The sequence below is a fragment of the Crotalus tigris genome, unplaced genomic scaffold (assembly GCF_016545835.1).
Source record: "Crotalus tigris isolate CLP2741 ecotype Arizona unplaced genomic scaffold, ASM1654583v1 scf7180000017742.2353718, whole genome shotgun sequence".
Lineage (NCBI taxonomy): Eukaryota > Metazoa > Chordata > Lepidosauria > Squamata > Viperidae > Crotalus > Crotalus tigris.
The window spans coordinates 1862628-2006806 of NW_024096609.1; the positions used below are offsets into that span (position 1 = coordinate 1862628).

The 144179-nt window shown below is 38.9% G+C and overlaps 6 protein-coding genes and 1 long non-coding RNA gene across 14 annotated transcripts; 2 read left to right on the plus strand and 5 right to left on the minus strand.

Annotated features, from left to right (window-relative positions):
* Nucleotides 1–366: 366 nt before the first annotated feature.
* On the plus strand, nt 367–4425 carry ABT1 (activator of basal transcription 1). The gene is made up of 4 exons (XM_039340240.1): nt 367–500; nt 1534–1867; nt 2425–2600; nt 3624–4425. Exons 2-4 carry the CDS (start codon nt 1597–1599, stop codon nt 3960–3962), a joined length of 786 nt encoding a protein of 261 aa, XP_039196174.1. The 5' UTR covers nt 367–500; nt 1534–1596; the 3' UTR covers nt 3963–4425.
* Nucleotides 4426–10262: 5837 nt separating this feature from the next.
* On the minus strand, nt 10263–17667 carry LOC120306638. Its single transcript, XR_005556362.1, has 2 exons — nt 12672–17667; nt 10263–11676 (listed from the first exon to the last, which is right to left on the minus strand). It is a non-coding gene; the product is annotated as an uncharacterized LOC120306638 (long non-coding RNA).
* Nucleotides 17668–20168: 2501 nt separating this feature from the next.
* LOC120306640 (cold-inducible RNA-binding protein-like) lies at nt 20169–33537 on the minus strand. 5 transcript variants are annotated; one of them, XR_005556365.1, is made up of 8 exons: nt 33383–33537; nt 30842–30956; nt 29143–29249; nt 27794–27887; nt 27620–27698; nt 26209–26272; nt 22607–22681; nt 20169–20804 (listed from the first exon to the last, which is right to left on the minus strand). XR_005556365.1 is itself a non-coding variant. In XM_039340245.1 (7 exons), exons 2-6 carry the CDS (start codon nt 30942–30944, stop codon nt 26209–26211), a joined length of 447 nt encoding a protein of 148 aa, XP_039196179.1. In that variant the 5' UTR covers nt 30945–30956; nt 33383–33537; the 3' UTR covers nt 20169–22681. The 5 variants fall into 5 exon arrangements, 4 of the variants coding, with proteins under 4 accessions (XP_039196179.1, XP_039196180.1, XP_039196177.1 ...); XM_039340245.1 differs by having other exon boundaries at nt 20169–22681; XM_039340246.1 differs by lacking the exon at nt 33383–33537 and having other exon boundaries at nt 22585–22681; nt 30842–30884.
* Nucleotides 33538–39643: 6106 nt separating this feature from the next.
* Nucleotides 39644–48327, minus strand: LOC120306639 (RNA-binding protein 3-like). 4 transcript variants are annotated; one of them, XR_005556364.1, is made up of 9 exons: nt 48167–48327; nt 47108–47222; nt 46913–47019; nt 44497–44602; nt 44286–44394; nt 44142–44206; nt 41239–41343; nt 40257–40330; nt 39644–40078 (listed from the first exon to the last, which is right to left on the minus strand). XR_005556364.1 is itself a non-coding variant. In XM_039340242.1 (7 exons), the coding sequence occupies exons 2-6, from the start codon at nt 47208–47210 to the stop codon at nt 44143–44145; spliced, it is 489 nt and encodes a 162-aa protein (XP_039196176.1). In that variant the 5' UTR covers nt 47211–47222; nt 48167–48323; the 3' UTR covers nt 43163–43780; nt 44142. The 4 variants fall into 4 exon arrangements, 2 of the variants coding, with proteins under 2 accessions (XP_039196176.1, XP_039196175.1); XR_005556363.1 differs by having other exon boundaries at nt 44142–44209; nt 48167–48323; XM_039340242.1 differs by lacking the exons at nt 39644–40078; nt 40257–40330; nt 41239–41343 and adding an exon at nt 43163–43780 and having other exon boundaries at nt 48167–48323.
* Nucleotides 48328–52544: 4217 nt separating this feature from the next.
* Nucleotides 52545–55912, minus strand: LOC120306660 (homeobox protein prophet of Pit-1-like). The gene is made up of 3 exons (XM_039340276.1): nt 55846–55912; nt 53661–53956; nt 52545–52895 (listed from the first exon to the last, which is right to left on the minus strand). Exons 1-3 carry the CDS (start codon nt 55910–55912, stop codon nt 52545–52547), a joined length of 714 nt encoding a protein of 237 aa, XP_039196210.1.
* Nucleotides 55913–60560: 4648 nt separating this feature from the next.
* On the plus strand, nt 60561–120529 carry LOC120306662. Its single transcript, XM_039340277.1, has 13 exons — nt 60561–60814; nt 63637–63855; nt 68378–68536; nt 71344–71422; nt 76008–76063; nt 79331–79491; nt 81706–81883; nt 83326–83484; nt 85791–85869; nt 114640–114731; nt 115209–115367; nt 115906–115984; nt 120228–120529. Exons 2-13 carry the CDS (start codon nt 63714–63716, stop codon nt 120292–120294), a joined length of 1410 nt encoding a protein of 469 aa, XP_039196211.1. The 5' UTR covers nt 60561–60814; nt 63637–63713; the 3' UTR covers nt 120295–120529.
* On the minus strand, nt 94264–98487 carry LOC120306642 (immunoglobulin lambda-1 light chain-like). The gene is made up of 3 exons (XM_039340247.1): nt 98332–98487; nt 96200–96562; nt 94264–94700 (listed from the first exon to the last, which is right to left on the minus strand). The coding sequence occupies exons 1-3, from the start codon at nt 98378–98380 to the stop codon at nt 94372–94374; spliced, it is 741 nt and encodes a 246-aa protein (XP_039196181.1). The 5' UTR covers nt 98381–98487; the 3' UTR covers nt 94264–94371.
* Nucleotides 120530–144179: the final 23650 nt, after the last annotated feature.

The window sequence follows — 144179 nt, forward strand, 5'->3', positions numbered from 1 at the left end:
CATCTGTAAAGGGGGTGGGGGGATGGAGGCAGACAAGTCCCTGTTTACCCTTCGTTTTGCCGCGACATTTTCTTGTAAGGGCTCAGGTGAGATTTTAATCCGCGCGCGCAAACGAAACGTTCCAACAGGTAAAACCAGCAAACGAATCCTCCCACACTTGATTGGCCGGCCTGCGGTTGGCTGCTTTGACATTCCACGATCTCAGCCTCGTTGAAGCTGTTCAAGCTCCGCCTCCTTTTCCATCGATCTCTCGTCACAAAAAACATCGCTTCCCTACCCTCGGGTTTAGTGACCATAGACTTTTTGATGAAGAGGTAAACGTTCTATGGTTACCCTTCGTTCACACCGGTCGGTATCAATTCTCCCTCCGTTTTAGCTCTATGGGAGGAAATGCTCGCTACCTTTTGCGACAACGCCGTTAATGAAGGTGTCGCTCAACTTACGGGGAGCACATTTGAGAAGGACGCGAAATAAAAGGAAAGCCTTGGAGGAATTAAAAGGTAGTAAACGTGTATGGAGGGAGATTCTCAGTCGTCCAGGTCAGGGTTGTCCTAAAGGTACTTTTTCAAAAGGCAACTGGACTTTTTCCTTGAAGACGTCTCGCTTCTCATCCGAGCAGCTTTTTCCGTTCTTCATTTGAAGAAGCTGGATGAAATGCGAGACGTCTTCAAGAAAAAACAAAGTCCAGTTGCCTTTTGAAAAAGCATCTTTGGGATAAGAGGTAGTAAGGAAGGATAGAATCTAGCAGTAATTCAAAGCTAGATTAGTACGGGGTTAGGAAGAACCCGATGTTCTCATTTTAATTGTAAGCCTTCCAGAGTCTTACTTATTATATATTGATTTACGTTTAAATTATTTTTATAGAAGTTGTTTTACAAAGTAAAAAACAATACACACTTTAAGAAAAAAAGTGAGATGAAGGGGGGGGGGGAAAGATATAAAATGGCTTCCAATTTTCTTTACAGCCGTTATAAATGCATTTATATTTTATTCTCTTTACCCTTTATTCTCTTATATCATGACTCCTTTTTTCATGTTCTACTCTGGTCTCCATAAATGTATTTATTCATGTGTCAGTCAGTCATAATTATTGTATATAGCTCCCCATCTCACGTACAGTCACAATATTTTTGAAAAAGAGACAAACATTAAAAACTGTTGTATAATTAAAACCATCAAAGTTAAGATTAGAAAAGAGCATATCTATGAAAAGGGCAGCCAGGTAAATCTAAATAAAAAGTTAATCAAATACAACACTATTAAAAGCCCCAGCGTCCTGGCCAATAGTTGCTGGCTCTATGATGCAAACGTATCAGATGCCAATTTGCCTATTTTATAGGGGTCAGAAGGAAAGTGTGCTGGTTGAGCAAGCGTGGCAAGACATTATGGACTTTTGGAGAAATGGCAATATAAATTTCAGATAATTGATTTTATATCATTGTTTTGAGAATGTGGACAAATATTGGGTGTCGGTATGACAGAAAGCAGTTTCGTCCTAAATTTTCATTACTGTATTCTGTTTTTGTATTATAGAAAGAAAACAGTTTTTCAGTTATATCTATATATTGCCCAATAATAACTAAGAACAAAAACCAGATGGATGATGAAGGTGCAGGAAAACTGCAACTGACATCGATGATTGAAGACACAGTAATGAACACCAAAGAGGAAGAAGTAGAGACAGTTTCAGAAGATAAGGAAACAGAAGAGGATTCTCAGTTGGATTCCTCCAATCAAAACGATGTCAAAAAGTTTGTGCCTGGCATAGTTTATCTTGGTCATATCCCTCCACGCTTCCGGCCTCGGCATGTGCGAAACCTCCTCTGCGTTCATGGTGAAGTAGGACGTATTTTCTTGCAGCCTGAAGGTGAGGTTGTATAGTGCATTAGAGATAGTAAGCAGTTCTAAGTATACAGAAAAGAGAATACTAAATAAAGTTAATGCACTTTCCAGTGTAAAAGACTGGGCTAGCTTTGAATATTATTTTTCATTACACTTGTCCTTAATGTGAGAGGCATGGTTTTCAGATGGAAGCTATCTTCAGATGGGTGGATTTTTATTTGAAATGTGATGCAGTTTTTATCATCTCAAAAGGAAATTATAGTCATGACTGCCTATGTGCCCGCAAGAGATCTAAGTCCAGCCCAACTTGAATGCCTCTCTTAACTCCTGCTCATTTCCCTTAATTGCCAGTTGGTCAGATTATTGTAGAGAGCTTAATCTTGCAATACATCTTTATACTCATTTGAACTGCCTAAGTCTCCTGATTTGCCTGGCGCTTGACAATTGTTAATGGTTACACTTTACATCTGGGTAAGTTGGTTTAAGGCTGAAATATTCATAAACCAACAGGTATGCGCGACTAAGCTACCCTAATTCAAAGTGTGTACAGTTTATGACTCTTTTTCTTTTTGCGTTCCCCAGAGCGATTTATCCGAAAGAAAAAGAAGGCGGCTGGTAGTAATGCCAAAAATTTCACAGAAGGTTGGGTAGAATTCCGAGATAAGCGTGTGGCAAAGTTGGTAGCTGCTAGTTTACACAATACTCCTATCGGTGTTCGTAAGAAAAGCAAATTCCATTATGACCTGTGGAATATAAAGGTGTGTTATCTGGGACTGAGCACTCTGTTATCTATTCATAATCCAATTGTTGTTGGGAACAACTCAATCTGTTTTTTTTTTGTTGGTTCTTCAAAGAAATCAAAAATTAATGGTCGATAACCTTCTGGATAGACTGATTCTGACTTGAAGTTGTGAAAGTGCTGTTTCTCCTGCATTTCCAGCTTCTGTTCATGAAATTTAGTACAAGATAAGTTGCTTTGCTAAACCTATATTTGAATTGACAAGACAGCTCGGCCATATATAGAGACACTGAAAGGATTAAATCAATTTTGTAGGTCCTATATCTATGTTTTCTTATAGTGTCCTTGCTTAAGATGCAATGGGTTGAAGCAAGAGATGTTCAAACAGCACCCCATAAGCCAGTGTACATGCTCAAAACAATTTTTATATAGGACATGACAGCCCTAATTTGAAAAATCAATCTGTGATTTAATATTTTACTTGCTATAAAAGATGTAATGAATCCCTATGCGTATGTTGTACTTGATAAATAGAGGACATTTTGGAATAAATGTATTTCTTAAAGAGGCACTCATACCTCTTCTCGGTTCTTTAATGGATTGCTAGTGTTCAAGCACATGAACTCTGTATCTTTAAAATAGGTCAAGGGATGAAATATGAAGATGATTAATTTCAGATCACATGTTTATAGTACACTGAATGATTTCTTTTTTCTCTCTCTTCATTTGGGAATGTGACAGATAGCTCAGACTCGTATCAAGACAAGTGCTTGCAGTGAGCTTCTCTGGTTAGATTGAGGGTTGTGACTGGTCCTACATTTGTCACTGAACTTCTACTACCAGATTCTTTATTACAGATTTTAACCAGTTCTAAGGAGATTAGAACTTGTTCCAGGCCATATGTTAATGTGGGGATAGAGTAGCTTCAGACAATATGGAAACTATTTACACTAAGGTTAGATCTTCTCAACCATGAGTTGTTATACAGTATGCAGGTATGGTAATCTTACGATCCACTAACTAGTTTTCATATCTTCTTTAGTATTTGAACCGCTTCAAATGGACTCATTTGAGTGAGCAGCTTGCATATGAAAGGCAAGTGCGGCAGCAACGCATGCAGGCTGAAGTTTCCCAAGCCAAACGAGAGACTAATTTCTACCTGCAGAATGTGGAGAAGAGCAAGCACTTTTTGAAGAAAGACAGTCAGAGAGAACACGCGGAGAAGAGCTGGGGCTTTGTTCAGCGCTGTACCGAGGATGAAATTCAGACAAGCAAAGGAAAGAAACGCCTCAAGCAACAGCTAGCCCACTCTGCTGAGATTCAGCAGAAATCCCAGTCAAACAAATCTCTGTTGACCAAAATCTTCAATATCCAGCAATAAGGAGCTCACTCATGTTCCTGGTCTAGGTCTTGGCTGTTAACTTTTGTGAGAGGAGCAAACTAAGTCTGCCATCAATCCTACTAGAAGAAAATGCTCAGGTTGCTTCAGTAAAGTACTTGTCCTACTGTTTTGGTGATACAGAATTTGCAGACTTGCCTTCTGAGCAGAACATTTCTTTAGAAAGCCACGTAGAGTTTTTCTTCTCATACTCTGTGTAGAGTATGGACCAAGTTTTTCTTGGGATTAGGCAGGAGGCAATTTTCTCTTTTGGTTGTTCCTTTACTGATTGAGAAGTCAAGGAAATAAAGGAAAAGGCTGGACTCTTTTGTGAAGGTTGCATATGGTGAAGACCAGGATATTTTAATCCCGCCTCCGTTTGTAGAACTGATATATTGTTAAATAAGGAAATGTCAAGAATCTCTGCTTGCTATGTGGAAATAAAGACTATGATGTTACAAGACTATGTGTCATTGGATATGCTAGTCATTCTGACCCACTATACTTACAATTTGAAGATTATAAACTGTTGCATTCATCTTTTTGCTGGCTCACATATTACTGGTTCATACTCAGTTCCCAATCAACTATTATTCCAAAATCAATTTCACAGTACCATTATTACGCTGTACCTGTGCATTTGATATTTGTTTAAATCCACCTGTCTCTGTTAAATTATATTACTTTGAACTTGTGCCCTTCACTTTCTTTTTCAGACTTCCTACAGTTCTGACAAAGCAAGCCAATATATATCTTTCCACTGATGCAATGATGTTTTGTTGGGCTCTGGGCTTCCAGATAGATAATCAGATCCATCACTCCAGTTTACAGGATATAATTACCACCTTACAGCATGCAAGTTTACTTGACCTTTGTTTAAAGTCAGTCTCCTGGACTCCCAGTTGATTATTTTTTTCTATGAGGCAGTTTTTATTCCATCAGTCAGAGATTGTTTTCAATTTAGCGTCTTCCCTCTCACATCTGGAGTTATCTACACTAGACAGTTCTTTCGGTTCTCTTTACAAACATATTGGTTCAGAGCATCACTGGACTGCTACAGCCTAGTGAATGAGAATATGCATTTTGCCAAATCCAATTGACCATCAGACCTGAGGCCTCAGGCCAAGCTGCTTACACTCCTCCAGGAGAAAGTTCATGCTTAACTGTGTTGTAACAGTGCTTGTTTTCTTCAGGAGACACTCGTACTGGTAGATAAGAGTTAAAAAGTTAATGTCTGGGAATGAAAAAGAATTGTGCATTCCTTTTTCTAATTTTCAGGTTTGACCTACCCCCAAACTTGTTTAATGTTCAGTTACTGGGCAAAATCTCTTTATTCAATATTTTATCTAGGCTCCACAGATATTGTCTGCCTGGCAGAACTTTGTGTGCCTGTATATGTAACTTATATAGCCCAGTCTCTTTGCCTGTTTACCACATTCAGAATTGGCTCTTTTATTAACTATGTAGTTGTTTGGGTGTCCTTTAATTTTTTTATTAAATATTTTCTTTCCCAATATTCTACCATTGCTGTTTTGTGACTATACTATTCTGGACATAGTTTGGCATAATTTGAAGATATTCAGACCTATCCAGATGCATCATTTTTTCTCCTTATGTAGGTAGATCACCTTATGACCAGGTTTCCACAGCCACGTGGAATTGAGCTGGATCCAGCCCTATATTTCTCTCTCTTATTTTGAAACTTCATTGCTAATCAGCAGAGAGGCAGACTATGGTCCCTTTAGTTCTTTCCCCCCATTAATGCTCCCTTGAGAAACATGTAGAGTTGTTAAATTGTTTTAGGTATCTTTCTTTTATAAAAGAACATGTTAATTTTTCTTGCAGAATTACATCTCCCGTCTCCAGAGACTGTATTAACATCTCAGTTTTTAGATTACACTTCTCTACTGTAGGAAAATAGAGCATACCCTGGATGGAAGGTGTTCCTCCTTCCTTGACAAATAATCTTTTTGCCCTGTTTCTGCTGTGTTGCTAATTCTGTCTGCTTTATTTCCTGAATTTCCTTTGGAGCTTCAGTTGCTTTTTGAGAGATTAGAAGAAAGATGCTTTCTTCTCCCATTATTGGGATTGTTACACTTGCTTAATCCAAGTGTATATTATAACCATCTTGCTTGTCTTGTGTATGTTATAGCCATCTATTATCTGCAGAAGGTTAAATATGCCATCTTTCACCTTTGGCTTATGCAGTTTGCTCCTAACTGGACAATTTCCAGAAAGATCTGAAGATGCAATACTTTTCAAAGTGATTCTTGCAATGGTGCCCTGACTGGTCCCAGAGGGACCCTAGCAGAACTAATGTGAAAATTCTAGAATGATCCCAGGGCAATAACATTGCAATGCCCAAAGGGACTCTTGAGTTGCTGCTGTGAAAATACTTCTAAAGCTTCATGTAAGAGCTCAGAATGTTCCTTAAATCGATAAGGAATATTAATAGCATACTATGTTAATAAGATTCAATATACTGTTGCACATTTTGTACAAGGAAAACCGACCTCTGCAACAGCAACAGACCAGTTAAGAGGCTTGTTTACCCTTAAGTAATTTGAAAGCATTCCTTTTCTGTATCCTTCAAGGAGATGCAACCTGGTTCTTAGATTCCTCCAGCATTTCCCTAACAAGCTGGAGGATATTTCACTGATATTACCGAATCAAGACAGTTGGTGATGCTCTAATTTTGGCTGTTTCACTGATTCTTGTAAGGAGATGCCAATGGCAAAATATTTTTTTTTATTGTTAATCAAATTTATATCCCACCACAATTATAGAAGACTCTTGACAGCAAAACAGTACTTAGAATCAATAATAGGATGGATTGAGGGACACATTAGGAAAACAGATCCTAGCAAGTAAATATAGGAGCAATATTGGGAGTTTCTGTTCTAGGAGGGACTGTAATTCTTTTAAAGAAAGAGGTGTGGAAGTTTGGCTGTATTGTGATCTCACAATGTCACTGTGAATCAGTTGGCCTCAACAGTGTGGGTTACTTTGTTTATATTGAGTGGTTCATTCCATTCTGGAATAGGGATCGTAGTCTAATAATTAGACATCTGCAAGGATGTTTTTTAGGGATAGTGAGTCAGCAATTGCATTGAGCCTGCACTTGTGAAGGACTCTGTATCCAAAATATGAATTAGAAATGTTCAGAGGGATTTTTCATCCAGGAGCGTCAAATTAACTACAATATAATCTTAAGAGTTATTTCAAAATTGTGGGGTTTTTCCCCACAAACTTCTATTTACTGGTCCATTGATCTGAATGCACAGAAGAATATATATTCAGTACAGCAGGTTGAAAGATTTTATATGTACAGAAAAATACGGTAAGTTGAGACTGCAAGGTAACTGCATAAACCAGAGTTCCCCAACGTTACCAGCTTTCTGGACCGGTGTGGGGGGAGAGGGGATGGTTCACATGAGCAGCGGGCAAGCATGCACCCAAGATCATCCACCACTTCCGCGGCCCGATTCTGAAGGGCTCAAGGCCTGGTAGTGGGCCCCAGCCTGGGGGTTGGGGAGCCCTGACAAAAACAATGTTTATGCCACCATATTTATTTACATTAGGTATTTTGCGTTCATGCCCTGAGAAACAGTGACAACCTCCTAAATAATACTAAAACTATTTTTCAAAAATATTTTCAGAACATATTGGCAAACCCTTAATTTTGCCATCATCCATCTCATTTCAATACCAGAGATGTATGCCCCTGGAAAACATTTCCAATAACCATTAAAACAAGGCAAGGAATTGATGACTGATGTTTGATTCTCATCATGAAAAATTCAGTTTGCATACAATTTATTTAAGCAGAATTATTTTTATTTCCCAAAGAGTAAAGCTAAATCATATTAGCTAGAATTAAAATCTACTGCAGAGCAATATCTATTGAGGACAAGTCAGACAGCACATGAATATGCATGTTTCTAAGATATTAAAATCTTTTATTCTGGCAAGAAGATTGGGAAAAGGAGAAAACAAAAAGAGGAACACACCACCCAAAAATCATCTCTAGTATTTATTCAGCCAGATGTTTAGACCAGATTTGGCATTGTTATCCCCCTACTGAATCCTTTCAAAGATTTGGGATAGGCAGATGTGGATGTTTGATGGCATTGGAGCAGGCATGTCAAACTGCCAGCCCATGGGCCAGATGCATCACGCCAAAACCGCGCCCAACCCATTGCCGGCAATGGGGAAAAAGTGATACGTTGCACATCACGTGACATCGTGAGTTTGACATGCCTGCGTTAGAGGTATCATTGCAGGATGTAAGCTGTTCCAAGTAAAGCTGCCTTTTGCAATTGATTGATGGTGAATTTGTCAATGCTGCTAGTGTTCAGGTAGTGCTCCAACTGTTTTGGACCTATGGTGCCAATTACTATTGGTACTATCTTTGCTTTCTTTTGCCACAGCATTCTACTTTTATTTGCAGGTCATTGTATTTTATTATTTTCTCCAGTTTTTTTCTCTTGTGTTGTCTCCAGATACTGCCATGTCTAGACTTTTTTTTTTTAAAAAAAAATTCTTATGGACAATTGTTAAGTCTGGGATATTATGTCGCAGGTACTTGTGTGCTTAAATTCTAAAGTCTCACAGCAATTTAACTTTTTCATTTTCTATTACTTTCTATATGGTAAAGTTCTACCAGTCCTTGCTTGCAGAAAAATGATATTCTTGCAGATTTTCCTAATGCACCATTGTTGCTACTTTGTCATGCAGTTGTTTGTAGTCAGTCTTGTGCGATCTTTTTGCAGCAGCTAACTAGGTGGTCCAACTGTTTCTTCAGCTTCTTTGCAAAGACAGCATTTTCTGTCTGTTGCTGTCTTCTCAGTTCTAGCTTTGTATGCATATGTTCTTAATGGTTGGATTTGTGCAAGCTGAATTAGCCTTTCTGTCTCTTTCTTCAATTTTCCTGCTCTTAGCCATTGCCGAATCTTGTTGTTATCTAATACGTTTGTTTTTATGTACTGGCCATATATACTTTGTCTTACCATGTCTCTTTTCTATTCTTCATTTGGGTTTTCTTGTAGGCCAGTTTGGCCTCTCTGGTATTCACTAAGCTTCCTAATATACTAGTTTCAGTGCATCTTCTTCACTGCCCTTCAGATATTCTTCCAGTCCCCATTTTCCTTCTTCAACTGTCTGATGTACTTGAAACATTCCATTCCCATTTGTTTTCCTTGGTAATTAGAATCTATCGATGAATGACGGGTATGAATCATTGTCATTATTTTTCTGGTCTTCCTATTCAGGGCTTTTAATTCTGCTTGAGTCCTGTCTACTATCCCATCTCCAGTATTTATTATTATTATATTGGTTAGTAATAGTTATTTATAGTAGGAAATGGATTATTTTTTAATTGAAAAGTGAAACTATAATACACTGCACTAAACATACACAATAACAAAGTACGGAATTGTCCCAAATAAGTAGTAACAGAATATAAAAATCAATATTTTACAATAGCAATAGCACTTAGACTTATGTACCGCTTCACAGTGCTTTACAGCCCTCCCTAAGCAACTTACAGAGTAAGCATATTGCTCCCAACAATCTGGGTCCTCATTTTACCGACCTCGGAAGGATGGAAGGCTGAGTTAACCTTGATCCGGGGAGAATCGAACTGCCAAACTGCAAGCAGCTGGCAGTCAACAGAGGTAGCCTGCAGTATTGCATTCTAACCATTGGGCCACCATGGCTCATTACAGTATATATCTTTATAAGAATATAAAAATTAATAGAAAATCAATTTAAATAATACAATACATACAATATTGTTCAATACCATTTTTTTTTCTCATTTGGATTATTTGAGGTGAGATAGTTGGGTGAGGTGAGATGAACTACTCACCTCTGGGGACATGATTCAGAAAGAAAGAAAGGGTGGTGACTTCATGTGTTTTAGCAGCTCAAGACCTCGATACTTGTGATGGTGATGTTTAAAGTTTACGTTTACAGACAGTGTATGGTTGCAAGTCGTGATGGTTATTAACTGAGGCGCCCATGTGATGGCCTCGCTTACCTTCCAGCCTTGCGGAAGTTGGAGATGTTGTGTGGGTCATTAAGTGGGGTACGGGTTGCCTCAGGACTAGGAAGAACCTGGAAGGTCTAGTGCAGGCCCAGACCTGTCTGCCCTGGGCCTCCCAAGCCTTCCCCACCCCCTGAGCAGTGGACTCAGATTCATCTTTCTCTGGCAGGTCACTTATCACAGGAGAACCACAGTTTGCACCAATTTCAATTAGTGTCAGTGGTTCAACTTCTGGGGATGAAACATAATATCCTCTCTGTATTTGCAAAATGCTTTTATTACAGATAATCATAATGCCATTCACCAGAAATAAAATTGCAGCAATACAACCAACATAAATAGCAGCTCCAACCCTCCTGGTGCTCTAAAAAAGTAGGCATTTTCAAAGGCTTAGGAAACATAACGATTGTGTGAACCAAGGTGGAATACATGTTCCAGGAAATTGAAATTAAGACTATGATTCCTGTTAAACTCAGAAGGCCTCCAAGATTAAAAAGGCTGAGTAAATTTTTTTATGTGATATAGTTTGGACAACATTCCAGAAGGCAAAAATCATGAAAATGATCATCGGGACTGCCGCAATGACTCCCAAGGATATTAGATCTTGATCCCTCCCAAATTTCTTTGGGCAGCATCCTCAGGTCTTCATTGGACTTTTTCATGGTGGATATATCTGGTGTTTGGATATAGGTTCTCAGATTCCAGTCCATACTATGTCAAGATACATGCCATCCTTACTTTCAACATGTCATATTCTCCAATGTTCAGTAGCTCTGAAGTAATGCATATAATCATCCCAACATACTAAGTAAATAAGTACTTAATTGGGCCCAATTAATCCAGGCTGACCATTTTGTGATCATTCTTTTTCATTTGGTAGTTGCCCGTTAAGTAATTTATTGGTCACATAGATGAATTTAGGAAACCAAATCAAATCAAAATAGCACAGCATACATTTACACTATTATATAGATACTTGCACATGAATAATCTAGAGGTGTAAAAGACTTTCACCATTCATCCCATTGGGAGTAAATTTCCCTCCCATTTGATTTCTTAATAATATAAAATGTCTTTATTTAATAATCAAATTTATACACCATCCATCTTACTTTCTAAGTGACCTGAGTGATTTACAAGTAAAAAAATAAATGCTGCTTTTCCCCATTCAAAAATCTGAAAAATAACATCCTAAAACTATTTAAGTTGCTTAACAAAAAGCAGTACATTTTAAAAGGCTTAAATAAAATGTATTGGCACTAAAATACCAGTCAAATAGCCAATAGGCAACAAAAAAGCAGAGTGTTATGTTAACAGTTACAGAACTTCATGAGATGTACACAAATATCAGATATGAATGTCAAAAGTTAAGAAATCCTTTCCCCACCATTAACATAGTTTAATAAATCTTTCTACAGTACAAACTGAACAGTTTATATCATTTAGTATTAAACTATTAAACTTTTATTGGTATTAGAATACCAATAAAAGTTCACATAACTATAAGCAAGAAATCCGGGCCGCTTACTTTGTAACCTGAGGATCTACATTACTTCTCATTCTCAATTGACTTAGTCTATCATCCATGTTGATGACATCATTGACAGCTTAGTCTATCAATCATCTTGACTATATGAACCATATCGATGACATCAGCTGTGTTGATATTTGCTGAAATGGAAACAAAATAGTTCAGCGTTTGTTTATACACAGGCATGAGTCTGCAATCATACAAACAAGGGTATGACATAGTAGGAAGAATTTCTTTTTGGATAAATAGAATATTTGTGACAGTTGTCATAAACAATTCTTCCATACTGTACCAGTGTTTCTCAAGCTCAACAACTTTTAAGATATGTGGATTTCAGCTCCCAGAATTTTCCAGCCATTCTGCTGCGGAATTCTCGGAGTTGAAGTCCACACATCTTAAAGTTGCTGAGTTGAAAAACACTGCTCTAACGTGTCTCTGCTTTGGGGACTGATCCTAATATTTTTCACCAGCAGCCTGCCTGCTTCTCCATAAAAGGAGACAGAAAAGGACTCCTGGCATCTACAATCCCATGGCCACATTTCTCTTTGCATTTTTTCTAGCTGTGTTTTGCCCCTCTTTGAAAGTGTGCCAACTGATTTATTTTTCTCATTTTCCTCTTAGGCCATATTTATTCTTTATTATGCTTTATGACTGAATGTATGTTTTGACCTGCAAAGAACAATTTATAGTGAGACATTTTCACTGGGAAACTATTAGAAGGGCAAAAGGTTACTCTGTCACACAAAGGTAATGTAAGTCAGGCTTCTGTGTCTGGTTTAAACACAAAGTGGAACACAGTTAATCTTCCTTTTTGGGACATAATTACTTGAAATTGCTTTTAGTCTCCTATCACTCAAATTAAAAAGAAAAAAGAGACACAAGAGCTTGCTATACATTACTTGAAATCCACAGTGCTTATTGGTATTAGGTAATTGGAAAACCCCAAAGGAATGTGTTTCAGATTTTTGAAGATTTTTTTTACTCTTTTTCTGAACACCTTAGCAACATCTCTTTAACAATTTTAAAATTTAAATTGTAGTTTCCATTAAATACAAATAGATGAAGAGTTATTTAACTGTTATTCCAGGAAAGAAGGACCCAAAACATAAGCAGAACAATGTTCATTAGCACCTACTGTATTTAACAGCAGTAGTCACCCAGTGACTTTAGCATAAAACTCAGTTTTGGCTTCTGCAAATCTAAAAAGAAAAATCCTTTAAAAGAACAGCCATGTATTCCGTTAGATCCCATTATAAAGAATCTATAATAATTTATTTGAATAGGAATTCACTTACTTTTCATGATTCCAATATTGAAGAACCAGTGGCTTTCCAGAAGTTGTTGCGTAATAATTCTGAACATCCTTCACATTTGGTTCTGCTGGGAAAAGTCACTGGTAGGTCATTATATTTGAAGTAAAAATTGAAAAGTCCTGAAATGGTAACCAATTATCTCTCTTTATGTCCAATGCCTAATGACCAGCGTCTCTTTCATTCTTCTCCCAGACGTCCATTTTCAACTGTCACTGGACATTCCAACTGCCACTCCTTAACTGACAAACTGCAGAATTCCAATGACAAATCATACTGAACAGTTTCCATCTTCTCTTTCAAATCAAGGCATGCGTTTATATGCAAACAAAATAGACAAGTCCAATAGATGTAGTCTCAACAGAAGATGCTGTGTTAAATAACAGAATAACTGTTTATCTCTCTACTGAATTCCCTTCCAGGGCAATTTAGAAGAGATGCTTTACAACAAAGAAAAAGGGATCAAAATATACATGAAAGAGCTGAAAACAAAGAACCAGCAGTGGAGAAGATTGGTGGGAGGGGCACACTTTGGTCCCAAAGTTATTGTCCCACCCCAAAGCGGATTCAAACACTATCCAGTTTAAAAAAGCTAAACAAGACCCGATGCTGGAATAGGATAAATCCTTTACTTTGGTAAAATAAGATTTATTGGGGATGTCTGAAAGCATTAAAATAAAAAAAATATCAATAAAATAAACAGATATTGATTGTATGTCCAGTCAATCCTTTAAGTTTAATTTAATGCTTTCAAAGCTTCTACAATAATAAAAATGGTGAAGGATATTATGGATCTTTAAAATACTTCCGTCAGATGCTGTTGCCTCAAAACCTAAGCCTGAGTCTAATGTGGAGCTGATAAGAACTTGATCCCTGAATCTGAGAGAGACACTTTTACCTTTGCTTTACCCATCTGAATATACAAATCACTAAGTAATTCAGGCAAAGCAAAAAGCATTTATTAAGGAGAGAAGTATCATGTCTTGTTAAATGATACAAATGATACATACATTGAGTATATATGTGATGCATCACAAAGCTGATGATCAAACAATAAAAGACATCAATTACATATGAGACTGAACAATAGACAACATTGATTCATTCTCTTTAAGAAGATTGCCATCTGCACTCTTATAGATGCTGAAGGATAGTGAGAGTCCAGTAAGAAGGCTCAACCAAGGCCTTGCTTGTTATCTGGAGTGGGCAGATGGCTGGGCCTTGGACTGTAGTGCACCCCCCCCCCCCATAATTATGCCATTTGCTACATACCAATCCCAAGAAGTACCTAACTGAGATGCTCTGAGAGATAAAGCACCAGAATGGATGCCCATAGTGCTGTTGGAGAAAAACCTGAAGTGAACGTGACTTGTAAGAGTTCACATCTGGAATCATATCACCCCAGTAAATGTGATGAAATATCAATATATCCCCAACATTATTACAGCTGCTGATAGCTGTCCAGCAGCAATGGTCTGTAGGGATGACCTTGGCAGACAAGTGGAAGAGCCACAGACTATAGTCAGACAAGCAGCAATGGAGCCTGAAGAAATAAGGTGGAAGATTCTAGGCAGTCTCTATCATAAACATCTCCTTTCATCAATCCAACTTTGGACTGTGTTGTCTCTTGTCTCACTCTGTTTCTTGGAAAGTGTTCTCTCCTGGAGAACTGCTGCTTCATTGTAGTCCACGGGTCTACAAAATTTTGGCTTGCCTGGGCTACAATGAGTGAAGAGGAATTGTCTTGGGCCACATATAAAATATTTAATATAGTTAATGTATCTAAATCACATAATAATGTTAGAAGTTTACAATCTTGTGGGGCCGCATTGCGAAGGGTCCAGGGCTGCATGTGGCCTATGGGCCTACACATCTGCTGTAGTTCATCTTATCACTTCCCCCTTCGACATAATCCACCATATTCACCTAGTTATTGAACTAGATCTTGCTGAACTGTGAAGGAGGTCCGGGAGGTACCTCCTGTTGGGTTCATACTACTATGTTGGTCTTGTTGAGATAGAAGCTGCTGTCTTCAATCTGCTCAAGAGGCTGACCTTGGTCCCATTGATTTTAAATTACCATCCTGTCTCCAACTTTTCTTTTGGGCGGGGGGAAGGTTGTTGAGAAGGTAGTCAGATTGCAGTTGCAGTTGCATAAGACCCTTGAGTAAGCATATTATTTAGATCGATTTCAGACAGATACTAGAATGGGATTGAATTGAGAAAATTTTGATTGCACCTGTTGATGAGCTATTGCAGATCCAAGATGAAAGTGGCACCTCCATCTTTGTGCTCCTTGATATCTCAGTGGCCTTTAATATATTAACCATAGTATCTTTCTCAGCTGGCTGTGGGGGTTGGGAATTAAGTGCACCTTAAGGTACAGTGTTTCTTTCTTCACAGCCAATTCAATTGGTGTTGGAAGAAAGTGGGGGAGAGGTTAAGTGAGGTACCACAGGGTTAATGTTCTCTTTCCACCTGTTTAACCTGTACATGAAGTTGCTGGATGAGGTCATCCATTGGTTGGGATTTTGTATTAATATGCAGATGGCACCATTGTATTTATCAACCTCAATTGGCCAAATGATGCTGTTGAGGTTCTGATTCAGCCTGGAGGCAGTTCATCCTGGAACTGACACACTCAATCCCTTTGAAGTCTCAATGGCTATGGATACTAGGGCCTCCTGGACCCAAGAGTTTTCTGTCTATACTCTTAAATTCAAGAATCTGGGGAACCTTTCGGACTCAGATGCTGCTCAAAAGCAGGTGGCAGCTGTAGCCAAGGGGGCCCTTATATGCTGCATCTGGCATGGTGCTTTCTCAGACTGGGAAGTCTTTCAATCACTCATGCCCTGGTCACCTCACAGCTCAAGTACTGCAATGTACTATAGATTGGACTGCCCTTGAAAACTCTGAAACTTTGCAATGCAGCAGTGTGGGCAATAATGGATATGCCTCAGAATGCCCATGTGATATTGCTGCTTCATAAGCTGCACTATTTTGCCAGTATGCTTCTGGGAGTGATATAAAGTGCTGGCCATCAATCCTACATGGCAGAGAGGCTAATTATTTCAGGAATTGTCTATCTCTGCATGGCCAGAATATGCGGTGATGCCTCCTCTGTTGTGGTTCCTGTTTTCGGAAATTCCCCATTGAAATCATTATGGCCTATCCTGTTGACATTCCATTAGTGTAGAGGTGAGAGACAGGCAAAGGTCGTGTGTGGAAAACTGCCCCTCCAAAGCCTGTGTGCCCCTCCTCTCTGCATCTATCTCATTTCTTCACATCGCCATGGCGATGTGAAAGTACGCAGGTCTGTGTGACCTTGCCAGTCTGATAACAGCTAGTACGCAAACAACAAAGATGTTATTGCCATTACTATTCCCTGTTTATGGCCTCTGGCTTCTATATTCTTGAGGATTGGATAGGATTTTAGCCAATGAAATGCTATTGTCATGTAGAAACCTTTGCTTCTTGGAAACTCTATATAAACAATAAAAGCTGCGTAGAGAGCAGCCATTTTTTGCACCCTGCAATGACTGAGCACTGATTACTACACATAAGGCCTTGACGATCTGGTTTTTCTCTGGCCTTAAGTTCGATGGAACCCTTGTTAGATGCCTTTTTATCTGTTTTCATATGTAAAGTGAGTGGATCCCATCTTGCTTTGATCTGTATTGAATTTTTAATGTTTATTTGGGAGTTGGACAACATCTAAACTGAATTAAATAAGTTCAGTAAATAATAAAGATCACGATCAGACTTCCGGTTTGCCGACGCAGCTGCCATGGACATCTGGAAGGCGAGCTCCGACTTCCATGTCCAGTTTCACATCACTGGGGGACCCTGGAAAGGGTTGAAAGTCACCCTGTAGGGGTGACCAGCAAGGAGGGGATCCCCACCTGATCGCGGGAGGGTGGTAGCTCTTCTGCTCAATCCGGGGCAACCCTCCAAACCGGCGGACGAAGGACCGGCCATAGCAATATGGCTTGTCACTAGGCTGTAGACAGCTGAAGTCACACTTACCACCAGGCAATTATAAAGTAGCGTGGACAAGACTGGGTGAGATCTACCTCTCTTAAATCCTACTTTTTCCTGAATAAGCTGCTTAAAGTACTTTCCCCCTGTGGATAGGGGAGATTTTATCTCTCCGTCTAGAAACAGCGGCGACTGACTATCCAGGGGAGTTTAAAACATTGCAAGAATAACCGGTTCCTAATTGGAATCTTATTTCTTAAAGTTTGTGGACTAAAAGAGTTTCTATTCTTACTGAAGATCTGGGCCTTTACTTATAAAAAAGAAGCAAAACTGAAAAGATTATAAAAACATTGGATTCAAAAGAAAATTTTAAATTAGGGGCAACATCTTGTGGCTAAACCTGATATTACAGTTTGTTATTGCTTGCTTAAGAGAGACTTGGCCAGCAGCCCAGACAATAGATAAGACCTATGTAACCTTAAAACATTAGCTATGAAGCCCAGCTGTGTTCCACACTCGGTGACAATTTTTTTTCCTGCATTCTGATTGTAAAGCTTTTAACCAAATACACTACTAAGAGAATATGGATGAAGATCAGGAACAGATTCTCTTTATTTTGAAAGCAATTCATCAAACTATTCTAACAGCTACTGATGAAATAAGAGGTTACAGAAAAGAACAAGATAACAGCCCAGAGATATGAACCCAAACTCTGACTACAATTAAAAAATTAACTACACAGAATATAACAGAAAAAGTGGAACAATTAAATATTATGACAGAAGACTCAACTGATCAACAAATACAGTCAATGGAAAATCCAGAAAAGGGACTAACAATATGGAAAAGGGAAAGACTTTCTACACAAATCAGAAGAAACCTGAGGATCAAGAAGAACAACAGATTGAAGAGAAGATAAACAGTTCAGGACAACCACATCAAGATGGAAAAATAGAGAGACGATTTGTTTGTCCTCTCAAAAAAATGGCAACCGGATGGTTCTTTCTACGTCAAACAATATACATAACAACGCAGGGAGATTTATTTGATAATTCAAAAGCATGGACATGGAAGACAATTTGGCAAGTAAAGAAAGCTAGAATAAGACTGAAGAAAATTGGGGTTTTGACTTACTAGTGAGAATTAAAATAGAATATATTCAAATAGATAAGATGTGTATTTTGAATACTAGATATTGTTATGAGTGGAGATAAAGAAAACTTTGGTCATTTAAAACTTGGAAGTAGAAATATTAACAGTTGAATCTGAACATTGATTTGCTTATAAAGGTTAAATGTAAAGGTAATTAAGATTTATATAAGCTAAAAATTTATTGATGAATGCAATAAATGTTATTTAGCGGTAATAAAAAAATTATCAGTTTAAATATGAGATAGTAGATATTAAGAGAAGAAGAGAGGAAGTATTAAATATTGAAATAAGAGAAACTTTGGTTACTAAATTTAAGATACTTGGAAATTACCAGAAAACAAGAATATTATATTGTATTATTAATTGGTTGATGTAATATGGTGAGAATTCAAATAGATAAGACATGTATCCTGAACATTAGACTTTGTGATGAATTGTGATAAAGGGAATTGGGATTATTTAAAACTTGGAAATTATAAATATTAAACATTAAATTTAAATATTAATGGGAAACTAAAAAATGGGAAAAACTAATCAGGACATTGATTGTCTAAAAAGATTGAATGTTGAATAACTAGGATATATATAAACAAAAAATACTGATCGATGTAAAAAAGTTATTTGTATTTAATTGATATAATAAGAATTGTATTAATTTAATTACGAGACAGTAAATACCAAGGGGAAAAGAGAGGAAATATTTAATGTAATAGTTTGAGATCTGTACTAAAGATATTTGTTTGTTATTGAATAATTAACCAATTCAGCCGCCACATTGCTTTTCAAATATTTAAATGTGAAATTAGAAAATCAATAAGATTTTTTTCAAAAAAATAAAAATAAAGATCACGATCAATGTTAAGGAGAACTTTTCCAGCTGGTGTAATACTGAATTAAACTATATAGAGGGAAAAATAAAATCTATCATGATTACTATCCCAGCATAAAGAAAATATTTTAAATCAATTTAGAGTGTGAGAAGAGGAACATCTTACCCTAGCTTCAAAAAGACAAAAAATCAAGTTCCCAGCATTTCTTTAAGGGCATTCTGGAAACAGGGTTCCCTTAGAGTCATCCACCTAATTTTTCATGGTGAGGACAAACAAAATCATGTCTCCAAGGTTGACCAAAATGCTCAGAGGGTGGAAGGAGGCTTTCCCTGAAATATTCAGCGACATTCCCTCTAGTTCCATGGACAATAGTTGCCGCATTGATTCCCCAAACTGTCAAATCATACTCATGCATTTTAGATGCAAGTGTATTGAATGTGTATGTTCTTCTAGGGGGAGAATTCTGAAAGAGGAAGGAAAAGTGTCATGCGGTGCACCCAAGACTTCTTCCAGTAGTTAGAAAGGACATCATGGTTGAAGCAATAGCATATTGTACTCCAATAGTGCTTCAACACTGAATAGATCCTGACCACAATCTGACCAACAATTTGACCTGGGACCATCTCAGTCTCAAAAAAGGTTGGAAACACTAATGAAATGGTACTAAACATTTAATTTTATTTAAAATACCTCTGAAATTGAAATGCCGCATATATTGTCTGAACAATAGAAATGATTTAAAATGAAAGATGCTAAATGACTTCTAGAATTTTGAGGACACTAAAAAAATTCACACACACCCTATGCCAGTGGTTCTCAACCTGTGGGTCGGGACCGCATTTGGGGTCGAACGACCATTTCACGGGGGTCGCCAAACAACGCAGTCCGCCATTTTTTCCCCCCTTTTCCTTAGCTGTGCTACTCCCTTTTATTCTATTGGCTTTTGAAAGCCAATAGAATAGACTCTCTTGAATAGAGTCTAATTCTATTGGCTTTCAAAAGCCAATAGGAATTGTCCAGGCTGTCTCTGCCCTGCTGAGCCTGCCAAAAGTCCCATTCTGCAAACGGTGCTGCACCAGTTGAGTAGTCCTCGACTTACGACCGGTTGAGTAGTCCTTGACTTACGACTGGTTGGGGGTCGCGGCATTAAAAAGGTTGAGAACCACTGCCCTATGCACACACACACAGAATTCTGCTTCCCACCTCAGAAGTTTAAAATGAAGCTGCTACCTTAATACAATGCACAATCTTGCTTTGCCACTACTTGTAGCTGATAAAAAAATCCAATTTTGATATAAACCTAAATATTTCCTTGCCTCAGCACCACTGAACCCAATTATTACTATACGTTAATAATAATATGTCAGTCTTTATCTAAAAAGTATCTTTCTTTAAAATTAATTCATAGAATCATCACAAAGGGACTATTTAGGCCTTTAAATTCAACTTTTCAATCAGGGTGGGATACCACAGTAAAGCATACCAGAAGGGAGTCTGGTTACTGCTTGCCAGGATCCAGTAAAGAGGAATCATTACTACTTGGATTCCTTTGTTAAATTGTTCTTCTCTCCACCCACCTCGTCAGCCCCCAACATTCAGTCGTATTCTGTATTCTGTAATTTAGGACAATTATTCTATTTCATGTACTCTGGACAATGAAATGCAACTCTTGGTCTTCTTCCTTGTAATTTGGACACTATGAGGATATAATCCTTAAAGATTTTTGTGACAGTAGCTCCTCTTGGGATCTCCCACTGCAGATGACCAGGCTGAGCTCGAGGGAGGGAGTCAAACATGTCATCAGTCTCGAATCCCTTTGCTCCCACAAAAGGTTTAAGTCCAGCCCACCTTGAATTCTGTTGATTCTTATCTACGGCCAACTTGCTTTGACTGTTAGTTCAGAGCTCCTTGTAAAGAGCTTTAGCATGCAATAAGCCTATATATTCTTTTGAACTGCCCGGACTCCTGATTTCCCACGCTTGACACCTGCTGGCTCATTCTGAAAGACAAAGAAAGGAAGTATAATACTTTTGTCTTGAAGCTTTCACCTACCTTTGCAAGAGAGGAAAACATAATTACACCAAGCTGGCCCCCTACATCCAAATGGTAGAGATTAAAATGTCATTTTTCAATGTAGATTTCAAAGTTACAAAACAGGACTTTCAGCAGACTTTTTGTTCCTCAGAAGCTATGCTTCCCTTTCCTAACTTATATACTGGTGTGTAATTACAACTGTATTTTGTCCTGCTTTAGTTAAATAAATGTGCATCACAAAATAATTCTCTACAAGTTGGGGAAAAAACACCTCACAATCTACACCCAGAATTAACTTACACTTGTGGTTAAGAACACTTTTGCATCTTATCTAAAAAAAAAAAAAGCAGCTTTCTGCAACTGAAAAAAAAGTATATTGCCTTAGTTGGATAGTTGATAATTAAAGAAACCAGAAGGCAATATAGAGGGAATATAGCCTTTATCTTTCATGCTTCCACCCTGAAGAAAATCCCCATATCATACAATTCTCCTGAATAACATTAGGAAAAACCATTAAGATTGCCTATTTTTGTCATTTATCAAAAACTTGTGAAGTAAAAGAAGAAAACTTGATGTTTTAAAACCAGTTCTTGGTATAAAGACCAAGCAAGCTTTCCTCTTTTGCTTTATGGGATTATCACTTGGTTGTAAACAGTATGATGGCATCTGGTAAAGAAATCTATAAAATCAGGGTAAAACATTTTTGGCAGACATTGCATTAAAAAATGCAATGAAATGTAAGGCAGAGATTTTTGTTATTGTGGTTGCTGGGAATTGTCCTGAAAGTGTCTTTGAGGACTTCAGGTGGCATGGCATTACACCCAAGGGGTGTGGGTGGAGAGATGTTTATTCTTTTTTGTTGTTTTTATGGATTTTTAAAATAAAGGTACAGATAGCTCTTAACCTAGGACTTGTTTGATGACTGTTAAGATGGCAGTCAAAAAGTAATTCGTGACCAATCCTCACACAAGCATCCCATCCCCAGTCACATGATCAAAATTTGGGCACCTGGCAACTAGTGTGTATTATATATATATATGGTTGCAGAGTTCTGGGGTCACATGATTGCCACTTATCACCTTCCCGGGGAGCTTCTGATAAGAAGTCAATGGAGGAAGCCAGATTCGCTTAATGACCATGGTAAAGGTATACATTTGCACTTAACATTTAATAACTGCATCATTTAGCAACAGAAGCTCTGATCCCAATTACGGTTGTTGAGGACTACCTGCCATATTAGCTTTTGCTTGCATGAATTTATTTACATGCAAATTTATAATAAGTGGTATTTATAAGGGATGGGACGGGACTGAAGGGTAACTTAAAGAGGTTGAATTGGGAACAATTATTTGAGAGCTGTGGCATTTTATCATTTCATTGCTCAAAAATGGGAAATATTGCTTTTTATCATAACCCACATTTGTTTTGATGAACTCTACAAAGAGCAAAATAGATTTTTGAAGGAAAACCCTTTAGAAGCCATAGCAAGTATTTTAATAAAGAGTATTCCATCTTTAAAAAGTTATATTCCAAATTTCATGAGCCTTGTTTTACTAGTTGGGATGCCATTTGGTTGTTTAACTATTAGATCAACATAACGAAGACCCATAGCCTGCCTTGGTTAAGAAGGGCTTTGTGCGGCAAACAGTAATGTATGGAATTAGTACTCTCCCCCAAACTTATTTCACTGGCTGAGTGGACCATCTAATATTCAAGTCTGTGAATGACCACATCAACATACGCACAAGACAGAAGCTCGAAAGGTACCAAAGAGCAAGTCTTGTTTTCAACTCCAGCCTTGAGGTAAACTCTCTTCCAGGATCCAGAGGTGCCCCCTTCCACCTGCCAAATAAAGCCAGGTTACAATTCTAATTCAGCATTCATTGTGTGATAATATTTTGATAACGGAGCCTTCCAGGTGAATCCTCATTATCCTGGGGATAATTTATATTAAACATTATGCTAGGTTCATCCAGATTCCTTCAAGAAAGGACCATTATTATCAAATTTGCTGCCCATCTCACAGTCCAAGGCAACTCTATGCATTAAAGAGGCAAAATCAAAGACAAAGATCAGCAACAATACAGATACCCCTTGACTTACAACCATTCACTTATTGACCAGTTAGTGGCACTGAAAATGTGACTGGAGACCAGTCCTTGCATATACAACCATTGTAGCATCCCGTCACATGAGCACAAATCTGGTTCTTGGCGACTTGCATTTACGATTGTGGTGTCTGAGGGTCACGTGATTGCCACTTGCAATCTTCCCTGATAGTTTCTGACAAGTAATCAGTGGAGAAGCCAGATTTAATCAGTTCACTGAGCTACAATGATTTGCTTAACCCTGGCAAAAAAAAAGGTGGTGAAATTGAGTGTACCTCACTTAACAGCCACCTTGCTTAGTGATGGAAATTCTGGTAGTCATAAGTCAAGGACTACCTGTAAAAAATTGCCTCTACATAGGATACTAGGTCTTAATGTACAACATGGAAGATTTAGCTACAGGTCAATTAATCTGTAGGCACTTCCACTGAATACATCATGTGCAACTCAACACGGCAATCTTAGAATATTGTGGATTCTTGCACAATCAACTATAACTGAAGCTTAAAATTACTTGACACCCAGAAGTTTTCAGAAGTCAAGACAATATTATCAACATATATATAGTTGTTTTGTATCATTTTTCTAACATATGCAGCTTATTTTATTACATGTGATATCACTCTTCAGACATCTGACTTAACTCCTGCTGTCATGTTGGCCCATAGGACGGGGAGCTGCATATTAAAATGCTTCAATATTTATAATTGGTATGAAGTCTTGCAGTTTCATTGCTTCTTCCAGTTTCAGTGTTTGCATTATTTTAACCTTTTCTATAACATACCAGTGCCACATTAATTTTGTGGCATGAATAAATGATACCACAAAATCAGAAATGGATCAACAGTCATTTTTCAATAGTTAAGATTTGGGGCTCAAAAGCAACAGTTCAGAAACTCATTTTGGTCACAAAATGGTTTTTTTTAAATACAGTAAGAGTAAACTAACTTAGCTGTCTTTCCTGAGGCAATATAGATTGGCGTATAATTTTTTCAACTCAGTAGTAAGAACAGCTGAATTATAGTCAACACTATGAACTATACTGAGGAAATTTGCCTTATTTTTTTCCTTTTAATATTATATAATTACATTGCTGATTTGAAAGATGAAAGATTTCTGCGAGGGACTACAATCTTGCTTTAATAGCCCTTTGCTTTTAATATTTTAGCAAGAAACATATATAATATTTATGGGTATTTTAAGAGTGGTGTATCTAGAAAAATTCTTCTGCTTCTGAAATGAAACATTGTTTCACAAATATAATGCAGACCTAATAAGAGTTTGGTGATTCTTCAGTGATTATGCATACAACCCCACTATGAATGCATTGTGATTGTCACAAAATACTTTAGGAACTAACACTTCTGAGAGACTCAATGGGCAATATGAACAGTGATTGACAATCATTCTTTATGACAATTTACATACTTTTAATTAATGCATAAAAAACTGAGACAGCAACAAATGATAGTACCTGGAAATGTGGAACCAGAATGTAATTATTTCATCATATTTAAATTGAATCTCACATTTCTGATAATCTTTAAAATGTGTTTATTTGCTATATCTAAGCAATGCCTAGGTTGGCAGGGAATCCTAAAAAAAAAAAAAAAGGCCACAATGGTGTCTTGTATGCAAAGCTTTAACAGCACTTTACTGTAAAACATTCAAAAGGTTCAAAAAAAATGATGGTGAAACATCTATGTGAGAAACGAGACATTTCAAGCATCTGGGATGCAGTCTAAACTTCCAATTCAAAATACCTGTAAAACTTTCATAAATTTTACATCTGAAATGTTCCAAAATCAAGTATTTTGCACACTTCTATAACACAGAAACAACCCTTCTAGTTCCAAAAGCTTGATTTCCAAGCTTTTATTGCAACATCTATATGAAACTATTTTAGAAAACGTTATGCTTGTAGCCTGCCCACTTATGTGATTGAGTCCTCTATCAGGATTTCCATTTATCCAAGTACCCATGTAGTTACTGCAGCCTTAACTTGGCTGCAAAGAGTTGTAGTATTACAATGTCAAGAACAGAATTCATTTTCAGAAGGGCATTTAATAGGCTTCGTGAAGCCAAAGAACTGAATACAGGAATACCTTAACCACTTTTAGTACAATATTGAATTACATGTGAGTCTTCCAGTTTAAAAGAAAAATATAAACAAACAGTTTTTCAAGAACTTGCAAGTTCTGCAAGCTTCAGGTTCTAGGTACATCATACAGTATAAATTTGTTTCTGAAGATCAACACGAGTCTCCCTTAATAATCAAGGGGGGGCTGCCTTCCTCCATGCCCCTTCCTCACTACATCATAGTACTTTTACAAAACTACCAGGTATTAATGCATTTATAAAAACAAGGAGGATCTTCACACCTTGCTCAGGCTCTGGGGAATTATAGATGATATATAGGTCAGACCCTCCCCCCCACCTTGGCTTGTTAAAAGAAATCGGGGAGGGGGGGAAACAATAAATGTATTATTCAAAATGCTTAAACACACCTGTAAAAAATAAAAAAGGAAAAAAAGCAAATTAAAAAAATTCCTCCAAAAAGATCTAACAGGCCATCCTGTAGCAGAAGCTGTTGGGCTGCTTGTGATAAGACTACAAAAAGGGAAGATACAGGTAGAGAACTAAACAAGATTCAGCGAAGCTCCAAAAATCTTTATAAATACAGCCATTGGAAGGACGATCTTGAGTCAGGAAGGATTTATGCTCGGTGCAAGCTGAGAACGAGAAGCAGGTACAAATTGTAAAGCACACTGAAGAAACTGGTACATTTAACTAAACTAGTCTCCCTCCTCCCAACCCAGGCCAAATTGTTTACAGCCTTGGGTAATGGTGCTGTCAACTAACCTAAGAAGGAGCATGAGGAAAAGGGGGGTGGGGGGTGGCAAAGCTAAGTTTCCGTTGTTAAGGGAATGTTTTGCAAACACTTTTGTTGTTCTTTCAAAAAAGCATGGCTCTAAGAGGTACGTGGTGGTTTATTTATCAAAGCGTATAGTCCAAAGGATGTTTCTGTGTGCAAAGACTGCAGTCAGAATTTGTATAGACTTGTGCAACAGTTCCTTTAAGAATCAACTTGTAAAGATGTTGAACTGTCCCACTGTTTTTCTCCAGCAGGACAGTTCGTTTAGGCTGTATTCTGCTGGCAAAATAATTATGTAGAAGGCTAAATACTACGTTTTGCTACCTATTACATAACAGGAACATACTTCTTAATCCCACTTGAACATACTAAAGAAACATACTTACCTAATTATCATAATTGTCTCTGTAAGAGCTTCCAGAGTAACGGTCCCCATAGCCTCCCTGATTTCTGCAAGAAAACCACAACACTGATTTAGCCCGATGCTACAGTTAAATTGTGCAAATGCTAATTCTGAGAGCAAAACTCATTGCATGCAAGTAAAAAATTGCATTATCCTATATGTGCAAATGATAGTTGTGTGATTCTGGATATATTTTATCATTATCACTTAATACAACGTATTATGGATAGACCAAATCAACTATATGATGCATCTATTAATTATGTATGTCCTCAGAGATTTTTTCATTAGTTGTAATATTAAGAAGGGCTGATTTAAAGAGTGAAATACGGGCAGGCGGACAATCAGCACCTGTCCAGAGCCACTTAAAGCAGTTGTATTTTTTCCTGGGGGTTATTTGGTTCATGCCATCCTATACCACTATGCTTAAGATGTTTCTAACAGGTATTTCACCTGCAATTTTTTTGATCATATCTTCCTTTTGAATCCATATCTATTTTTCCATTAGTTTATATTACCTAGAATTAGGCACGTGGGTTCTGAATGGATTCTCATGTAATTTTGCATTTAAGAACCCTCTAAGATAACTCATATCTTAGAAAATATAAGAAACAATAATCCAGAATTCTAGGTCAAACTATATGCAATTGAAATTATCTATTTTCTCTGCTTATATCTGTTTCAATCCCTCCCCTTCAGTTTCCCTTCATTTTTGAATTGCACCTGGAAGCAAAATGGCAAACAGTGCAGTTTGTGAAGCAGAGGTGCTGCAAGGTCATATCAAGGCATGTCTAACATTGCCACGTGGTTGCATTCAGGACCAGTTATAACTTCCGCATGGTCTTTTTTTTTTTAAATTGCCATTGCTAGGAATGAATTAGAAAATGTCTAGTGAGATCCTGAAATACTGTACAGGTCAAGTAGGGGAGGCTGGTGTGCAATGCTCCCTCTCCCACCTCAGCAACTTCCAGCATGGCATTTTTCTACTGAACTGTCCTTCCCCCACCCACCCACCCCAGTTGTCAAAGTATTGGCCTGTGTGTCCATTCTTTAATGTGCAGTAATACTCTCAGAGGAAACAGGTTTCCAGCATGCAATACTCTGCTGGCCTTTCCACACCCAATTCCCAATGCTTTGCTCCCCCTTCTCTCCCTCTTATGGACTGCTGATGTCCTTGGCTTTTCCTAATTTTTTCACTGTCCTCCAAACTATTTTTGACTGGAATAATCATCTCTTTATCCGCATCTGGCCCAGAACATTCTTACTTTGTTCTGTTAATGAACCAATATGTATTTATGTATGGTTCAGTTGAGGCATGAAATATTTTGCGTATCTCTATCCACTTTCTGTACCCAATCTGTAAGGATCACAATTTCCCTCTAAAAAAACCTTACCTGCTGCCATAATAGTCTCTGGATCCACCATATCCACCGCTTCTGTTGTCATAACGGCCACCTCCATATCCACCGCCTCCTATTGCAAAGAGAAGGCTCTCTGTTAAATCTTACTGTTTCAATGCAGTGGAGGCTATGATAAAAGGGCAAGTATAATATTGTAGGAAAGCTCACCTCTAGAAAATCCACGTCCACGCCCTCTGCCTCCAGAAGAGCCACGGGAAGATTTTCCAGCCTGATCAACTCTGATCTGACGTCCATCCACAGACTTATAAGAAAAAAATCAAATACGTTTTTTATTTGATACAATTGCATCTACTGCCAAAAGGAAGATGCTTGGGGCGAGGATGAAATGGGTATAGTTAGGTCAAATACTACATTTGATTCTAGCATGTATGTTCCTTTTCTTTTCACAAGCCCAATTTGATAGCCATTTTGGGAGGAGTTCTAAGGATCGTTCAGCTCCAGACTGTATTTCTCCATTTCACAGCTTGATAACAGGAACAAACTCTCTTCTAATGTATAATACATAATGCCCAAAAAACAATATGACCAGTAAATTATATTCTAACTTTCTGCAGCCTATCTGCACTTCCTTCCTGAAACAACTTGCCGTCTCTAAACCAAGCAGATAAGTAATCCAGACGCAGGCCACACCTCAAATATATTTAAATATCAATAATGCAACAATTATCTGAAAAAACAAAACTCAGTGTCTTAAATAGGGCCAGGATTTGTTTGTTGCAGCTTTCAGTTAACTGTGCACATTAGTTAAGGGGAATTACAATAATTCTAATGAATTGTTTTATGGGGCTAATATTAGCAATCATGCTATTCACACTTTACCTGACATTAATTTTGAGATGTTTTATGAGTTTTTGCAGGCCTGGTAACAATATTGTGCAAATTAAAACTTAAGTCTATTTTCACCCTTAACAAAATTCTGTGAAAAAAACTTAAAAGGCATGCAGTTGCTACAAAAGTTAAAACACTTTCTTACTCTCCAGTTTAGAAGACACTGCTTTTCTATGAGTCTGTGCTTTAACAAAAAAGATTAAAATAGATTAAATCAGCTATCCCCAACCTTTCCAGTTGGTGGCCCGGGCCAGTGCAGGTGGGAGGGGGGCATGTGAGTGGTAGGTATACATGATCACAGCTCCATTTGTGTGTGTGGCAACTGCACATGCTCTCCCCTTGCACAAGTGGAGCTTCCACAAGCATCTCTCCTGTGCCCCAGTTTCAAACAGGCTGCGGCCTGATCGTCTGCCATGGCCTAGGGGTTTGGGACCCTTGGATTAGATGACTTCTGAAGTATTTCTGAACTCTAGGATTCCAGAAGTTTGATACAGCTGTATCTACTATGAGTAGAGATACTTGTATAAGTGGACATAGCTGCAGGATTTGAGGGAACATAATGTAATATTACAATTGTCAATCTATATTACAGGACAAGTATGCTGAGAAATAGCAAAGCATGAAACTTCACTGTAAACATCTTCATAGTCATCAACTAAAGTTCTCACCTCTCCATTCATGGCTCGCATGGCATCCTTGGCATCTTCAGGACGGCAATAGGTAATAAAACCAAATCCCCTGGATCGTTGGGTCTCTCGGTCTTTCACCACAACCACTTGAGATTATTAAAAAAAAAAAACACATTAACTTAGATCACAGATGTTCATGTCTACATAAACTTTTTCAAATCTCCCTATTGTCAACCCATATTAACTGTCAGGCAAAAGAAACGAGGAACATTTCATGTGATTTGTACAAAACAGTCAAACCAGACTGGTGATAGATAAGGGTCAACAGAATTCACAGGCTGGACTTAGATCTTATGTGGGAATGTAACAACTCCAAACTGATGACACATTTGACCCTGCCCTCAGGCTCCTAGTTATCTCCTATATTAACTATGTTCAGCTGATTACTATAAAAGTAAAATTTATTAACAGTTAGTCCTTACTCATTAAGGTAATTAGCTTACCAAACATTCATCAGAGGAAAGTCTTCCATAATATGAAATAAATCCTTGCAATTATGCATATGCTTCTACATGATTTTAAATTAAGACCATTCAAATGAAAATAGCAAACTATTTGTTTAGGATTAGTTGAAGCAAAATTACCTCAAAAGTAAAACACTGGACTACGTCAAGTCTTAAATCAAGGATTATGCTAAATGATAATTGAAAAAAATCTTACATCACTAGGAATAGATAGTGATGGTTGGTTTCATGATTTTAGAGTGAACTGTTGAATGGCTACACCTTTTTTTTAGCTAATTTGAGTCATGTTAAAACAAACCAAGGTGAAGGAGTCAGAGGTTGCTGTTTAACTGTGTTAATCATGATTACTGGTAGTGCACTAAACTATGAAACATATTTTTTTGCAAAATAATGGTCATGCCAAATTTTCTTCACCCCAAACAAAACAGTTTGTTTTGGATAGAATTTTTTCAAAGGTTTGTTCTGTTTTAGCATCCTGTTCTTGAAAATGAAAATTGTTAAATGTCCCTCTCTGAATCAGAGCATTGGGAAGGACCAGTTACATTCCTGTTGCTACTGTTTGGAATGAACTGAATGGAATTTGAAAATAAAGCAGCAGGCATACAAAGAGTGTATAGCATGTTGCAAAGTTCTGGTATCTCTTATTAATCTTTGGAAAAAATTCAGAGAAGAGCAACTAAGATGATCAAAGGCCTGGAGACTAAAACATATGAAGAACAGCTGCGGGACTTTGGTTTGGCTAGTCTAAACAAAAGAAATAGGGGAGACATGATAGCAGTGTTCCAGTATCTGAGGGGCTGCCACAAGGCAGAGCTTGAGCAGGGTGCTGGACTAGAAGACCTCCAAGATCTCTTCCAGCTCTATTCTATTTATACTATTTCTAATTCTATTTCTATTCTCTAGATTTTTGCAAACCTATTCACACTGCTGCTCATGGATGAAACATCTTAAACTGTTTTGGGTTCTTTTAACCAAAGGAAACAAGACCAAACAAGACTAAATTAGAATAAAATGTTAAGGGTTTTCAGATCACAATGTTTTGTCATTTAAAGCAAAACACAACAGTTTTTTTTGTCCATACTTCTACTGAACATTTTATGCACTGCATCACAGTACATGTTGCTGATGGTACATCTAACTTTGTATAAAGCAATATAATTAAAAGAAATAAATGTGATCTTGTGCAACCTAGTATGTCTGAAAAATTTTCTCACCTTCTGCAATGTCACCATAGGGCGAGAACAACTGCTCCAAATTTTGTTCATTGGTGTCGAAACTGAGTCCTCCAATGAAGAGCTTTCCTTCATCTGACGCCATTGTCTAAGTGATCTGTAAGCAAAAGGTACTTTAATTCTGAGAAAATGCAAGAATATACATAAGGGCAAACCCCACACTAGTTAAAATATTTTAATAATAATAATAATAATAATGAAGTTGGAAGGGACCTTGGAGGTCATCTAGTCCAACCCCCTGCTCAGGCAGGAAACCCTACACCATTTCAGACAAATGACTGTCCAGTCTCTTCTTAAAAACTTCCAGTGTTGGAGCATTTACTGCTTCTGGAGGCAGGTTGTTCCACTGATTAATTGTTCTCACTGTCAGGAAGTTTCTCCATAGTTCTAGGTTGCTTCCCTCCTTGATTAGTTTCCACCCATTGCTTCTTGTCCTGCCTTCAGGTGCTTTGGAAAATAGCTTGATTCCCTCTTCTTTATGGCAGGCCCTGAGATATTGGAATACTGCTATCATGTCCCCCCTTGTCCTTCTCTTGGTTAAACTAGACATACCCAATTCTAGCAACCGTTCCTTATATGTTTTAGCCTCCAGTCCCCTAATCATCTTTGTTGCTCTTCTCTGTACTCTTTCTAGAGTCTCAACATCTTTTTATGCTGCTTCAATTATTGTAACTTTTAAGTAGCTCATAGCAATAATATAAATTCAGTAAACATGCATATGCTATTTTAATGGATACAAGATTTTAATATATTATTGCTCAGAAGCATTCCATTATTTAGAATTATTAAAACTTTCAATTTAAAAGGTTTTATACATCTGTCTAGGTATTTGTAATTTGAACAGTGTAAAAACAGTAAATGTTTTCATCTTTAATTGGGGTAATTTCCAACTTGAAATTTCTGTCAGGGATGGAACTTTTTAAATTTTTTACTTTGAGGAAGGGGTGGAATACAGTTTCTTAATTATATGCATTTAAAAGCTGTTTTATTAAATCTTACTACCTATAGCAGAGATGTATAGGGCGTTTTTGGGAGATAAGTGGTACTTGGTACTTTAAAATCTAAATATATGCAAAACATTATAAAATCATTTTTTGTGGATTTCAAGGTAAGGAGCAACTATTCTTTCAGGATAAGAATTAAACATAGATCTTATTGTGTTAATTGGTATTTACTAGGCACAGTGTCAATTTTTATGATACATTCCTTTTGGTTTTTTTAGAAACAAATGGATACAGGAGGCTGAGAGAGCTGAGATCTGTGTCCAAATGAAGCAAACCTAATCAAACAGCAATGAAATCAACTGTAACAGTGCAGTTAGCTACTGTACATTACTCAAAAATTTTGATTTCATCACAAAAGCAGAAAAAATTTCTCCAGATCAAAAGCACTATCTGATAAATCTTGTAGACCTGTAAAAGTTGCTTTAGAAGTCTTGAAAACCTTTTCCTGTTATTTCTTTTCCAATGCCAGTTTTTGAAGGCAGGGATAATCTGTTCACCAATTGCATTATTTTATTTTTCCTTTATAAAATGTGTACGCCTTCTTTGATAATGTATGTCATCATCCTTTTCATCTCTGGGAAATTAAGGGTCTGTGCTATTTTCCTCTGAGGAAGCTGCCTTTCAGGCCAACTACAATATTTCATCCTGTAAACTGGGATTTAAGGTATCATTATCAAACCTGTCTCCTTTATAAGCACCACCTGCTTATTTATAGCCTTCATGGTATTGTTATATTCATAAAGTTGTGAAGTACATAATATTTTCTATTGAAACAACTTAAAATATTTATATCAGCACTTGTATCTGGAGGTTCCCATCTAAATATAGTATACAAATGATGTGGTTAAACCTTAATGATCCCAACAGGCAGTTTATAAGCATCTGATGCTGCTTTTGTCAGATAAGGATAACAAAGTACTGTAAAAACCAGCCCGCCCGTTGCATTCTTCTCAATAAGAAATGAAATCTGTATTTTATCTTCTTGCATTATAGGGTAGGGGAATAAAGTACCGCTACGGTTAAGAGACTAGAGGCATTTTCCCTCCCAACGTATTCCCCTCCCCCCCCGGTAAAATGGCCACGAGCACGTGGTCCGAACAGAATGCGGGAAGGCGAGTGGAGCGCAGCTCACGTTCCAGAGAAAAACCCAACTAAGCATGCGTCAAGTCAGCTCCCTCGCCGCCCTACTCGGGGTGAAGATTTTTCCTCCGCACACCGTTATCACCGTAGGTTACTATACTCACGAAACTTACCGCGTTTCTCAGAGCAGCGCGTCCTTCCTCACTGTCCGTTAGGCGCAAGACAGTGAAAAATGAGTTTCAAAACCGGCGCATGCGCGCAAGGGCCCAGTAGTTCTTTCTGGGCAACCGCCATTTTGTGAAGCGTCTCTCCTTTCTTTCCTTGCCCCTTCTCCCTCCTCTCCTTAAAAGCCTTTGTCCCCAGTTCTCTTCGCTAATCCTCACCCCTGCACGCTCTCCACCCACAAGAGCCCGAGCACACTCCGATATAAAGCACTCACCGAAATAGGCCTCGAAGCAAGAGCCGCGTAAAAGACCCGTCCGCTACCGAAGCAAGAGCTATCGCGATGGCGGCGAGGGAAACACGAGTGTTAAAGCGAGGCTGGTTACACACGCTTCTGCGCGGCTCCAGTGCAGCCATTGGTTGGAGTTGCCAGTGGGCGAGGCTTAGCCTAAATAGCGGAGACGCCCATCCGCTCTAGGAAAACTCTTTTTCAAACTGCGGCGTCTTACTGCAGCCCTATCAGCGTTTCCTTGCTAGGAATTACATCTGGGCGAACGGCACGGCCGCGTACGTGTCGCAGCGGCCATAACGGGCCTCCAATTCGCGGGCTTCCACTTTCCAAGAGAGTAATAAAACTGGGAGAATGAGCCAAAATTTGTGTAATGCCTTATCCCCAATTTAGGGGGAAAAAAAATAAAAAGAATGTTTTGTTGAAGGGAAGACAATAGACCTCTAATCAAATGTTGATGGATATTCTGATTATAGATACTGCATAATTTCCGTGAAGAGGTAGATAATAATCAGTAATTGACTAAAAAAACACTTTAAAAAATCAAAAGATTGCGGAAAAGGAGGCATGGGAGCTAAAGATAATTGGGAGGGAAGGAGGAACTTATACCCTCACATCACAACGAAAATCTCACGAGATACACACTTTGAATTCAAAGTATGTACACCAGATACATCCTGGATTGGATGACAATTTCATATTTTTCATCATTGCAGTTTAATGCCAGATTGCTGTACTCTGACATTCATTTTATCAGGGTCTACAATCAGGAATCATGTTAACACCAGCAAAATGGAAGCAAGGGATGTTCTATTTGTCAGATTAAGTCATATTTGAAACTTCCAAAAATTTCAAACATTTGTGTGTGATTGCATATTATGTTCTATCACTGATCATGCCTGATTCCAGAATAGTAGAGCAAGAATAAAATGTTTATATGGCATCAAGTCAGCATCAACTCTTTCTATGCTTTCATAATTACTTCATTTGCAGAATTTGGAAATTTCATTTTTTTCCTTTCCATCAGATTGGTAGACTATGGTATTCCTTCAGTGGAAATTGCATATTGAAGTATTCTAGAAAATGGTTAAGTTGGATCAGATAAATGGATGCATTGTTGAGCAATTATAGGAATGCTAGTAAAACGTCGGAATACTCACATTTCACTACACTGATTGAGGTAGAAAAGGAAGAGGAGATAAAAATTTCCCTCAAATCAAGATGTGGTTAGTTGCCACATCTTTAAAGTATTTAAATTTTAAAAATCTGTTTTAGCAGAAGAATATAAGTACCATATAAAAAACACTGAAATAACTTCAACATTTTCTGATTTGATATTCTAGCCCAATTCAAGAGAGCCAGTTTGATGTGGTTATGGTGCTGGTCTAGAAACCAAGGAGACTGAGCGGAGACCTAGGCCTCCCTTAGATATAAAAGGGAGTCTTTGGGCCAATCACACTCTTACAGGGTTGTTGCAGAAAAAATAGGCAAGGATACAGTACAGGTAGTTCTCAAATTACAACAATTTTTTTAGTGACTGTTCAAATAGTACTGAAAAAAAGTGACCCATAAGCACTTTTTAGTTTTGTTGCAGCATCCCCATGGTCATGTGATCAAAATTTGGACACTTGACAACTAGCATCTATTTTTGACAGTTGCACTGTCCTAGGGTCAGATGATTATAATTTCTAACCTTCCCACCTGGCTTCCAATAAGCAAAATCAATGGGGGAAGCCAGATTCACTGAACCACAAGACTCACTTAACAACTGCAGTAATTCACTTAGTACAGTGGTTCTCAACCTGTGGGTCGGGACCCCATTTGGGGTCAAATGACCATTTCACGGGGGTCGCCAAACCACGCTGTCCGCCATTTTTTTCCCTTTTCCCTAGCTGTCCTACTCCCTCTTATTGGTGGCCACACCCACTTGGGGGTCACCACAACATGAGGAACTGTATTATGGGGTCACGGCATTAGAAAGGTTGAGAACCACTGACTTAGTAGCTGTGGCAAAAACGTAAAATGGGGCACAACTCACTTAAGAACTGTCGTGCTTAGCAATAGAAATTTTGGGCTTCACTGGGGTGGCAAGTCAAGGACTACTTGTGTTAGATATGTTTGCCACCTTGAGATATATAAGAAAGGCAGGATAAAAATCTAATAATTAACCATCAAACCAATTTGATTTGACGTGTAACCAAATCATCAAATTAAACAGCATTTTATAAATATTTACAAAACATACTGTATTCAAGACAGGACTTATAAAAAAATAAAATATAAAAGGAAGCCATTCTATCTTCTAAAGGATGTTCCATACAGCAGGGGCCATTGTGGAAAAAACTTGTCTTCTGTTCCCCCCTAGTCGACACTTTCACTCACAGGAACTGCAGCATACCATTTTTGCTATATTGAGTTGGACAGATAGACTCTTGGAAAAAGGTGATCCCTCAGGTAACCCAGTCCCAAACCATGTAGAGCTTTAAAGGTGATCACCAGCACCTTGAATTATACCCAGAAACCATGCAGCTCACGCAGAAGTGGTATTATGTATGCCATATATCTGGCACCATTTATTATTCTTGAAACCATATTCTGCATCAGATGAAGTTTCCAAATGCTCTTCAGGGCCAGCTCTATATAGGGTTATAGTAGTCTAAACAAGAGGTTATATGGGCATAAGTGAGCAGAGCCTCATAGTCCAAGAATGGGCTCAACTAGTGCACTACCCAAAGGTGCTTTAAAGCCTTCCTAATCATGGTTGGCACCTGATCTTTGAGCAAGAGACACAAGTGTAGGATCCCAGATTGTGCATCAGGTCTATCTGGGGTAGCACAAACCCATCCAGAACTAAAGACAGAAGAAATTCAATGGTGACAGAATGAAATTCAGTGATGAAAAAAGTAAGGTTCTACATTTAGGCAAGAAAAACCAAATGCACAGGTATAGTATAGGGGGTACCTTGCTCAATAGTAGTAACTGTGAGAGGGACCTTGAAGTCCAAGTGGACAATCACTTAAATATGAGCCAGCAATGTGCTGCAGCTGCCAAAAAGGCTAACACAGTGCTGGGCTGCATTTACGGAGGGATAGAATCAAGATCACGTGAAGTGTTAATACCACTTTACAATGCCTTGGTTAAGGCCACACTTGGAATACTGCATCCAGTTTTGGTCACCACGATGTAAAAAAGATGTTGAGACTCTAGAAAGAGTACAGAGAAGAGCAACAAAGATGATTAGGGGACTGGAGGCCAAAGCATATAAGGAAAGGCTGCTGGAATTGGGTATGTCTAGTTTAATGAAAAGAAGGACGAGGGGGGACATGATAGCAGTATTCCAATATCTCAGGGGCTGCCACAAAGAAGAGCGAGTCAAGCTATTTTCCAAGGCACCTGAAGGCAGGACAAGAAGCAACGGATGGAAACTAATCAAGGAGAGAAGCAACCTAGAACTAAGGAGAAACTTCCTGACAGTTAGAACAATTAACCAGTGGAACAACCTGCCTCCAGAAGTGGTGAATTTATTTATTTATTTATTTATGAGACTTATATACCGCTTTAAGTACAAGCACTCTCTAAATGTGTACACCAGTAAGCAATGTATATATATATTTACATTGCCCCCAACAATCTGGGTCCTCATTTTACCTACCCCGGAAGGATGGAAGGCTGAGTCAACCTTGAGCCGGTGAGATTTGAACCGCTGACCTGCTAAACACAGTCAGCTAAAGTGGCCTGCAATACTGCACTCTAACTGCCGCGCCACCTCGGCTCCAACACCGGAAGTTTTTAAGAGACTGGACAGCCATTTGACTGAAATGGTATAGGGTTTCCTGCCTAAGCAGAGGGTTGGACTAGATGACCTCCAAGGTCCCTTCCAACTTTATTATTATTATTATTGATCATCGCACAGTCAGCCAGATGTTCAGACTGGATTTGGCATTTTGTCTACCTATCGAGTCCTTACCCAGGACCTGGGATAGGCAGATGTGGATGTTTGATGGTATTACATATATTGTCGCAGGATGGAAACAGTTCCTAGTAAGGTTGCCTTTTGCAATTGGCTAATAGCGAATTTGTCAATGCCAATGGTGTTCAAGTGGTGCTCCAGTTGTTTTGGGATTGCACCCAAGGAGCCTATCACTATTGGTACTACCCTTGCTTGCTTTTGCCACAGCCTTTCTATTTCTATTTGTAGGTCTTTGTATATTATTATTATTATTATTATTATTATTATTATTATTATTATTATTATTATTATAACTTTGTTTCCAGTGGTTCCAAATATTCACAGCCACTCCATTTTCCTATAGTTGAAATATAGACCATTATGCCCCAACCAGTGCCAACAGCCTCCAGATACTGAGACAGGACATTCTCAAAGAGTCTGGGATAGAGATATAAAGGGTATCATCCACATATTGATCTCACCCCAAGTTCACATATCATCTCATACAGCATCCTCATGTAAATGTTAAATAGAAGGGAAAAAACAGAAACCCGAGACACCCCACAAATTAGGGGACATATGCTGGATTTTGCTCCATTAACATTGACTGGAGGGAGAAGTAGCACCAATTTCTGAAGCTGACCCAGGATACCATGGTAGGTCAAGAAGTCGGGTCTAGATAATCTGCCTCAACCAAGTTTCTCTGAAGCTGCCATATGACCACTTTCCACCACCTTCCCTAAAAAGGGAAGATTGGAGACTGGACAAAGAATATCCAGACTACTTGGGTTAAGAGATGGTCCATTGAGGGGGCCATTATTTTAAGAGCTGGTGGGACCACTCCTTCTCTGGAAGGTGGAATTTAATTGCCGCCTAAATCCACTCATGCATCCTCTCCTACTCAGCCTTAATTAGCCAGGAGGGGCATGTATCTAACACACAAAAGGCCTAACTAGCAGCTGAGAGGGCCCAGTCCACTTCTTCAGCTTCTGCAGGCTCAAACTCTTCCCAGGTCACCTTGCAAAGTGTAACCCCCACTACTTGCATTGATTCTGCTATAGGGCTGGGGTTCAATGTAGAGCAAATACAACTGACTTTGCCAGATGTGCAGCATGTTTTTCACAGCAAACCTTTAGATATATTTCGATACTGCTCCCTCTGAGGAGGGACTAAAATTACATGAAACGGGGCCACCGAGCGACTATCAGCAGATATAGTAAGGGTGGAGAGAAAGGCCTTAATAGCAACTTTACTTCATGGTCTTTGCTCCGTTGTCTCTCACCAGTGATGCTTTAGGTGTCTTAGCCCACTTAAGTTCCCAAATACTTAGGGAGCTTCAGGGAACCTGGGCATGAAGTCTGTTCAGGTGCAATCTGATCTAAAGCGGTTGCCTCTTTGCTACTCTCATGCAACCACCAAAACTTCAGATTGAGTAGCAGGTTTTCCGAAATAATTCTGGAACCCAATTAGTCCATTAGTTGGTAGGAGTGGGACAATGCAATAATCTTGATCTCCATGAACAGGGGGATGGTACCCAAGAATATGAGGTTCACTAGTGAGTGATCTATCCATGGCAGAGGAGAAATCAAGATCTCCTCCAAATCCAGAACATCTGCCATTGCTCTGGGCAGGAAATCCAGATTTGGTATATTACCACTAAGATAGGCCCTTGACTCTCATTTTCCTCTTATTGGAATCTTACAGCCTGCTCCCATCCCTTCAGACCCCTCCCCCTTCATAGCAATACATGTCCTGATCTGTGGCTCCCACGTCAAAACACAATTCTTGAGGTCTTTGCTACCTAAAGCGCTTCTGCATAGACCTCAGTGCTTATGGTTAGTCAGAAAACTTATTCAGGTGAACTCCTTCACTCACCAAACCCTCCAGCTGTTATCAGTCTCAATCTTCTTGCAGAGTCTGTTTTCTTGGCCAGTTTATAATCGCTGCGAACACATTTGTTTTATTGTCCTCCAGCTAAATAACAGACTCAAAATGGCTCCCAGCCTTGAAGGGTGGGTGAAGGAGAGCCATGGGGCAATCACCTGCCTACTCCTGTCCCATGCCCACTGCAGCAAACCTTTACTTCCAGATGATCTTAGTTGGCTGGTAGCTTTCATTTGCATCCTGGTCGAAGTTCCACTCAGCCTCCTCCTTTGTCAGTGTGATTTCCTATTATGTGGGCATGGGTGCTGGCATCTTTCTCTCTAGATATAACAGCCAGCTTAACAGTCTAACAGTCCTGTGATTGTGCTACTGATTATATCACCGAAAGCAAGTAGAATACATTTATTAAGCCAGCAATTGTTCAATCAGTACACTTTTATTAGAAACTGCCATGTTGATAGTTTTGGAAATGAAAAAATGTTTTGGAGCAAAGAACATACTTTTAAAAAAACAATCTTGTGTACAGCAGTAATGCATGATCTAAACAAAAGCAGTAAAGGTTCTCTAACTTTGATCTAACTATATTGCAGATACATATATCCATTTCCCCAACTTCTAAAATCAATACAGGATCAGAATAATTATTCATCAATATACAAGTTCAGTAAGGTGGTTAAGATGTTTTCCAATTTTGTATGGATTCTTAGGTAGAACTATGTTGGCTAGTTACAAAAAAATTTCTTGTGGATGCATGTATTTCCAGCAATCTAATACAACCTAGTGACAAGTCCTCTTGGTCTGTTATGATGACACTTGTTACAACAATCCTGATAGGTGTGAATTCCAGCAATCTGATGTAAAATATAAGAACAATTAGCATGCTGAACCAATGACATATAAGCTGATAAAAATTAAGTTTGCACCAGCAACCATCTTTCAGAAGGCATGTTTAAACCCAAAAATTGGATTCAATTTTTTTCTATCTCTACCTCCCTTATTTGAACAAAATATATACATTGTTTAACAAACCTGATTGGATAATCTTGGCTCCTATCTTCCTCTGGTTCACTGTCACACTATTCCAGCAAATAGAGCAGAAAGTCCTGTAAAGAAAGAATGTGCTAGTCAATCATCATACAACAGAGAAAAGAAACCTTTGATGATCAGACATATTTTGTGACAGACTATCAAGGTAGAACAATGATACATATGCCTGGAACTAATACCTCTAATTCTCCCTCCCCCTTTTTTACTTTTAGAAACTGTTATGCCTGTTAGTGCTTACACCACTGTACTACCAGAATACATTCTTTCAAACAGAAGGGGCTCTTCAGGATCTCGGGGCTCTGTCCATTATCCAAATAACATCAAAAGAATAAAACATTGTGAATATTGCAATATTGTACCATGAATAAATGCTGATAGCACACCTTACAATAATACTTTTAGTAACATTCTAAGTATAACACACAACAGGGCAAATTTGCTTAAGTAATATTGGAAATCTAACAAAATTTCTTTTCTAGATTTACTGGCATTTCTCATATAAGGCATTGAACAATGCAATCCTGTTTTGCCTGTAAAAAGTTGAATACAAATCTATTTTCAGACTTCTGTACTTTCTCTTCAACTATGAATGTCAACTTCCATTCAGCTTTACAGGAAACACACTTCATCTCACCTGAGGGAGGGTTAGCCCCAACCCTTGTGACTTCCCCAAATCCTCTTAAAATGTAGTTTTTAGTAGGTCTGGTTAACCGCTGCCAACAGGGTGCCTATGTTGACTGCATCATGTACAAGATTCTAATGTATTCCCTCTTATCAACTTTATTTATACTTGTTTTAAATGACATTTGTTTGTTGGTTTGATTGTATGCCACTTGGATATAAAATGGGAAGTCATATAAATTTAATCCATAAACAATTATAATCTCAGATTAGGGTGTATTATGCGATGTTGGCAAATAGGTGTATTATTTAGTATTACTTTGAAGAAAGAAAATCTACTTACTTTATAGTGTGGTTTTTAAACCCTAGGTGAAGCAGCAGTCTCGTTCAACATTTCAGTGGTCAATGATTATTATTTAGGGCAGAATAACCACTATAATCTTCTCCCCTGAAAACAATAAGTATCACTTAAAGAAGTTCATTCAAAATTTCAAAAACATTTAAATGATTATACAGTTTTAACAGGATATTTCAGGCCTAGGTGACACTGTTCACCAAGTCCTCAGAAGATTCCCCAAGTTAACATGATTTTTCTCCCATATTTAAGCCCTTGTTCTAAATTATGAAGTTATCTTAAGAAGTGGGAATAGAAGGTTCCCACACCCAAACTAGATTTTATTAGGAAACATCAATCCAAGTAACAATCCAAGTTTTCATAAAACACAAGAGACTGGAAAAAATGAGAACAGAGAGGTGGCTGAATGGATCTGAATATTGTTTTAGCTGACTGCCTTCCTCCTCCTTGAAGTGGAATGTCAAGTTATAGGAGCCTGGCAGAACCTCCCCCCAGGATTAGGAAAAAAAAACCCCAAACAGATAAGAGGTCCAGGTTCTAGGGTCCACTGAGACCCTAGATTTTGCCCAATAAATTTGCCAATAACAAAGGTCTGTTTGCTGCAGCAACAAGAATGGAGCTCTATGGGAGAAAAGATGCAGACATGAGCAAAAGAGTTACCTCGAAATACAGGACTATTTCCACAAATGAACTAGCCAAGAGCAGCTTTCGTCTCACATGGATCGCACTGAAGGAGGACAACATACTTCGGGGTCTCCAAGGACACTGGCTTCCACATGCTAGCAGAGAATTCTCACAGTGTAAGAACAGGACAGACCTAACTACAGGTAAGGCCAGCTAAGCATCAGTCCAGCCTTAAAGCTGAATAGAAGCCTTAGACCTTCCAAATGTCAAAAGCTTATTTCTCTACCAGCTCAAAGCCATTTATTTCTCAAACGACCAAGTAGGGCATTCCCTACTTTTGGAAGTGTTTGTATAAGCAAAGGAAGTTCTTTTCCATGCCCTCCACTCTAGGAATACCAATATTAAAATGCATTACAGTTAAAGCAAGTAGCAACCCATGAAGGTTACTCAGTGAACATATTTGAAAAATTTAGAAATGTTACAAATTCAAGTATCACCATACAGCTTATAAATTTAGCATCTTGTTTCTTCTATGGCAGTATAGACTTGCAAACCAGAAATATTAATCAATACTAGTCAGTCAAATCTTAGTTAAACTCACTATTGAACGGCACATTTAAAAACTATTTAAGTGCCACTGTATCGAGAAATCCCGCTGGGATCCTTGTTAGCAAGTCTCTAAAGTTCTTTCATCAACTGTCATCACTGGGCTGCAATTTTTATTTCAGCCACTACCTCTTCTAGAAGTAAAAAAGATTTCCCTAAGTAGTATTGCAATGTTGATCCCAATACACTTTGAAACATTCTAGAACAAATATATTGGCCATACTTGAGTCATATTTGATAATATCCATTTACAATCTAATACTCATCTGATATTAAGATACATTTAGACTCTTGTATAGATTAATGGTGTTAAATTATGCTAGGGTAGGGGTCTTGAAACTTGGCCCTTTTATGACTTGTGGACTTCAACTCCCAGAATTCCTCAGCCAGGCTGGCTAAGGTATTCTGGGAGTTGAAGTCCACAAGTCATAAAAGGGCCAAGTTTCAAGACCCCTATGCTAGGGCATTGTTTAAACGCATTTAGGAGGAAATACAGCTATCTATAATTATCCCTCCTGATTTGTCAGATTTTTGCTTTTTTATTTCATACTTTTTAAAAAACTCTTAGCATACATAAACCCCTCATTACTCAGATACCATGTCAGGGCCTTATCTAAAATGCTTTTACTTACTAGCTACTAAACTATCAAAGATGTGTAATGCAAACATTAGGAACAGAGAATTGTTTCAGATGGGATTTTAATGGGCTTCGTAAAGCCAAAACCTCAGTACAGGAAATTCCTTATCCACTTCAAATACAATTAATTGAAATTATGCATATTTCTTCCAGTAAAAAAATGGACAATATAAACAAACATTTTCAAGAACCTCTCAAAGCATTCAAGTTATAGGTTTACTTTACATTAAAATAGTTTTTACTATGATCAATGTAGTAATACCAATATCTTTAATAATATCAAGATTCTTTTGCCTTGCCACCCTTGCTTGTTATGCCAAGAGATGAACATCAAATGATTGTACTTTTTCAAGAGTCTGGTCAGCTTCCAACAGGTTTATTTTGTAGGGCCCCATGTGTCAAGTTAAAAAAACTTAGATTGCAAAGGCAAGACAAATAAAACTGGATTTAAAAAATGCTTAAAAACCACTTAAAAAAACCCCTTGAGTAAAGTCTAACAGGCTAACTTGTAGAGGAAGCTTTCAGGCTACATGTGATAAAAGCTATATAAGGGGAAGATCATGTAGGTAATTAAACAAGATTCAGCGAAGCTCCAAAAATCTTTATAAATACAGCCATTGGAAGGACGATCTCGAGTCAGGAAGGATTTTTACTCGGTGTGAGCTGAGGACAAGAAGCAGGTATAATCATAAAGGCACAGGTTTATGGACATGTTGCAGCAATTCATCACTCCTAAACTTTTAGATTAGTGTTGCTAGGAATCTCGGACCCTCCCCCACTTAGCACTCAGATAACTTCTCAATTAAAAAATTAACTCTTTAAGGTCCAAACATGCACTCAATTTATTCATCAGTAATGCGATTGAAGGCCTGCAATCAATGGCAAGTACATGGAAAAAAACACGTGTTTGATTTTAACTCAGTAGCTGTAAGTTACTGCCACTATCCAGTGTAAGTTGGAGCACTGAAAGTTTAAGGGCATTTTGGAAAGACACTTTTTCACTCCCTTTCTAACGCCTACTTACCTCAGTTGTCATAGCTGTCTCTATAAGAACCTCCTGAGGAGTATCGGTCATTGTAGCTTCCTTGACTTCTGAAAACAAGGAATAATATTTTATGCCTCTTTCTTATAGAATGGATTTGTAAAATAAAATTTGTACTACAATTACCTGCTGTAGTCACGTGAACTACTGTAGCCCCCACTGCGGTTATCGTAACGTCCACCATAGCTTCTGTCTCCACCATAGCTTCTGTCTCCACCATAGCTTCTGTCTCCACCTATAATTAAAAAGTTTCAATGACAGCTGAATTGCAGAAACCCATCTCTTTCACCTTACAGTTCAATGCATTAAACATTTATCATAGATGTCTTGTTCTTACCCCGGGAATAGCCACGACCTCGTCCCCTGCCTCCAAAGTAGCCACCTCTGGATCCACGAGAAGATTTCCCAGCATGATCAACTCTGATCTGGCGCCCATCTATAGACTGATAATGAACAAATACTTCAGAAGTGATTGTCAGGGAATGGAACTGATTATTCTTACACACATTCTTCTAGATATAAAACCATTTTTATTTCTTAAAACAGGATTTTAGCCAATGAATATGAATGCTAAGTGACATAATTTATATTTATAATAAAGCTACCACTCATAATTTATTTATTAAATATAACCCCCCCCCAACATGAGAACAATTCTAGGCACCTTACACTTTAAAAAAATGTGAAACATCATTTAAAAAACCATGTCAGGACAAAACATTCTTTTGCAAAGTGTAGCTTCAAGTCAACGTTTGACTCTTGGAGATTGCCTGAATAAGTCCCTATACTTTTCCTGGCAAGGTTTTCAAAAATAGTTTGTCCCTGCTTGCTTCCTATGACCAAGAATGATTGGCCCAAGGTGACTCAACTGGCTTTGTGTCTAAGGTAGGGCTAGAAATCATGGCTTCTAACTGACGCCTTAATCACCACCCCAAACCTGTTGTCTCCCTAAAACTGTAAACCAGTGGTTCTCAACCTTTTTAATGCTGCGACCCCCCAACTGGTCGTAAGTCGAGGACTACTCAACTGGGTGCAGCACCGTTTGCAGAATGGGACTTTTGGCGGGCTCAGCAGGGCAGAGACAGCCTGGACAATTCCTATTGGGTTTTGAAAGCCAATAGAATTAGACTCTATTCAAGAGAGTCTATGCTATTGGCTTTCAAAAGCCAATAGAATAAAAGGGAGTAGCACAGCTAAGGAAAAGGGGGAAAAATGGTGGACTGCGTTGTTTGGCGACCCCCGTGAAATGGTCCTTCGACCCCAAATGGGGTCCCGACCCACAGGTTGAGAACCACTGCTGTAAACAGATTGCATATCCCATATAAATCACAACAAGCAATAGCTTGGACAACCCTATCCCAAAAGCCTGGGAGAACCAGCAAATAGTTGCTACAATATGGAATGTGTTGTAAACCTATGTTTCATGTAATTATTTACACAATCATGTAAAATTTCAACCAGTAAAATTTAAATATTCTAAGATGAACTTTCAAATCCAATATGCTATCCTAACCTCTTCAAACTAGATATCTTCCAGATATATTGGGATCCAACTTAAGATTGGTTAAAACATAGCTGGAGGGCTTAAAATGGGGAAGGCCAGACTAGCCCTTAACCATACCAGCTCTTTGGAAGACTACAATATAGAAATAATTATTTTCAACTGCTAGAAATTAATTTATTCCCAAAAGTCATGCCACATTACTACCAGACTTTCTATTATCAATCCAAGCGCAGTGATCTACTTAATTTATCTTGCTGTATTAACTTAGGCAGTTACTACATTTAAGATCTTTTACATAGTACTCCTCTTAGAAGATCCAGGAAATTTAGAAATATTTAATTACAGGAGACCGTTTTTAAAAGTCATTTGGGGAAAACATATTTAATAATAAAAAAAAATAATCTTAGGGTAAGGAATATAGCCACTATACCAGAAATTCCTTTACAGTATTCTAGGAAATGCTCAACTCGCAAAATACCTCAGAAATTAATAGATGGAGAAGTATGCCAGAGATGTAGGAAATTATTCTCCAACAACCTTATGAGACCAATGTGAACATACAGTATGCATCTGTAGAAGTGGTGGGAGAGTTTGCCTTTTTATTATAGAAACTCTTTTGGCTCTTAAAATGGTAAATTTAATAAACAAGCAATAAACTGACATATATAAACTGAAAGCTCTCCCATTTTATTTAGTATTGCAAGAAAATCATCATGCCATTCCCTTTCAAGATGAACTTCATGGAAAATGGGAAAAAATAGTGACTTAGTTTACAGCAACATCATTCAATATACATCTACATTCTTGCAACACATTCTTACTTCCAGGATGCCCATGTTAGCCCATATTTTTCACCTCTTAGGAATATTTTGAGTGAGGTTATCGTAAACTCAAGTCTCAACTCAATCCACTCTTCCTTCATAGATTTGTTCTACAGTTTAATCCTCATTTGTTCCCTCATTCCAACTACTGTCTTCAGCATCCTGTGTTAGCAGTATGCCAAATGTACTTTTTTGCTGATGAAAAGCAGGGAACAGAAAGTTATCTTGCATGAATAAGTGATAAACTTTGAAGGAAACTATATTTGTGAATACTGACCAAATTGTATCAAAACTTATCATTTCCTTACTAATAGCCAATAATGATATGCATAGCATGGGTATCATGGAGTCCATCTCACTAAATACACTACATATATTTAGACTGTGGCCATTAACAAATAATATAATTTTGAAAAAAAAAATCTCACCTCTCCATTCATTGATCTCATGGCATCTGATGCATGATCAGGATTGGCAAAGGTGATAAAACCAAAGCCTCTTGATCGCTGTGTTTCTTTGTCTTTGATCACAACAACTGAGTGTACAGGGGAAAAAAAAGTCATTCATCTCGATTGGTTAACTTCAACAGCAACTCATTCCCCTTTACTAGCCAAACACATTACCTTCAGAAATAGGACCAAAAGAGCTGAAATGCTGTTCCAGGCCTTGTTCATCAGTATCAAAGTTCAGTCCCCCAACAAATAGTTTTCCTTCTTCAGAAGACATAATGGTGACAGTCTGAATAATAAACGAAAAGAAAGTAAGTGAAGTAAGTAACCTTTATTGTCACTTTTTTCTGTGAACACATTGGCATACATTAAAAAAAAATTAAATTCTGATGCCTGCTCACAGGTACAGACACGTGTATATACACATATATATAAATCACACACATATACAATATACTAGCCATATTTCCTTACGGGAGACGTAAACCAGGAGTCCACCAGGCCCAGTAACAAAACCTCGTAAAGCACTGAACTACCCTAGAGGACTTTCTATTATTCCACACGCCGCCACCACGGCGTGGGTAATTCCGGCGAATCTACCAATGGAGTATCGCCAGGCCTGAATTGAGCACATGGCTCCGAACGTCACAGGGCATCCGGAATTCCACGTGATCTTAACCGTTCTTCCAGGCCACTAAGCGGAAGCCTGTTCCGCCCTCCTCGTCTTTCAAAGTTAACTTTACCCAGCGCCGTTTGGGTCCAGGATCCTTAAAAGAACGACGCCTTAGGCCACGCTCCCCCGCCAGCAAAGACGCCCAAGCTGTTCTTTGCCCGGGAACAAAGCGGCAGAAGCCTTGCGGCGGCTTGAGAAGAAGACGAGACCGAGTTTCTACCGCTGCGCCCCGAGCGCCATTTTGTTAATCCCGCGCAAGGGAACGTTTTGTTCCTTCGTACTGCCACTGTCCCCCCCCCCCCAATCCAACACTCCATGCACTCCACCACGCATGCGCACTGCAACGTTATTTCTTTCGGCAGTTGACGAAGCTTTCGGGACGCAAGCTTTTCGCTTTCCAAAAGCCTGCTGCGCACACGCGATCGGGAGCACACGCGCGCCTCTCGCTCCTCAAGAACAGGAGGCCGTCCTTTCCCTGTAAATAGGCCAAGGGCAGTTTTTTTTCACTCTCCCCATGGCGGGGGGGTAGTAGGGTTAAAAAAACTTTGGAGTTTACTTACGAGAAATCGCCTGGGCTGGACGTACTCAAAATGAGGCCAAAACACCGCCCGCGCGACGCTTATATTGGGTCCCGCCCCTGTTCGCGATCACGTGGCCTCCACAGGGCAGTTCTATGGCTGTCGGGTGCTGCAGCGCGGGTAAAGCGGCCGGATCGCGCTTTTGCTACCGTTTCCTCTTGCCGGATGTGTAGTGCCCGGAAAGAAAGCTCTCGAGGCAGAGTCCTTTCGGTTGACTCGTAGGTGGGCCTTAAGCGCTAACGTGACCGCACGCACGAGCGCTAGCTTATTTGACGTGAAAGTGTCTTCTGGATGGTTTCACGTAATTACGTTCAGATACGTGTACTTGTAAAGTTGTTTTTAATCCCGCCCTTATTAATTTTATTTAAGTGAATCTGCTTTTACTTTCGGTTCTGACTGCCCGATTCCACGTGTGTATAAAGGAATATAAATCCTTCCATTCCCCACCATCTAATCAGAGTTGAAGAAGTTTCTTGGATAAGAAGCGAAATGTTTTCAAAGAAAAACAAGAAAGTCCAGTTGCCTTGTAAAAAAAACATCTTTGGGACAACTATGGCCTGAATGACAAAATCTCCATAGACGTGTGTAGCAAAAGGACGGGAACAGGAAGAAGCAGAATTCTGGGCGGCCACGAGATGGCGGCAGATAGCTAGAATTCTCCGCACTTTAGGAGCTACCACTTTCTGTTCCTACCACTTTTTCTGGCTGAGATGGTGATAGCCTATGAAAGAGTTTGAGAAATTAATGCTCTTGTCTTTTCCCTTGTGGGAAGTCAGCCCCTCAGAGAAGGAAATATTAAAAGGGCAGAAAAATATATTTCCTCCCAGGATCCTAAAGAGACAAAAAAGCATGCCCAGTTTTCCTTGATAGCCCCAGGTCTCCTCCCCCAAGCAGAAGCCAGCTCTGTACAAATGCAGATGTAAAATCAGGAAAGTTGGAGCTAGGAGATTAGGAAGACAAAGACAAAAAATCTGCATACCCCACCTGAGACAGCATATGGTAGGATTAACTCACAAAGGCCAAAGGGCACACCCAAACTCAGGTCAGAATACAGGACACAGGAAATAGATTCAAAACAGGAACAGGAAATAGCTCAAACAAAAGGTTTCAGAGGGTATAAAAACCTACTCCCTATATGTGTTAAGTCCTTTTTCTCTCTTCTTTGCTGCTAGAACCATCTTCCTGTCTGACTCTCCTCTTCAATAAACTACAACCTTCTTCCCAAAGCAGTTGCCATGTTTATTCACAGCTTGGATGAACGAGAATGAAGACTTTCCTTCCAACACCCTGATCGAGCAACGGGGATTTGCAGCTTTTGAGTTGGTGTATTCTGATATAAAAGTTGCCTAGAGAAGAAATGCCTGTTTGGCCACAAAAGGGAGAAAGGCTGGAAAGAAACTTTTATCATATGTGGTTCTTTTTTGGGTTTTTGTTTGTTCTTTTTTGCATGCCACCATTATTGAGTTGAGCAGTCTTACAAATCCAATAATAAGTATTTTTTTCTGAAGAGTTTTTAAATGATGAAAGCTGAACAATCTAATTATGTGCATATCTACTCAGGAGATCCTTTGAAAGGGGAGGGGGGATTGATCAGCATGATGCTTTCTAAATACAGTGACTGCTTACTCCCATAATCACCCAGTCAGCACAATCAGTTGCTGGTACCCTCATCAAATACTAAGGGAATTAGAAAACACCATTACTTCAATTCTCCTGTCCCCAATTTGTGAAAGAGCAGATGGGACCTAGAGGTGTCTCTTATATGACTATGGAGATGCAAGTTTTGCCATACATGAAAATTTCATTCTGAACCTTTTCCATTCTAGCAGACAAGATAACTTGAGTTTTACAAATAAAGCTGTGTCTGGCATGTACTGTAGTTGCTAAGATAAGCACAAAAGGTTGCCATTGCATCTCCTTTTCCCCCTGGGTTTGGCGTATATTTAAAGACAGGAAGTGTTGCTGAGAGGATCATGATCTGTTCCTGCTTGATTATTAGGATAGCCTGAATATATTAGCCCCCAAATAAATGCTGTTTGTAAATAGCAAACAAGAATCTAAAATGGGTCTTCAAACTTGGCCCTTTTATGACTTGTGGGTTGAAGTCAAGTCATAAAAGGGCCAAGTTTGAAGACCCCTGTTCTAAAACATATGAAGGCATATAAACAAGATAACTAAAACATATGAAGAACAGTTGCAGGAATTGGATTTGTCCAATCTACTGAAAAGAAGGACTAGGGATGACATGATAGCAACGTTCCAATATCTGAGGGGCTTCCACAAAGAAGCTGTTAAGCTATTTTCCAAAGCATCGGAAGGCAATACAAGAAACAATGGAAACTAACCAAGGAGAGAAGCAGCCTAGAACTGAGGAGAAATGTCCTAACAGTGAGAACAGTTAACCAGTGAAACACCTTGCCTTCAGAAGTTGTGGGTGGAGGAGGCTTATAAGAAGAGACTGGACAGCCACTTGTGTGGAATAGTATAAAGTCTCCTGCTTGAGCAGGTGGTTGGACTAGAACAGGGGTAAGCAACCTTGGCTCTTTTATGACTCATGGACTTCAACTCCCAGAATTCCTGAGCCAGCATGGCCGGGAATTCTGGGAGTTGAAATCCACGAGTCATGAAAGAGTCAAGGTTGCCTACCCCTGGACTAGAAGCTCTCCAAGGTCCCTTCCAACTCTGTTGTTCATTTGGAAAGGACATATTTGCAGTCTGGAAATATTCCTTGATCCTCTGCTGTTAACTGGATTTGCAGGTGATAGGTGTGGAAAGAAGTTGTTTTTTGGGGTTATTATAACCAAGACATTTATACTGCTGTATAGGGTTCAAAGCAGTATACACAACCCTCTTGCAAAAAACAAGGATAATAAGAATCTTGACATTTTTGTTTGAATTAGAACAATGGCATAAAGGAGACCTGCAGTATACCCACTCTCCTGGAATTTACTGAGTGGGAAGAAATGATTGGAGATAAGTGGTCCCTCAGATATCCAGACCCGATGCCATACAGTCGTTCATAAGTAATAACTAGCCCCTTTCCTCACATTTTTATTGTAGTTTGCAAAGTGAAACGAGAGTGTCAGAAGCTGAGAAGTAGCATGAAACAATCATTTTGAAAGGCAAAGCTGTCACTGAATGACCGGCATCAAGTGTGTGAAAAATATTCAGAAAATATTTTCAGGAGTTGAAATGTAGATATAGCAGAAGTAGTAGGCTAGAAAGGAATTGAATCTTGATTCTATTTTTATATCTCTTTTACCCGGATTTAAAATTAGGGTTAGGGTTTTATATCTCTTTTACCCAGTTTTAAAGTCAGGCTTGACAGTACCTGAGAAAAAAGGCAGATGTGCAGGACTACAGAATGTTGTTATCCATGGTGCTCAAGAAATATTATCATCTCTCTCTGCAGGCTTTTATTTTCCAATTGCTGGACTAAGACATTTTTCACTCTCTGATATAATAAGCATTATGCTGTGTGAAGGTAATTGTCAGGCTGAAAATCAAGAATGACACATGATTCTTCCAAATTGAGGTCTTTATTGTTCCACACCTATAGACAAAATCTTGCCAGACTGAGCACTCTACTATCTGCATCTACAATATATTCTGTGTAGTATTAGGGAGGAGCTGTCTTCACCCTCTTTCTCTCACACACAATATCTGGACTGAATTGACTCTTACTCCTCTAGAATGCATCCCCTCCCTCTTGGGAATCTTCGCTTACTGCACTCCATCACAGTAATAGAAGTTAAATTTCAATTCAGTGTGCATAGAGAAACATGTTGTTACAGGGCTGAACTGGACTGTTGTGGGAAGGTAGTGGAAGAGGAATGGTACGCATGTTCCCTGAAGAAAAAATACTGCAAGAACACTGCAACTGTCATAAATACCTGCCAGTTGGCAAGGATCCAAATTTTCATCATGTGACCATGGGGATGCTAGAATGGTCATAAGTGAGAAAAAAAAAAGACCATGCCACTTTTTTCAGTGCCGTTATAATTTTAAGCACTCATTAAACAAATGGTTGTAAGTAGAGGACTACCTGTATATTATTTTATTCAGAAATACAAGTCACATTTGTTTCATTATTAATTTGTTCAAATTAGATATATTTCTAATCCAGTTGGTCCTCATAGTTTTATGCTTTGTCATCTGCAGCCCAGCTGATTTTGGTTTCTATTCTGTGTCAAGTTGGAACAAGGAAGTTTCAAGCACAAACCCTTTTCAGATTGAAAACATTCTGCGTGCCTAGAAAACAGCTTTGCCAGAAAAAAAAAATGAACAAGACACCTTTGGGTATCTTTATTATGATTTCCTCTGCCTGTACTTCTCCTCAGTCCCTGCATGCAAACAGCTCCTAGTCCCAGTGTATACCGGGATCAAGATTAAGAGAGAACACAGAAGTGGACGGGGTAGCTGTAGAGCCCACAGCGCGCAGTGAATTATACCAGTCTTCATGACTACGAGGGCTTTGAGGATGATGGGGGACAGAACAAGGAAAGGGGGCAGAAGTAGGAGAGGGGGGTGGTAGAGTGTAGGTGGAAGGGAAGTGGGGTAAATGAGGATGTGGGCCAAGTGTGGGGGAATATTGGTATTGTCGAGGAGGAGGCACAGTAATGGGGCAGATTGAGAGAACAGCAGGCGTGGTTGGCTTTGGTAGGGCCCGTTCTTGCTTTCGCTGCTTTGCCCGCCGGTTCTGGAACCATACCTGACAAGGACAGAGCAAAAGCAGATTATGAATAATACGGTAAGGGCAACATTGCATAACAGCCATGTTTGTCTAGAGGGCCAAGAGAGGTTCTTAGCAACTACCTGGCTTTTCTACTCTCAGCTGAAATCCTTAACAGATGTAAGTGATTTAGCTGCTACTGCATCAATAGATTGTGAGTGCCTCAAATTTATGCATGACACTGAATATTTAAAGTTAATTGGATGCCAAATTTCAAACTGATGAACCCATTGATGGGATTAAGAAAATACTCAAATATTATTGGGGAATAAAATCACTTGGAATTCAAAATATAAAAGGAAAGTATGTGGCTTTCAATAGTTAAAACTCAAACATCCTTTAACCTGTAGTGGTATGCAGCAGGGATGGGCAGGGAGTGGGTGGGCACATGATTAATGGACCTCAATTTCTTGGGGACCTTGGCCTAGCAGCTTCATGCTAGCAATGAACTCACATCTCTAGCAAACACAATATCTTGCGTGCCTGACAGCCATTTGAGGAGGAAAAGGAAGGGCTGCCAGAAAACGTTTTAAAGGGGAATAGATAGTTCTGTCCATATTCTGTGAATTGCATCCAGGGTGAATTTCCATTAGCACTCTTGATGGAAAACAGATTCTTTGGTATAAAGTAAGGGACAACCCATGGCTGCTTTATTTACCCAATTTCTAAAAAGCCTTTTGAGGCTATTTTAATATGTCTAGCAGCCCATTAATCAGAAGTTTTCTAGCTCTGTAGATCAGGTACCTGGATACGAGCTTCATTGAGTTTGGTAGCCCTGGCCAGTTCTTCTCTGCAATAAATATCAGGGTAATGATTTTTTGTAAAAGCTGTCTCCAGATGGTCTAGTTGGTCCTGGCTGAAGGTTGTGCGGTGTCGACGGCGGGTAGGAATGGCAGTTGTATTCAGGGAGTCAGGGACTGCTGGAGAAAGCAGGGGCCCTCCAGCCAGGCCAGGGAATTTCTTATAGAGGGAAGCATCAATATCTGGAAGGAAATAAGACAATTCCCTGATGTCTTGTTCTTCTAATCTGAAAGGAACCTCTATTTAAATATTCCAATATTCAGACTATTCAAATATTCTGAATATGGCCTGCTGCAATTGCCTGAATAATTCCCATCCTTGTGATTGTGGTAGCCAGTACTTTGGCGTGGTAACTAATACCTAGTACTATATCTAGGAATATCATTCATTACAAGTGGAATAGGAGCAAAACGCTTTTGGAGGTGGATTTATAATAAAGGTAGGCCATTGTCCAGACTCTCATTTGCCCCATCATCTTAGGTGTTATGCCTAGATGACTAGTTTTCCAAAAATAAACACTGGGAACCCCAATTTACATAGTTATTAATGGTAATTGATTGTTTAGTTTCCAAAAAATCCTGGGCCAAAAGTACAACAACAAAAAAGAGAGAAGGTTAATATTTAGAAAGGCTTTTCTATAGTGAAAACTACTAATTCCACGAATGCTGGGTCCTATTGCATTTATTCTCAGTCCCGGCAGTCTCCTGACTTCCCTCAAAGGTCCTGGACAATGAAGTTTAGCGGATTTTACATATCTTGAGGCTAGCTTTTTATGGTGTCAGAATAAGAAAGCCTCAAGATATGGAAATGTCTTTTACTTTAAGTGAGGTACAATGAAAGGTGATTCAAGTCTGCTTACTCATGGGCTAGAGAAGAAAGGAAAGCAACATCATGGGCACACAGCCCAGACAAGATATTATAGGCATGTTTTGTCTTCTGATTAGATGCAAGTGAGGAAACCTCCCACTGGGCACTGAAGAAATGAGGTTTCTCCATTAGCATCTGGGTCTGTGAACTTCCATTTTCAGTACAGTACTATAAAGGGCAGTAGGGATCATAGGAAATCGGCATAGCAATCCTTAGACTACTTGGAAAGCTGCTGTCATCAGGAAGACCTGAAGCAGGGGATCAACATGAAAAGATCTTCCCAGGCCCCCTCAAACCAGAAGCTGGTTATACCAGCTAGTTATACCATTCAGAATATTCCCCTACTTCTTTATTTATTTACCATATTTATAGACTTTGCAGTCCATCAAATTCTGCGTGGTGTACAAAAACATAAAACCAGCCCATGAAACACCATATGCCTATCAAATCGTTTTGTATATTGTATATTGATACGATGCTAGCATTAATTTGTGGGCAAACCTACCTCATTTAAAAAACTTCCTACATTGTGCAGGATCTGAAAGGTAGTAAAGGGGATTGAGTGAAGTATTGATAATGATGGCACATTTAGGGAAGCCTAACTGTATAGCAGCACTTAAGAAAAGGTACTTTATGAAGGGGGCAGCTGAACCCCATACTCCCATAATCTATACAGACACACATAACAGTATCTGAATGGCTGCTTTTTACAATAATAAAAAAGCAAAGGTATGAGAAGACAATAAGGAACACAGTGGCTGCAGCAAGAAATAAAATACTTATTTCCTCATCCTGTCCGTCCCATCCCATCTTATCTTGTTTTGCTTAAGATTCTTCCAGTGCCATTCCCTGCTACACATATATTAATCCGTTTTTTATTATGCCAGATAGTTTGACTCATAAACCATGCCAGAGGGCTGGATTTGTCTCTCAGTCTAAGCCACACATGCATCATTAACCAAATCCTATGTATCCTATATATGTACTATATATTCATGTATAAAGTATATAAATATACTGTACTAATATGTACATTATAAAACATGTCCTCAAGATACAAACGATACATTTTAAATATTCTTTATATTGGTATACCTTAATATCTTTATTTTTTTGGATAAATTAATGTTTTCTTTCTGCACTCTAACACAATGTCTTGCAGATCACCCCCAGGTGCTAGTGTTTTCCTTTTTGAAGACCTTTGGTTTAAAGAAACCTGTGGTGTTAAGCTTCCAAGATTGTCTATGAAGGGATACCGTACTTTCACTAGCATTGTTTGGTACAACAAAATACCTCTTAAGAAAAGCAAAAGCCAACACGTTGTGCATCTTTGGCTGAGCATTTATATTTTGATGTTTTTTAATGCTGGCAGCTGGCAGCATCCGATATTGTGATATATTGATAATCAAATCCTGTGGTAGAACAGTATTTTTCTCTCTCAGTTCCATCTCACTAAAACAGCTAAGATTAAGCTTGGGAAATATGATGCTTCAGCCCCCACTCTCTGGGAGAACCTGAGATCGTGAGAGCCAAGGCAACACAATGGCCTTGCCTGAGAAACTAATTAATTTGGGTCCCCAATGTTGAGGAATTTGAGCACCCAAGTTCGGAGCCAAAGATCTTTCTCATTAAGAAGTGTGCATCCCTCAGTTTGGGGAGGACCTGCACTGAGAATTATAAATCCACTAAGCATTTTCAATCTCCACCCTACTATCTACTAGCTCTGGTTGAGGGGGGCTTATGTGATGGGGGAAAAAAAAACCCCTTCCCTCCACCCAGTGCTGTATTTTTGTTGAGGATGTAAGAAAGTTGCCCAGCTTAACAGAGCTGCCAGCCAAACCATACCAAGCAGGGACCACAGTTCTGTCCTGAACACAGGAATCCTGGATTAGCCAACCCAGCTGCTCCAAAAGTCTGAGAAAGCCCTTTTCTAGGAACTAGGAAGTCACCCAGCAGTCAGCAACCCTGCAGAATGTGGGTCCCCCTCTCCCTCCTGCCCCTCACCATTGCAGTGCAAAGAGAAAGACTGGAGGCAAATTACAAGAGACACTATCTCTGGGGATTTTGTGCAGTGAATCAGGCTGCATAGTTTGCAGAGTTGGACTCAGAGGGCAGAATCAATCAAAATTACATGTTGTGCCTGGATATGCCTTTTTATTGTGTTATTCTGTCCCAAGTCCAGAAGAATTATATTCTTTAATTTGGGATCCTCAGGGATGCTTTAATTTGGAGTTCTGCCCTGAGGAAAGAGTGGAGCAGGTAGCCGAAATGGCCTGCTTCAAATTTATGTAATGTAATTTCCTGGCGTATTTTGCTGTGCCCTACCTTGTGGAGATTAAATGGGAAGGAAGGAAGGAAGGAACCCACAGCAAGCATGGCTAATTTAATAGAGAATCAAAGCACAGAGATGAAAACTATTTCAACCCCAGTGGTTTAGAAAAAAAATCATCCCTCAATTTATCCTGAGCAGGTTCATGGTCTCCTAACTACTGGCTTCCATGATCTCTCATTTGGGAATGGATAAGCTATGTGCTGGCTCCCAATAAGTATAACCCTGAAATCCTCTTCACACAGCAACCTTTCTCTAAGTTGTTGGATGACCTTTTCTTCAACCAACTCTCTTCTACTCAATCTGCTTTGCATCAAGGTGCCCTCTGAGCGTCCCTGTTGCCTGCAGACCAAGGCTTCAACTCACCAGCTCTCTCAGGATATGCTTCAGTGAACCCCACACTCTTCCTCTTGCCTGCTTGTCCACCTTCCATCTCCTTTACGATCTTCAGTGCTCCCCACTCCTAAACTTATAAGTGAAGGCTGACGTCACTTTTTTCACCTGACTGTGTGGGGGTGTGTCAGGGCATCTTGCAGTTTGACTAGATGCCTCCTACCTCTTGGCCTGGAGTGCACCATTCAGTGGTGGAGATGATCAACAAAGGGAAGGGATAAAGCAACACTAAGGAGCATGGAGTATTTGAAATCTGGATATGGCTGCAGCTTGGCAGGTTGGCTTGTGTACCTATAAAAGGCATCCACACATAGCTGTCCAACAGATGTGCACAGGTGCTTTAGATGAGTCTTGCTTAGCTAAAATTCCCATTAATTTAGTCTGGAAGCCACAGTCTTCATTAAAAGTGTATTGCACCTCTCTATTGAACATAGGCTGGTGTGAGTGTGTTTTTCTTCCCATTTTTACAACATTCTCTCTGATTGGTCTGAGAGCACTGAGGCATGCCAATTGCCACGGGAACAGGTTGAGTGGATTCCCTGCCTAACAGTGCATTGGAGGCCCTCTGTGGGTGGCAGCCCAGGACTGAGATAAGGTTCCAGCAATCATGGCTGTCTTTTGTCAGGGCAAATCCCTTCAAATAGCAGAACTACTCAGCCTCAAAAGAAGACACTGCCTATATCACCACCTCCTACCTCTGCCCTTTGAGTTTAATTCATGGCCTCAATAGCCTCACCACATTCCGATTCTGGCTATCCCACTTAGAGGCGGTATGTCCCAGCAGTCCAGCCCTTGTTATTCTGCAGGGCTTTAATATTAATTGTGCAGCTTAAGAACAAATCCAGGCACAAAAGGGCAAGATGGAAGCAAACAGGTCTAGCAGCTGTGTGAATGTGGAGGGCAGAGGTATAGATGTGCGAGTGTGGCTTTCTCAATTAGTCCAGATTTGTGGGCAGTGCTTTCTGGCTATGGAATGAGTTTCAGCAATGGTTTTTATGGACTACTCAGTCAAATTGGTTTTGCTTATGCCTGTTCCTTGACTTGGCTGCCCAGGATATTCCAGTAATATAGGACAAGAGTGTAAAAGATTGTAAAAGAGCTCCCAGTTCTTCAAAAAAGCAAGATTCATTCAAAGGGTCAATATAATTTATGATGAAGTGTTGTATTTCACGATTTATGATGAATGTATTTTCATATTCTATTCTATTCTATTCTATTCTATTCTATTCTATTCTATTCTATTCTATTCTATTCTATTCTATTCTATTCTATTCTATTCTATTCTATTCTATTCCATTCCATAAATGGAAGAGTCTAGATCAGTGGTTCTCAACCTTTTTAATGCCGCGACCCCCAACCGGTCGTAAGTCGAGGACTACTCAACCAGTCATAAGTCGAGGACTACTCAACTGGTGCAGCACCATTTGCAGAATGGGACTTTTGGCGGGCTCAGCAGGGCAGAGACAGCCTGGACAATTCCTATTGGCTTTTGAAAGCAATAGAATTAGACTCTATTCAAGAGAGTCTATTCTATTGGCTTTCAAAAGCCAATAGAATAAAAGGGAATAGCACAGCTAAGGAAAAGGGGGAAAAAATGGCGGACTGCATTGTTTGGCGACCCCGTGAAATGGTCGTTCGACCCCAAATGGGGTCCTGACCCACAGGTTGAGAACCACTGGTCTAGATGTTGTTTCAGTTTCATTTTATGCCTTTATCCCTACCATTGTTTGAATGTGGTGAGTTGCAAAGAGAAAAGATGGGGTATGGGGTGGCTGGGGGAAATTATCACAGCTGTGTCTGTATCTCGTTATGTTCAATGGCCTTCCAGAAGCCAGAAAATAGATTCTAATTTACATGTAGATGGTAAACACAGAAGACTACGCTCATGATCTCTGCATATCTGCTGGCCCTGTTTGGTTGAAAGTGAAAACTATGCACATATAACTGAATGTGCAAGTCCTTTTCTGTCCTTTCTGAATGTGAAATCATGTGCTGAAGTTTGAGTAGAAGTTGTGGTTGCAATCTAGCTTCTTGGATTACAGAGGCATTTGCAGGGTGTCTCAGAACTTGATAATCGCTTCCTTCTTTTTATCATCTACAGTACATCGAATGAATGAGGTCACCCATCAGTTTGGGGTCTAGTATCATCAATAGATGGAGGATGCCCCATTGTATATCTTGAATCTGAGCTGGCCAAGTGATGCTATCAATGTCTTATCTCAGTGTCTGAAGTCTGGGTGAGTCTGGATGGGGAAGAGCAGATGCAAGCTCAATCCTGCCAAGATGGAGTGGCTGTGGATTTTGGGCCCCTTTACCTGGGGATTTTCTGTCTTGAATGGGATTGCACTTCCCCATTCAATACTGGTGCTCATTTTTTTTGGGGGGGGGGAATCTTGGATTCAAAGCTCTTGCTTAAAGATGGAAGCTATGACCAAGAGATCCTTTACACAGCTTTAGTTAATGTGGTAGTTGCACCCATTCCTGGATTGGGAAGCTCTTCAGATGGTCATTCATACTCTAGTTACTTCATTGTTTGATTACTGCAGTGCATTGTACTGTATGTGGGGTTGTTGTTGAAGGCCCTTCAGAAGCTGTAGCTGGCCCAAAATATAGGCAGTGTTGGTTATACTTCAATGTGCCCATGTGACACCAGTTTTCCATGGCTTGCAGAGTTGCTAGTAGAGTTTTGATGCACTTCAAAGTATAAGCTTGTGTAAGGTATAAGCTCTTCATGGCATAAGCCAGGTTACTTGATGATTTCTGTAGGTATGATAAGATTCCCCCAGAAATCCATATTACATTCTGATGATGTTCTGCAAGTTGTTGAAAACCTGGGTGTTCTCCCAAGCCTTGAGGTAGGGTGCTTGTGGAGTCTTATTTGGTTGGCTGTTGTGTAGTCTGTCCAGATGCTGAGGTTTTTTTTTATTGTTTTCCTGTTTTAAGTGTGAACCTCCATAGACATTTTAGAACTGAGCTTCTTTCAAATCAATCAATTAATCAGTCAATCCAATCAGTCAACTAAGCAACCAACCAACCAACCAGTCAAATAGCTCAGGGCTGGCTTCATACCCCAAAGTTAAGGAGATGGATTTTCAGAGGAGAGATAAAATCAGGAATGGCTGCCATTGCATGAATATGACAGATGAGAATTTCTCATTCCAAAAGGTTGGGCTTGAGACTGAGAGCAGATACAGGCTGTGACATCAAAGGATGACCTCAGAGCTGAGGTTCTAGAAGTCAGGTGAACTGCCATCTCTTCATGGGGTACGTTGGCAAGTGTGTCTTGCTGGGCCAATTAAGAACTTTGTTGTGGCCTGGAGAAGTTCGACCTGCTATCAGGCAAAAAATTGGAAAGTTGGAGCCTCACTTTGTCAGCTGTCACTTGGAATCTTCTGGAGCTCTTGACTTGGCACCCATAAAGGATAATACTCTGAATGCTTCTTTCTTTCATTTTACCTGCTATACTAACTTGACATGCAGTCAAATCATTTTGAACTTTGGGACTGAGGTAAGACATGGGCCACTGATAAAATAAGCCTTCCTCAACTCTTCTTCCTCCTCAGAGGGTGATAATTATTGGCTGGTTGCCCTGCATCACAAGCCAGAGGACTTAAGTTGAAATATAAATTGCCTCCTGTAGATCTGCTTAGATCACTTCTGTTGAGCAGCTCTTTCTATCTTTGAGTGTGAGAAGTACCTGTATAGTCAATTAAGTTTGGAAAAACAGTATCTCTCACTGTTTGTCAGAGTTGAGGGCAGATGGGGCCCACAACACCTGGACGGGCATAGGCTGGCATACTTCTGAATGCACATTCACAGAGACTATACAGAGAGTGATTATACAGCCATCCACACCAAAGCGAACTGAAATTATTGTTTATTTATTTGTACCCCCATGATCTTTGTAGATATCAATCATTGAGTGCTGATGGGACATATGATACCTGTTTATAATTGTATTTTCCACATCATAGGCAGAGGGCAGTTTATTTATCCTGAGTTTCTGCCTTACTGTTATCATGTAATACTGTATGTTGTTTCTACCTTATTTCTCTATGGAACTCACTGGGACACCCACCAGGGGCGCGTTCAGTAGCCCATAACATAGTCATCTAATACATACCCAAGTAGACCAATGTATAAATTTGTGCACATTTAAGGTATATCTGAAAGGGGCTAGGGTAGGCCAGCATTTGAATCTGAAAAGTCTCCTACTCAGATCTTGAAGTACATGAGTCAGTTTCTCTTAGCCTTGTACTGAGAGTTGCTCCCTGCAATCCTTTGTTGAGTGACTGTAACTGAGAACACTGCTGATTAGGTCAGGCTTAACAGAACATAGATTCACTGGAGCCCTATGCACTATAGAGCCTTATGTCAGTCTATTAGTTCAAGTTTGGATCTCCACTGTAAATCTTCCACACATTGCTTCTTCTCTTGCTATGTTGCTAGGGGGAATAAATTCTTTTTTTCCTGGGACATCCCTTCATGTATCAGAAAACTGTTATCATGTCTCCCCTCAGCCTTCTCTTCTTTAAGCTAAACATACCAAGTTCTTCACTTACTGTTTGTAGGATTTAGCCTCCAAATCCCCGAACATCATTTTAAAATATTTTTATTAAAACTTTAAAAAATAAAGGTAAAAATTAATGCAAAGTAACATAAAATAAGGAAGAAAAAGAAACAGGAAAAATGCGAAGAGAAAGGAAAAAGGGCAAGGGGGAAAAAAGCTAAAGAAAAATAGAAAAGAAAGAAATAAGATATCAAGAAATGGCTTTCAATACAAGTAGTTCTTGATTTATAACCACAGTTGAGCCTGGAATTTTGGTCGTGGTTGCGGTCATAAGTCGAATCCCCACACATTCAGACTTATTTTTATGATGGTCATTAAGTCAATCACCATGGTCATTAAGCAAATCACATGGTCATAAGTTCAAATCCAGCCTAGCCCGGATCCATCTTAGCCCCAATTCTGGGCATATAATCAGGTATTGAGGACCTTACAAAAGACTAGTAGGATTGGGGCCAACCTAATCTCTGGAGGGAGAAGTTTCCAGAGGACAGTTGCTAAGACAGAGAAGGTGCATCTCCTGCTTCCTGCCACCAGGCATTCCTTGACTGACAGGACCCAGAGCATATTGCCTGACCAGACTGAATGGGTAGAAATAACTGGGAGAAGATGATCTCCAGATAACCCAGTCCCAAGCTTTGAAGGACTTTAAAAATGATAATGAGCTGTACCCAGAAGCACAAGTAATGCAGTGCACATAGTGGTGATGTTACAGTCTGCCAAGTAACTGACACCATTTGCTACCCATGCAGCTGCAGTCTGCACCAATTGAAGCTTCCAAATGTTCTTCAAGGGCTGTCCTGTGTAGACTGTATTGCAGTAGTCCAGATGGGAGGGCATGAGGGCATGACTGACAGTGAGCAGGGCTTCCCAATCCAGGAATGGGTACAATTGGTGCACAATCGAAAGGTGTGCATAAGTACAGCCGCCACCTGTTCTTCCACTATGAGCTGTGAGTCCCAAGTGGACTCCCAGTTTGCACATTGGGTCTGTCTGAGACAGTGCTGCCCCACCCAAAACTAAAGATGGAAACTCCTCAGCATTGGAAGGCCCAAACACTCATGAGCCAGTCTTGCTTAGGTTGAGCTGAAGCCTGCTGCATCCAATTTGGGCCTCTGCAGCCTCCAGACATTGGGACAGGATGTCCATGACATTACTCTGGCAGCCTGGGATATAGATGAAAAGCTAGGTGTCATCAGCATACCGTTGATACCTCATCCCAAACTGTTGGATAACCTCACCTAATGTTCAGTGGCCTCAGGTAGATGTTAAACAGCATTAGTAGTTCTGTCTCCAACTACAGCTTCTTCCTTGCTTTCCCCCAGTGGTTTCTGAAACACTTCTGTAGCTTGTCCCACATGCATACTCTTTCCCAGGCTTCTGAAAACTTTGATGAGTTTTCTTATTCAAAACATTCTGAGTAAATCAGCCTAGAAACTATTCTGGTTGCAAAAGACAGGAGGTGAGCAAGGTTGAGTGCTGTTAATAAGTTTTTTTTAAAAAAATACATAAACCAAGCAAGACTTGAGCCTCTTTTCTATATATGTGTCTCTTAAATAAATACTTTGAAGTATTTCCTGAGCTGACCACTCTTTCCACAATGCACAAGTCAGCTCTGGACATTTGGCAATGCCGTCTGCACTTCCATTTTGTGTGCCTCTGCACTGCACTCTTGCTTCCTGATGTACAAAAACAACTCTCCCTATCAAAGTGCAACCTTCTCATCAACAGTTTGCCTCTAGATGTTTCTCTTTTCTTTGTAGATCTGCCGGCCTGGGGGAAAAAAACCCCTCCCATTTTCAGGGTACCAGAGATAACAGAAGCACATTGTTGAGGAGCAATGAAAGGTCTCTGCCTGTGGTTAGCTCTGTTGACCTGCCTCATGGTGAAAGTCTATGGCAAGATCTTCAATCGCTGTGATCTGGCATCAATATTGCAACGCTGGGGGTTGGATGGGCATGAGGGCTACAGTCTGGATAACTGTGAGTAGCCTCCTGACTGTTCTTTTTTAAAATAATGATCACAGCTTTCTATCTGAAAGAGTGGCAAGAAAGAAAGAAAGAAAAAGAAAGAAAGAAAGAAAGAGAAAGAACACATTGGTTTTGCTGAACGTGCTCATAGCACAAATTTTAGAACAGACTGTAGAAAAACTGAAGCAGGAATATAAATGGCTCTGAATCCTGCATTCTTCCAGTGCTGTTCAGGTGCTGTGTTTGATTCTGGAACTTTTTCATGCGCCCACACTGTGCAGGAGTCAGCTAGTGGAAGGCTTATTTATATAGAGCTGCCTCGGCGATAGAGGTGATAGAGGTTTAACAATAAATTTAATTTTTTTTTCATAAAAAATAAAATGTTGTAAAGAATTGGTTGGGGCACCTTCAGTACCTTTTGCCAATGAGCAGTGGAAGTATGGAGGATCAACACTTTAGGGTGTTTCACATCAGCTATCCCTTCTTAAACTATTCACATGAAATTCTTATAACCCAGCTGGCTTAGATATTTAGGTGAGAAACTATAGGTAATATGCCTCCCCTCCACCCGCAAACTAATTGCTAGTGGTCTTGATATTTTAGCAACAGTGGAAATAATCTACTGGGATTTGATGTAACTATGAACCAAATTGTTAGTGTTCTGGACCAGCCCTGAACACTTGGCAAGCCTCTTTCTAGCCTCAAGATTACATTAGCTATGCATCTAATAACACCTATTATGTCCCTGAGGAAAGCTGATTGGACCCATTCACAGATTGTCGGATGTAAAGGTAGATCCAATTATATTCCATACATCCTTTGTGCTATTGGTTTGGCTTGAAATAATTTAATTGTTGCCAGACCAAATTTCCCTCCTTTTATTCTATAACATTTTGGGCTGGCTGTGGCCCTGTTGTATGCCTTTGAGGCAGCATAATTAATTTGAGCCTTTAATTAAAGTAGCCCCACAGTGAGATAGGCAGCAAATAAATCTAACACATAAATAAATAATAAAATTCCTTATTGTTTTAAAAATAACCTCTATATACTTATACTGATTTACCTCTTTGTTTATATATTTATTAACTGTTCATTTGTGCATGCAGCTGCTATTGGAAAAAATTTTTGTTTTTGTATAATTTATGATCAGTTATTTATTTTTATAGATATAGTATATAGACTTGACTTCCATACTTGTAATAGCCACTAATGGAACTACGGGTCGAAATAGCCATCTTGTCCAACCTGCTTACCCAAAATGAAAAGGAACATGACCTGTCTGACACTAGTGACAAAGTTGGATGTATTATGTTATGCTGAAGCTGATAAAGGATCCTCAGACCTAGGACAGTCTTTAACTTAGATGCAACAGATTGAAGAATGCTAATAACATTTATAATAATAATAATACTAATAATAATAAAGTTGGCCTGGATTACATGGATATGTGGATTAGAAATAACAATAGCTTTACAGCTCTTTACAGAATCAGCATATTGCCCCCAACAATCTGGGTCCTCATTTTATTGACCTCAGAAGGATGGAAGGCTGAGTCAACCTTGAGCTGGTCAGTGGGCATTCTAACCACTGCATTTTAACCACTATGCCACCACAGCTCTTGAAATCCAGCTGGAGAAAAGATGGAGAACATGCTTTTACTATTCAAAGAACACAAGACAAACAATAAAACATGTCTGAGCAACATAATGCTTAAGGCTCCAAACATTTATGAGTATAAATGTTTGAGTATCTGCAAATATTCAACACCCTGCCATCCAACCTTCCATTTTCCACTAGTTTAGTGTCTCACGCAGGATCTCTCTCTGCAAATTTTTCATTCCATGTCTTAACATAGTTATTTTGAAATAATATACAGTTCATATTTGTCAAATTGATAACCAGCTAGTTTATTTTCTTCTCAATATTAAAACCTGTTTTATTCATCAGTTTTATTTGATCTTCTACATTCATGTTTTTTTGTTAATATCTTTGTCTTCTGTTGTTGACCTTGAAGCCTGCTAATGTACCAAATTGTTTTAGTTTTCCCATTAATATTTTTAAAGGATCTTCCAAACCAACATCAAAGTCAACTGCAAAAGCCCTGAACTTCTAAGTTTCTTTTTAAATTTTTATTCCCACAATTCTCTCCTCTTGTCTTAAATCTCTATTCAGTATTTTAAGAACCTAAATAAAACAAGAGAAAAGATAGTGGGCAATCCCTATCTTGTTCCATTATCTCTGTTTTGTTAGATCTCCATTAGCAATTATTTGCTCCTTCTGTGAATTAAAATTTGATCTTAGCCATTTAATAAAGTTATCTTCATAGTTCATATCTTCCAAAATTTTGAGCAAGAACCAACCATTTCAAATTATCAAAGCCCTTCTCTGCATCTAAGAAAATCAACACGGCTTATTTTTCATTAGATTGTTGTAAACTCAAAAATTTTAGTTCATTTTTATTTTAATTTCTTTTACTGTTAGCCTAATTATAGTTGTAAAAAATTAATTTGATGAGAAATACTTCTCTGGAAATTTCTTTAATTCTTATTTTCTTTTTATCTCTTCCAAAACAGCTTGTCTTTCCTGTTTGCCTCTTCTTTTTGTGTCACAATTATATTGTATGAAATAACTTTTGATTTTAATTTCTTTTTACAATCCTCCACTATTGCTTCTTTCTGTAACATTTCACTTAGTCTCCATCTAAATAATTGGATTTCCTTTCATAAATCAAACTCGTAGGATTATGATCTGAAAAAGCCTTTGGTAATATCTCTATTTCAGAAATCTTTGTAGCCAAATTCTTTGAAGTTCAAATCATGTCTATTCTCAAAAAGGATCTATGTCTTTCAGAAATTTAGATGTACTATCCCAAATTACCATTTTTGGGGATCCATATATCAACCAGCCCTAAACTGTCTATCAAATAAAAAAAATGTTATTTGCTTTGGTGATTTTAATTTTTCTTTCAGACATTCCATCAAGCTGTGGGGAAATCTCTCCATTCCAATCCCCCATTAAATACCAATTTTCATAAGAGAAACCTATTGATCTCTCCATAGGTTCTTTATAGTAGAAGTCCTCAACCTTTTGGGCACCAGGGACCGGTTCCATGGAGAGAGGTTTTTCCACAGACCAGAGAGTGCGTGGTTTTGTGTGTTGTCTATATCCCATGGATGGGGCTTTGCTTGTTTGTGCGGACCGGTTGCTGGCATGCCGCAGCCCATACTGGTCCATGGACCGGGGATTGGGGACTCCTGCCTTATAGAACAGTGATTTATTCTCATTTAGAACATAGATTACCAGTATCAAAGTCTTAGTCTCATGCAAATTAGCTTACGATCCAAAAAATCTTCCCTGGATAACAGTCAATGAAAGTTTTGATTTTAGTTGGGTCTTTATACACAAGACAACTCCATTTCTTTTTTTAGCTGTTGCTGAGATAAATTCTTCACCCAAATATTTATAAATCAAATATTTTATTTCTTTTTTTCTAATATGTGTCTCTTGTAGGCAAATTACATCTTGTTTTATTTTTCAAATAATGTTTTTTCCCCCTCTCTTGAGAAGCATTGGCTTCATCTATATTCCATGTTAAGCATTTGTATTCTACTTGTATTTACTAAAAAAAACCAACAACCTTGTAAAATGAATAATTATTGCAGAATACCAAATTCTCTCCTGTGCGTGAGATTATTTTGCATTTAACTTGAGAAAATGAAGACTATGCAGGTAGTCCTGGACTTATGCCCACAATAGCGCCCCAAAATTCTGTTGCTAAGTGAGACATTTGTCAAGGGAGTTTTGCCCCATTTTTATGACCTTCCTTTCCACAGTTGTTAAGTGAATCAGTGCAGTTGTTATTAAGACAGTTGTGAAGTGCACCTGGCTTCCCCATTGACTTTGCTTGTCAGAAGATCGCAAAAGGGGGATCACACGACTCCGGGATATTGCGACAGTCATAAATACGAGTCATTTGCCAAGCGTCTGAATTTGGATCATGTGATCATGGGGATGCTGCAACGGTTGTGTGAAAAACAGTCATAAGGCACTGTTTTCAGTGCTGTTGTAAATCTGAACGGTCGCTAAATGAACTGTTGTAAGTCGAGGACCACCTGTATCCCACTAATCTTTAAGTTCCTTTCCACACTGATCTTCCAGGAGTAATTTCTGTATTCTACAAGTGTACAAGCAGGCCATGTATCTTCACATATATGCCGCCAGCTACCCAGTGTGCCATTGCGATTCAAGCCTTAGGACAGGGGTAGGCAACCTTGGCTCTTTTATGACTCGTGGACTTCAACTCCCAGAATTCCTGAGCCAGCTCAGGAATTCTGGGAGTTGAAGTCCACGAGTCATAAAAGAGCCAAGGTTGCCTACCCCTGCCTTAGGCAAACTGGATTCATCATGTACTGCTAATAATCTGTCTGTAAAACAATGGTCTTATTTCTGGCATGATTTCTTATTTCTTACCTGCTTCTTTTCTGAACCAAACTTCCACACGGATGTGAATCTGTACATCACTTTCTCCCTCCAGGGGTCTGCTTGGCATATTATGCGAGTGGTTTCAACACAGCTAAGGTAACTCAGAACTCTGATGGTACTTCTGAATATGGCATTTTCCAGATCAACAGTCGCTCCTGGTGTGCTGATCACCACAGCACTTCGAGGAACCTCTGCAGCTTATCTTGTCGTGGTAAGTGGTTTTTTTTTTCTAAAATATTCCTGTTAAAGTCCAGAGAGAATGTTGGATCTGGGTCTGGATTTCTTTTAATTTCTCATTTTTGTTAACGTGCTAAAGCTTTTTATTAAAAGAGAATGATAGGTAACTCAGGATTAAACTGTGCAGTCCTTGGTGCTCTCTGAGCTTGGTTGTTTTCTTGCAGATGTTTAATTACTGTACCTGACAAAAGACCCAGTAGCCTGAGAAGAAAAAACAGGACTCATCTACAACATACAGTGTAAGGACTGGAGCAGCCACTATATACTGTATGATAGACAGGCAGAAGATTAGCAGAGAGCATCCAGGAACACCAACTAGCAGGCAGAGGACATGATGAAAATTCCTTAATTTCACAAAACACGGACAGATTCAACTGTAGTTTCAGCTGGGAAACTATGAGCACCCTACACCAAGCCAAATCTAAAAATGCTAGCAATTTCCTGAAAGCTTGGAATTCAGATAAATCAGCCATCAACAGACACATAGAGATAAACCACATTTATTCATCATTCAAAAAAGACAATAGCAATAGCATATACTGCTCTATAGTGTTTTACAACAGGGGTCCCCAATCCCCATTCCATGGCCCAATAACAGACTGCAGCCAGTTGGGAACCAGACCGTGCAAGCTCCATTTTTGTTAGTGTCGGACACGCATACAAAATCATCCCTTCTCCTCCCATCCCTGCTGCTGCTGGTCCACAAAACTGGAAAGGTTGAGGGCTACTGCTTTACAGCACTCTCTGAATGGTGTACAATGTCAACGTATTGCCCCCCCCCAACAATCTGGGTCTTCATTTTAGTGACCTCAGAAGGCTGGAAGGCTGAGTCAACCTTAAGCCAATCAGGATCGAACTCCTGGGCTGTGGGCAGAGTTAGACTGCTATACTGCATTCTAACCAGTAGTTCACCACAGCTCCAGTAAAAAAAGCTAAGAGAGAAACAGATCAGAACACATTCTCTCTGGTAGCCAATAACACTGGCAGGGCAAGCTACTGTGTATAAACAGAGAACAACTCCACATTCACTAACATTAATGGTGTTATCTAGTCAGATAATAAAATGGCTATAAGCAAACAACGAAGCTCAGAGAGCACCAAGACACTCCACAGCTATTCATTGAACATTTTTGCTTTTCACAAATGTTGCATGTTATTTCCCATGCACATTACTTTCAGCCTATGTATTTTGTACAATTTTCAATATAAACTATCTTTCTTCACACACACACACACACACACACACACACACACACACACAGAGAGAGAGAGAGAGAGAGAGAGAGAGACAGAGACAGACAGACAGACAGACAGACAACCTGGATTATAAACTTTAGAAATATGCAAATGAACATGTAAATTGTATAGTAGTTGGAAGTCATAAAACTGGAAAATCATGCCTTCAAATCTCAAAATCAACTAATTTCTCCTCCATTCCTAGGTGGAAGTAGTGAGCTTATAAACAGGATGAACAAATCAGTGACAGACATGCAATTGCTTAGATTCCTTATGTACACAAATCAAACATCCTACATTCATGGATTTAGCACACTTTTTAAACTGCTAGGTTTTTTTTTAGTGCTAAATCTATATTTTAAAAATAGCACTAGGGCTGTAGTCCTGTGCTACTGAAAAATCCATTTAAACTGGGAAAGAGATTCATGTTTTACCAGCTGGGTGCTATTGGTTCTGTCATTTATGAATCCACCTCAGGTTTCCAACTGCAAGGGGTTAATGTGGCCATATTCTTCCTTTTTAAGGGGGAGAAAGTTGTACCATTTTGCCTATCCCACAGGTTACCCACTAGTGTTGCCCATCATGGCCATTCCCTATCAGCCGAGGCAGAGGGTGAGGCAGGAAGAAACTTCATGCATGTTTTTTGTTTAAACAAAAGAGATGTACTTTGAGACTTGCAAGACTGATGTCAGCCTTTTGAGATAGTCCAGACAGGAAGCATCAGCCAAGAGTACTAACACCATCTTCACTGTAAATTCAAGTAAGAGAAACTTCCAAGTCTGAAAGCAGATCTTTTTTCCAGCCTTATCGATGTCCCTTACCTATCTAGGTATATATGGTTAAGCTTCAAAGTTTATTATTTCTCAAGTTCCTAAGTAGCTATTTTAGGGAACAGGATGTTTCACTTGTCCTGACCGAATGTTTCATTCTATTGTAATTGTCATCTAATTAAAGAAGGTGTGCATTTTAATTTTGTATTGCCCATCATGGGCAATCTCCAGTTTAAGGGCATCTCCCTTAGTGGAGAAGGTTTGGATTTTAACCTCCTAAAAAGCAAAGATTGACTAGATCAGTAACAAGAGTTGTCAGGTTGAGTTGTTAGGTCTGTTGGCTGTTTGCAAGGCAATAATAATAATAATAATAATAATAATAATAATAATAATAAAGTTGGAAGGGACCTTGGAGGTCATCAAGTCCAATTCCCTGCTCAGGCAGGTAACCCTATACCATTTCGGACAAATGGCTGTCCAATTTCTTCTTAAAAACTTCCAGTGTTGGACCATTCACCGCTTCTGGAGGCAGGTTGTCCCACTGGTTAATTGTTCTAACTGTCAGGAAGTTTCCCCTTAGTTCTAGGTTGCTTCTCTCCTTGATTAGTTTCCATCTGTTGCTTCTTGTCCTGCCTTCAGGTGCTTTGGAAAATAGCTTGACTCCCTCTTCTTTGTGGCAGCCCCTGAGATATTGGAATGCTGCTATCATGTCCTCCCTCATTTAAATGTCTCCCATTCTATTCCATGCCATAATTATTTCCCGTTTGCTCACTAGATTTGGTGACTGATGAAATCATCGATGATATAATTTGTGTCAAGAGAGCTGTAGCAGGTCCAGAAGGTTTGGAAGCCTGGTAAGGGATTAAATTTATCTTTCATCAGCCTTGATTTTCTCCTTCACCCAGCTCTACAGTCACACATTGTTCTGATCCAGAGTTAAGTTGCTTTGTAAAACTGGGTCAGACAGATAAACTCAAAAGAAATGATTGCAAAACAGATATATATTTATTCAGAGAAATACTTGCATTTATGATGTTTGCTTCTGGATATTACACTTCTGTTCATTCCTATAGGTGAGAAATTAATACTTTCTCCATACCACTTCTATAACTTGGATTAGAGTCATCGGAGACGTGCGATGACCCCATGCTTTCTCTTAGACAAAGACATTCCAAACTGGCTCGTGTCCAGGAAGTCTTGCAATGCTCTTTAGAAACTCCTCCCACTAATCTACTAACATGATATAGTTGACTAGCTAAACTACATTACCTATAAGCCATCTCTTAAGGAGACAGCAGTTAACCCAATAAATGTTAGATATTCTAACATACAGACCTACATGGTCCAGAACACTCCCTGCTTGGAAATTTGAATTTCCACTACTAACTAACTGAAATAAGCAAAAAACATAACATTAAAGCATGCAATTCTCTTTGTTATCTAACTTGTGACTAAATAGGTAAAAACATGGTATCAAACATGCATAACTATAAGGTAAATATAAAGACATGCACAATTATAACAGAAATAAGAAGGTGTGACATCAAACAATGCATAAACACAATACATAGTTTGGGATTTGATCTTCTAGTTCAATCTTCATCAGCAATGGGACCAAATCGGTGATCAGCCTGGTAGAAGAGTCTGTGAGTCACGACCTGACTCACGTGGCTTGGCGATCTGGACCTCAGCTTGGCAAACTAGTTCATTAACTGGGTGGGGCCCGATGCACAAGTCCTATGGGCCAATAATTCTGGTATGCATTCTTGTCTCTCAGCGAGACAAGATCTTCTTCCTGTAAAGGAAACTGGAACCAAATCTGGAACAGAAAAACTGGAACCCAAAATTTCTCAGGAACAAAGGAAACTGGATTCACAGGATACTCAGGAACCAAAGAATCTGGAACCATAGGAAACTCAGAAACAGCAGTAGCTGGAAAATCAGGAACATCAGCAGGAGCTGGAAAATCAGGAACAACAGGAGCAGAAGACTCAGGAACATCAGCAGGAGCTGAAGAATCAGGAGCATCAGCAGGAGGTGAAGAATCAGGAACATTGGCAGGAGCTGGAAAGTCAGGAACAGCAGGAGCTGGAGACTCAGGATACTCAGGAACCGAAGGGTCTGGAACCACCGATGGAACATTGAAGATGGCTGCTACTGTTGTCATCAGGGTAGTGAGGACTTCATGTATGGGCGTGGGTGTCTTTGACGACATAGAGTCCATGATTTTGAGGGGTGCACCAATCATGCGCTCCCATGCTTCGCCCATGTGAGATGCACGGGGAAGGCAATTTTTGGCCTTCAGACATTTGTCAATCACTGGATCATGGCAAATATCTTCAATAGTCTGTAAGTCCTTGCAGACTCCTACAAGGTTAATTCTTGGGATGCTAAGACAAACTATGCCTAATCTCAGGTGCTTCCGCTTAGAGAGGGGTTTGAAGCAGTTTGGTTGAAGTTTACTGGGTGCCTGAGGTTGAACGGTGGCACGTTGATCTGGAGCTGGAAGAATATAGCGTTGTGGTCTCTATAGCAACTGTCTGTTTGGACAGGCCAAGAACTCAGGACTTTCTATATAGCCAGATCAATTTTGTTAACTTTGTGGCAAGGTTGGGCCACTCAACTTGGTTCACAAGGTTCTTATCTGTTGGCACATGTTGCCATTGTTCAAGGCTTAAAGATGTTTCAATCTTTTTTACTTTGTTGCCTAAATGGACGTAGAAGTGTCTGCTTTGTTTGCAGATGTAGCTTGACATCAGCTTGCTGTCTGCATAGAAGGTGGTAGACTGTAGTTCAAGGCACAACGTCTTCACTGTCAAGTTGGTGAGCTTTACAGCTAAAGTGGTACCACATAGTTCTAACCTTGGTATGGTGTGGCCTTGTTGTATTGTTAGTCTCGCTTTTCCAAAGAAGACACTGAGACTGCAACTCTCCCCGCTGTAGACTCTGATGTATCTTATGGTTGCAATCAAGACGATGTAAATGTGGCTCTCCCCGCTATAGACTGTGACACTTCTTAAGGCTGCATTTGGCTTCGTTGATACATCTGAGGAAGTGTACAATTCTTTCCTTTGTACGGTGGCGAGTGAGCTGGAGACATATGTGCGCTGCACTTGCATACTCTGGAGACATCTTGGGAGTACACTCCATGACTCCCAGTCTTGTTTCTGTTCTGGTAGACGCGGCTCATCCCAGTGTGTGGTGCTCACGGAGAACGCGCATAGCTGCAGACATTGTTTGTCCTCTATGAACAAGGCTAAGTTGTTGTAATTCTTACCAGTCTGGAACACTGTTGCTTCCAAAACAGATTTGGTTGTCACAAGCATGCAGTGTTCTAGGTGTGGTTTTAGGTGAGGTGCTGTTCCATTACTGGGAATGGAGGTTTTTGAGATGCTCACCTGGGTTGGGGTTTGCGGCTGATCAGCACAAACTGTCCCTCCTATGGCCCATCCGAGTTCTGTCTTAATGGTTCCTGGGGTTCCTGGTGGACCTTTGATTCTTTCATCGGAGCCAATGGACTCTGGGGTGTCTCTTCCCACCATGAGTAGGATTTCAGCTTAAGGATCTAAAGGAGGGATTAAATCGGCTATGTGCGCTAAGTGAGGTATTTTTCTTGCTGCCTCTGGTGTTGAAATTTCACTGTGAACGTCTGGTAGGATCTCCCATTCTAACACTGATGGCAACAGGAAATGTGAACTTCCGTCTATCGATTCTATGCGAAGACCTGTGATTTTCCTCCCCGCAGTTCACATTAATACTGTGCACGTATTTATTGCGAAATGCTTTAGTTCACTCAGGAGGTTGAAGAGGTCGAAAAAGGCAGGTTTAGCTATAGTAACTTTGCTGTGGGGTCTAGTATGGTGTACATCTTCACGGCCCTTTCAGGTTGCCCGTCAGGGTAGACTTTTGCAAGACAGATGGGTGAGCATGAAGGAGGGCATGGTGAGTCGCCACATATATCTGTGTAGTACGTCCCATACGTTTTTGGTTGCTCTTTGGAGTCACTTTGAATCTCCGTCGTCGAAGTCGCTTGTTGTGTCTCCTCAGAGGGCTTCTTAGTTTCTAGATGTAAGGCTGCTGGGTGCTTGTCACTGTCACATAGGTGGCATTTCACCCTAGCTGTGCAATCTTTGGCCATGTGGCCTATAGAGTCACAGCATTTGAAGCATATCCTATGCTTTCAGTCTTCCAGGGATTTTTTCCCAAACTCTCTGCAATTGTTTAGAGAGTGTGAAGATTTATGAATTGGACATCAGACTTTTTCTAGGTGGGCGAGGATTCGAATGAGTATTCCTCGGTATTTGTTTGTCTGAAGTCTTCCTTGGGCGAGATGTGATCTCTGTTTTGTAATTTTTCACTGTTCTGATCCAGAGTTAAGTTGCTTTGTAAAACCGGATCAGACAGATAAACTCAATAGAAATGATTGCAAAACAGATATATATTTATTCAGAGAAATACTTGCATTTATGATGGTTGCTTCTGGATATTACATGTCTGTTCATTCCTAGAGGTGAGAAATTAATACTTTCTCCGTACCACTTCTATAACTTGGATTAGAGCCATTGGAGACGTGCGATGACCCCATGCTTTCTCTTAGACAAAGACATTCCAAACTGGCTCATGTCCAGGAAGTCCTGCAATGCCCTCTAGAAACTCCTCCCACTAACCTACTAACATGATATAGCTGACTAACTAAACTACATTACCCATAAGCCATCTCTTAAGGAGACAGCACTTAACCCAATAAATGCCAGATATTCTAACATATAGACCTACGTGGTCCAGAACACACATCAAATACAATTTGAGCTTTTCTCTATTTGCACCCAATTCTGACTCAAACTTGGCTCTCCAATATCTTTTTCTGCTGAGTCCTCATCATAATGTCTTCATCTTGTCCTCAGACTATGACAAAGAGAGAGGGAGAGAGATAGGGTGGAAGGGAGGGAGGGAGGGAGAGGGAGAGCACAGAGAGAGGGGGAGGAGAGGGAGAGGGAGGGGGAGAAAATGGGGAGGGAGATGGAGAGAGGAAAAGGGAGAGAGGGAGAGGGAGAGATGGGGAAGAGGGAGAGAGGGTTAGAGGGAGAGGGGGGAAGAGAGAGAGGGGGAAGAGGGAGAGGGAGGGGGAAGAGGGAGAGGGAAAGGGGGAAGAGGGAGAGGAAGAGAGAAAGGGGGGTTTCTTTCAAAGGAAAGTCAGGGGGCAGGCATTGATTTGAAACACAACCAGGAGAGGGATTCATAGTGGGGACAAAATATTTCATGCTGGAATAGTTCTCTGTTGACCCAGAGATTGGTGGGGAGCACTCTTAATTTTATGCAATATGGAAGAAAGTGCATATGCTACTTTACAGCTGTCTACTTCTGTTGTCATCTCACTGCCTTATTTTTTATTTATAATAGCTGTATTTTCTTTTCCCTTTTCTTAATTTTGTCCTCTAGGGATGGTTGGCGAAATCATTGCCGTGGAAAAAACCTGCATTACTGGACAGCTACCTGTAAACTGTGAATTGATTGTGCCACCAACAGAATTTATCATCTGCTAATCAGCTTCTTTATCTGCTTGTGCTCTTCAATTGTGATCACAGAGTACAATCTGATCAAAGGCATTTTACAGAATAAAGATTCTTTTTGAGATAATAAGTTTCATGTGTTTGTTTGACCAAGGATGGCTTTGGCAAAAGGTGGTGATGTTGGTGGTGGTGATAATGGTGGTGGTGGTGAAGTGTTGGATCAAAACTTAGGATGCCAGACTTTTTAAATTTCTTTCCCCAAAACTTTCTGGAACATCAAGATCTGCATCCCAACTTTGGATTAGTGACAGAGTTGCAACCACTACCTGTTTTCCAGTGGCACCTCATCTGGCACCCTTCCCCTAATCCCAGTATGTGAGAGACATAAGGTTCTCACTACCAGCACTGCCTTTTGTAGTAATAAAAAGGTTAAAATGGAGAAAAAGAGAAAGAATTCATATGATGCAACCTCCTTACCTTGTAGCATAGATGCACGAAGCTAGGATTTCATCTCTCCCTATTATTTGAGAGGTAGATTAATCTCATAAGAGATCAACAAAATCAAATTTTGTTTCAAAAAGATTGTGTAGGATATACAGTGCATTGAGAAAGTATTCAGACCCCCTTCACTTTTGTCAATTTTGTTATGCTGCAACCTGATTCTACAGTTGTTGAAATTCATTTTTTTCTCATTAATCTAGAATCAATACCCCATAATGACAAAGTGAAAACAAAATTTTAGAAATGTCTGTAAATTTATTAAAAAGAAAAAACTGAACTATCACATTGGCATAAGTATTCAGACCCTTTGCAACAACACTTGAAATTTAGCTCTGGTGCCTCCCATTTCTCTTGATCGTTGTTGACATGTTTCTACACCTTGATTGGAGTCCACCTGTGGTAAATTAAATTGCTTGGACATGATTTGGAAAGGCACATACCTCTCTATAGCAGGCCTCACAACTGACAATGCAAACTGTAACAAAGCAAAAGCCATGAGGTCAAAGGAACTGCCTGCAGGGCTCGGAGACAGGATTATTGCAAGGCAAAGATCTGGGGAAGACTACAATAAAATTTCTGCTGCACAGAAGGTTCTCAAAAACACAGTGGCCTCCATAATTCTCAAATGGAAGAAGTTTGGCACAATCAGGTCTCTTCCAAGAGGAAGAGTCCTTAGTAAGAGAGGTGACCAAGAACCCGATGGTCACTGAGCTCCAGAGATCCTGTGTGGAGATGGGACAGAGTTCCCAGCCATCACTGCAGCCTCCATCGATTTGGGCTGTATGACAGAGTGGCTGGACAGAAGCCTCTTCTCAGTGCAATACACATGAAAGCACACTTGGAGTTTGCAAAAAAGCACCTGAAGGACTCTCAGACTATGAGGAACAAGATTCTCTGGTCTGATGAAACCAAGATTGAACTATTTGGCCTCAATTCTCAACGTTATGTCTGGAGAAAACCAGGCACTGCTCATCACCTGCCCAATACCATCCGAACAGTGAAACATGGTGGCAACATCATACTGTGGGAGTGTTTTTCAGCAGCAGAGACCGGGAGAGTGGTCAAGGTTGAGGGAAAGCTGAATGGAGCAAAGAACAGGGATATCCTCAATGAAAACCTGTTCCACAGCACTCAGGACCTCACACTGGGCCAAAGGTTCATTTTTCAACAGGACAGTGATCCCAAGCACACAGCCAAGACAATCCAGGAGTGGCTTAGGGACAACTTTGTGACTGTCCTAGAGTGGCTCACCCAGAGCCCTGACTTGAATCTTATTGAACGTCTCTGGAGGGAGTTGAAAATGTCTGTCCAATGATGATTGCCATCCAACCTGACTGAGCTTGAGAGGATTTGCAAGGAAAAATGGCAGAAAATCCTTCAATCCAGGTGTGCAAAGCTTGTTGCATCATACCCAAAAAGACCCAAGGTTGTAATTGCTGCCAAAGGTGCTTCAACAAAGCACTGAGTGAAGGGTCTGAATACTTACGTCAATGTGGTATTTCTGTTTTTTCTTTTTAATAAATTTACAGATATTTCTAAAATTCTGTTTTCACTTTATCATTATCGGATACTGAGTGTAGATTAATGAGAAAAAAATGAATTTCCACAACTGTAGTATCAGGCTGCAGCATAACAAAATTGACAAAAGTGAAGGGGGGTCTGAGTACCTTTTGAATGTACTACACACATAAAAGAAACTTATGAAAATACATGCAATGTTCTAGGCAGACCACAAGATGGTGCTAAGGGCTAAGAAATGACACCTAAATTATGCTTCCATTTAAAAGAGAAAAATAAGCTTCAGCCCAGTTTTTGATAGCAGTAAGAAAGTTCCGGTCAGACAGAATAATAAGGCAAGAAGCGTATTTGTATCTTTGTGAATTTATAGTTTAAAAAGAACCATTAAGCAATGAAAGCTTGCCTTTTCTGACCAGAAGCGGAGCAGAAATACCGCATATAAAAAAGTATATACTAATAGCATTTCCTTATGTTTCTCACTACACCATGGTGCCACCCCCACACCCAATTCCAACCTTTTAACTCCTGAAATGCCCACAATTCTGTATGATAGCTGCAGTGGGATGCTGGGAGATGGGAGGCAGCCTGGGCCAGGAATTCTCTTCAATAGATAACCCTTGAAACACAAACGCAAATAATAGCCAGCCATTGGTGTAGCAGCGTTTCCTACCTTGAAACAATACATCTATAATACTACTAATGCAAAAATCTATCACAATTGTTCATAACTCCATGTCTCCCCCTCTTCACTGTAACAGTGTTATGGCATCCCATGATCAATGGAAGGGGCAGTTACTCATCCAAAACCTGGGACTGTCTGTATTTGGAAAATCATCCTGCCTTGGTCTTCCAAGAGATGCAGCCTTTGAAAACCTGCCATAATTCCTTGTCTGTTTTAAGAAATGTTTAGGGAGCTTCCTTACAAAAGGTAGAAATTATTTTTTCACCACCTTTAGAGGATTTCCTCCCCTTTGCTGCCATTAGTATGTTCTGAAAGTCTATTACGTAGCTACTGCTGCATTGCCAGCTTTTGACTATGCTCAGTTTCTTTACCCCCTCCCCCCAAGTTCAATAAAGTGACAGAATACTTGACAAAAAGTGCCAGACATTGAGAATCTCCTTTGCTGTCTCAGTTTTTGGGGATTGACTTTGCAGTAAAATGATACTGAGAAAGTGGTAGATGGATTCATTTCTCTCCTACCATACCAATTTCTCTCCTATTTATTGGCGAAGCAACATTAGAAACTGAAAAGAAGGTGGAACAAGAAGATGGTTTTGTCAATGAAGGGAGTCATGCAATACTCCGTGAAAACAATGTGTGCTCTAAGATCCATTTACAGAAAGTGAATGGCATGAGTGGAAGGAGTAAAATAATGGGGAAATCCACCAATCAGGTACCATAGTAAGAGTGGTCCAAGCAGAACAGATGATTATAATCTTATTGCCTCTCCTCCTTCTTAGATGTTATTCAATCCCTCATTTGATTCCTGTCTTTCTTAATCTTCAAACCTATAAATTCTTGTTTCTTTTTTCTTTTAGCAAAATGTCCACATAAGGTTCAGAAAAGTATTGGGTTTTTTTCCCTCTCTCTGACCCTTTCTGTGATTGCTGACATTTTCACCATCCATTCTCTCACTATGGGGGTTTCCTATTCTTTCACCATTGTGCATTCCTAAGGGAGCATTTTTTTTTTTGCAAAATATTTAGCAGCACCAGATTGCACCCTGCAGAATGTTACCTGTCCCTTTGCAGCCTGCAGAGAGCAAGCAGCCTGGTTTATATCAAAGCCTGCAGCAGCGCATGGCCTTGGATGAAATGAACTCCCAGACAATTGCTGCAGTTCTAGAATTTCCCAGATGTTCTCAAGAGGAGAAGAGGGCTGGTATCCCACGGCAGCTACAGCTTCTATGACAAAGCAAGGGTGACTGTGGTCCCTCCAGTTTCAATGCCCCCTATTGACCTCTCTTCTTACAGATGGTGAGCTTGTTGGGTTGATTGGGGGGATTGGATGAGACCCCCCACAAGTACCTGAGTTGCAGTATCATGTGCTGCCTCATTGAAAGGAAAGAGGCTAATAAAGGAGTGTGGGGGGGAAATATATCCATCTGATATGCCTTAATAGTTCCTAACAGATGCTCTTAACATCACTGGTTGTAGGGGGCAACTTCACACTGATGGTTCAAACATCAACATCATACTACCAATTCTGGGCTCCGTTTCTCTCCTGGAGCATTTTACAGGATATTTTTGTTGGGATGAGGGACTTCACCAGTTAAGCAGCTTCAGTGGCTATAGAAACTGGAAATTAATTCACTTGACTCCCAACCTTTAAAAATAATTACATATTAAATAATTTCCTACATTTAAAGCTCTTGGGTTTTTTTTTGTTTGTTTCGCTTTGCTGTGTCTTCTGATCACTATTCTTGTGACTGGTGCTTCTAGTTGGGGGCAAATATTATTCTCAAAAAAGTCATTGCAGATGGTTTTTCCCACAGCCTCAAGGCATTGTCACACTTAAAAAGTGTAGCCATCAAGCTCAAGAAAATACCAGCCAATGTACAGTAAAAGCTCTTCTCTTCTGGAGCTAAATGAATCAGTTGCTAAACGAGGATCACTTGTACTTTACAGCAATACATATAGGATTATCTATATCTATATCTATATCTACCAATAATATCAGTAAAAACATGATTCCTGGGTATATTTATATCACAAAGATTTAAACAAAACATGAGCACCAGGAAGAATTCAATACTAGAAAAAATTTAAGAAATACAGAGCTTTCGTTGGAAACTACCAACATTGTCAGGGTTGAGTGTTAGTCAATGTGAGAAACCTATATAAGATTAATCAGCGCTTGCATCCGGCTCCTGGACCTTGTTACCGGTCCCAGCTGATTGGGCTGTATTCTGAAAGTATCCACAGCACCAATATCCACCCTCTTCCTGCTTCCCTTTCTTGCACATGCACATGGGCAGTGATGCATGTGCAAGAAAGGGAAGCAGGAAGAGGGTGGATATTGGTGCTGTGGATACTTTCAGAATACAGCCCAATCAGCTGGGACCGGCTGGATGCAAGCGCTGATTAATCCTGTATAGGTTTCTCACATTGACTAACACTCAACCCTGACGATGTTGGTAGTTTCCAACGAAAGCTCGGTATTTATTAAATTTTTTCTAGTATTGAATTCTTCCTGGTGCTCGTGTTTTGTTTAAATCTTTGTGATATCTATATCTATATCTATAGTTTACATAAAGTTATCTGTTATTGAACATCAATCAACACAAAACATACCCATCTGAACAATAGTTGGGAAATTTCTTCAAAAAATGACATTGATCCAGAACTATTTATTAGTGATATCACTAATGCTGGCCAGGGAGTACTTCTACTACAGCTCTTTGGTTCATACTTGTGTTGAAAAATATTTTCGTATTCTAATCTAGAGAGAGAAAATATTCCATTTTTGGAGGATATAAAAGGTATTTTCAATTCCATTTGTTGCTTTTCAAATGTCATGTTTCAATAAACCTGTATACCCATTTTTCTGCCTTTTCCCTCCCCAAAGGAATGACCTTCCAAGACTGCAGAATTTCCTCTGATTTAAGGATCAGCTGTTTCCTGTCATACATCCCAGGGCCAAGATGATGACTTTCTTCCTACAGACATTTCTACTAGCTTGCTTTGTAGCTACTATACAAACCAAGGTCTATGGTCGCTGTGAGTTGGCTCATGTGTTGAAGAAGAATGGGATGGATGGATATGAAGGTTACAGCCTAGCCAGTTGTGAGTGCAGTTCCTCACTGGATAGCTTATTACTCAAGTACTGAAAGTTGGACTAATGGCCTACACGTAATATTCCCAATGTAGCTTTTATTAAGCAGCATTTCCTATTTTTTCTCCATAAGCACGTACTTGCTTTATTTGCTCTAGAAATTGCCCAGCTTGTTTCTTATTAGATCTCTTCCTACAATTTTGCATGATTAATGCCTCTGTTTGTTTCTTGGATCTGCATAGTATTACTTGAAGCCATTTCTGGTTATACTCATCAAATCTCTAGGAAGTTGCAGATTGGTGTAGCCAGATCTGACCATTGGCTACACTGAAAGCTCACCAGTGCAAAAGACACCAAATGAATGGATGTTTTTACAAATTCCATTGAGTAGGAGTCCATTTCCTCCAGTAAAATTAATGCCAGAATTAATTCCTTAATTAAAGGATCAATAAGAGGAAGCCCATCTCTATACCAGACAATTAAAATATAGAATTTGCTACCATAATATACAGTCTAATCATCAATTTATATTGTTTTTAAAAGGCCTCAGCAAGTTCAGCAAAAATAAATGATCATTCAACTCATGTTGAAATTTTAATGTAATGTTAAAAAGTTTAGCTCCATTTGACTTCCAGAAGGAATGATATGATGTCCTTTTTGTGAGTTTCTTGGGGTCATTTGGTTGACCTCTGTGTAACATAGAACTTTGTGCCGAAGGTCAGGCAAAGCATGTTAAACTCCAAAAATGCTTTTCTCCATCACCAGTTTGATGCATGTTTTGCCATTTCCATACATTATTAGCAAGAGACAAGTTCCAATTAGCTGTTCATGGAGAGTCTGTTACTTTCCACATAACCCTTTGATATTACTCCTCTCTGGTCTTTTTTTTTTGTACCATCACACACCTGCACATGCACATATAGTCTTTCAAAGAAGGGAAGAGCTGCTCGTCTCATAATGTCTAACGGGAAGATTAAAAACAAATTTAGAGTGAACGTTGAAAGGAGAATTTTCTTAAAAGCTTTTTCCACAAGGGCATCTTGGCATGGCCATGTAAGCTAGGGATAATGGAGACTGAAGTCCCACATGTATAGAGGACCACAAGACATAGAAGTCAGAGTAGAATATTGGAATGGGAATAGTTGAATACTCTCCAGGCATATAACCTGGTCTACCCAAATATGAGACAGAGCGTTCACCTTTCAGCCCCAACGCAGAAGTGTTCACAGGTCGATTTGTGTGTTAAATTTAAATTTACCGACAAAGAATTAAAAAGAGACTAGTCTCCCTATAATTCTTTGTCGGTTAATGTAAACTCACCAGACATATGTTTCATATCTAGGCCTCTAGGCTGGATCTTGCCTCTTGGTCGCATTTTGGAATATTGAGAAAGTCAGAATGAGTGGAAGGCTGTGAAATGAACTCCTGAGGAACTTCTTTCTCTCCTTTGCAGGGATGTGCATGGCATTTTACGAAACTGGTTTTGACACCAAGGCCATTGATCGGCACAAAGGTGGCAGCAAAGACTACGGCATCTTCCATATCAACAGTGGTTTGTGGTGTAAGGAAAACAGTGCCTTATCAAAGGCCATTTGTGACGTAGCTTGCTCAGGTGAGTTTGTTTTATATATTGTAATGTTAAAAATCATTAGAGCCAATGATAATGAGCCTGTGCAAAATGGAAGTTTAGATTTAGATTTAGATTCAGTAAGGAGATCTGTACCCTTGGCAAAAAGAATCCTACCAAGTTTGGTTGCTTGCATCCTCCCTTCCCCAAGAGGGGATCATGATAAATCTTTTTTTTTTTTACGGTACATTAATATAACAAGCGGGCAAACTATTGTTTGCTTGCTTTTCTTAACGTTTCTGTACATTACCATATGTAATGGTAATTTCTCTTATTTCCCCCACTCTCCCATCAAAACAATTATACCACTCAAGACATATTGAAACATTGCCACCGGCTGGCTATTCAAATTGCAGTTCTGGAGAGCGGTCAAATATTTAATGGAGAAAAAGTCTCTCTGGGTTTTTTTTTTTTTTTTTAGATCATCACTCCCTTCGGCCCATTCTACCATGTTTAATGGGAAGGGACTATGGGAACTCTCTCAGTGGGCCTTCACCTGGTTTGTATTCAGTAGCGTTGTCAGGCATACGAAACACTTCAGAGATGTTGCTGTATGTGTTTAGGAAAGATAACCATAAATAGTCTCTTGGTTCCTTCTTTGCCCTGTGCAAAATGAGTTACAGACTCAGAGTAATTGGGTTGACTAACTGGGGCCTCTAATGTCAAGGCAAATTCTCCCCATTTAAAACAAACATTCCTTTAACATAGTATATAAAATTGTTAAAATGTCTTGGCTGGGTTTAAACAGCCCAGCTTTGATGCTGCAAAAGTAGTTAGGCTTGGAAGTCCTGCTTAGTACTAGTGCACTGGCTTTCTAAATAGGGAGAATTATATGCCCTTTTCATTTGGGGGATCACTTACCGAGACAGTCTGACCTCTGAAATTCTATAGCTCAACTTTACTGCATAATGGTCTAGGCATGTATGGATTGCCTCTGTGGGCATGAAGACCTGAACTGAATATTTCCAGTTTCACTGACGTGCTCAGGAATTGTAGAAACATGTGCAGATAGATAGATAAACATAGGCTTGTACTTATGGAGAAAAGCATAAATTTGGGAACTAAGAGGAAGCAGTTTAGTGCTGTTTAGTTGGACCTTACAATTATATCTCATAGAAGTTTGTTTCATTTCAATAGAAGGTTTCCTCTTCAAATGGGGAGGGGCGTTTTCTAGCTCTCATAAGTTTGAGAATCTCAAGGAGTATAAGGAATTCATTTTTTAATATTAGTCTTTTAGTTCATCTGCTGGCAAAAACAGTTATTGGTCATCAGTGATAAGGCAATTCCAACTGGTAAGCCAGCTGTTGGGCTACCAATCTGAGGTACAAAGTTCTAGATGTCTACTAGATATTTGTTTGTTTGTTTATTTATTTATCAAATTTATTTGCTGCCTATCTTGTGGTTCTGGCAAAAAGACTGAGAGGCATATTGCAATCTTGACATGCACCCATCTATCTAATTCAGCCTACCAAACCAGAACACAGGGCCTCAAAAGAAATCCTTTCATTATTCCTTATCCCGAAGCCGCATTGACAATCAATCTCATTTTAGAAAAAATTCAGACTGCTGATGATGATTTGTAGAGTCTTGTATAAGACTGGATTATTTGAAACTCTTGGGCATTCAAAGCTTTAGGAGAGGCTCTCCTCTCAGGGTCATCACCCTCAGAAGCACATTTAGAAAAAACACAGGGAAAGATCTCCACTGGGGTTGCTGCTAGGTTCATATCTCTGCCAGATCACGTTATTCAAGCCCTGGTGCTGGCAACTTGTGTGGGGTGGAGAGAATCTGGTATATGTCTGAACTGATGGTGAACTGAGTTGTTGATGGTCCTCCTGTGTGAGATTTTGGGAAGGGGGAGGCAGGAAAAAATACTTGTCGCTCTTCACTCTACTCCTATAGAATCATTTTCCTCTGGAGATCTGGAGGATGACCTCCCTAATAGACTTTGGGAAGGCAGCGAAGAGAGAATGATTTTGCCAAGCCTTTCATATATAATGCTCTTGAGAAGCGTACACTGAAGGAGCGTTGAGCTTTTTTATGGTGTAAATGAAGCTTGACTAGAGCTAGACTTTTTTATAAACCCACCAGAAGTCTACATGGAGTCAGCATTTTTAAACTCCTGGAATAAATAAGTACTGTAGTATTTTCTTTGCCTCAAAGAGTTTCTTCCAGCTTTGGATTATTAAGGAAAGTCTGCTGCCTTTGTTCACACCTTTCTAACATCTTTCTTTGTTGCTTGTGTTTCTCTCTCCCCCTCTCTCCCCACCTCTCTCTCTCTCTCTCTCAAGATTTGCTGAATCCTGATCTTGAAGATGACATCACCTGTGCCAAAAAGATTGTGAAAGGCTCCGCTGGCATGGCTGCCTGGTAGGAGAACAAATGGCTGCCTCTGTCTAATGATAAGTAGTCCCCTCTCTATGATTTTGTAGACTGGGACAATAGCTCACAATCTGCTGCTGCCTGAATGCTTTAGATCAAGGTTGTTTTTTTTAAAACTGGGTTCCATAGATGGGATTCTGTTCTAATAAGCTTTGTTTAAGGTTGGGGGTTGTATCCCAAATACTAAAGAACCTCATTATCTACATGTGATTTAGGCCAATGTGTGTCCTTTGGAATTGTGTTTTCATGTAGAATTGCCATTTCTCTGCCCGTCTTTTTCTTGTGCCTTTACGGCTGATATTAAGCAGATACAGTGGTATCTGAGTACTCAGCTGCTTCGAAATTCATCAAATTTGGTACTCAATGCATTTTGATGTGCAAATTTTGTCCTGGTGCTCATTGTTTGTTTGGTACTCAATGCACAAGCTAGAACCTGTTGGCGTTGGCTGCCTTGTGGCTCACTACATGATTCCTTACGGGGAAAAAATTGTTTGATATTCATTGTTTTTGGTACTTACCATGCCTCCCAGAACCAATTAACGATGAGTACCAAGGTACCACTGTAACTTTTTTTTCACTTGCATTTTGTAATCTGAAGCTGTTGTTACTAAAATGACAAAAGACACCTATATAACAGAGAAATATGACAGAGAGACCAGGAGTGCATGTTCATTACGAGTTATTTTAAAAGAAGGAAAAGTCTGCAGGTACAGATTGTCTAACACTATTCCCTCTCCCAACTCTTTTAAATAACTTGAGCTTCATTATCCCTTTTTCTGAAATACAGGTGAACTTTGTGATTTGTGTGTGTTTTTAATCTCAGCCCTAATCCTAACAATTGCAGATAAGAGAATTTTGGATAAGAAAACCTTGAAAAAATGTACTTTATGCATATGCAAATGCATCTTTGCAAGTTTTCATATTCATACATTAAAACCCCTCACTCCAAAGTCCTCTTTAAAGAGAACCATATGATCCAAACTATAAATATGTGAAACTCTTTGCTATGGATTGCAAAATTTTATCTCTATTTTCTCATTGCTGATATGCGAAGCTGCAACCAACAGAATGAGAAAAATGAAGGCTATTTATACTAAAGATGTTAGAAATCCTGCCTCTTTTATGCCTGTTTCTTCACGTTTTCAAATAATTTATATTTTAGTGTTAAGTAATTTTGTAATTTATCTGGATGTTCAACAAAAAGAATAGCCGATTTCCCACATCTGGGCCTGTGTGTGGCATCTACTTCAGAGGGATTCTAAAGAAAGAAATATTAGAGTTCCTAATGCTATTTTATGTGTCTTTCACAGCAAAATAGCTAAAAGAAAACCCCAGTTTTAAATTACTGGGAGATGCAGTTATATTCAGGCTGATAGAGATACAGAAGCCTAAATAAGAAGGGGAAAAAAGTTAAGAAAACAGTTCAGTTATAATGACCAAATAGCTTGCTATGTCCATCTACACATAAATCTCCATACTTTATGACTTAAAGCCTAGTTTACACAACTCACTAAAACTGTGATAGATCACTGTAATATGCTGAACCACAACAGCAACACCATTTTAGTTTACTCTGTAGAATTCTGTGAAACCAATCAGCAAATTTCAAAGCTACAAACACTTAATCCTATAGACTCTAGTAATTGAATTGTGATTGTTTTATTTTAAAGATCTGATCCTTTAGAGACCTTCACTGAAAAATTAGAATGTGCACAAATATGTTCTACTATCCACTATCCTGGTCATGCCTATGGCCAAATTTATGAAACATATCCATATGCATGATTAAGTGATGTGCAATACTTTCAGAGAAATGAAATAAGGATGCAGAAACCTATCAGAATAAAATTAAATTAAATATTTTAAAACTCAGCCCATCAATGAGTCACTAACAGGATTCAAAAGCCCATCTAATAAAATTGCTTTCATTATCAATGATTGGTCCATTAATGGGAGAAAGTGGCAAGAAGGTGACAAGCAACAGGGAGAAAACCTGCATCTGTCTTTACACAAAGGGAAAAAACAGTCCAACCTATCAAAAACAGTACCATAAAAAACAGATTAGAAACACAAGTTAAGATAGGCAAGAAAATGGTAAGAGAGCACCTGTCCATCCTAGACGAGTTCAAATCACCAGGACCAGATGGATTACACCCCAAGGTTCTGAAGGAACTGGCAGATGTGATCTCAGAACCACTGAACTATATCTTTCAAAGATTCTGGAGCGCTGGGGAACTACCAGAGGACTGGAAAAGAGCTGATGTAGTTCCCATCTTCAAAAAAGGGGAAAAAATGGATCCAGGAAACTACAGTCCTATCAGCCTGATCTCAATACTTGGAAAGATTCTGGAAAAAATAATCAAACAAATCAGTGAACACCTAGAGGCAAACAAAGTCATTACCAAAAGCCAACATGGATTTGTCAAAAACAGATCACGCCAGACAAATCTTATTGCATTCTTTGACCAGGTGACAAAATTAGGGGGCCAGAAGAATGCTGTGGATATAATTTACTTGGACTTCAGTAAAGCATTTGATAAAGTAGATCACAATCTACTACTTGATAAGATAGAAAAATGTGGGTTAGACAGCATCACCACCAGATGGATTCGTAGCTGGCTGACCGGCCGTACTCAGCGTGTGGTCCTCAATGGAACTCATCTACATGGAGGGAAGTGTGTAGTGGGATGCTCCAGGATTCTGTTCTAGGCCCAGTGCTCTTCAACATCTTCATCTTTTTTATTTATTTATTTATTATTTTTAACCAACAAGACAAAACAAAACAAAGCAAAACATAACACACATACACACACAATATATACTCCTCCTTTTTTTTACAGCAATTGCGTAATGGTAATCTATTATTTACATTTTCCCCTTATTCTTCTTTAGAATATTTGTCCTTATAGCCCCGTTATTTCTTATTTACATTTTTCTTCCTTCATGTTCTACTTCTTACTAAGAATAATTCATATTATTATTATTATTATACATTATTATATACATATTTTCACTTTTGACCTTTCCATATTTATTCTCCTCTATTATTTCTAGTCTCCAACCAGACCTACAACTTGTTCCATATTATATAATACTCTGTGTCTTCCTTTTCTTTTATCTCTTTTGTTAATTTGTCCATCTCAGCACAGTCCAGGATTTTTCTTATTACTTCTTCCTCTGATGGTATATTCTCATTTTTCCAGCACTGTGCATATGCTATTCTTGCCGCCGTTATTATATGTAAAATTAAGTACCATATTTCCATAATCAGCGTGTGGTCCTCAATGGAACTCATCTACATGGAGGGAAATGTGTAGTGGGATGCTCCAGGATTCTGTTCTAGGCCCAGTGCTCTTCAACATCTTCAACGATTTGAATGAGGGGATAGATGGGGAGCTCATCAAATTTGCAGATGACATCAAACTGGCAGGAATAACCAACACTCCAGAATACAGGCTTAAGATACAAAAGGATCTTGACAGACTTGAACATTGGGCGCTATCTAACAAAATGAAATTCAATGGTGAAAAAAGTAAGGTTCTACATTTAGGCAAGAAAAACCAAATGCACAGGTATAGTATAGGTAGTAGTAGTAACTGTGAGAGGGATCTTGGAGTCCTAGTGGGCAATCACTTAAATATGAGCCACCAGTGTGCTACAGCTGCCAAAAACGCCAACACAGTGCTAGGCTGCATTAACAGAAGGATAGAATCAAGATCATGTTAATGCCTTGGTAAGGCCACACTTGGAATACTGCATCCAGTTTTGGTCACCACAATGTAAAAAGATGTTGAGACTCTAGAAAGAGTGCAGAGAAGAGCAACAAAGCTGATTAGGGGACTGGAGGCTAAAACATATAAGGAACGGTTGCTGGAATTGGGAATGTCTAGTTTAATGAAGAGAAGGTGACATAATAGTAATGTTCCAATATCTCAATATCTCAAAGAAGAGGGCATCAAGCTATTCTCCAAAGTTCCTGAAGGCAGGACAAGAAGCAACAGATGGAAACTAACCAAAGAGAGAAGCAACCTAGAACTAAGGAGAAATTTCCTGGCAGTTAGAACAATTAATCAATGGAACAATCTGCCTCCAAAAGCAGTGAATGTTCCAACACTGGAAGTTTTTAAGAAGAGACTGGATAGCCATTTGTCTGAAATGTATAGGGTTTCCTGCCTGAGCAGGGATTTGGACTACATGACCTCTAAGGTCCCTTCCATCATCATCGCCATCATCATCGCCATCATCATCATCATCACATGAAATTTTAGGGGTAGCAATATGAAACCATTTGCATTGCTTGCAGGATGTTTTTTTTCAAATTTGCCAGTCTAGCCTATAGTCTGGATGTGACCTGGTGCCCTCCATTTAAGCAATAATTAGGTTTTTGCTTGGCTTAGCATTTTCCAAGTTTAGCCAAGGTTGTCTAGATGCTGTAGCCATGGAGTCAATCATGCTGAACCTATTCGCATGGAACAGCATGAGATAGGATTCTGAGCATTTGGGCTTTGTGTACTGTGTCCCAGCACTTGCACTCTGTTCATAGTTTCTTCCTACCATCTGAAGTGGATAAATAAGCCAGAAATCACTTAACAATTTCATCTAAAATGGGGGTCTTTCTTTATCTGGAGTGCTTTTTAAAAGCTGGCATTGTAAACCCAATTGTTCTTGGTCTGCCATTTTTAACTTACTTGATAACAAGAAACCAAGTTTCTTCCTTGGCACATCATATCTAGAAAAACCAATAAAGCTTGATCTGGTTTTGGTTCTACACAAGCTCCTGGACTTAACTAGCTAGGATCTGGCTCAAAGAATGCTGACATGAGAATGTGTTTCAGTTAGCGGCTTTTAAGGAGACTGAAAAGCTTGGCAGTTCCTTGAAAATTATTAAATTATTTGTAAAAAGAGCATTTCAGAATGGATGTAGCTTTTCTTTCAAGGGCTCCAGTCTGTAACTGAGGAGCCTTTTCAAGAGACCAGAAAGGAAGGCAATTTAGCCTTGATTCGCTAAGGAATTTGCCACAAGAACAACCGAGTCTTGACTTGCGTTGGGTTTCAGAGCTGCCCTTCATTTTCTGTCACCAGTATGATTGTCACCAGGAAGTTCAGAAGCAAAGACTCCCAGTTTTTAAACTACTGCTTATTTAGCAAGCTATGGCTAATGTTAATTGTGGCTAGCATGCTTCATTTCAGCCTCTGTTCATCTTTTGCATAAAATGGTCCTTGTAAGAGGGAGGGGGCTACTGAGGGAAACCCAAGTTCTCTGAGGCTCCTTCTGGTCATTTTCAACCATGGCTAGTGGGATGCTTGATGTCTGAGCCAGGATGGTCTCTAGTCTGGGAATTTAAATTCCTTTAGTTATCAACCCAACAAGAAATCACCAATGCAGAAGGCTTTTTATCAACAGAGAGGTGGCTAGGTAACATAAGAGAGCCATTGTCTGGTAGACCTTTTGGGCTGCAGGATGAACTGAAGCTGTCTTATAAGTACTTTAAACAAAATAATCAGAGAACCATTACGAAACAGCAGGCAGTGGGGTGATGCTGTTCAGCCCAGCCTTGCTTTTCTTCAGAGACAGTGGCTGAGCATTTGCTTCTTGCGTTTTGGTAAGCTTCCCATGTGTGCTTGAGGATCTAAAGCTTTTGTGCTTAATTAACTATTGTTTTACTGACTGTTGCTTATAAAATAGAATGCGGCTGATATAATAAACTTATTAAATATAAGAAAATTTTCCACTCTGTTAAGACATTCTAAATTTATTAACAAAGTTAACAAAAGAAGTTAATAAAACATCAGTAAATCAAGGTGGGTTTTTTTTTAAACAAGCCCCACAGCTGGTGTACTTACTGATGTTTATGCCAGCTTCAAGAGAATGGCAATCCGGGAGTAGGAAACCAACTTGAAATCTAAGTCACATAATAGTCCTGAAAAACTGAAACATCTTAAATTGACTTTTTTTTTACATAGATTAAAAAGTGGCATGGCAATAAATTGACAGGATATATAATATGGTTTTGTATCTTGGTTTGGGAAGGCTTGCCTGGAGACTGATATATAGCCGAAGTTCACATGGACTTGGTACAACGATTGCAGCTATAACGCACAAATTGTGTATATAAATTAGAGGGTGTATGAAACTTGTTGACAATCTTTGCAACATAATAGGTGTTCAGCATAAAATTAGACATTTCATAAATCATCATCAGAGCCTCTGAATAAATGTGAACAGAATTGCAAACTTAATATTGATCTATATCTGCTCCCCTGTTCCCTGTTTTGTTCTGAATTTGTCTGTCTTGACTGTTACCCAAACTGGTCATCTCTTTTTAGTTATTTCATAGCTACCTTTTGTATTTAGATCACTTTACAGATTATATTTTTACCTGAATTCCTAAGGTTTTCTACATGTGGCCCAAACATGCCACTGTTTGCAAATTAAGTATTGGCAAGTTGCAACAACTTGGTCTGGTTGCAGCATTCTGGTATTTTTGGGTGACATAATCTTGGTTAGTCTTTATGTTAGAATGTAATATGGCTCTTGAATGATGGTTTTTAGAAACATGATTTATTTATTTCTGTGAAGTAGAGAATATGAATAAATATTTATCAACCAAATAAAGATTATCTTTATGTACAAATTTAAATTTCCAAAGCCTAGTAAAATACCATACAGTGAAAAAAGAACACCCTGTCCTCAACCATCTTTGTAAGGAGATGATTGGCAGGCCCAGCAAATTAGTGATGCATTTTTCTTTAATGATATTCACTCCTGGCCTGAGACTGGAGTGTAATGGCAGAATCAATGTGACTGATCAATAGTTTAAGAGGGAATCAGCATTCTGCTAACAGAAGAGCAGCCTGCATGAAAGCATAGAGAAGTGAATGGTTGGCACAGAGGCTTTGTAGCAATCAGAATAAATGTCCAGGGAATGAAATGGATAGAATTATTATTATTGTTGTTGTTGTTGTTGTCGTCATCATCATCATCATCAACAACAACAACCACCTGTAGAACACTAGTAGTAAAAGGGGGGGGGGAAATGAACCTACCACTGGGAGAAAAGCATTGGCATTTGTTACTGATACTGTGCTTTGTACCAAAATAGTACACGTACATATGCAGTTCATTCTGATTCATTTTCTCTTAATGCAGGCACCAGTGGAAAAAGCACTGTGAAAACCAAGATATGAGGAAGTGGGTACAGGGGTGTAGGGTTTGAAAAGGGAGCTGGTTGCAGTCTATTTCATCTCTCATGTATCAAAAAACATTTAAAAAAACAAAACAAAACAAAACCCCTCACCTTCTTTGTTCTTTCATTGGTTCATTCAGTTTCCACTTACTGACAGAAAATGTTCATAATAACATTCCTTTGCTTTGTCTTCTTGCTAACTGCACCAAACTCTGGAGCAGCAGATTCTACAATAAAGCTCCTCTTGTGTGGGACACACTGTGGTGGAAAGGTGTCTAGCAAAGAGCTCTGTGCAACATCATTGGCATTTAGGATGTAAGGATGAAGTTCAGACCTTGTAACTGAAAGAGATGTTGGAGGCAGAAGAAAGCCACAGTTTGAGTTACCCATGGCACTATAATTGGAGGTCACAGTTGTTGCCATGTTGGTTTGTTTTAGCGCAATTTGCTGTTCCAGTGTTTTGACATTAACATATACAAGGCCAGGGCCAATAATGTGTTGTCAGATGCCAAAAAATATTACTCATAAGGTAGAGCAACATGGCAGGCAAAAAAAATAAAAATAAAGGTCATTGTGAGTGGGTTGAGAGCAACATTTGGAAAGGGGGTGACAAGGGGGAAACATAGATAGGCAAAAAAGTTAAGGAAATGATAAAGCCTCCTGCTGTCATCAAACTGAAAAACTTAAAATAAGAGGCAATGCTGCTGAATATACAGAGAACACAATATGGAAGTCTTTGTGCAACAGGCTTGATCAAGTTATTAAAATCAAATCCCTTCATTTCCATAAGCAGGGAGAGGAGAGGACAATGAAAAAATGGGCATTTTGATGTTGTTACTCAAATCATGAGACCTAATGACTTGTATTCAACCTAACAATGGAAATAGACAACTTCTAAGTTGGGATGCTTAGTTAGTAGGAACCTTAGCTAATGGGGATAGAGTTTAGCAAGTACCGTAGTGCAAGTTCACTTCACCAGATTAGTTTATGGTCAAATGGGTTGTGCCAACTCATAAAATGTTTTAGCACAATAGTTTCCTCAGAGATCGGTTTTTCAACATGTAAGCTCCATAAACTCAAGGCAGCACTGCTTGAGAGGAAGCAGCTACTGACCATGCCTCATTCAGATCACAAGAAACTGCCCAACTTCCTTCCATGATCATCCTAAACAAACAAACAAACAATCAGACAGCAATAAGGCATGAATATAGTTTTACTGAGGGTGAAGCCAAAGCATGGAGCAGGACATATTCTGCAGAGAACCTTGAGGGGAAATAAAAGGAAGGCATTGAGGTGAAACCATTTACTTCTTCATGCACCATTCCAGGTGCCGTTCAATCTTGGCCCCAGAAGATTCATGACTCACAGAGCACTGAAAAGGGGTGGCAGAGTTAAAGAAATTGCGTGATACATTAAGGATGCTGGAGGTGGTGTAGGTGCCATCCTCATTCAAGGTCACTTGTCCAGAGGTCACTCCCTCAGTTATATCCTTCCCAGCTGCACTCCACTTGATCTCTAATAAGCCTGGGTAGAAGTCCTCAACTATGCATAAGGCATGGACATCAGGAGATTCTGGTTTCTGGGAAACATCAGACAATATGATGACCGATGATGGCACTTTTGCTGATTGTCCTGTGGAAAACAAGAATAATTGAGTCTTACCATTCTCCCAAACCGCCATAATATTGTTGATTCAGAACCATATTCCCACAATTTAGTGTCAACACTTGCTTTTGGAGGTTTGGTCTAAAAGCCTGCTGGATTGGCTGATTAGCTGCCACAGCACTCACTCAACACTGAGATCTGCAACGGTATGACTTGTGCAATGTGAACACTGGCATTTAGAGATAGCAATGGATTTTTAGATGCTGGGCCTTTTTATTTCTTTTATAGATGATTTTTGCTATTTATTAGTCACAACTTGTTTCTGAATCAAGGAGAGGTTAATGTGTGGTGAGAATGCAAAAAAGGATATTTAACTCCAAACAGATTCAGTCAGTTGTATGGTGGGAACATCAAAACGTATCAATTGACTTCTTTGCTTTCCTGGTCCTCCATTAAAAAGAAAGTCTAAAAAAGTACTCTAAGCCTTTCTATTACGGAACTCACTGCTAAAGCTTTAGTGACCCGGAATATGCATTTCAGACACAAGACAGCTGCCATGAACAAGCTATGCTTATTGCTGTGTTCCTGGTTAATTGGAACCAGACTAGTGACATCATGTTATCTTGCCAGTATCCTTTTGGTGCAAAGGCTTGTGGGATATCAGTTCCCGTAGAATTTGTATGGCATTCTGTTCTAATTCTACCAGATCTAGCTGCAAAAATCCACATGACTATTACAGTAGATGGTAGTAAAGATTTTTGCCATTCAAGTCTAATTACTCTACTCTGTCCTCCATTTCCCCCCATTCAATTAATAGGATGGGATTGAGTACTGTCAGAATCAGTGGTAAGGAGATTTGACTAGGTTAATAGCTGACTGGGATATATATGTTGTTGGAACAGAACCATTGTGCAAATATAGTTTAATCCAGGGGGTCCTTTTAAGACCTGTGGGCTTCAATTCCCAGAATTCCTGAGCCAGTTGAAGTCCACAAGTCATAAAGGCGTCATAGTTCCCCACCTCTGGTCTAATCCAGGAGTGTCAAACTCGCAATGTCATGTGATGTGTCGTGACATATCACGACTTTTTTTTCCATTGCTGGCAATGGGGTGGGCGCGGTTTCACCATGACGCATCCGGCCTGCAGGCTGGCAGTTTGACACCCCTGGTCTAATCCAATTCTACCTAGCCCATTCTCCATTAAGTGATAACAAGCAACATCAAAATTAACTTTGCTGCCATCTGGTGGCCCCTAGTGTAAAGCTCTAGTGGAAATAGAGTTTTCCATAACCTGCCAGCCTTGTTTGGTTTAATTGCATGCAGGGTTCTTAGGAGGCTTAACCAATGGTTGTTGCCCTCAAAATAAGACCAAACCCCATTGCTATTCACTAAAGCCTCACTGCAGCCCAGGTTTTAATAGCATTTAAAACATTCTAGCAGTGTTTATTCCCTCCCTCCCTTGTAAAGAGCAAGAGAAAGAAAATGCCTTTGCTTTACTTCCACCTGTTATGCAATATTCCTGCTCACCTCCTGTGATGATGAGCCGTGTTCCACTCCCTGAGACCGCTATCTGGAAATAATTTCCCTCTGCTAAACAGAAGTAGGTGGCGCTTTCATCTGTTTTCACCTTCTGGATCTGCAAGATGTAGGCATTGGTGACGGCATCCCGGATGGGCACAAAACGTGCATCAAACGAAGAGGATCGTTCTATCTGCCCATTGTTGCTATGCTTCAGGATGAAGGCCGGGCTTTTGCTTGGCTTTTGCTGGAACCAGAAGACATGGTAGTTCTGGATCTTGCCACTTTGCAGAGGGCACTGCAGGACAGCAGTGGAGCCCTCGGCATGTAAGACCTGAGGTGGCTGGACAGGCACAGGTTGCAAGGCTCCACCTGAAGAAGGAAGAAGAGTAGCAGAGATTTATCCTGCTACTGAAGCAGAAGGTTGGAAATACATTCATTCGTCCTTCTTTTGAAAGAATCTGCTCAGCCCTGCGTGCTGAAACCTGTATGGAGGACTTCCCTTTCCAGAGAAGGAGGATTGGTTGTGCCCATTAAGCAAAGCATTTTTATTTGGTTTCACAACACACTTAATCAAATTCGTTCAAGACAGAGCAGCTCTAATTTGCAGAATATTCCAAATCTTGACTATTGGGTTAGCTCGGGATGCAATATACTCTGCAACATCACTGACACCCTCTCCTCCCCCCCAAAACAGGGAATTCATAGCCATATTGAGCCATGGTGGTGCAGTGGTTAGAAAGAAGTATTTCAGGCTAACTCTGCCTATTGCCGGGAGTTCAATCCCGACAGGACTCAAGGTTGACTCAGCCTTTCATCCTTCCGAAGTAGGTAAAATGAGGACCCAGATTATTGAGGGCAATATGCTGACTCTGTAAACTGCTTAGAGAGTGCTGTAAAGCAGTGGTCCCCAACCTTTTGAGAACCAGGATAATAAAACAGTCATTCTGTGAGTGTATCATAAATAGGTAACGTCATATATTTGTCAGCTTTTATCCAATCGCATTAATACATTTAAACATATCATAACTCCAATACACCACAGTCCCACTTCAGTTATGTATTCAACGTATTGTCTGATAACAGAACTAAAAATATACCTGCTAGGAAACTTTCTATGTCGCTAGTTCAGTATTTGTTAAAGAAAATGGTCAGATCCTTGCTTAGTGGCAAAAATCTAGCCAATCTTGGTTGAACAAAAATACTCTGTAACTATAGGAATTAATTAGCAGTTAGATGAGAGACAAGGGGAAAAGTCAGAGCTGTAAGTTAGACTCCAAGAAGTCAATCGCAACTTGTCAGAGGTTTTAATGATTGGAAAGATGGAAGCAGGGTAGTATAGCGTTTTCTATTCTAGTTTAGTTTATCTTTTTAAAAAAATCACAGTGAGAAGAAAAACAATTTACAGTACATCTCAAAACTGGCACCTGGCTATGTAACAAAGGGAGAGAGCATGGGCTCCTTAGCCTTATCTCCAATGTGCCCTCTGCACCAACTTTGCAGATGTTTCAAAGTGGAGATATCTTGATCTTAGATCTTAGAAAGAACCATAGTATCTCAGAAGTATCAGAAAGGAGAAAGAAGGAATCCAGTCTTAATTCTCCTTCTCTTCAGTTTGAAGACGAGAAGAGAAGGTGACATATTCTATGGCTCTTCAGGTGTTATCCCACAGACCATCAGATGGCACTTTGAGCATTATTTGCTTATGGTACCAATATGACAATAATTGTTTCTATCTAAATGAGGACGCAGATTGTTGGAGTCAATAGGCTGACTCTGTAAACTGCCTAGAGAGGGCTGTAAAGCACTGTGAAGCGATATTTAAGTCTAAGTGCTGTTGCTACTTGTTACTGAGACTCCTGCTTATTCCACGCTTATGAAAAAAATGGAAATATCTATCCATAAATATCTATCCATAAATAGCAAAACATATTTATTTTACCATTCAGTTTCCCAGATGTGCATCACCATTTATATGTCTTCATATCTCTGCTGCGTTCGTTAATTGTGTTCCCATGAAAGACTAGAGATGTCTAAATTTTGCTAGCTCACCATGCTTACTCTCTGTCCTAGCACAAGTCCTAAATTTCTCCTTTCCCACTGCAAGTACTTGGTCCCCTTTAGCTGACACATATACTCACTCTGGATGAAGAGGGCCAATGAAAGGCACAGCAGGATCATAGAGCTCATCCTTCTCTGCTCAGGGAGGGGCTCTGGAGCAAAGCCGATGTTCAGATCTTCACTGTAGAGAACACATGGCAGACATGGTATTTTATGAGTCTCAGACTCATTTGCAAGCATTTGCTTACGAACCAGCTTCTTTCCTGACTTTCAGGCAATATAGCTTAGTGATGAGCTTAAGGTAGCAGAGCATAAAGCTGATTATAACTCTACTGGGGGATTTCCATGGGGGATTTCTTCAACATTTGATTGTATGCATGTTCTGTTTTTTCCAAAACAGTGTGGTCCTACTGAATTGGGATAACCTGAAGTGATCCTAACAATTTGCTTTATATATTTTTTTAAATTCTTTGCATCCAGACAGAAAAGAGCAAAACATTCACAAATAAGTCCTTTATCTAAAGCAGATTTGCAGACTGCAAGAGCAAAAAAAAAAAAAAAAAAAAAAAGATTGCTGCTCCTAATTGTTAGATCCTTAATAATAATAAAAACTCTTTTTGTTAGTGTAGTATTCTACCTAGTTAATTATTATCCATCCATTCTTACAATCTTCTGAGGATGATTTAGCTAGTCTCTACTGGAAATGTTGAACTAGCCTTCCCATCCCTTAGCATTTATGTTGTTATGCAGAAGTCTGTATAACTACAGAGAATAATTTTCCCCAGTATGGTTTATATATCCTAAATAGTGAACATTCTAATCGTTGTCTTAAAAGTTCCATCTGATTTAAAAATACTCTTTAAGTTTGCTTTCTAACATGCATTAAGATTTGGGAAGTTCCATAACTCTAATCAGTAAATAATTTTCAATTAAAATATAAATTTAATATTAAATTTAATAAATTTGATATTTATTTAATGTTTATTTAAAATTTAATGTTTATTTAAAATTTAATAATACATAATTAATAATTACTTTAATACATTTAACTTAAAAGGATACTTTATTACTGAGATTTCTACCTCAGTTCAGTCTAGCAACTCTGAGCAGTATACAGAATCCAATCAGTAAAGAAAAATAGTGTATAAATACACAAAAAAATGGCAACTGACAAAACATGCCTAAATATATGTTAAATTCCTCTTCTACAGAATACTTCTCTCAAAAGATGGGAAAAACATCTTTATAGTTAAGCGCGCTGCTCTTCAATCCCTGAAAGTTCTATGACAAAATAAATTTAACCACTTTTCAAAAAGTTTTGGGGAACAGAGCCAACCTCACTCCAGGGACAATTTTTTTTCAAAGAAAGGGTGTCCTAATAGAGACTTTTTTATTTCCTCCTATCCAGGGGCATTCATACTGGAGTAAAAATGGGCAAAATGTCAGGCATGATGCCACAATTCAAGTCCCACCTCTTTCCTGTACGTGTGCATGCAGACGGGCATGGCCTGGATTGTGATGCGGTGCCAGCTACCTAGCAGATTGTGTTCCTTGTTTGCAGATGCTGTGCTGTCATATCTCTCAGTGAGTGGGAAGTTGTAATGGTCTGTGGGAATGAGCCCTTGGGAGACAGGAGGAAGAGCTCCATCCTAAGCAACCGCCATACAAATGGTATCTCAGCCCAGCGAAGGAAAAAAAAATGTGCGCGAAGCATCTCAGAAAAGACCCTCCGGTTTTCTGGAAAGTCAAGTCAAGGGAAGGAGCAAATGCTTGTAGACTGGCAAAATTCTATTACTGTAAACTTGCAATAAAGATCATGTTAGCACTCATGATTTGTACTTCCTGTTTGGATATGTTTTATCTTGCTGACAGGAAGGGATTGGCATCTATTAGACTTCCTGGGAGCATGTATTGGGCAAGCAGATTCTACCTGGAGCAGGCCATTTTGTACTTAAGAGGAACAGAATACGTTTTTCTCTCTGTGTGATTTCCATTAGAGGTAAATACAACAAAAGCAAATCCCTCTTTAATCTCTTCTCTTCCCGTCATTTAGGCATTTCAAATGATTTAAACAAGGAGTATGCGTTTTTCAGATTTGCAAAATCTTTGCTGTTATTTTCATAATATTATTATGACTACTAACTAGATTCAGATATAAAAATATACATTCTGTTGCCTTGTTGCTGATAGAAGTTTAAGAATTGCATCATTTACTGTTGAACATTACAACTGTCTTAAGTTTTTAAATTAATCTTTTAACATTTGATTTCATTAAAGTTTGTAGAAATCTATTCTTTGTAGTGTATATGTGGGAGATTGAAATAATATTGTAAATCGGTGGCTATTAAAGTTATGATATATTTGTGCTTTAATACACTCTGAAACTACTAAGAAGATGACTGTGCATTACTGAAAAAGATCTTGCATTGAAAACCATTTGTTATTCTGATAAACGAGTTTAGAAGTTTTCACAGGTGTCTATTAAATATCGTCAAGCAATGGGATGTTTGCCTTCTTTAAAAAAAATTCAGTGCAGTCCATGAAATTGCTTTTCCCCACCCCCCATTACTCTGTTTCAGTAATTTCAGAAAGTAGGGAAATCATTTTGTTGCTGCCGTGGTAGAAACGGGAGTCAGAAATCCTTGCACGTTATTCAGAGACCTTTCAGTAAATCTTGATATCTTTTTGGTCTATCTACTTTCTTCTGAATCATTTATCTCCATTTTACCTTTTGTACAGGAAATAGTAACATAAGACTATAAGAATGAGACTTTGTCATGCAACAAGCAACAGAGATGCTGAGCAGAAAGAATCTGGTGGCTTTCACTGTGTGGTCACCCTGGTATTAGTCACAGCTACTTTACTTTTTCTAATGGTTGGCCAGTACCTGCCCATATAAAGAGTTAGGATTTACTCTTCTTCCTTCCTTTAATCCCAAAACCTTGAAGAATCTCCATCTTTTGAACTTAAGGTAAGCCTTGTAGTGGGCTCAGGCCACTGGAGATGGAGAATAAACTCATTCTCCTGTCATAAACCCATCATGGAAGCTTTGAAACAGGATGTTTGCTTTCACATTCACAGAGCAAAGGAATAATAATAATAATAATAATAATAATAATAATAATAATATTGGAAGGGACCTTGGAGGTCATCTAGTCCAACCCCCTGCTCAGGCAGGAAACCCTATACCATTTCGGACAAATGGCTGTCCAGTCTCTTCTTAAAAACTTCCAGTGTTGGAGCATTCACCGCTTCTGAAGGCAAGTTGTTCCACTGGTTAATTGTTCTAACTGTCAGGAAGTTTCTCCTTAGTTCTAGGTTGCTTCTCTCCTTGATTAGTTTCCACCCATTGCTTCTTGTCCTGCCTTCAGGCACTTTGGAAAATAGCTTGACTCCCTCTTCTTTGTGGCAGCTCCTGAGATATTGGAACACTGCTATCATGTCCCCCCTCGTCCTTCTCTTTATTAAACTAGGCATACCCAATTCCAGCAGCAGTTCCTTATATGCTTTAGTTCCAGTCACCTAATCATCTTTGTTGCTCTTCTCTGTACTCTTTCTAGAGTCTCAACATCTTTTTTACATCGCAGTGACCAAAACTGGATGCAGTATTATAATGTACTGGCCTTAAGTTATCTTTCCTACGGTGCTTCATGTGTGGATGGTAAAGTTGTGAATAAGTGAATTATCACCTTTGATCTGATCTAAAGGCAAACATTTCTAGTCTTCTTTTTTGGATGATCATTAAGTGTTATAACCAAAGTTTGTTTTAAGTTGAAATATTTTTGGTTAAAGCCTATTATTCTCTGGGGTTTTTTTGAGAACTTTATTTTCTAGGGTAGAAGTGTTGATCTCAAATTAATGAATGAGTAACCACTATGCCTTTGAAAACATCAGAGGAATTTAAAAAGTTTTATTGATAAAATTACTTTAGACTCTCAAGTTATTGCTCAGCTCTTAAATTATATTTGGTCCATGTGAATTGATCAAATTTTGCTTTCTCAGTAGAGGATTTATTGATTTATTGCTCAAGATTTACTTGTTTATCACTGTTCTCTTGAACTGATAATTTTCTATTAGGTTAGATGTGTATAATTGGTATCTTGAAAGCGGATTTTTATTTTATGTGACAAGAAAGAAGTAGGTAGCTATCATTCTCATAATTTCTCTGAAAACTAGCCAGTTCAATAATGTTTCATTAAAGGGAAGTTTCACTAGAAACATTTCTAGATAGGAAAATAATTCATACATAATAAGGTAAAAAAAATAAGAAAATTTGAAATGAGTTTTGTGAGAGAAAGCTTTATAAATACTGTATCTATTGATAAACTCATTGAAAACTTCTCATCTAATGCTGTATAATTAGCTTTATTTGAAATCATATTGCCAATATTGTAGAAAACAGCATTCAGCAGATTCCACGCAGTATGTGTCTGTCATGTTTGGCAACTGATGCCTGTGATTCTTCTGAAGTTAAAACTACGTAAGAAGCAGATATGGAATGTGAGATCCATGTACAAAATAGAAGCTATTCATTGAAGAGTGGATTGTTACATTTGAGTTGATTCTGAAACATATTGGCTTCATGGCACTGTCTTTCAAGTAATTTAAACAGTGCTAATATATGGACACGAGGCTTTTCAGAAAACCATGATGAATATGCCAAATCCAAAATTAGAGATAATAACAGGAACGGGAGCAATATTTCATGAAATGGAGACCCCTGATCATTCATAGTAGACATAGCAGGCTATGGTGGGATCTCTGAGGACCCAAGTATCAACAAATATGTGAGCTCCTAACAACTGACACGTCAGCATCTGATTGGTGAAACAAGGAGCAACCTGATGGACAAAGAGGCCTAGCTTTGCAAATTCAGCTATTTTTCAGTTCCATTAGTCAAATGAATTGAGATCAATCTGGAATACATCTGAGCTAATTATAGGCCAGGGATAGATGATTCTGACACACCTGGTCACTGTTTTTCTCAACTTGTTTTCTTAAAAGGCTTAAAAATACTTTACCGCAAACCACTCGCGCGCTCCAGAGCGTGTCTGCAGGGCTTCCAAAAACAGTGTTGGAGCCAACAGAAATGTATAAAATAGTTTCTAATCATTAAATATGGGGCTAGGTCTCCACCTAGAGAGATCATGCCCCTCTGACTCTGGACACATAGAAACAACAGCACATGTACTCCTTCAGTGCCTATATTATAGAGACATTTGTACTAGTCTTATCTCACCAGGATGCATGGGACAATCCTATGCATGTCTACAACATATAATGTTGCCAGGTTCTACGCAACAGGACTTAAAATCCATCAGATAATGGATGACTTGTGCCTCAAGCAGCTAAGTGGGGTTTACATTCTGATAGACTTAGTTAGCCATACACTAACTTTTCCCCTGCAGGCATTTAATGTTTTACCTCCCCCTTTAGATTCTTTTTAGATTCCTTCGTTGCATACCTGCATACATATATATTTAAAATAAATTATAAATGCATGTTAATATATTTAAAATATGTATTTTAGGCGTTCTAACCTTGTGTAACTTGTTTTTATATTTTTTTAGCTTTTTAAAATTATTGTTTGTAACCCAGCCTCCTTACTCTCGTCTCTGACCCAAATAAAGATTTGTTTGTTTCTTTGGCTAAGTGTCCAGCTATTCTAGTATTTATTTCATTGGAGTGTATATGGTAGGATTCCTAGCTAGGATTTCAGATCAGATCATATCTCCCAAACTTCCTGATATCTTGAAATCTGCCTCTGACTTGACAGATAGGCCTCTGTACATCCACACTTCACCCCTCATCACTGCTTATGAGGGAGGGCAATGAAAAATATGAAACTGGAGAGAAATAGAGAATATGAAAGAGAACCCAGAGTTACATCCATTTCAACCTTAGGTTGCAATCCTTTTAATTATTAAATCAGCTGCATTCTACTAAAGGATGAATTTCAATGCTTCATAAGATAAAGTATAATGCTAATTTTTACCTCATGCATCACCAGAGCTTAATTATGAGAAACAGTATATTAAATTCTCAGATCAGAATACTTGTTCACTTCATCTTTGATGGAAAGACCATATTATTTCAGGTAGCCTTAATTTTTTTATTTTTTTTTTAACCTGGTGTAATGGATTTCAAAACTTTCATGGGCAACTCTAATGGTTTACTTAAACATTTTTTCTAAAAAGTGAAGTGACCAATGGCTTAATGAATAAAACTGGGGAATATAGGCTCAAATCTCACTTGGGTTTTATCTGGTGTGGAAATGTTACATTAAAAAGATAAAGCAAACTTCTGTTTTCCTTATGGAAGACACGTTTTCTACAAAAACATGCTGAATGCCATTTATTTTGTGAAATAGAATCTGTGTTTAAAAATGTAATGTTTAGTGTCATTTTTAGATTTAATATATTAGGTGTATATTAATTTGCTTACATGCACTAATAAATGATGTGTTCACTTTTGCCTTTTCAGGCCTGGATTAAAATATTAGGACTTCTTTAGTAACACTGTTGCCCATATTATTTGGGCATTTAGTCTCACACCTAAATAAGCCAAATCAATCATTTTTTCACTTCTTTCCCAGCTCTCAGTGAAGAATTGTTATCTAACTCTACATATGGATCTTACAGAAAGATGCAGAATAGATTATTTTTTCAATTTAAATTTACTTGCTTCACATTGAAAAAAAGCAAACAACACAATCCAAGCAAGTGTTTTATCCTTAGTACTTGAGGCCCATAGGAACCTGGTTACTTGTTAGCTATTTATTTGTATAAGATTCAGTTTAGAAGTGATTTAAAAAAAAGATGCCTTAGTGGGAAGTTGATGCTTCATAAGGTAGAAGATAAGGCAAAACTAAATACAATAATGTAAGAATAATACTGAGGTGCTTTCTTGCTAATTCTCCAGCGTAATTTTAAGTCAAGAAAGCTGGATATAAACTCCTTAATTTCACAACAACTCCAGTTTCAAGTGGGAAATTATAGACATCTTAGAGTAAGCCAGATGGATGGGAATTCCTAGATGAATCAGCTATTAAAAAACACATTGAGATAAGCTCTGTCTTCACACCATTCAAGAAAGGAAGCCACCTAAGATCAAGGAAAATGGCAAACACCTACACAGATCTTTCCTTATCACATCTATTTACCAACACCCAGATAAGCAGGTACCAGCAGAATAAGCAAGAACAATCAAAGAACAAAGAATGTTCCCCCCCCCAATTAAGAAGAAACAATAACCCAATCAAAGCCGGTAAGAGAAGCTACCACAAATAAACAGCTAGCAAACTCCATTCTCTGATGCATTAATAATGTTACCTAGTCTTGTAACGCAAGATCTGCAGTAAAAGATACAAGCTCAAAGATCACCAAGAATTCAACAATTAAACCCTTATCCACATAAATTCTCCACTATGGCAATTTCAAGTCACTAGAATTAAATGCTAGAGATATTGTAAAAAGCTTTGTGCATTCCAGTAAATAATTATTTAAACTATTATTTGGTTGCCATTCAGTATATTTATATATATATATATATAGAGAGAGAGAGGGAGAGAGAGAGAGAGAGAGAGAGAGAGAGAGAGAGAGAGAGAGAGAGAGAGAGAGAGAGAGAGAGAGAGAATACATTTAAAATATGTCATCAAATTGTTACTGAGAGTTTTGTATATTAAATTAAAATGTTGGCTACTTGCTTGTACCCCAAAAAGAAAGTTGTGCTTGGGATGGACTTAAAACTCTACCCCAAATGAAAAAATGACATGGGCCAGAAAGTGGAGGATTTACTCAGCCTCCAGTCATTCTTCTTCTTGCCATCACCATGTAGCTTGATACTGAATTGCTAGCAATCTAACAGAAATGGGGGTGGAAACCCTGAAGAACTCAAGGCACGGGCACAATTTTCTATAATAGTTCCAATAGTTTCCATACAGGAAAAAAAATAAGACAAAATACGAGCAGCGGCTCACCAAAAATGACTAGAAAAGGAGAAGGCTGCTGTTGGCTTTGCTGGTGTGACTAAAGCAAGAGTATGCTACCCAGATAGACACCCCAACTCTTCTGGAGAAATAAAATAAGAGTTAACACATTGGTCATGTACTTTGCACAACAGAGCGATTGCCTCAACTTCAAATTTAAATGTCAACTGACAGCACCACGGTTCACTAGGCATGATTTACATCAGTTAAGTGGAGTGTGGAGATAAACAAACTGATAATAATCACCCTTCTTTGCCAATCCAGATTGGTCCAAGCAAACATGATGCTAAAGTACTTTGAGTTATTGAAGGAGCAAATTATAATAGGGTTTTTAACATAAATCATAATGCTTTGATGCTCACCGGGCCTTGAGGAGGACATTTTCTTGAGGTTTTTATACTAATAGGTGTATTTAATACTTTTCTTAGTTCTCCCTTTGCTTTTTTATTATAAATGTCAACATTTTAAGCCAAGATGTTAAGATTTTAAATGTTAAAAATAATAAAAACAAGAAATCCAAGAATGTAGGGATACTGTAATTAAATTAGAAGATTCCCTTTTGTGTTCAAATGAATCGGCCAAGTTAAGATTTCTTCTCCGTAATAGACCTCTTGTCAACAGACAACCGGGATTTTCTTTTCAGATATATTTAGCATGTTTTTTTTATTATACTGAGATTTAGTATGCCAGTATTTTACAATTAAATCATTGAAATGATATTCATGAAATAAATGTAAATCTTAGCTGAAAACACTGCAACTGATAAAGGGCCAGATATGCTAGTTTCTGGAATGAGATTACTTGTTGTTTTCACCTCCATCCATGCTATCAGAGTTTGAGATTAGATTTCTATATTTCTCTCATCCACTTCAGCTTCTCTTCTGTTCTGCTGCATGTACTCCCCCAATGCTGTAGTAATTGTGAGCAGTGCCTGCCACAGAAATCCTCCAGACATTTTTTCCCTAACAATATAATATTGATATTGTTATATCAAGCTGAATGATTCTATTATATCATTCAACTTGATGTAATAGAATTTACTTAAGAGTTTTGCAAAGAAAATTAGTATTTTTGAGAAATTCATATGGGTGCAATACAGTGTTCTTATTTAGTTAGAAGGTAACTGAGGGACATGTGTCTTTCACCACACAATCAGCTCTCTTCAGTAGTCTGCAGCCTTCTCTGCTTCCCAGGCTTCAGTTAAATTCAAAGCGAAGACATGATGAAGGAAATCTCTCCTCTGGCCTTTCTCAGAAGCAGCACTAATAACTGATAAAAGGGAATCCTGCTGTTGAAAAATTGCCGGAGAACTCTTCATTCAAAGAAATGGGGAAATTCACCCACCCAGAGTTCTGGCATAGAATTTCTCCTTCCTCTGGAGAAATTTGAAGATATTGTTCATCCAGTTTTGGGGGACTGAAATTTAGTGGAGAATTTCAAAAGCTGGGAGTAGGATTCTATAGTTCCTTTGTGTCTGAACAAAAAACAACAGTTTGGTCATCTGTGCTGTGAGACATCCAGAGGTATTCTCACTTCTACTGCAAAATACGTATTGAGGAAACGACTGTCAAATAGAATAGTACTGTAACTTTTGCACTTCTTTCTAAGTTTGAGTGGAAACTTTTTCTTCCAGATAACCAGTGAAAGAAGCCCAGTTTCCAGGTGTTTCCTTAGAAGAGTTTTGTTCAAACAATTCATGTCTTCAACTTGGCAATCTGCTCTCTGTGCCAATCTGACAAAAAAAAAAAAGAGAGAGAGAGAACATCTTCCTATACCTTTAGATATATCATTTGGTTTGTTCTATCTATGTGAAACAATGTGATCTCAAATACTTTTGTTAAGAATCATCTGCTAATCTCATTTAACAGGTTATCAACATTCATGCAGAATAAAACAGCAGATGGCTTCACATAGATAGTATGAAGGACAAATATTATTTCTCACATGTTAGTAAGACTTTTAGCTAATTCTATAATGTGACATCAAGCAACTATGGAATATCTGTTTATGTTTTCTCATGTTTATCAATGAAAAGTAGCACTGTTACTCTGAGCCAAGCTCACTCAGAGTAACAATGCTGCTTTTGTACAAGATTTTTCCCATTTGATGCTTTTTAAAAGATTTTACAGCTTTTAGGGCTAAGGTATATAGTAAGTTTCTTAAATAAAATGATCAAAGCTAAATTAGACCCTATCTTGTCTATATCATTAGCAATTTATTAAGTCTATCATTTGTACCTCAATAACTGTCTGGTTTGGCACTGCAACCAAACAGGACAGATACGGACTTCAACGGATAGTTAGGACTGTAGAAAAAGCAATTGCAACCAGCCTGCCTTCCACTGAGGATCTTATACTGCATGAACCAAAAAGAGGGCTGAGAAAATATCTACAGACCCCTCACATCCTGGACATAAACTGTTTCAATTTCTCCCCTCAGGACACCGCTACAAGGCATTGCATGCCAAAACTACTACCTAAATACAAAAATAGTTTTTTTCCCCCGTGCCATCATTCTGCTGAACGCAGCACTGTGTCATTTCTTATCTTTTATCATCCTCTCATCTTTCCTACTTAACTCTTCTCCTATTGGTTTCTTATGATTTATCCATTGTTGTTTATTATGATTTATGATCTATTACTTGCTGTTTAAGGGCATATTCTGAACTTATCCATCAGAAACAAATTCCTTGTGTGTTCAATCACACTTGGACAATAAAAAATTCTATTCTATTCTATTCTATTCTATTCTATTCTATTCTATTCTATTCTATTCTATTCTATTCCATTCCATTCCATTCCATTCCAAATGACGCTGAATCAGGACCTGGAGTATGGGATACAGTATATAGCTGTGATCTAAATCCAAATTGCCTTTCACTCCAGCTATTGGCATTGAGGAAGAAAGTTCCTATTGGAACATAATCCAACAAAATGTTATCTGCTTGTACCAACTTCATACATAGCCTTTGGAAGCTTTTCTCTCATCATGGTAAATGTAGATTATAGCTGGTTTTTAAATCATGGTTAGGTTTGCTTTATGGTTGTCACTGCAACACGACACATCAGGGCTATTTTCCACTGCAATCTAGAACTTCCTCAGGTTGAAGAAGTGAAATATGGTTAGGAACAGCACATTGAGATCAGCCATCTGGCAAGACCTATCCAGCGGAATTCATTTTCAATTAAGAAATTAGCAGGTAAAAAAAGAAGATATTTTAAAAAATTCTCCCTTAAGTCTGCAAAGGAAATTCAATTAGAAATATTCTCAGTGACAATCACAGTTTTTAAAAATGTAGCTGAGACTCCAGGAGACTAATGTGATAATTCAGGACAAAGTGATTAGCACATATCACCATCTCCTGGCCTTTCATTTGATCTTCAAAGTTAGAGCCTTATTTTGGATCTGTTTAAAGGTTTATTAGTTTCTGTGGTTATTACTTTGAAAGAAAAGAGATTGATTCTTAAACTGACTTCAAAACTCATAATTGGCAAAGAATTTATTTTAATAAATACTTGGACACTTTCCTCTCCTGCTTTTTGATATAAAAGAGGGTGATCCAGTTCATGCTGATGTTGCAGGAGAAACTTTTTGATTTTAGTTGACATATTTAGAACAAAGGAATTATGTACAATGACATATTATACTGTATTGCTTTGATGAAATAAGGTCCATGTGGTGCAGAATTTCATGTAGTTTAAAGAGAAAAAAAAAAAGAGAGACATAAGCTCTCATTGCCATCTCCAACTAGTAGCTTCCATGATGTGAAGTTCTTTGCTGGGACCAGTTCAAGCGTTGCTACTGTTGAATTTCTGCATGTTACTACAAGATGTAGGATATCACACAGATCTAGACAAGAGTCAGCATCAATTGGAGTACTGGTCCTGAGAAGAATAAAATATCTATCTACCCAAATGTTCTAAGGAGAGAAGAAACTTCCAAGGGACAGAATCTTGCTAAATCTGCCCAGCTGCATTATTTTATGCACTTCTGCCTTACATTTTGTATCAGGCAGGAAGAGGCAAAAAGTTCCAAACACCAGTCTCAGCTAACACTCTTTTAATGGGACTTAAAGCTAAAACAGTAGATACTTCTGTTCTTTCAGTTCCTTATTTTTATCCTCAAATATTGAAAAAATGAGTGGCATTGCCTTTATTGTTATCATTTTTTTTTTAAAAAAATCCCCTTCTTGAATTGCTTCAATAAAAGACTTTCTAACAGGATTTAAAACTGATACCTTCGCATTTTCCTCCTGAACACTTGAATTCATCTGACCTGTAGCATATTAACTAGCTGGTTCCCGTTTCTTGTTTAGTGGCTTGGTATATTGTCAGGTTGTGTTGTATCTGAATTCTTTATTTCTTTTCTCTTTTCCACTCTTTCCCCCTTCCTTACAGCTTTTTCTATTTATTTTTATTCCCATTTTTCTGTTTAAGAATAATGTTAAAAGATCTTTTTTCTTCAGAATGCAGAAGAATACAGAATGCAGAATACAGACTCATGTCAACTAGAAGTAAAATGTTATCCACTCCTCCTTCACTTGTTTTTTTTCCCCTCCTGAGCTTGATCCTATTCTATTTTTCTTTTACATTTTATGGGGTTTTTTTAAAAATAAATTATTTTACACTTGTATTCTTTATTTAATTTGTATTTAGAACCATTAATGTACAACACTGGAAACAAGATTAACTTTTTTTATTTTAAGACTGCTTTACATTAGGGGTCCCCAAGCATCAGCTCACTGAGCCCTCCTTGACACTACAGATTGCTCAGTGACCCCCTAATATGTATTATATAAAATGATTTAATAAATAATACTTTGACTAGTACTACAAACAATAATAATGGTATTAGCCAGAATTAAATCACAAAAATCAAAAGACTTACAACTAGAAGTAAAACAACTGTGGCAAAAGAAAGCAAAGCCAGTACCAATATAGGTAATAGGCACCTTGGGTGCAATCGCAAAACAACCGGCGTGCCACTTGAACAGCATCAGCATTGGCAAAATCACCATAAGTCAATTGCAACAGGCAGCTTTACCTGAAACAGGTTATATCCTGTGACAATATCTTTAACACCATCAAATAACATCTGCCTAGTCCAGATCCTTGGGAAGGACTCAATAGGGGGATAAAAATACCAAATACAGTCTAAACATCTGGCTGATTGTATGACAAATCATAATAATTCGTTATAATAATAGAGACAACTCAAGGCTGCTCTAGCTGATGGTTGAGTCTTACCACTAGCCTTCAGGACCTGTAACTGGTGTGGAGCTCTACAGAGACCCCAAAAGATTAATTGACCCCCAATTGACTTTTCATTATTTATCAATCACCTAGTGACCCCTAGATATTTACTGACCTCCTTTTGCCCTCCAGCCATTTATCAGTAATAAGGACTATCCCTTGGATAGTCCTCGGGGAGTCAATACTGACCACTTTGGGAAACTCTGCTTTATATCATATACTTTATATTATATTTGTCTTATAAAATATTGGCAATTGAGTGATAGATATTTATGGACTATATTCTTAGCTGAATGTAGACTTAATTAGATAATGGCCTTATCCTGACCTATGTCAGCTATAAAACTTAAACTTAAGCACATAGAGAGGTAGTCCATAAGGAGTACCATATTGGAATATGTGGAACTGGGACCACACAACATTCAACAATAAAGTGCTACAGTGTCACTAAATGGCTGTGCAATTTTATCCCTTGTCCCAAAGACACTGGCCTTGTCTCAGGCCACAATTTACGTGGATTTATCGCCCTGTTTTTTGCACCGCAAAACATAAAAATATAGCAAAAAAAAAAATCAGGAGTAGGTGTCATTATATCAACAGCTAGGTTTAATGGTCTGAGCATCACTAGTAAAGAAAAGCCAGAGGATGCAAGTTGCAGCAAGAGTCCAAGGTGGAAGTAAAGGAATGTTCAAGTCAACACAGTGTAATGTCACAGAAGTCTAGTTGGGTTCTAGAAGTACCTGTAACTTAGAACCCCGTCTTCAATTCTAGAGAGAATCAGACTGTTCTTCTAACTTATTCAATGATTGTTCAGTAAGTGGCTTTCAGTAAGGGTAGTACTAATCCCAGGTTGGGTATGAATTCTCTAGACTGACTTTTATCTGCTGCTCTGGGATGGACATGTGGTTTTATGAGACAAACAGAAGGGAAGAGGTGCATAAAGCTAGATTTCTTAATTGTAGTTTTTTCTGCAAGAGAAACAGGGCCTAGGCCTTATATATGCGTTCAATATGCGGGAATGATAAGGGTCTGTCTCCAAATATCTAAAGGAAATTGACTTTAGTATATTGTCCCCCAAATTTCTGAAAGGGGAGGAACATTTGGGGGAGGATGTCTATGGAGATTCTCAGTCATCCAGGTCATGGTTGACCCAAAGGTGCTTCTTCAAAAGGCGACTGGACTTTGTTTTTCCTTGAAGACGTTTTGCTTCTCATCCAAGCAGCTTCTTCAGTTCTGATTTGGGGGAGGAGTTTGCTTTCGTTTTTGGATAAGAAATTGGGGGCAAGCTTCATCTGACAGAACTTTGGATGATGGAGGCTGGGGCAGAATTGAAAGAGTGGGAGAGTTTAGGCAGTTGTATTTTTTTTTAGTTTGGCTTTTCAATGAATTGGTGTAACAGCTGCCTTTGGGAGGGGAGTAAGATGAACAACAACAAAAAAACCCCCTCTGACAAAAATCCCTCCTTATTTTGTGGTATTTAGCCTGAGACTACCTATAATCCTACACCAGCAGTGGTGCAGTTAAAGCTGTGCCATGGGCTGGCCTAAGTCTTGCAGCCTAGGACCCCCAATAACCAGTCAGAGAATGAAGGGAATGAAAATAGCAGCTACCCCATATGGGGCTTTAGTGCTCACTGGTACACTGTATTGTGATTCTCCCCCCCCCCTTTATTTTTAAAACAACTTTTATAGTTAGGGCTTTTTTACTTGTTCAAACTAATACATATTTGTAATTGCTCGTGTTATTATGTATATGTTAAAGGCTACAACAGAAAAGTAATATTCGGTGCAAATGCATCAGGTAGCAGAAACGAATGCCTGTTATTTCAGGAGTCAGGAAATAAGAATGATATAATGACTGAAGTTGTTTAAAATAAGAAACTGCATTTGAACTGACCCTCCTTTCTTCTCTTCCTTCCTTCCTTTCTTTTCCACCTCCCCCCCTCTTTTTTTTTTTTGCTGTAAGGCAGTGTTTTACAACCCAGCAACTTTAAGATTTATGGACTTCAGTTCCCAGAATATTCTAGCATGCTTGTTGGGGGAATTCTGGGAGCTGAAGTTTACACATTTTAAGTTGCTACGGTCGGGAAGGACTGCTCTAAGGTCACAGGAAGCTAGAAGTCGTTGCATGGAGGAACTTTGGGCAGGGGAGAAGAGAAGTGTTAGTTGTGCTGATTGCCACTGAAGTAACATGTGTAGCCAGCTAAAGAGGACTTCTATAAGGCAATTAAGGCTGGTAGTGACCTATCTGCACCTCTAGTCAGAGCTGGAGCTAGGTTTCTTTAGAACAAATGGGATATAAGATTAATATTGGGTAGGAAATCTGAGACCTGTGGATGTACTTGAACAGTCCTTGTAACTATAACATGGCCTAAGGGGAAAAAAATGCTAAGAATTGTAGTTCAGCAGAATATTGAGATGAGAGGGTGTCCTCAAAAGTCAAAGGTATCTCTCTGGCATAGTGGGGAGGGGAATAGATTTCCATCTGTGAACTAGAGAAATAAAATGTTATTCCTTGAGATTTTGGGTTGCCAGAAATCTTTACCATGACTGATATCTTTCATATACCGTGGTTGAACAAGTATGAGTAGAATGCCAATGTTCTTGAATTCTGGCCAAGATTAGATCTGCAAGATCTTAGGAGAATGTCATCCTATAGAATGAGTGATTGTATGGAAAACTGCACATTTTCTACAGCTAACTGCACTTTCCAAAGAAAAATAAATTAAAAGGTGAAAACAGTGAAACTGAAGCATGAGCATAGAGTTTTGCCGACTATAACATTTCAAATATTAACTGCCAGATGTTTTCCTTTGAAGGGAAGCACTGAAGCATCAGGATAAAACATGTACTTTGTTAAGTTGGCCCATAGGTAACAGGTCCTAGCAGTTAGAGAGAAAACAAAGGAAAGATGAATGAATGGATGGATGGATGGATGGATGGAATAAATGGAATGAATGGTCCAGCTGCTTGAATCTCTAACTGCCTGTGAAGGTCCATAATACATTTTTCTTTCCCCATAGGCCACCTTGGAACCTCCTGCCTTCACCTTATCAGCCCTTCACTTGGGATAGTGTTTCTTCTACTCAATGTTTTTTTAGGGATGAAGTATCTTTTGCTTCTGTCTCTCCTCACATGCCTTTCATTTAGTGTTGGGGGAAAGATCTTTGGACGCTGTGAATTGGCCCGAGTGTTGAAGAAATCTGGCTTGGAGGGATATCGTGGATACAGTCTGGCTGATTGTGAGTCTGTCATCCTTTCTTTGCTGTTTTCCCAGAGATATCCTTGAGTACAGCGCTGAACCCATTATTTAGAAATGTAGTTCTATTGGCTAGACTGATACATTTCGACAGTTACATGTGAGTAGAAAAAAGTTGCGGTCCAAACTGTTACAAACTAATCTTCCAAAGAAAAGGACAAAAACCAGACTCTTATTTTATGTCACCCTTCAAATATTGAGATTTATAAAACTTTCAATAAAAAAAAAAAAAAAAATATTGAGATCCAGCTTCCATCAGCTCCAGAACAGCTGGTGACTTACTTATCCCCATGAACAGTTGAACCAAAACCATTATGATAAGCAAACGTCTGTATTCAGAAAACTTGATGAATTCATGTGCCTTTTCCAAATGCCAGCATCAAGCTTTTTCCTAGATCAAATGTTGTGTTAAATTGGAAAGAGAGTACTAAGTTCTCATTTTTCCTTCTCCATACCACAGGGGTCTGCTTAGCCTTCTATGAGAGCCACTTTGACACAGCGCTTGTGGACCATGAAGCTGATGGCAGCACCAGTAATGGTATCTTTCAGATTAACAGTCATATCTGGTGTGAAGATTACAAACACGCTAAACCAAACATCTGCCAAATGCATTGCAGTGGTGAGCTCTAAAGTGGGTTGGCTTCAGTTCTATACAGTGACATTTAATTGGGTTCCTTGCAGCCATTTAAGGAAAAGTCACTATGAGTCAGGATTGCACTTTGCTGTTAGTATTAAGTATAAGAATTACCATTCAGTGGGTAATTCTGCCTTGGTTTATTGGTATAAAGTCATTGAACTATGCATACTGTACTTGTCAGTCGGAATACTGAATGGCTCAAGTATACAACATGAAAAGACCTAAGAGAATTATCTCCCATTTTTAGAAGATGCTTGGATAAAAGCAACACTAGTTAATTATAGAGAACTTACAAGTGAGCTTTACAAATATTTTTTTTTTCTTGCATGCTGGTCCTCTCCGCCAGATAGTTTGGGGGCTGCTGTAAGAGTGAGATGTACTGAACTTCAGACTAGGCTAGAAGGTCTCCTAAATAGTGTCCTAAGCAGGTGGTTGAGGAAGCCCCTCCAGGAATTCTATAGCTCTGAAGGAACAGGAGTCTACAGTTCAGCACCTTACACCATCTTCTTTGTTATTACAGATCTGCTGACAAGTAACATCAATGATGATATCGTCTGTGCCATGCGGATTGCACAAGGACCCAGAGGCCTGGGATCTTGGTAAAATCTTTTGGGGCAGGGGCAATGATCCCTCTTAAGACAGGCAAGCAGATGCACAAAGCATGATCTCTTCTAAGCAGCAATTGGGTTGGCCTGAGCTTTCCTGGGCCAGGAGGCAGTGGGTTTTTTTGGGCAGGGAAGTGCACAATATACTTTACATATAACGCTCCCTAAATTACATTATTTTTAAAATGAGAATATTTTTATTCAACTGATTACATAATTGTACTGTACATAAATTACATCTGCGAATCAAAACAATTTTAAAAAGTAACTTAAATAGGCATGCTTGAATTTAATATTTTTTAAATCAAACTTATCAGTGATTATTTTTATTATTAGCATGACCAATTGATTCTTCTTAGTTTTTGTGGTGTGTTTTTGTCACTTTTCCAGAAAAAAAAAGTTATTAGATCTATTAAGAGGGATAGATATAGACATATCCATCTTAATAGGTATAAAGAGTCAAGGTTAACTTTGAATCCAAGTTTGCCAATTTTCATCTTTTCCAGTCCAACAAATTTAAACCTGTGCTTTGGAAAAAAAATGGACTTTTTCATTATATGCATTTTCATTTCTGATAAGTCTTTCTCATCGGCAGAAATTTGATTAGGAGTACGACTCATAGATGACAATTTCAGAATCTTTGCATACTTACACATCAGATTCTGATTTTCTTCATTCCCAAAAATGTAATCTTGCTCTTGTAATGTTGGTATTTTAAATGCAACACACTCTTTCAGTTCGCCATCCAGATGGTTACGTACTTACTCAGAAATCACAGAACAGTATCACTACTCCAATGTTAGTAATAATGTTTTCACTTTGGGGCTGACTTCCTATTCTGGCCTTAGCAAACTCCAAAGCCTCAGCTGGTGTAATGCACAATATACAGTATTTCTGCCAATTCAGCCAAAACATCATTTTCAATTGCAGTAGCAATGTAATTTCATGGGTTCTGTAGTAATTGGCTATTCCTTTCTCTATCTCCTTTGAGCAATACTGCACTAAGTTTATAGACTAGTTCTTTGATTGGAAAATATATCATTTAATGGTCTTCATGAGACCACCTCATATTCTGCAATTTGGACCATTTCCTCAAATGGCAATTTCTTTACTGATGTGATATATTTTCCAATCAAAGAACTAGTCTATAAACTTTTAGTGCAGTATTCCCATGCATCTTTGTTGCCTTGAACTGACCAATGAGCTACGCAATGTTGTTCTGTGAGATGTGGAATTTCCTTCTTGTGACACCTGTGTATTTTCCCTATATGATTCTTGTACCATGTGAGGTGAATGTTACCATCTTTTGCAGATTCAGTTGGTTATCAGTATAGAATTTTGTTTAGAGGGTCAGTGTGGTTAAGGCATCAGGATAACTCTTCATATTAGAAGAGCAAAACTTGATATATAAAATCCACACTTTACTAATTGGAACCTTAGTCCTTTCACCTACCATTAATGTGTGATAAGAGACATTCAATATCATTCATCACATTTTGGAAAACAACATGGTTAGTATACTTAACAAATTCCAAAGTATAACTTTTGCTGGCCCATCTTTTTGGAAGTGTAGTGTAATTTGCCATGTGATCATGAGTGTTTTGAAGAAAGCACTAAAGCATTCATGGAAATGGCAAGCCAGACAGTCAATGAATATTTTTCACTTGTACCCTTGACTTTGTCTGAATTCTCATTTAGACTTTTTATTAGTATTTTATTTCCTTGATAAATGTTTGATCCATCATCTTGTTAAATTCTTCATATCTTATTGCAATTTCTCCTTAGGGAGTCAATTTTCATAAATTCCATAATTTTTGATCAGCAAAATCACAACTAACTTTGGCTTCTGCATGTGACAGTCATACTATACCACTATCTTCAGTGTAAGAAAATGTTTTTCTTAGCCTATGTGCTACAGGCTCCCTTAGCACTTAGTTACAGTATTAATTAATAATTAATTTAGTCATGATCATTTAAAAAAATCCTGTGGTTTTTATGTCCATTGTCATTATCTTGTACAAATCTATGAGTTTTAACTTCTTGGTGGGATGAAAAAAAATCACATTGTTGCAACATTTTCTTCACCCTGGCTTCTAGATGTGAACCTCTCCTTCCTTTCTCTCTCCTTAACTTTCCCCTTTGCTTTGGTTCCCCCCATCCCCCCCCGCCCCCAGTGATCCATCCCTTCTTCAGCCTGGAGCCTGTCTCCTGAATGAGTGAAGCTTCTCCTTGCCTTCCTTCTCTCTCTCCCAGGATTTTCTCTCCCCTTTTGCTTACCAATTTGCAAAGACATACAGTACTTCATTAATGCATTATCTTTGACAGTGAGTGGGAAAATGAATCTTATGGGTGGACGTGCACTACCGACATTGAGCATGGACATCATGATTTTTGTTGTTTTTAAGAAAAGACATCAATGGCCTTGGAAATTGTTTTAGAGAGGATTGAAATTGGGGGGGGGGACCCAAACCCCAAATAGGAGTATATAACCCATTGGCTATGTCTTATATATAGAGGACTTTTTTTTTTTTTAAGAAAGCACTGTTCTGATATCCAATATTTGTTGCTAATTCCATCTTCTCCAACTCAGTAACTTTCTAATTGTCTGGATTTGGGACTCAAAATCAAACACATAAGGAGGATAATCAGTTGGAGAAGGTTATTTTGAACATTAATGAATGAAGCTTAGTTTTCTGGATAGTAACCAAGGAATAAGTGAAAATACCAAAAACAGTAGAAAGAAAATGAATTGTATATATGCTATACTAAAATGACATACAGTAACTTGAAGAAGAGGGCAACTATTTTTTTTTATAAAGGGTCTACACGTATCAGAATGAAGCCCTTTTCTTAACTAAATACATCTCTGAATAATAGATAATGGAATTTCATACTAATGAAAACAATAATTACTGAAATCACTGGGTTTTTTTTCTGCTGTCTTTTAAAGTTATCTCAAACCTAAATTAATGTTCCATACATTTGATTAACGTTTATTCTCAGTCCTAGTAACAGCACTAAATACTTCTTCTACAAAATATCTATAAATTGCTTACCTGTAGAGTTATCATCTGCTATCCGAGCTTGGGAGAGGGAGCAATAAAATTGTAGAATTTTTCCCTGTCTCTTGTTTGCCATCTAGTGGTCTTATGGATTTTTTTTGCAGGTTAGATATGGTAGCCCCAAACTATTGTTTTAAGAACACCAATAGAGTAATTGATGCAGAGAATGTCCTTCACTTTCTCTGCAATATTTGAACATAACTTGATGCAACGATTTCACATTTCATAACACTTGCAAAAATGTCATAGATGATATTGTCAACTTATAAAAACCATCTTCTCCCATTCTATTTGCAAAGCTTGGGGATTTACTTTGTTTTTATTAATTGCTAATCACTGTACTATACTATATTGTACTGTTTGTATGCTGTATAGCCATACAGTGGCTACCATATGTGTTGCCATCTAGTGGCTATTCCAAAGTATGGAGTCATCAAATTTGCATTTCAGCACCTGAATTTGACAATGTTTTGACTATTGTTAATATTTTCCATAGGCCAGTGGTTCTCAACCTTTTCTTTACCACAGACTCCCTCTAGATATCTTTTGCAGACCAGGGCCACAGACCACCAAGACTTAACTCAAGATTTAAATCATAACATTTCTTCAAGCCTTTGAGGACCCCCTGTGATGACATCACACACCCCCAGGGGTCCACGGACCACAGGTTAAGAACCACTGCCACAGGCTATTTAACTATTTTATTTTATACCTCCAAAGAAATTTGAATAGTAAGCATGTTCCCTTCCTACTGTATCCTTCCTGACAATCTAGGACAGGGGTAGGCAACCTTGGCTCTTTTATATCTGTGGACTTCAACTCCCAGAATTCCTAAGCCAGCTATGCTGAGAAATGGAGGTTTCCATGCTGAGGCATGATGGCTCAGGAATTCTGGGAGTTGAAGTCCACAAGTCATAAGAGCTAAGGTTACCTACCTGTGATCTAGGATAACATTTCTTCTAGTTCCACACAGGCTTCTTTTCTTCCATTCCCAACCAAGAAAAACTCATATCTAGCATTCCAGTACTGCACTTCTTGTTAAAACATATTGGTAGACATATATTGTGATCCAATGTCTTTACCCATTAGTGGTAACAATCTATACTCTTTCCATGTGTTATTTGCTTATGACTTTGCTAATAAGATTCTCTCTCCCCTCCCTCCTCTGCTCTCAGGATGGGTTGGAGAGAAAATTGTGACGGTCTACAATTGTCTGTCTGGTTGAAAGGATGCAAACTATGAGGAGAAAGACTGAGAAAAAAGAAGGTACTTAAGGCCATGAAAATGCTTTAAGAGCCCTGGGACTGTTGCCTTCCTGAAGCTAAGCAACTCTACTGGATATATTTTTAGAAAAACTCTGGATTGTCCCTTACAAGAGGGAGCATGTAGCTTGGACTTTGATTTGAGAAACTCATCTTGTGGTATAAAAAAGCTTATTTAAACAATAGGATTGACCTCTATTAAAAAACTCACATAAGTTTGGACTGGGATGTATGTTCCAGTTTTCAATTCATGAAAGATCAAAATTGATAAAACTTTAAAAACATGTTAATGACTTTTTCTCAAGACATGCATTATAAATTTCTAGCAATTTAATAAGCACGCAATAACAGGGACTGAGACCATTGTTCTGATGCACTTAGCATTCAATGAAGGTGAAGCAGTGAGACTTAGGATGAGCCAGTAATAAGCTGAGCATTATTTCTTTGAAACAAGTTATAGTTCCATGCATGAACATGTATAATCCCATCTAGTGTTCAAACTAGAAAGCTTGAAAAACTTTCTGCTTGAATAGTCTTTTATCTAATTCAGAATTTTGCTTCCAAGGCCACAGCTTTGCATTGGCGTTTAGAAGTTCATTTGTTAGAAGTTCATTTGAACTAGTATTATGGTTCTAATTTAATCAGAAACCACCCCAATTAATTTGCCTTATCCCTAGATATGACTAAGGCAGTGACAAGTAGCAAATCTGAAGCCTGCCATATGCATTTATAATTTGGGTTGTTGGGAATACAGTGAAGGGACACATCCCATTGCTCAGAATTTGATCACAACCTATTTTAGATGTCTTTTTGTTATTAAATAAATTTTAGTAGCTAGAACTTAAGAGGGTTACCCAAAGAAACCCATACATTGACATGAAAATCATTGCACATGAATAGCCAATCTCAGTTTAAAAAGAAGTTGCTTAGTGAGCTAAACATTAGAAATATGAATGGATATGAACATTTTCCCAGTGGCACTTATGGAAAAGCCATTATGGAATAAGCTTTTGTAAAAAGACCTTTAAAATAAGAATCCCTTCACATTCACCCCCTTGGTATCCATGAGCATTTAAGAATCACACAAGACAAGTTTATTGCAATATATTGCAATTTTTATTTACTTGCAACATTTATTGAAAATTTGACTCTCAGGATACAGTTTAACATTTTACATGCAATAGAATACATGCTATACAAGCTATATAAGTACATGCTATATAAGTACATGCTATATATAAGTACACAGAAAAATATTTTCTCCATTTGGAAAGTCCTGATTTGGGAGCTACCCAAACAATGTAGCACTTACAGAGTTGCTTTAACATGAAAGTGCTAAAGTTTGAGCTGCACCCAGCCAGAAGATTATGCTATGCCGAGAGCTGTCTGAGCTACCTAGAAACCACTTCATCACGGAGCACTTATGAGCACATACAGAACAGAAGAACTCCTGGTGAAGTTGCCTCCAGGAACTTATGAACATCTCACACAAGATGGGACACCAGAAAGACATTCCAAGCAGTCCAATTTGGTGTGAATCTGAGCCAGAGCCTCACCCAAACAATGAAGCACTTTCTAGATTAGAAAAAGAAAGTGCCCATATCTGGGCAAGGATCAGTCAGCGAGATGGATCTTGGCTTAAGAGTTCTGCAGACAAAAAAGAAAAATATTATTTAGACAACATAAAGACTAAATGCACATCCATTCCTTAAGGAAAGGCAGAAAAGATGCAGTGCTTGTAGTTCTGCCAGGCCCAAATCCCACACAAACAATATAGCACTTAATTGAATTTATTACTACAAGAAAGTGCCACTGTCTGCGTGGGCTTCAGGAGGCCTTTTAGTTAACATTTGCACCCCTGTATTCCGCTCCTGAAAAAAAATCTTAAACGAAATAAAACGATTTAAAACCGTCCCGGGCGCGGCGTTTCTTCGCAGGCCGCCTATTTGGGAGACTCCTGCAACTGACCTCAGTCAACCCAAAGTTTGCTTGTGAGCAAACACGATCCTACCTATCATCGGTTCAGAAGGATCGCCTACATGGGACGGCTGAAAATTAAAAAAACACGTGCGAATCCGCCGCTGCTAAATACGGACGAGGCAAAGTACGCGGGACTCGGCCGTCTTTATAAAAAGTTGCGTAAGGCAGCCACTCCCGTTTTCTGCCACTAGGGGCGATATACCGAAACGAGCCGTACTACTTAGTGCTGTAATGGCCAATGGACGGCGGATGGTGCAAGGTACCTGGATTAGACGAGGGGCACCCATTAAAAAGGCCTTTTCCTGCTATACACTCACACCCCAGCGCGCAATGGACACAACGTGACCAAGACGACGCCAATACAAGGAAGCACTTTCTTTTGAGATTACAAGGCAGTGCAACTATATTGGTGGCGTCGAGGCAGCGGAAAAAGGTCTTCCAATGTGCAGGAACACACCGCCCCCTCATCTGTTTGAAATGCCGGTATTTCAGATCTGCAGGTTGAGTTGGATGCCCGGTTGCCCAAAAACCTTTCCACCCACGTAGTACCGATGAAAAAGACACTTCCTCGTCCCACAAAGACCTTAAAGCTTATCCTTTGACCACTCCAACCACGTGGTCCTCAACTCAGTTTCAGTTTTCCACTTCCTCAGATTTCCGCCCCCCCCCCTTTCCCGGATTGCCGGCATTATCACCTTTCGCATTCCTCCTGCCGTCGAGAAAGCCACCATTTGCAGGAATTGGAGGTTTGCAGATTAGCCTTGTCCAACAGTCAAGCGCGGGCAGCAGCAACATTGGAGGTCTTGAGGAAAGAGTTGCCGGGGGTAAATAAATAATAAAAAGAAATGTCATCTCTACAGGCCCGATTCTCCACCCATTCACCAAAAACCCACACACACCCTCTGCAGGGTACCAATTTCCGCTTCCAGCTTGCCTTCACTCCACCCGGTCCCATAAATAGTTTTGGAAGGTCAAAAGATAGGTAAGCTAGAAAGATCTCACGTGCTCAGGAGATCGGAGATAAGAAGCCCAGCAGCAACTCTCCTTGCAACCCTACCGCCCAAACTCTTTTAAAGAATTTCGGGAATTTAAATTTCCCGCGTGTCTCTCCCCCCACCCCATTCAGTCTACCCTTTCCAATTGGAAGTCTTCCAAAGCAGCGCCCCCCAGAGTCCGCTTCTCTGCTCATGCTTACCAGCCGCAGCAAAACCAGCAATGATCTCCCTCCTCTGGGATCCTGTGCTGTCCACCCAGTGTGCTACGCTTTATAAAGCTTAGGACTTCTGGGGTGCCATTGGCTCGTGACTTCCCACCATTGGCTTTCCTCCTCCAATCAAGTTCAAGAGCTGTGATCCCTTCTCCACCCACATTTTCCCCTCCCCTGACCAAACCCTTGTCTGATCAAGGAGTGGATTAGGGGAAGGAGGTAAAACAATCAAAGAGTTGATGGAGGGCAGATAGCTCAATCCATGGCTGGAGACAATGGGTCAAGCCACCCCCCCAACCCATCCAGGAAGGTGGATGATACAGGAAGCCTCAGGCATGAATATTCCCACCCATTCCATTCCAATGGGCCAGTCTTTCTTTATCCTGATGGTTGAGGAATGCTTTTGTTTTACAAATATTCAGGTGATCAAGCCAAATCTCATGATTTTGTAGCACTTGAAAAGGCCAAGCTAAAGTATTGGGGGCAAAGTTAAGGGGGAATTCAACCTTTGGGTGTTATCCATGACCTTTAAGACATTTTAACCTGTGGCCAAAAGGCTTGTCATTGCCCAGCTGCAACTGATGCCTATGTGCATGTTTATTTTTGCAATATAAAAGTGTATTCTTCCCAGATTGGTTTTACAAATATTCCATAAAAAAATTTCAACAGGCCAAAGAATGTAGAAATTTAGCTCAAATAACAACACTGTATGTATGAATGGCCATGCTTATTTCATTTATCTTTAATATATTCTACAGCATTCTTCTGATGTAGACTTTTAGCCATAAAAACTGAGGCTCAGATAATTTATATCAGTTCTCCAGATGCCATAGCAAACTGACATAAGTTCTTGTCTAGAGGACAGTTGTACAGAATTCATGTGAAATATTCTATCCTTGAATAAATGGGTTTTTCCCTTGTTCCTAGGAATATACATTGATTATGGCAGTATTAATCAAGGAATATTAAACAAATTAAAATTTCTTCCAGTTGTGATCACTAATTATAGAAATTACAAAACTCTTCTGTAGCCAGGGCCTTCATTTTGTAATGAGACTTTTTTTGGCTATAGAAATTTATCCAAAGAGCATTTTTGCTATTTCTTCATCTGCAAAAATAAAAAATATAAAAAATACAGATTTTCTCACCCCTAATTCTTTCTTTCTACTTTAGTTCCATTGTTTGCTTTCTGTGCAGTCTGTTGATAGCATACCCTCAAACCTTTGCTTCTCTCAAAATATTTTTTTGAGAGTCTGCCATTTTTTAAAAACAATTGATATAATGTTATGCCCTATTTTGAATGAAATGGGACTGATCAATAGTACTGAAGTGTAGGGGAAAAAAGAAGACTACTTGTTTTTGCCACTGCTTAAAAAGCTTGTTCCAGAAAATAGGTATATCATCACTGAGAATTCTGGAGACTGTTAAGTTTTTTAAATTTCTAGCAATTTTTATTGGTCTACAGTCTCCCATATGTGTTGAATTTTAACTCTCAGTGTTTCCTAGTCAAACTCAACATATCTGACCAACGCAAAGTTGGAAAATCCTATTTTATGGATTCAGTTGTTTACTGTGGTTTCTACGGGGCATAGAAGGTGTCATTTCTCTTTATTCTATGAGCCCCTGGAGGCCTTATCATATCGTATGGGATGAGGGATTTATGTATTTATTTATTTTATTTTATATCCCACTTTTATTATTTTTATAAAATTGCTCAAGGCAATTTGAAATATCCAACACACTTTTTTTCCTATTTTTCCCCCAACCCCAGCCCTTCCTTGTACTATGGCAGTGAACTTGTGACTTAAAAGTCTTGGAACTAGAGGTTCCAGCATTGGGTCTTGTAGTTCCAATGCATCCAAGAATCATTCTGCTGCAATGCTTTTCAACTTTGGCAACTGTACAATGTGTGGATTTCAACTCCCAGAATGCCCCAGCTAGCTTAAGTTTGCCAAGGTTGACAAAGTCCTGGTCTGCTGTAGGAAGCTCAGTGTCAGCATGAAATTCTGTTGCTCTTTGAGGCAGTGTACAATTGAGAAACCCTCACTTGGTGGGTTCTACTTCCAGGTGCCCTAATTGTCTTTCTCTCTCCCCCCCCACATCAATACAACTATGCCTTCACTGATTAAAGAATCACTGCCTGATCTGAAGTCTTTCTTCCAATCGCATAAAGGAAACTGATGGGGCCTTGAAGATGTGGTATATTAGAAGATGGGTGCAGGTGACATGTATTTTCTTCCTTGTTAAGAATATGCAAAATTTGAGAAGTTAGAACAAATGTTCTGTGGTGGGGATTTTATTCCTTCATATTAAAAAGAATAAAGCTTGTCTGTTTTTTTTTTCTATTCCTTTTTTTATGTTTGAGAATAATATTACACCAAAAATTAAGTATGCACTCTGGAAGGATAGGTTCTGGAAATTCAGAAACTCAGCTATAAGACTCTTTGGACTTAAGAAAATCCTAGTTTATTTTAACATAGTGCACAATTAACAAAAGATTGTTTGCAGCACAAACCTTGCCTACTTAAAAATATATCCACTGAATTCCAAATACTTTCTCTTAGTTAAGGGTATGGAATTGTAATCTTAAAGTTACTTCTTTCTCCCTTTATATGGGAGTCATCTAGTGGGTTTTTGACTCCTGCTGACTTTATTTGAGCCTATTCTTAAGCAACTGGAAGGGGGTGGGGGGTGTAAGGAAGGGGAAATGAAAGTGCAATGAAAGCAACATACATTATACTGTAAAAGCAAATCCCCTGAGTTTTGCCCAATTTTTTTTCCACATTTTTATTCCAACTCACACCCTTCAATCCAAGATTCCAGGTGGCTTTTATGATTTTCCTGTGCTGGTGTTTTATCCTCATAGCAACTTTGTGAGGTTGCTTAGGCTGAGACACTGTGCATGGTCTAACATCACCCAGTGCATTTCTCGTTGAGTGAGAATTTGAACTCAGTCTCCCTCTTTTAGTCTAGCATTGTCCCCAGTACACAAATGGGTCAAGTGGGGAAGATTGTTAAAACAATAGCTGGTCAATTCCTCAACCCTTTCCCACCAAGGAAAGGATTTCTTCAATGCACAATTAACTCATGGGATGTATTGCCACAAGAAGTGGTAATTGCTTTAAAAGGGTATTAAACACACTATGAAGGATGAGTTTATCAGTGATGATTAGTCATATGTAAGTTCCTGGTCCAAAGTTAGTGTTTCACTGTGATTTGATTTTTTTTTAAATGGAGGAACTACCACGCCTAATTGATTTTTGTTTTGAAAGATCTGATTAGAAACTTAGGGAAACATAAGATTACTGGGTGGACTTTTGACTTGGTTCGGTATGCTTCTCATGTTCAATATACTGGCAGATGGGTGAGAAGAGTTGCATCTGAATATGTGCAGACTGCCTCCCCCCCCCCCCAAACAAACCACAAACTCCCTGCATCTTGAATGAAATAGTATAAATGCCAGATCAGTAAAGGTGAGATTTGAACTGGGCGAAAGGGAGATCTGGGGAAGGTCAGGAGAAAAGCATTTCTGAAGAATGAAATGCTTGGTTGAATGCTGATGGGAAAAGGCAGATAGTAAGATCAATATGGAATTTGATATAAGTATTATACATTGGTTCTAATGCAGGTAGAACCGTGTTTAAATCTTGAAATAATATATGAGACCTAAGTTAATCATAACTTCACACTGATGTAAATGGGAATCAAATTTGACTAAGATTGGATCCAATCCAACCCAATCTCCTTTCATACTGTAACCTTTTGCTCCTTTTGAGTATAGAAAGAATGTGGAATGTCTCACTCATCTTTATAACTGCCCTACAAGTAACTGCCTGGATCTATTTCTTAGATCAACCATCTGGGGTTGTGGTCAGTTTGCCTGAGGGCACCTTTGGAGGCAATGAGATCTTACACACCGGATCTTCTTTTTCCCCAACTTAATATTGGAGCACCAAGCAAAATTGCACAAGGGCATCCTTCGGAAGTTCTCTTTTGCAACACTAGTGGAAGTAAGCAAGACTATTGCACATCTCCTGTTGGTTTCACTGGCCTAGTGTGCAGGAATGTTTCCTTGTGCATTGTAGTTTTCTTCCAGAGGGGTCTGTATTTGATAAAACAACTTGGCTATGCACATTCATAAATCCCTCTCTCTCTCTCTCTCTCTCTCTCTCTCTCTCTCTCTCTCTCTCTGTATGTGTATGTGTGAATGCACTTTCTATCCCTTCATTTTTCTTTCTGGAATTTCAGACCTAAGCTATTACTTGAAAATGTAATACTTGAAAGGAATGCAGTTCACCTATATGTGCCAAGAGTTCATGAGAAGATTTAAAGTTCTCAGAACAGAATTTGTGGGAAGAAAGTCTAGGATTCCACTTAGCTCAGTGGCCAGAGCTGGTTTACCACATTGTGAAGAAAGTGAGGTAACCTTCATGGCTAGCTAAAGAGGAAGGAAAGCTTATGATCATTACATCCAGAATTGCAGGACGGCACTGCTGGCTTTAAGGCAGCAGTTCCTTATTTAGATATTTCAAACATTAGATATTTAGATAGATATTTCAAGGGGCCACTGGTGAAAACATGCAATGGGACCCACAATCTGTGCTGATGAGCCCACAGAAAAGCAAAATATACGTATTACCCTGCAAATATTGTCTTATTGATGCCAGAAAATGTATCAGTAGCTGTCTGGATTACATTAATTGACTAATGAGTTACATTCACAATAAAATTTTGTATGTAATTGTATATTGTAAAATTGAATTGCTGCTTTTTTTTTAATAAGCAAAAATCTGCATTCTATTTGCAAGCCAAATCTGCAAATGACAATCTTTTTCACCAGTGATGGGACCTGGATGGGAGAAAAACAGGCTTAGTAGGGGCCATGAGCAAAAAAAGCTTGAGAAAACATTTTAAAGAACAAAAATCTGAATTGACAAAGATGCATCACAAATGCACGCAAGGAACTGTTCACAGGGCACTGCTTTTCTTCACATCCCGAAATATTGAAAGTGGCTATTCTGGGCTTTGAGAGGAGGACTCTAATTCATCAGAACTTGTAGGTTCATAGAGGATTTTACTCACATCCTAGAAAATGTGGATCTTCCTGCTGAAATCTAAGAGGGCGAGGATTGAATGAACACACTCATTTTTTTCAGAGTTGCGGAGTGTAGGTGAAGGGCCTGATTTCTGGGCTGAAATCAAACTTCAATCCTACTACAAGTTGGCATCAAATGGAAACTTACCTCTTAGAGGTAAGAAAAGCAGCTACAGAGATTATTTTGTAAGGCAAAGCTCTGTACTCCATACAGAGATCTGGTAGCTTGCAAATTTGTTCCTGAGTAACCTTGTTTGTCCCAAAAGAAGTAAGACAGAAAGGATTGTAGCTAATACATCCTATTTTATCTGAACAAACTTTTGTTGGCAACTAACTAGGGCTTTTTTCAGAGTAATCCTGAATAAAACCAGAGCAGATCATGGAAAACACTATCGCAATTTAAACTTTGGTCTCGAAATCAACACATCCAGCTGGAAGTGAAAAGGATCCAGGCAAACTGGAAGAGAAGGAGAATTGCCACTCCATTTGTAATCAGTCGGAACATTTGGGGTCTTCCTTGAGCAAGGCCTAGCTTCACATTCTTGTTAAGTCTTTAGTTTTCTAAGCAAATTTATTTTGAAGTCAGTCCTGTTGCTCCCAAGGCTATCTGTGCCCCAATATCCCTGCAATCGATTGCTGAATTGGAGCCAGAGATAGGGATCTGCTTTAATCTCTCAGAGATGGCAGTACAAATAATGTCGATATTTTGAGAAAATCAGTTAGAAAATTCATGGTTCCAGTTTCTCTTTGGGTTTTCCCTAAAATCCCAAATTCCTTAATGGCCAAGGGTAGATGCTCATAAAGGCTGCTCTTAACTGTTCAACTGACCATTGGATCTGTGTTAAAATAGATTGAAATATCCTAAATTTTTATTGCATTTTATCCCAAGAAATTTGGTGCAACTCATAACAACTCTGTTATGCTGATCAGGTGGAAAGGTAGTGAATACGGTGGTCACACTTTGTTTCCTAGCTAAATGGGGCTTTGATACCATCCCAATGCCCCCAAGTCCTAACTAAGTGGGCTCCCTGCTAACTACATCTACAATATATCCTAAAAGGCTGCCTGCATCCACATTTGGTAAGGCAAGAAACTCATGTATACGATGAGACTGTTTTTCCCACCAAATGTCTTTATATTTTTGGAGCAAAAGTCTGATCTAGTTGATAGGCTGGAATGGTGAATATGCTGTCGCTCTTTATTCTCACACTGTGAATACTGGGTTAGGCATGGATTGTTCCACTATACTTAAACAAAAATGTGTGTGTGTGTGTGTGTGGAATTGTGTGACAATTATGTAACAATTGTGTGACAATGTGAGATCAAATATAATGCTTTAGTTTTTTTTTTAATGCTGATTTTTATTCCAATGAAGCATTTCCCTCAGGGGCTTAAGGCAATATACACAGCTCTCCCTTCTGCAATTTTCTCCAGAACAACTCTGTGAGGTAGGCTGGATCAAGAGAAAAACCCAAAGCCACCCAGTGAGCTTCTGTGGGTGCAGCTGGAACAAACAAGAGGGTTTTCCTGCTCTTGGTCTAACCACTATATCACTAGAGCTATGCAAAGAAAGCTAAGCATGGGATGGTCTTGAGGGAAATGGAAACGAGGCCTGGAGGTCTGTTAAAGTGCTGGCTTAGAAGACGGTGAGTTCTAGTCCAGCCTTAAGAATGAAAGCTGCTGGGTAACTTTAAGCCAGTCATTCTTTTCACAGCCCAACCCACCTCACAGAGTTGTTCTGGAGAAAATAGAAGGAGGAAGGCATAGTAGGTATGTTCATCACCTTGAGTTATTTCTAAAATAATAAAAAATGTCATAAAAATAAAAAAGACAAATGAACAAATGAATAAATAAATAAATAAAAAACAAAGCTTTGCATGTATCCATGTGGAAGCAATCAGGGTGGTTTGCAATAGAAAATGTGCAGGCAATTAAACTGGCTGAATGACTTTGCAAGCTGGTTGCATGGATCATGAAGGAGTGATTTTGGATGACTAAAGCTGAGATATCATATAATTAATTGCTGTATATTATTTATTTCTGTCCCAAGACTGAGGCTGTTGCTGGAAGTAATGTCTGCCCTCTATAGCCCTCAATAATCTAATAGACTATTTTCCCATTGAGAACTACCAGAAAATCAAGGAAAATTCTTTCTGTCCTTCAGCTGAAAATATTTGGCAGTATTTCTTCTTTGCAAGTTTACAAGTATGGGACTGCCCCATGTTTCTCTTCTGACTCTTTCTGCTCATTCAGTTCACTTTGTTGCCTTTCCATTCATTTCTTCTGGGGAGAAAAAATAACAACAAATGAGCAATACAGTGTTGTTAATATGCTAATATATTAATCCTTTTAAATTTTTAGGTTTGCAGGATACATTTGCATGGGAATTAATAAAGGAGGTGCTTAGATATGTATGGAAGAAAGATTAGATGATTGCTAACCTAAAATCTATTTCATGTGAAGGGGTAGTTTGGTAATTTTTGACATTTATTACTTTCTGAGACAATATATTTTGGGGGGTTTGTACATCAGGAATGGCAACAGTCTCATGAACGCCTATATGCCAAACAAAGAAGGAAATATCTATTCAAAGTTGTTACTTTTTGAAGTAGCCATAGATACAATTTGAGTACTTCTAATGTTATCATTGGATAGCTTACTGTATCTGGCCTTGTGGCAAAAATCAATGACTTGATTTAATTTGTTTGAGTACTTCTAGCTATATTTTAATTAATTGCACTCACTACGAATCTTCACTTGGACATTTTGGACACAATTCAGTTCTCAAATAAGCAATTTAGGCTGCTTCCTTGAAGCCTACAAAAGAGCCCCACTGAATTCAATTGGATTTATTTTTGCATAGATGTGGGTAAGATACCACCCATCAATCTCTTTTAGTTCTTATTCCTTGTTTCACTTGTTTTTTTTTTCCCCTTTGTGTTTGGACACTAACTAAAATTATCTCTATAAAAAAACAAACAAGCTGACACATCCTTTCTGTAGCAGTATCACAAGACAGTTTGGGTTTGTTACTTTTTGATGAGGCTGAAGATGGGAGGAGTCTTTAAAAGCTGAAACTTTGGGAAAGCAGCAAACTTCAGCTTCGCAATTTTGATGGTGGAGGGTGACTTGGAGGGATGGATGAAGAGGATGAAAGCTGGGGAGGCCAGGCTTAGTATAGATTCCTGCATATCAATGGTTTTTGGGAAGAGTCTCAGGAGGAGGGAAGAGGCAGGAAATCTGTGTCCCATGGGGAGTGGGTTGGGGGAGAAATCTCTGCATTTGAATGGAAACTGAATAGACAGAAGGGCTTTGTGATGAGAAGATTAAGTGCCCTGTCACCAACTATCTCAACAACCTCCCACAACACCTCCTTCTCTGCCTTCCCATCATAAATGTTTTCCTGGTCTTGTTTCAGAAGCCCTGGAGCCAAGGTTGACTTGCAAAGACACTTTATAAACAACCTTCCATTAAAGGTGGAATGAACCTAAGGCAAAGAGAGAAATAGAAAATCCTTCTTGGGACATACTCTGTTTGGGGTGGGGGTAGGGCATAATGCTACATGAACTCCAATAAACTACAAGCCCATCTGTCTTCCCATGCTTCCAAAATCTGTAACCAATTTTTCCAGATTCATTATGACCATAAGCCTAAGAATTCCCAGCTATGATGGCCAGTGGTAATCACAGTTGTTAAAGGCCACCTGATTATGGAAGGGTGGACTAGAGAATGGCACATCTATGTATTCTATATTCAACAATGTGAATTTTTTGATGACCTTGAGATGAGCATTTATTTCAGCCTAACTTGACACTTGAGAACATGAAATGTAAGGCACAAGAAGGAGGACATGAGATGGGGAGAACTTGGCCTGTTTGAGAACTTTGGAAGAGAGATGGGAAATAACTGTTATAGAATAAGTCTGTAAAATAATTCTGTTTCTGGCCCCGAAGCCACATGATTCCTGAGAGCTGAACCTGGCTCTCTGATGAATATTGAATGGCCCCTCAGTTGTCAGCTGAGATATAAGGAGGGAAGCAAGGAGTAGATCAACAGAACTTGCTCTTGGATAGATCCATGGCAAATGGGCAGTCCTATACCTTTCCCCAATCGCCTTTGTCCTTAAGCTTCCTCCCAACACTTGCTGAATTCTCATGGTGAGGGGCAGTCTGTATGGAAATGGTCTTTCTCCCTCTTTTTGTAAATAGCCTGCTTGTGGAAGCAGCCCATTGCTGCTGAAGACATTGCAAGGAACTTTCAAATGCAAGGTTTACTTGTCTCCCACTCCACCTCACTTTTTGCTTTTAGCATTTCCTTCCTGCAGAAGTGGAATATGTATTATTTGGGGGAAACGTCGCCATAAAAAATAACTGGAAGAAACCTTCAATTATGGAGGCAACCCACAACTTCTGAAGGCAAATCATTCCACTGGTTAATTGATCTCACTGTCAGGAAATTTCTTCTTAATTTTAAGATGTTTCTCTTCTTGATTAGTTTCCATCCATTGCTTCTTGTCTTGCCTTGTCTTCTGATGCTTTGGAAAATAGGTTGATCCCTCTTCTTTTCTAAGCCAGATGTTGCTAGCTTTTTATTAAATAAGGAAATACATAGTATTAAGTAATCTATCACTTATTTCCACAATGCTACAGTGGAACCTTTGGGAGAATTCTTTTCCCTGAAAAGCTAGAAGGACTGTTCAAATTCCTTAAGGATTTCCTGAGCTTTCTGATGAGGCAACATTACTTAAACTATTGGCCAAGGATGGCACCTAAGGTGCTCTAGGGAGTGACTCAATCTTTTATCATCCACCCTTTGTGTAAATGCTATCACAATTTAGGCAAAAGTGACTCACAGGCAGCCCAAATCCAATCATCTCCTGGGAAGAGGCGGGAGGGTTGGGGTTGTTTTCTTCCCTAGCTTGTTAGCTGGGTTTAACCAAAACCAAGAAAGCCAAATGACCCTAGATTCAGGCCTATTGTGTTCCAAGCCTGCCTTCACAGTTCTTCTAACTGGAAATTCTTGCATTTGAGGCTGTCAGCCATTCATAATAAATACCCCAATCTGGATTTATCCATATGCATTGGATTTCAGGTTTACTAATCCCCTAGCTACTTTGTGAATAAAATTTGGGGAAGTGAAAATACAGCAGATGTGGAAAAGTTATTTGGCACACATCTTTAGCCTACACTTCCTCCAAGATGTTGGAGGCAGCATGCTGGATTCTGCCCTCTTTCATCCTCACAACAATCATGATATTGGTGGATATTGAATGATTGGCTGGCCCAAAATCACCAAGTAACATTTCATTAGGGGTGAAGTGAGTTGTAGGAATCAGCTTTTTCTGCTCCTAATTCAAGACTCCAGTCTAGTCCTCCCTAACCTGATGCTCTTTAGATATATTGGGGTATATCTGCATTACCAGGGACAGCATGTGGTGAGCATCTATGGAGGGTCATTTTGGAAAAGAATGTCCTAAAAGGTGCTACGTGAATATTCTAATATTCCTGTGTGTCCCCTTAATTGTGATAAAAAAATAGATGAATTATTAGTCACAAGAAAGGATTCCAACTAGTTCAGTTTATGGTTGGATTTACACAGTGTGCTTATATAGCCATGGCTTGTTTGGCCACGATTTACTGAACAAAGGGCAATTGACTGAGGTTGCACAATGTAGCATAGGCCACCATGGTTAAGTTCACACAACTCATTAAGCCAAAACCAAACATTCACACACTTTGTGCTGTCCAGGACTGTTGGATAGAATTGTGAGTAAGGTTGTAAGAGATCTGAAATCCAAGTCTTGTTTCTTCTTGTAATCATTGTTTGGCTTTGTACCATTCACTCTTTCTCAACATCAAGGTCTTCCTTTGAACTATGGTATATCTTCCAACTTTGTATGATCTTTCTAAGTTTTATATATTTATATATGTAGTATAATTGCATGCACACAGCATTTAGTCCATCTTGCTGCAAGAAAGATTCCAGGGAAGTGTCAAGCCTCCGACTCCTATACTGAGACAATAGGAAATCAGTGTAACTTGGTTCTGAGTCTGAACTGTTGAATGCTACTTTCCAGAACCAATATAGATTTACTGCTATGGTAGGAAATTAGGAATCCTTCATTAATGCTCAAAGAAACTACAAAATAAATTACAGTTCTATCCTATTCCATCCCATTATTTTGAGTAACTGTTACAACGTATGCTTACCTGAGAGTAAACTCCTCTAAATTATATTATGTTAAGCGTATGTAGCATCCCCCAGTTAATATTTTATTGAATTCAACAGTAAATGAATTGTTGAGAAAAGAATGGAAGGTTTTATCTAAGCAACTTTTCTGATGTCAAAAATGCTTGCCATTTTTGTGAGAGCTTTAAGCTATTAAGTGCTTCTGCTTTACTTGCTTGTTGCTGTCTAAATAGGCCTCGTTAAAAAAAAATCCAGTATTTGAAGTACAGTAAAAAAAAGTCACAACTGGAAAATGTGTAAATTCTTAATTTCTGGAGATTTTTAAGACGAGGCTGGAAATCCACCTCTGAAGATTGGTTTAATAAATATTCCTGCATGCTACAAATAGCTGGACTAGATGATCTTTGTGGTCTTTTCCAATTCCACAATGCTGTGATTTGATGATTTTATAGATCAGCATTATTGCAGGTCAGCACAGCACAAAAACTGAGTGTAGGGGAGCTGCCATATTATTCATGAAGAGAATATGGGTTTATGGATTATTACACAAGAAATGCAAATTCTGCTGCATTCTATAGGCCTTAATAATTGTGAATTTTGAGTTTCAGCCTTTGACAATATCATGCAACCACTGTGTGTATGATTTAGGATGCTGTTCTGGAAAGGTCAGTTTTACTCTGAAATCCTAGCCATAGCTATTCTATTCATTTTAAAAAAGACAAAAAAAAAATCTGGTGTCTATTTCAGATTGTTTCTGTTGATGCCAAGAACCTTTTGGGAGAAAAAGCACAATCAAAAGATGGGACTGAAAACAAGGAAACCAAAGCAGTGTGTATGTATGTGTGCTAAAAATAATAATTGTGCAATATTCCTAGCCTAGACTTAGGTGCCAATGGCCTACGTGCTCAGTTTTAATCTTGGGATTTGCTATTCTGATAAGAAGGATGCAATTACCAATCTCCTTTTGAATTGTAGCACACTAACCAGCTATGGAATGTGTCACCATTTTCTTGTTTGTACAGTAGCTAAGTCATTACATCCTTTTTAGTGTGTGAATACAATCAAACACTCCTGAGAGCATTTTGATTCTGTGCAAATGTCCGAGTTAGCCAACAGTCATGATTAGCAAGGAGTTAATCTCTGTGGCGCCAATGCAGAAAGTTCAAGCATGTGACAGCTTTGGGTAAGGAAACAATACAATATACACCACTGTTTACCACCAGCTTTATTTTATTGCTGATTAGGTTCCTGCTTACCCTTGAATAAAGACTCTGTGCCTTTAAGACTCTACAATAGGCAGGCCTTTTTTGGGGGGGAAAGGTAGCAGCTTTGCTCCTGTGAGAAACGCCCAAATGACCTATGCTCACAGTACGTTTTGATCAGGAATTCTTCTTGTAAGAATTTGAGTGCACATTCAGCCTGGAAGACACTCAGCATGTTTTTCAGAAGGCAGCCAAAGACAATTAAAGGACATGATTTCGGATTACATTGCTTTCTATTAAACAGGGACTTCTAATGAAATTTCTTTTAAAGGATAACCCTGCAGTCTTAAACAAAATTGATAATTACTTCGTCCCAAAACTTTGACAAGGTTTGCTTTCAAGAAATCTGGATGAATCTGGCCCAGAAATCACCCATTTTAGAGTGGGTTCAAATTGACAAATTTTGAATCCTAATCCATCATAAACTAGCTCCTGACTTTTTGTTAAGGTCCACCCCCATTTTTTTAAAAAATACAGGATACAGTGAAGTAAGGGTATCTCAGTTGCAGACATGAAAGGGAAACATCCATTCATGAGCTAACCACTTTGTGCAATATAAATACAAGATGTGGTAGGAAGGATTGGAGATATCTTGTAAAATCTTGAATCTTTAGGCGTTGGGTTTCCTATGTATAAAGCAACTACTTTTATGACTTTTGGGAAGTGAAATGGCATTTGTTCCTCAGGCAGTTTAATCCCTGGCATGTTTATTCAGAAGGAAGACCTCCTAGCATCAGTTGGGTGCTCTCTCAAGTAAGTACAGATGGGATCCCAGCATTAAGGGCAGGCCCCAAAAAGACTCTCATAGCCTTATTTCCATCCCCAGAGAAGAAGGGGAGCAATCACTTACAGCAGGGGAAGAAAGAGGAGGAGGGGAGGGAGGAATGTTGTTTGTAGGCAAGAAGATATTTTCTTTGTCACATCTCTCAGCCTCCCTCCCCCCCCTCTGATATGCAGGAATTTGGCCTTCAAGGCTAAAATTCATTTGCAAATTGAGGAAGGGAGGGAGGGAAGAAAGCTGGGAAGCAAACAGAGAAAACAGGATGATCCATAAAAACAGTTGGGATTCATTCTGAACCAGACAGTTGAGCCATCTCATGGCCAGATATGCATGGTCTTTCCCCTTAGTTTTCAGTGGGATGTTTGCCTATAATACTTCCCAAGGTGAACAGAAGCACAGTCATGGTGATAGAATGGAAAACTGTGTAGCTTCTAGGAGTGGTGCAAGGAAAGGCTGCAAATGATTTACCCTTGGAGTCTCTGCATGTTTACTCTGAAGTAACTCCTAAGAAAGTGGAAGGGGGAATGTATGAGATTTCCCCAACCTACTGTCCTTTAGATGATTGACTGTCAACTTCTATGATGGAGGTACAGCTCAAAAAAGCACCAGAATGAGAATGGCCACCTTATATATCTAGTTTGCCAGCACACCAATCATAATTACATTTATTGAGAAACAGTTTGTTTGATCCCCCTCCTGAGCCTAGACAAATTCTAAAACAGCAAAGGACAGAACAAGACAGGATTTGATTTAGTCATTGTCCAAATCATATGTACGTAGATCCAGATGAATTTGATGAGATAGGACACAAATCTTTAATGGCTCTCTTATAGCTGGGGAATCACCTCATTGCTCCAACATACTATTCTAGATCTAGACGTTCCCACAATAATCCCAAGAAAGCCTAATAAATTTATGGTTTTCCCAGATTATCTATTGCACTTGAGGCTTCACACAAACCCCATCTGATATTTGCAGGGATTTGCTGCAAATGTATGTGGAAGCATCTAGACAACTTTGCTTGATTTAAAATAAACAGGATTATATCAGATTAGTTTTTTGATAGAATGCCAGAAAATCCTAGGGTGTAAACTGGACAGTTACAAAAAGTTGCAAAAACATTCTGGAAGAAGGCCATGCCAAATTGCTAATGTGTTGTGGACAAAATCTGTCTGAAGTTACTAGGAACTGTTCAACTTGAAGGAGACTTTACCTTCCTTGGTGAATTAGGCTGGATGTACACATTGTGCTAAGCCAGGAATTTGGTTGATAAGCCCCATGGTTTAACCTTATGTGTGAAGCAGCCATTGATTTCCCCCAAAACATAGCAAGTTTCTTACCTAAGCTAAAATGTGGACCCAGATTTCCTACATTTAGACTTAATATCAGATGAAAGGAGCAAGCATGGATGACCATTTCTGTAGTTTTAAAAGAAGTATGAATCCAAGTATTACTTATATTGGAAAGGGTTGGTCAAGACAGAAGGGTCAGATTTAGTGCAAAGATTTAGCAAATCCTATATGTGTATGTATATATCCCTAGTTTAAGGTAGTGTCAGAGAATATTATTTCAGGTGGGGAACAGGGGAGGGTTAAAAGATCCCAGAATCAATCTCTTTATCAGCCATAAACTTACTAACTGCATAAAGAGTCTCCCAGATCATTCACATGAGGTGGGATATTTTTAGTTTAATATTTATCTCTTGCCTTTTCGTTTTCTAAGCATCCCAGTTGCAAGCAGGATTTTCTGAATCTTGATATATTCATTATTTGAAGGGTTATCTGCTCTGCTCTGAGCACATTTGAAACTTTCAACCAGGTTTGGATATTAGTGTAACATACATACATACATACATACATACATACATACATTTATGCTGTTTCCACTGAGTAACTGCATTTTTTAAAAAAGAAAAACCATGTGCACTTGGACCATCATTGTTTTTTAGGTCTTCCTTCCTTTTTCTCTAGAGACTTGCCAACTATGAAGAATTATGAATACTTTCCACATGTACTCTATTACTTCATAAAATCAATACTACCATTGTAGACCTGTTAAGCCTTCAGGATGTCACAAGGCTCTTAATCTGTATCCTTGAGAATCTTCTTGTAGAAGGATGTTCACTTCATCCTTATTTTTGGCAGACTGAGCAAGGTAGATCCTCATCTCTTTCTCCTCTTCCCCACAGCTCATTTTAGGGCTGTGTGTTTGTGTGTGTTGGGGAGATTGAAGAGGGTGCCATTTCTGTTTCTGGGTGGGTGGGAGTTGTGAAAGTCTTCTTGGAGGGGCCGCAGGCAAGTCTGCCCATCACTGTCTCACACCGCCTGTGGTTCTCGGTGGGAATTGGGCTCCTACAGCCATGAATATCAAAGGGCAATGGGAGGGGAAGGAGGTAGACCATTGTGTAGGGAGGGGGAAGTGGGAGCTTTCGAACCCCTGCTTGCTTCTCATTAACATTCAGACTAGATTAGATCAGAAGAGCCAATTAGTGTTGATGAAAGGCTGGGTAGGGGGCAGGGGAAAGAGGATGCAAGGAGGGGGAAAATTCCTGCCACATCTTGCTTTCCACCCAACCAACTCCAATTGGACACTGTCTGGGCTCCTTCATTTCATACAAGGGAGCATCTTGAAAATCCCACCTTGGAAGTTTCAGAGCACCTGGTGACTAATGTTGGAAGGGTTGGTCTGTGGTAGCAAAAATCAGCAAAGAAAGAATCTTAAAAGATCAAAAGAGTCCCTGCAGCAGAGGTAACACCATGTATTAAGAGGAAACTTGCCAACTGCTGCCACAGGCATAAAGCTTTGGGTTCTGAACAATGTGACTAGATTGTCTGTCATATAACCATCCAAGTGATATGGATGAGTCCATATCAATTAAGAAGAGAGCTATGCAGGATTACAGTTTCCAGGATTTAGGGGGGGGCGACTATTTTGGAGAAATAATCCCTTAAAATGGGAGAAAGGCAGAATATGTTGTTTCTTGATATCTTAACAGTTTCCAAATCTCATTTGTTCCAAGTCCCTAGAACCCTATGAGGAGGCAGAACACAAATGTTTAAAAAATTATTATTATTGTTGTTGTTGGATTTTTATCCTACCTTTTTATACACGCACATATAGTTCAAGGCAGTGAACAAAGAGAGAAGCAACCTAGAACTAAGGAGAAACTTCCTAACAGTAAGAACAATTAATCATTAGAACAACCTGCCTCCAGAAGCAGTGAATGCTCCAACACTGGGACTGGATAGCCATTTGTCTGAAATGGTATAGGGTTTCCTGCCTGAGCAGGGCATTGGACTAGATGACCTCCAAGGTCCCTTCCATCATCATCATCATCATCATCATCATCATTATTATTATTATTACTACTACTACTACTACTACTACTATCTTCTTAATACTCATTCCTCCTCCTCCTTTCCTCACAAACAGCAATCTTGTGAGGAGGGTTCGGCCAAGAGAGAGGGACTGATTCAAAGTCACCAAGCTAGATTTCATGGCTTTCATGCCCAGGGGAGGCCAAGAACTCACCATTTCCATTTCCCGGTTTCTAGGCCAGGACCTTCATCACCACACCAAGCTGGCTCACCTTTCCCAGCATGGTCAAAGCTTAGGGAATGCTGCAGATTACTTTATCAAAATATGGAAAAATATGTCTCTCTCTTTCAAAACGTATCAATTCAGGGCTAAATCCTTGTAACCCAGGTTTTGTGGATGCTCCATCACTGGAGGTTTTTAAGAAGGTATTGGACAACCATTTGTCTGAAGTGGTATAGGGTCTCCTGCTTGAGTAGGGGGCTGGACTAGAAGATCTCCAAGGTCTCTTCCAACTCTGTTATTCTGTTATTCTTTTCAGAGATCTTGTATGAGACTTCAGTTTGGTATAATTCTTAGATTACTAGATTAAGAAACTCACTGGGTGGTGGGTACAGTTGTGCATTTGGGCTGTAAAACTCCAACATGCAGCTAGATGGAGGCAAAGGGATACATTTAAATTTTTGCCATCACTTTCTAGAGATTTCCAGCCTTCCTATGGCAACACTAGGGATTCTCCTATCATTGGGCCCACAATTATTGTGAGGATAACGTTGGAGAGGAGCATCATGTGTTCCACCTCAGGTCACAGAAAGAAATGAGAATGTGTCAGAAAGTGTATTTATGTGAAGATATTTTCTCTGTGGAATAGGCAGGTGATCTGACCATTATTATGAGAACTTTGTCAAGGTGTCTTGCCTTTTCAACACTTTCAACAGGTTAAGAAAAACATAAATCCCGGACAATTAGAGCAGCTTCCTTGCAATCATTTGCTTTTAATTACAGGGAGTTGATTGCGTTCTTTGAGGATATGTCATTTGAGGAGAGGAGAGATCTTGGGGGAAGCAGATGGATATGAGCAAAACTTGCATATTATTTTTCTTTGCTTCATTTATTAGTGTTTGGCAAATTGTCACAAAATACAGTTCTCAAAATCATTCTATAATCCCATTAACTTCATTTTGATAAGAGATTGATGCAATTGGAGAATGTCTTTGAACAACAAAAGATTTAGATTTACAGTAGAGTACCCAGTTCTTCCTAGTTTGGAAAGTCTGGAACTTTGAATCAACTAAAAAATCTTATAGGTTTTTTTTTTAAAGGAAACAATTGATAATAACAACGCTAGGTTACACAAACTGTTTCCTATGAGGAAGGCCAGTGCTCATATTTGCTATCAAAGATGATTGTATATACATTTCCAATGTTTAAAACTGATTTAGGTGCTTCTTTGCAATATGCTGTAAGAGATACTGTAGCAAGGAAGTAAAGGCCACAAGTTTCAATGCTTTAGTGAATGTAGCTGAATTTGCCAGAATGCAACAGCTTGGGAAGACAGGCTAAATCCCATAATTCATTTGCAAGAAGAAAAGCCAAAAAAAGAGTTTGTAATGATACTGCCAATGAGTTCATTAATAACATAAACTGGAAGAAATAATGCAGCTCTGAAGAATTTTATAAATATAAAAAAATAAACTGACATTTTAAAGGAAAATTAACAATCAATTTCAACCTGCAGTAATGTTTCGTTTCTTCAGAAGCCAAAATAACGCTAATACCTCTACCATAATTAAAACTAAGAGGGATTTTGTTTCTCCTGCGTGGATTTTATTTTAACAACAGCAAGAGTGAGGAGCGTAGGAACATAACCAGAACAATGCTCTGAACAATACTAGCAAAATTTTTGATTATTTTGCAGTTATTTTGACAAATTATCATCCAGTGAAGTTGAGAATGAGAAGGAAAAAAAAAATCAAGCAAAGGCAGGATCCATCTTTTCTTTGATAGAATTACTACTTGGTAATTTACAAAACAACAACAACAACAACAACCCACTTATCCAACCATTTTGTTTTGCATTTTTAATTAAAAGCTTCAACTTTTTATTTCAACTAGCTGGAAATCTTTTGTTAAGGCTCAGTGTGCTTTACAAATTGACTATGCAATCGGAAGTAATCACCCATGACTTCAGCACCACTTTTTCCTATCTATGCAAAGGATTGCAATGGCAATAGCCCATAAATTAATTGTGAGGTTAGTTTTTTTGTTCTGTTTTGAATGCCTTTTTTTAAGTGGATCTGTTTTGAATATGTGCATTTTATGATGAATTTTCAGCCCAGGTGTTATCTCTTATGGGTGTATAATAGAAAAATGGATACATATCCCAAGGGCATGGATGTTCTTTGGTCCTGATCTCCCAGTCCCCAGGATTGGATGGCAACTCTTGGGAGCAATAAGGCTGCCTAGATTGGATAGGAAGTCACTGGCTTAACTACCCTGCTTTGTAATGGATAGTGCTCTTATTCGCTTTATGTTGGGGCATTGGGCAATGTAAGATTAGTTCATGAAATGTGGTAAGTCTGAATAAACAGAGGGCATCTTTAGTTAGACTCCAGTCTCAGGGAGCTTCCTAAGGCTTCTTTCCAAGGCTTCTTTCCAAAATCCTATCTCTGAATAGAATGTACATGGGATTGGATTCTTAAGGTTAAGTGTTTGCAAGGATAAGCTACCATGGATTTATCTGAACTAAGCTACCCTTCCTTTCTCCAACTGATGCAACAGTTGAAAGCTTTCCAACATTGTTTTCTAGGTTGGAATCAGAGTTCTGATCAATCTTCACATTTGCATGATACTTTGAGTTTTTTGGGTTGGCCTTAATAAGGTAGTTCTTCTACGGGTAAGTTTTCTCTCTCTCTCTCTTTCTTTCTTTCTTTCTTTCTTTCTTTCTTTCTTTCTTTCTTTCTTTCTTTCTTTCTTTCTTTCTTTCTTTCTTTCTTTCTTTCTCTCTCTCTCTCTCTCTCCCTCTCTCTCTCTCTCTCTCTCTCTCTCTCTCTCTCTCCCCCCCCCCCCAAAATTGTATTTCTTTATTACAGGCTACTTCTATGATGAAGGCTAAATAAGAGCCATCTCTTGTTTTTTGTTAAGGGTGAGCCACGTTCTGGAGTTGTTTGTTCCAAACAAGAGTGATCCATGGGAGATGGTCAAAAATAGGGGTCTCCAAACTTTAAGACCTGGGGACTTCAACTCCCAGAATTCATCAGCCTGCAACTTTAAGACTTGGGGACTTCAAGGCCCAGAATTCCTCAGTCTACTTTTTTGGATTGGCCTTAATAAGGTAGTTCTTCTACGGGTACGTTTTCTTTCTTTCTTTCGTTCTTTCTTTCTTTCTTTCATTTGTCACACATCTCATTTTGAAGCAATTCTAGGTGACTTATAAGATTATATTTAACATTTTGTCAGCTCCCCAAATAATAATAAAAATTATCAGTTATCTGATCTTGTATTTTAGTACATGTCAGCTGCTTTGCAACAACAGCATAAAGGTATTATTAAAATAATAGCAACAGAAAACTACATAGGCAGTATAAAATAGTAGTAACTTTATGCTGGGTCTTAGAAATTTAAAAGTAGTGCAATTCCTGGAGAAGAGAATGATCTGTTTGAACTGAACAATGTTTAGCTTACCCAATTTGGCATTTTAAGAATAGAAGATGGTAAAATATACTTTTTGTTGCTATTTTCTATTTTGTGAGGTTGATTATAAAGAAGGGTTGGAGCCAAACTTAAATCTTACTAAGAAGAAGTTCACAAGAGTCAGTGGTTATTTTAGTCCATCTAATCTACTCTTAAATATTATCAAATCTGAATAAATAACTACAGGACGTTCCTGTACATGACGTGGGAAAATAAATAATAAATACTTATTTAGTAGGTTTAGATTATTACCACAATCAGATTTCTGAAATATCTACACTCAGCTGTTAGTTTTGAACCGCAGAAGGACTGAAGGTTGATCATTATTATTGCATGTTTCTTC

Coding starts and splice junctions, on each gene's coding strand:
- ABT1 (XM_039340240.1), top strand. CDS start 1,597: ATGGATGATGAAGGTGCAGGAAAACTGCAACTGACATCGATGATTGAA. Junction 1,868..2,424: donor TATTTTCTTGCAGCCTGAAG/GTGAGGTTGTAT, acceptor TGCGTTCCCCAG/AGCGATTTATCCGAAAGAAA. Junction 2,601..3,623: donor ATGACCTGTGGAATATAAAG/GTGTGTTATCTG, acceptor TATCTTCTTTAG/TATTTGAACCGCTTCAAATG.
- LOC120306640 (XM_039340245.1), bottom strand. CDS start 30,944: ATGGCGTCAGATGAAGGAAAGCTCTTCATTGGAGGACTCAGTTTCGAC. Junction 27,699..27,793: donor TGGACGTGGATTTTCTAGAG/GTGAGCTTTCCT, acceptor TCTTTGCAATAG/GAGGCGGTGGATATGGAGGT. Junction 26,273..27,619: donor AGAGACTATTATGGCAGCAG/GTAAGGTTTTTT, acceptor GTTTTCTTGCAG/AAATCAGGGAGGCTATGGGG.
- LOC120306639 (XM_039340241.1), bottom strand. CDS start 47,210: ATGTCTTCTGAAGAAGGAAAACTATTTGTTGGGGGACTGAACTTTGAT. Junction 47,020..47,107: donor TTTTGGTCCTATTTCTGAAG/GTAATGTGTTTG, acceptor CTGTACACTCAG/TTGTTGTGATCAAAGACAAA. Junction 44,395..44,496: donor AGGTCGTGGCTATTCCCGGG/GTAAGAACAAGA, acceptor TTTTAATTATAG/GTGGAGACAGAAGCTATGGT.
- LOC120306660 (XM_039340276.1), bottom strand. CDS start 55,912: ATGCACAACGTGTTGGCTTTTGCTTTTCTTAAGAGGTATTTTGTTGTA. Junction 53,957..55,845: donor ACCAAACAATGCTAGTGAAA/GTACGGTATCCC, acceptor ATATTTAAATAG/AGGTTCCTTTCAGATTAGAA. Junction 52,896..53,660: donor TCAATGAAGCTCGTATCCAG/GTACCTGATCTA, acceptor TGTCCTTGTCAG/GTATGGTTCCAGAACCGGCG.
- LOC120306662 (XM_039340277.1), top strand. CDS start 63,714: ATGAAAGGTCTCTGCCTGTGGTTAGCTCTGTTGACCTGCCTCATGGTG. Junction 83,485..85,790: donor TTGTGACGTAGCTTGCTCAG/GTGAGTTTGTTT, acceptor CTCTCTCTCAAG/ATTTGCTGAATCCTGATCTT. Junction 115,368..115,905: donor CTGCCAAATGCATTGCAGTG/GTGAGCTCTAAA, acceptor TTGTTATTACAG/ATCTGCTGACAAGTAACATC.
- LOC120306642 (XM_039340247.1), bottom strand. CDS start 98,380: ATGAGCTCTATGATCCTGCTGTGCCTTTCATTGGCCCTCTTCATCCAG. Junction 96,563..98,331: donor ATTGGCCCTCTTCATCCAGA/GTGAGTATATGT, acceptor TTCCTTCTTCAG/GTGGAGCCTTGCAACCTGTG. Junction 94,701..96,199: donor ACGGCTCATCATCACAGGAG/GTGAGCAGGAAT, acceptor TGTTTTCCACAG/GACAATCAGCAAAAGTGCCA.